Here is a 144,179-nt window from a genome sequence, read left to right as displayed (position 1 = left end):
ACGCAGACATGGGGAGAACATACAAACTCCACATGCGCACAGTCATCTGAGGGTGAAATTGGACCTGGAGTCCTGGTGCTGTGAGGCAGCAGTGCTAACCACCGAGCCACCCTACAGTAATCGCACAAACGTTTCTGGCTACAGGTTTCTGGATGGGACTGCAGGGTTTGCGGAGTTCTGAACAAGGGTCAGCAGACTCGAAAAATTAACGCTGTTATCTCTCTCCATGTCTGCTGCCAGACCTGCGGCCTTTCTCCAGCAATTTCTCAGTTTTGTTTCAGATCTCCAGCAGCCGTGGTTTCTTGTCTTATTCTGGGGTTGGCTTCCTGCAGGGAGAATGACATTATTTGGCGTGAGCCACGTCTCAAGTCTTCCCTCGAGGCGCCCCTCCAGTGACCTGAGCACAAAAATGTGCTGAAACTCTGGCACCAGTAGCGAGGGAGCACCGCACTGTTAGTGGGGGAGGGCGGGGCTAACCTTTGGATGAAGAGGCCAAATGAAGACCCCCCCCCCCACCACAGCCTGCCCTCTCAAGCAGACATCAAAGATTTTTGATTTGATTCGATTTATTAATGTCACGTGTACCGAGGTACAGTGAAAAGTTTGGTTTTTTGGGCAGATCATACAATGCAAAGATCATAGGGTGATAGATCAGAGCAAGAAATATCAAATTGCAGCTGCAGAGACAGTGCACAAAAAGCAAGATCAACATGAGATTTGAAATTTGAGAGGTCCATTCGGCGGTCTAATAACAGCAAGGAAGAAGCTGTTCTTGAACCTCTGCCACCTCTTCAAAGGAAGGTCTCACTTGTGCTCAGGCTCAATATTTATCCAGGGCGGAGGTGAGTACTGCAGATGCTGGAGATTAGAATCAAGATTAGAGTGGTGCTGGAAAAGCACAGCAGAGCAGGCAGCATCCGAGGAGCAGGAAAATCAACGTTTCAGGCAAAAGCCCTTCATCAGGAATCATGAGGATCATTCCTGATGAAAGGCTTTTGTTTGAAACATCGATTTTCCTGCTCCTCGGATGCTGCCTGACCTGCTGTGCTTTTCCAGCACCACTCTAATCTTGACTTCAATATTTATCCTTCTGCCAAGCATCACAGAAACAAATTACCTGGGTCAGTACCTCTTTGTTTGTGCAATCTTGTGGACAGATCAGCTGCTGCTGTATTGCAGCAATGTTTCCACTTTAAATCATCATCGCCAGGTCAAAAATGTTTTTCTAACTCACTCCAAGGTGATGGAAGGCATCGATGCAAAAGCCAAATCTTTTGTCTTTTCATATTTTTAGAAACAAAACGTTTGAACTGTGATTTATATATCATTTAAAATCCAATCTCTCATTAAACTTGAAACTAAATTACAAGCTGGCAGATGAAAATGAGTTGCATTCAATATAAAAGTGATGAGATATCTGACATTACTATTGCCATGACTCTAGGCCTCTGGGATTTCGATTCAAATTGGAGTGGGGCAAAAATGTTGGACTGAGAATTGCATCTGTCTGAAGGGACTGTGCATGAAATGAATTAGTACAATGTCAACAACTTCAGCAGCAAGTCTCTTGTGACCTTGCCATCTTTTCCGCCGACCTTGACTATCTTTAATCCTGCAACTGACCAAAGGAAAAAAGAGAAGGAAATTTTAAAGTTTAAGTGTCCCAATTCCCTGGTTGCCACTTGTCACTGATTCATTTGTTCCGCTACATTTTCTCTTGTGTGTTGTTGTTCTTGCATCCATCTATCCTCCATCACGGGTCACCAGGGAGACACTGAGTTCCAGGTGATGTCACCCTTGCTTGGAGTATGAGGGAGAGGCTTAGCTGAGATATCAGTGGAGGTGGAAGGCATTCACTGTTGGAGTATAAGCCTCCAAATATTACAGTGGGGAGCAGGCTTCCTGGACACAGTGATTCCTTAACCCCACAGGGGTTAGTCACGGCTGCATTGATGAAAGTTCACGCCTTCTTGGGTTGAAACAGAAAGAAACATTGGAGAAGCCGATTCCCTTAGAGTGTTTGGGAGGAGATTCGATTGAGGCGTGCAAGATTGCTGTAAGCTAGATGAAGAAAAGCTTGTTCTCACCACAAGGACTGGAGACACAGGTTTGAAACTTTGAGTGTGCGTGTGAGACACAGTGGGCAATAGGGTGGAGACGAGTGGAAGATTTGTTCTACGCAGGAGTGCTATTGACTCTGGAACCCATGAGGCTGATGGAAGCTGAGGTGATAAAAAATGAGAGGGATGTACAGGAAAGGGAATTGATAGGACTGGGGAGTCCGGGAGGGGGAAATGGGTTTGAACTGATTGTTCGACGGAGAGCTGGGAAAGGCCTCTTCTGCTGGAATGATTACTCTGATGGGTTAGGTAGGCTTTTTGCAGTGAGAAACAGAGTTAACCCATTGAGGTTGATGACCTTCCATCAAAACCCATGTGCGAGAGAATTATTTTGGAATGGCAGCAGAATTGGGGAGCTTTAGTTCTACAGAGGGACTGAAGAAACTGGGCTTGTTGCCCTTAGGGGCAGAAGTGGGGAAAAGGAGATTTAACAGAGGTATTCAAAATTTTGAGAGGCTTCGGTCGGGCAAGTGAGGGGAAACTGTTTCCATTAACAGGAGAGTCATTAACCAGGTGTCACAAATACAAGGTCATTGGCAAAAAATGGGAGATGAGGAGAAATTTATTTACAACTTGGTGAGGGCAGCAGATGCTGAAAAATCAGAGTCGATAAAGTGTGGCGCTGGAAAAAGCAAAGCAAGTCAAAGCAGCAGTGTCGACGTTTTGGATGGGACCCTTCATCAGGACTCCTGATACCCGAAACATCGACTCTCCTGCTCCTCTGACGCTGTTTGGTCAGCTATGCCTTTTCTAACTCCACATTTTATCAAAGTTTATTTACATTCAGGAAGGCTGTCTCTAAGGGGTAGTGGAAGCAGATTCACCAGGGACTTTCAAATGACTTGAATAAGTATTTGGAAAACAGATAAATGCAAGTCTATGAGAAAGGAGCTGAGGACTGGGGCTCTATCAAAGAGCTATCACAGGCGCAGTGGGCTGAATGGCCTTAAATGTTTCATATTGGTATAGGGGAGTGGTTAACAGTGAAGTAGTGGAAATGCTACTGAACTGAGCTATTAATCCTGAGATCAACTAGGAGAAAGTGAGGACTGCAGATGCTGGAGACCAGAGTTGAAAAATGTGTTGCTGGAAAAACACAGCAGGCCAGGCAGCATCCGAGGAGCAGGAGAATCGACGTTTCGGGCATAAGCCCTTCTTCAAGAATGAGGCTGGTATGCCAAGTGAGCTGAGATAAAAGGTAGGGGGGAATTTAGGGGAGGGGTGCTGGGAATACGATGGGTGGAAGGAGGTGAGGGTGAGGGTGATAGGCCGGAGAGGGGGTGGGGGCAGAGAGGTCGGGAAGAAGATTGCGGGTCAAGAGGGCGGTGCTGAATCCGGGGGTTGGTATAAATCAGTAACCACTGACACTTAGAATTTTTTTGGGTTGGTACAAATCAGTAACCAGCGACACTTAGAATTTTTTCGGGTTAGTATAACTCAGTAACCAGTGACACTTAGAATTTATTCGAGTTGGCATAAATCAGTAACCACTGACACTTAGAATTTTTTCGGGTTGGTATAAATCAGTAACCAGCGACACTTAGAATTTTTTCGGGTTAGTATAACTCAGTAACCAGTGACACTTAGAATTTTTTCGGGTTGGCATAAATCAGTAACCACTGACACTTAGAATTTTTTCGGGTTAGTATAACTCAGTAACCACTGACACTTAGAATTTTTTCGGGTTGGTATAAATCAGTAACCAGCGACACTTAGAATTTTTTCAGGTTAGTATAACTCAGTAACCAGTGACACTTAGAATTTTTTCGAGTCGGTATAAATCAGTAACCACTGACACTTAGAATTTTTTCGGGTCAGTACAAATCAGTAACCAGCGACACTTAGAATTTTTTCGGGTTAGTATAAATCAGTAACCACTGACACTTAGAATTTTTTCGGGTCGGTACAAATCAGTAATCAGCGACACTTAGAATTTTTTCGGGTTAGTATAACTCAGTAACCAGTGACACTTAGAATTTTTTCGAGTCGGCATAAATCAGTAACCACTGACACTTAGAATTTTTTCGGGTCAGTACAAATCAGTAACCAGCGACACAGAATTTTTTCGGGTTAGTATAAATCAGTAACCACTGACACTTGGAATTTTTTCGAGTTGGCATAAATCAGTAACCACTGACACTTAGAATTTTTTCGGGTCAGTACAAATCAGTAACCACTGACACTTGGAATTTTTTCGAGTTGGTATAAATCAGTAACCACTGACACTTGGAATTTTTTCGAGTTGGCATAAATCAGTAACCACTGACACTTAGAATTTTTTTGGGTTGGTACAAATCAGTAACCAGCGACACTTAGAATTTTTTCGGGTTAGTGAGGAGAAATTTATTTACAACTTGGTGAGGGCAGCAGATGCTGGAAAATCAGAGTCAATAAAGTGTGGCGCTGGAAAAAGCAAAGCAAGTCAAAGCAGCAGTGTCGACGTTTTGGATGGGACCCTTCATCAGGACTCCCGATACCTGAAACATCGACTCTCCTGCTCCTCTGATGCTGTTTGGTCAGCTATGCCTTTTCCAGCTCCAAATTTTATTAAAGTTTATTTACATTCAGGAAGGCTGTCTCGAAGGGGTAGTGGAAGCAGATTCACCAGGGACTTTCAGGGACCAACCCAACCGCTCCATGGCTGAACACTTTAACTCCCCCTCCCACTCCGCCAAGGGCATGCAGGTCCTTGGCCCCCTCCATCGCCAGACCCTGGCCACATGACACGTGGAGGAAGAGCGCCTCATCTTCCGCCTAGGAACCCTCCAACCACACGGGATGAATGTAGATTTCTCCAGCTTCCTCATTTCCCCTCCCCCCACCTTATTTCAGTCCCAACCCCTGGATTCAGCACTGCCCTCTTGACCTGCAATCTTCTTCCCGAGCTCTCTGCCCCCACCCCCTTTCCGGCCTATCACCCTCACCCTCACCTCCTTCCACCCATCGTATTCCCAGCACCCCTCCCCCAAATTCCCTCCCCCCTACCTTTTATCTCAGCTCACTTGGCACACCAGCCTCATTCCTGAAGAAGGGCTTATGCCCGAAACGTCGATTCTCCTGCTCCTCGGGTGTTGCCTGGCCTGCTGTGTTTTTCCAGCAACACACTTTTCAACTATTAATCCTGAGAGTCAGGCTAATGCTTTGGTAACATGGATTCGAATCTAGAATTTCAGTGTGGAAGCCGGCCATTCGGCCCATAAAGTCCACACCAACCTACCCTAATCCTGGACACCATGGGGCAATTTAGCATGGCCAATCCGCCTAATCTGTACATCTTTGGACTGTGGGAGGAAACCAAAGCACCCAGACGGCACTGGGAGAACGTGCAAACTCCACACAGATGATTTTCCGAGGCTGGGATCGAACTGAGTCCCTGGTGCTGTGAGGCTGTAGTACTAACCATTGAGCCACCATGCTGCCCCAGTGTCACACATAGGTATCTCATAGAATTTGCATTCAATTAATAAATTTGGAATATAAAGCTTGTCAGTACCATAAATTGCTCTAAAAATAAAACTCTGGTTCCCTTCTGTAACAGTTGGGGCTGGAGTACATGATTTCCTCACAAAAGAATATGTTAATTTTAATTTGATCAGTTTATTTTGATGTTTTGATTTATGTGACAGTGCCCCTTAGCTGCTGACACTGACTTGCTTTGATTTGTTCATTCCGTGATCGTGAAAAGGGAAATAGAGAGAAACTCTGTCCCTTTAGCTCAATCACCAGGGCCACAATTTTAGGGTAAGAAGCAGGAGATTTCGAGGGGAGTTGAGAAAAAAAATGTTTTGACTCATATCTAGAACTCTCTGATGAAAAGGGTACTTGAGACAAGAATCTTCAAGACATTTAAGAACTATTAGGGATGAATTGCCATAGCATTGGAAATTAGGATTAGAATAGATGGCACAGATACAATGGACCGAAGGGCCACTTTCTGTGCTGCAAAAGCGCTATGACTCTAAGAATATTTTCAGTGCAAATATTATTTGTCAGTAGCTAGATCTAGAAGACTGTGTTGATCTCAGCACTCTCCATGATATGCTGTTATATCCTGATTAAATCCAGTCGGGGTTTGGGGGAATGGGATGAGGTCTCACTCCTGATCCCAATGCCATCTGGAAAGTCAGTTGTCAATTCTTTTTTTAGTTATAGAGTACAGCACAGAAGCAGACCCTTCAGTCCAACTCATCCATGCTGACCAGGTATCCTAATTTAATAAAGGCCCCTTTGCCAGCACTTGGCTCAAAACCCTCTAACCCCTTCCTATTCATATACCCATTCAGATGCCTTTTAAATGTTGTAATTGTACCAGCCTCCAACACTTCCTCTGGCAGCTCATTCCATACATGCACCACCCTTTGCGAGAAAAAGTTGCCCCTTAGTCCCTTTTAAATCTTTCCCTTCTTATCCAAAACCTATACCCTCTAGTCTGGACCCAATTCCCCCCCACCCCAGGGAAAGACTTTGTCTATTTACCCTATCCATGCCCCTCATGAGTTTATGGTCACCCCTCAGCCTCTGACGCTCCAGGGAAAACAGCCCCAGCCTTTTCAGCCTCTCCCTATAGCTCAAACCCTCCAACCCTGGCAACATCCTTGTAAATCTTTTCAAATTTTCTTAAATTATTCATTCATGAGATGAAGGCGTCACTAGCTAGAGCAGCATTTATTGCCCATTCCAAAATAACCAGAGGGCATTTAAGAGTCAACCACATTGCTGTGGGTCTGGAGTCATACGTAGGGATGGCAGTTTCCTCCCCTGAAGGACATTAGTGAACCAGGTGGGTTTTTCCAACAATCAACATCATTAGATTCTTAATTTCAGATTTTTACTGAATTCAAATTCCACCATCTGCCATGGCAGGATTTGAACTTGTCCCTCCAGAACTTTAGCTGAGTCTCTGCATTAACAGTCCCGTGATAATTCCACTAGGCCATTGCCTCCCCAATTCTGAACAGAATAAAGCAGAAATATATTTCTCCTTGCTCCACATTTTGTCAATCCTTCCCAGATAGCAGCAGGGTGACCTTTACAACATTCTAGTTCAGTGGGACTGATGGACAAAGTCTCTCGATCAGGATTTCTCGAGATGACTTCTCTTAAAGTTCCCCTCCGTCCCATCAGCCATCACTGTGTTACCGTATTCTCGACATTGAGAAACAGTGCCGAAAGAGTGTCGCACTGTCGGAGCTGCCGACGTTTCGGTTGAGCCTTTAAAGCTGGGGTCCTGGCTGTCCCAACAACTTCTACTAGTCAGAAGAAGAGTTCTTCCTCTGCTGTCCTTGGGCCATTACCTAACCCCCGATGCTGTTACCCCAAAATGGGCTGAATGGTCTCAAATAGGGAGAGATTGGCAAAGCAGGCTGGTAATCCAGGGGCCCAGGCTAATATTCTTGGGAGAAGTGGGTACTGCAGATGCTGGAGATCAGAGTCAAGTTTAGAGTGGTGCTGGAAAAGCACAGCAGGTCAGGCAGCATATGAGGAGCAGAAGAATCGACATTTTGGGCAAAAGCCGTTCATCCTGATGAAAGATTTTCCCACTCCTTGGATGCTGCCTGACCTGCTGTGCTTTTCCAGCACCACTCTAATCTTGACTCTAATATTCTGGGGACACTAACCAATCAGGGAGCTTGCTGTACACAAATTGGCCACTGTGATTCCTACTGTCCAAACTTCAAAAGCATGCTGTGGGCTATGAGGGGTTGGATATGGCACGGTGGCTCAGTGGTTAGCACTGCTGCCTCACAGCGCCAGGGACCTGGGTTTGATTCCCATCTTGGGCAACTGTCTGTGTGGAGTTTGCACATTCTCCCCGAGTCTGCATGGATTCTCCTTTGGGTGCTCTGGTTTCCTTCTACAATCCAAAGATGTGCAGGTTAGGGTGGATTGACTCTGGTAAATTGCCCATCGTGTTCAGGGATGTGTAGGTTAAGGGCATTAGTCTGGCGAAATGTAGAGTGATAGGGGAATGTGTCTTAGTGGGTTACTCTTTTGAGGGAGAGTGTGAACTTGGGCTAAAGGGCCTGTTTCCACACTGTAGGAATTCTATGATTCCGAAGGTTTTGGAGGTGCTGTAGAAATGCAGGTTGTTCCTTTTAGTCTTTAGTCACCCATTAATGGAATCCATCAGTGTGAATGCCAAAGGTATCCTTCCAGGAGAGATGATCACCTCATGGTTTTACTGCTGGACGGTTAATGCAGAGTCCTAGGTGATGTTCTGGGGACTTGGTTTGGATCCTGCCATGGCAGATGGTGGAATTTGAATTAAATGAAAATCTGGAATGAAGGGTCTAACAATGACCGTGAAACCATTGCCGATTGTGAGAAAAAAGCCATCTAGCTCACTCATATCTTTTCTGGAGGGGAAACTGCCATCCTTACCTGGTCTGGCTGATATGTGAGTGGTATGGAGTGTCAGGGACCTGGGTTCAATTCTACCCTTGAGCGATTGCCTGTGTGGAGTTTGTACATTCTCCCCGTGTCTGCGTGGGTTTCTTCCCAAATGATGTGCAGGTTAGGCTGGATTGGCCATGGGAAATGCAGGGTTACAGGGATAGAGTCGAGGGTGGGGGGATGCTCTTTGGTGGATCGGTGTGGACCGGCCAAATGGCCTGCTTCCACGCAGTAGGGGATTCTCTTACAACATTTAAAAGGCATCTGGGTGGGTATATGAATAGGAAGGGTTTAGAGGGATATGAGCCAAGGGCTGGCAAATGGGATTAGATTGTTTCGGATATCTGGTCGGTATGGACAAGTTGGACTGAAGGGTCTGTTTCCATGCTGTACACCTCCATGACCTTTAACTGCCCTCTGGGCAATTAGAGATAGGTAATAAAGGCTGGCCTGGCCAGTGATGCTTTCATTGTATGAGTGAGTTTAAAAAAAGGATATGATGCTAGAATTGCAATACGGAGCGATCCATTATTGTGTCTGGTCTTCCTCCATCTTAGGCCCTCAGGGTGTCAAGAAACCACAGGGTCGGGTCCAAGGGGATAGCCACAGCACCATGAGTCCCTGGGTGCACTTGGTCCCTGCAATGCTGCTGTGCAGCCTCTCCTCTGTCTCTGTGGCCCCCTCAACTGGCTACACCAGCGTCACCATGTTCTTCACTGTCAACACCACTGTCTATTCCACTCCGAGAGCTTCAAGCAGTTCCTCAGTCAATGAGAGCACGACGTCAAACCAGACTGAGGCCTCCCCAAGGAACGCTACCGTCCCTCTTGATGGCTCCTCCACCACCGACAGCCAGATGCCACCCAGCACCGAGGGGCCACGCGACACACCCCCAGCGGTGCAAACCGAGAGCTCCGGGATTGGGATGGACACCACCGTGAGGCCGACCGGTCAGAACACAGAGCCTTGGCCTACTCCTCATGGGCCTGAGGAGACTCCACCGTCCACTACCCCGTCCAGGATGTCCAGTGGATCCCCACCCACTCAGACTGGAGCACTGGCAGGAACCACTTGGGAAACCGGGCACCTCTCTTGTGAACCCTCCGCTGTTCCAGGTTAAGTGCCATTTTGTTTGGGGGCCATTTTAAGTTCAATCGAACTTGCATTTTCCTAGCACCTTTTATCACCTCGGGATGGCTCAAAGTGCTTTTACAACCAATGATGTATGCTCATTGCTGCGTAAGTTAGAAGGAGTGGCTGTCAATTTGCACACAGCAAGCTCCCATAAATAGCAATGTGCACATTCATTACAAGAACTGGAGCAGGAGTTGGCCATTCAGCCCCTTGAGTCTGCTTCGTTATTTAATATGATCATATCTGGTCCCATCTCAGCCTCAACCTCACTTTCCTGCCCATGCTCTATTGCTGGTCATTGTGTCATACAACACTGAATCAGACCCAACAAGTCCATGCAGACCATGTTCCCAACCTAAACTAGTCCCACCTGCCTGCTCCTGGCCCATATCCCTTCAAACCTTTCCGATTCATGGACTTATCCAAATGTCTTCTAAATGTCATGACCGTACCTGCATCCACCACTTCCTCTGGAAGTTCATTTCACACATGAACCACTCTCTGTGTAAAAACATTGCTCCCATGTCCTTTTTAAAACTTCCTCTTCTCACCTTAAAAATATGTCCTCCCTAGCTTTGAACTCCTCCAACTCTAGGGAAGAGATGCTTGTCATTCGCCTTATCTATGCCCCTCATGATTTTACAAATATGTGTAAGGTTAACCCTCAACCTCCTACGGTCCAGTGAAAAAAATCGCAGCCTGTCCAGCCTCACATTTATAACTCAAAACCTCCATTCCTGGCAACATCCTGGTAAATCCTTTCCAATTTAATAATATCCTTGCTATAACAGGGTGTCCAGAACTGCACACTGGACTCCAGAAGAGGCCTCACCAACATCCTGTACAACCTCAACATGGCGTCCCAACTCCTATACTCAAAACAATGAAGGAAAGCATGCTAAACGTCTTCTTAACCACTTTGTCACCCTGTGACACAAATTTCAAAGAATAACGTGTCTGAACCCCTCGGTCTCTCTGTTCTACAACACTATCCAAAGCCCTACTATAATTGTAAAAGTCCTGCCCTTGTTTGTTTTACCAAAATGCGATACTTCACATTTATCCAAATTGAATTCCGTCTGCCATTCCTCAGCCCATTCACCCAATTGATCAGATCTATTCACAACCTTAGGTAACATTCTTCACTGTTCACTGTTCACCTATTTTGGTGTCATCTGGAAATTTTCTAACCATACCACCACCCCACCAAACACCTCGATCCCGCGCCCTCCCCCACCACCATCAGCCATCATTTCTCAAGTGAGACAGAAGCCATTTGGTTCTCTGGGACAGTGGTGACTTCGCCTTTACGAATTAACCTAGGAGGTGAGCCACAGGTCCTCATCTGATTCTTTGGCCCATAATTCCTTACAGCAGGTATATGTGTGTGTGAGTATGTGTGTGTGTCAGTATGAGTTTGTGTGTGTGTGTGTGAGAGAGAGTTTGTGTGAGAAAGAGAGTGTATGCAGCAACCTGACCAATGATCCCTCATTGTAAGGGATTACCCCACACGTTGAATCCCATATTCTTGAGGATGGCACAGGGAGACTCTGCCAGGTAAGCTTCAGTGATTGGAGCCAGTCTGGGTTGTCCAACGGCATTGTTGTGACTCAACAAGGTAAGTGGTGGGTTTGAGATGATTTTAATCCTCATCCTTTGCTTCCCACTAATCATGGCGTCCATATCACCCATCTTCCTGCTCTCTCTTGTGTTGAAACACATCTCCAGGTCTCACTGGCTACCTCCTCACCCCTAACTCTCACGGTCACAATTCCCCACCCCGCCCCCAATGATCACAGTCACCCTGGGAGAGGGAACGGATCCTGATTTGATTGAACCTAATGCTGTGTCCCCTTTGGGTCACAGAGAGACTCCTGTGATGTCGAGATGGTGAGCATTGTTACACCATAAAGACTGGGTGCTGGCTGTGAAACTCGATTGGGTGGACTCTGAGATCTAACGGTCACGATAGCCTGTAAGGGGAAAGGTCTCCGGTCGCAAGGCAAGAGGTAAATCAGGGAAAGGTTTGGGTTGGTGGTGACGTGAGATTATCACTGGACTGTCATTTCAGAGAAAGGGGTTTGAATCCCACCAAGATAGATGGCAAAATCCAAAATCTAAAAACAATGAAAAGTTAATTTAACGATGAATTGTTAAAAACTTATTTCTTTTATTCACTGGGTGAATATTCAGCTAGGCTAGGCCAATGTTGATTGCCCATCCCTAATTGCTCAGATGTCAGTTAAGAGTCAACCATGTTGCTGTGGGTGTGGAGTCACATGCAGGCCAGACCAGGTAAAGGTGATAGTTTCCTTCCATAAAGGGCATTCATCAGCCAGATGGGTTTTCCCCCAACAATTAACAATGTTTCTAATAATTAGCAATGGTTTCATGGTCATCATTAGATTCTTAACTCCAGATTTTTATTGAATTCCAATTCCATTCTATTTGAACTTGGGGCCCCAGAACATTACCTGGGTCTCTGGATTAACAGTTCAACGACAATACCACTAGGCCACTGCCTTCCCTTGATTCATTGATATCCTTTAGGAAAGAAAATTGCCATCCTTCCTTGGTCTAGCCTCCAGATCCACAGCAATATAGCTAATTCAGCTGCTCAGTTCAAGGGCTTTTATTCATTCATTCGATGAATAATCGGCTAGGTTAGAGTTTATTGCCCAGAGGGCAGTTAAGAGTCAACCACGTTGCTGGAGTCACATGTAGGCCACACCAGGTAAAGACAGCAGTTTCCTTCCCTAAAGGACATTAGTGAACCAGATGGGTTTTTCCTGGTCATCATGAGACTCTTAACTCCAGATTTTTTATTGAATTCAACTTCCACCATGGTGGGATTTGAACCCAGAATATTAACTAGGTCTCTGGATTAACGGTCCAGCGCTAATACCACTAGGCCATCACCTCGCCTTAACAAACTGGAAATTATTGCCTATGAGGGTGATGGAAACTGAAACAATAAGTCATTTCTGGACGAAGTCAGATGGGCACACAAGGTTAAACAAACTTGAAAGACTATGGGGATAGAGATTGGGACTGCTCCGAATACTGTGCAGGGGAGCTTGCACTGAATTAATGAACTGAATGGCCATTCTCTGCCATAATTCCTCTGTGAGCGTAAGTCTTTGGGAGGCTGAAAGATGATCTTGAGAGATGATTGACATTGTGACTTTGGTTTTAGGACAGAACAACCCGGAAACCAAGAAGAAGGGACAGTTTGGGAAAACACTGGGGATTTTCATTGGTTTAGCGGTTGTCCTGCTTCTGGTGTTCGGGCTGGTCTACTTGATCTACAACAGGACTCAAAAGGATGACCCGTTCTCACACCAAAGGCTCTACAACAGCGACCCAGGTATGAGAGAACTGGCCAGGCTACAAAATTGGGCCTGTGCCTCCAGGCTTTTACCACATTGGGTTGCCAACTCTGGCTTTGGGGGGTGGGGGGAGTAGTGTCGAGGTAGCGTCATTGCCCTCGTAATGCAGGCTGCCAGACCAACGTCTTATGGTCAGAGGTTCGAATCCCACCGTGGTAGGGTTATGCTGTGGGGAGAGAGGGTGGAACAAGGCATTGGTGAGCCTGGGAAGGGGAGTGGCTCCCAGCTGGCATTGCTTTGACCCCAATGTCCAGTCTGTCAATCAAGCACTGACCTCTTTGATAAAAGGACAGCCTCCACCCCAGCAATATGTCAAGCTGACCTTGGGGTACTCTGCCACCATGATGTGGGCTTTTTGCCTTCAGTGGGGATAACCAGACAAAACTTGTGTTACCTCCTGTGACACAAGAACTGGACACTGCTAATATAGGACAACGGTTGTATATTTTTGGCAGTACAAACCTGATAGGCCAAAGGGTCTTTCCTCTGTACTGAATGATTCTAATGGGTGGTTATCGCAGCCTGTTGTTAGGTAGGGAGGACATGGTGGCTCAGTGGTTAGTACTGCTGCCTTATAGTGCCAGGGAACTGGGTTCGATTCCAGCCTCAAATGACTGTCTGCATGGACTTTGCACAGTCTCCCCTTGTCTGTGTGGGTTTCCTTCAGGTGCTCCAGTTTCTTCCCACAGTCCAAAGATGAGCAAGTTGTGGTGGACTGGCCCTACTAAATTGCCCATAGTATCCGGGGATATGCAAACTAGGTGGGTTAGCCGTGGGAAATGCAGGGTTTATAGGGTGGGTCTGGGTGGGATGCTCTTTGGAAGGTCTGAATGGCTTGCTTCCACACTGTAGAGAATCCTCTAAAAAGGATAAGTCCTTTGGTGTCTGAGTTAATACTGAGCTATTTGGTTTCAAGCTTCAATCAGCACCTATCATGCTTCAAGTAGCCCCAGTTAAGATGGTCACTGAGACTCCCTACCCGTTGGGTTGTATTTCATGAGATGATGATGCTATCATGACCATGTCTCTTAAAGGTATACTGCATACTCTCTGTGAGAGAGAAGACTGCAACAGGATAGCAGCTATTGAGCTATCAGATCAGCCTGTAGATGGCCCTTTAAGTAGTCCTTAAGCAGCCACTTAAAAGTCTTTAATTAGTGGCTGGGCAGGAGGGTTGACCTTGGGCCTTCCTAGACAGGACTTAATTCTGGTGTAGGCGGGAAGGTTTTTCAACCAAGTCCCCCTGCCTCACTTAACACCTCCAAGAATAGAAGGTTTTGCCTGGTGTGTCAGATAGAGAGTGCAGTCCAAGTTTGGAGATGGCTGAGGTATTTTTACTTATGACAGCAGTTAAAGTAATGAGGCTCCAGTCACAGGAAGGGGACAATTGCATGTTGGAGATCTTTCACTATTTTTTTACTTATCACCTTGCTCCTAGTTCTTAGCCTTGATGTTACGGTGGAGCCCCCGGACCGGTTCTATGGGAGTCTGACGCCTGACCTTGGCCGAGAGGGTCAGGCGAACCATGTGACCTCACAGAAAGTGCTGAATCAGCCAATGGGGGAGGTGAAAAATCCAGCGTCTCCACCTCAAACCCACGACGAGATTCAGCTGAAACCAATGTCTGAAAGCTCAGTGAAGATATTTCTCTGAAATGTATTTTATGTTTTTCTTTAAACTCAGCAGCAATGGTGCAAATAAATATTATGCTAACTGTGACCATGGAGAGTGGCTAGTGTAATATTTAGTCAGGTCTGAGCTGCGAATGCTGTGTGACACCCCTCCACTGCCTGTTTTCTTCAATTTGTTCCTCAACATGCAGTAAAGTGTCCTCTCGTCTCTGATGCGGAAGGTTTCTTTTCCATTCATGGGATGAGGGAGGGCATTGCTGGAAAAGCCAACATTTGTTGCCCATCCCTAATTGCCCAGAGAGCAGTCACATTGCTGTGGGTCTGGAGTCACATGTAGACCAGGTAAGGGCTGCAGTTTCTTTCCCTGAAGGACATTAGTGACCCAGATGAGTTTTACCCCAACAATGGATTCACAGTCATCACTAAACTCTTAATTCCCAGATTTCCTTTTTTTTATTGAATTCAAATTCGACCATCTGCCCATGGTAGGATTTGAACCCGGGACCCCATGTCATTACCTGGGGTCTCTGGATTAACAGACCAGCGATAATCCCACTAGAACATTGCTTCCGTGAAAGGATTGTGAGTTCAAGTCTCACTCCAGTGACCTAGGAACAAAGGTCAAGGCTGACAATGCCAGGGTGTGCTGCACTACTGCAGGTGCTGACATTTAGATGAGAAAATCAGTGGAGGCCTTCCGAGATGGACATTTAAAAAATTATTTTGCGCTATTTCAGAGGAGAACACCAAAAAACGAATGAGGGTTTTATTTCATTGAGGGAACTTGCTTTGGGCAAATTGGTTCCCGGCACTTCCTACGTTATGACATGATTTGGAGGTGTCGGTGTTGGACTGGGGTGTACAAAGTTAAAAATCACACAACACCAGGTTATAGCCCAACAGGTTTATTTGGAAGCACTAGCTTCTACTCTGAAAGCTAGTGATTCCAAATAAACCTGTTGGACTATAACCTGGCGTTGTGTGATTTTTAACGACGTTACGATAGTGTCTGCACTTTCAAAGAACCTCGTTGGCTACAAAGCGCTTTGGTGCACCCTGTGTTTGGGAAAGGTGCTAATTAAATGCAAAATCAAAACTGAAAGAACGGACGGTGTAAATCAGAAACAAAAGCAGAAATTGCTGGAAAAACTCAGCAGGTCTGGCAGCAACTGTGGAGAAAAATCAGAGTTGATGTTTCGGGTCCGGTGAGGAAGAGTCACTGGACCTGAAACGTTAACTCTGATATCTCTCCACAGGTGCTGCCAGACCTGCTGAGCTTTTCCAGCAATTTCTGCTTTTGTTGTTGTTTCTGTATGAATGCAGTCTTTCATCCCTGACTTGTAGTAACTTGCTGCAGACACAAGATGGTGCAGGACACCCGTCCATCTGGTTCAAAGTGGCTGGAAACATATTGGCCCTGTAAATTATTCCACCAGATTCTAACCTCAAAGCTTATTTTAATTTTCAGAGGTAACAGCTGGTCAACCCTGAGACCATAAATCTTCTGCTTTTAACCAACAAAGTGGGGAATAAAATCAACAAAGAATTGATACTGGCAAATGACAGCGAATCTGCTTAGAGGCTGCATCTGAGTGGGATTAGGTCTCACATCAATCTCCATTCATTGCATCCTGCATGTGCCCAGTTCAATGGTTGTACAAACAATATTTAAAAGCTTTCCCCCTCCCCTACCGTTTAGCCCACTGTTTTCATCTCCTCCCCTGGGCTTCATCTGACAGATTATTTCCAACCTGCTCCCTCCCTCCCCTGAGCTTTGAGTTACACAATTACTGACCCGTGCTTGGTTTCACCAATATGTGGTGTTAAGAATTAAATATCACGCAAAGGATGTTCATTGAAAGCCTGGGCTGTCCGCCTTCTCTTGCTTGTTTTCTGCCTCTTCTGCTCACAATGGGGATGTGTAATGAACTCCTGAATCTCCAATTGTAACATGACCTGCAACATTTTCTACCCACTGTCTCTAATGTGGGCTATTGGACTGTAGAGACAATCAATTGGACTGTGGTCACGGTTGTAAGCATTTGAAAGGCTTAATAGAGTCATAACACGTGGAAACAGACCCTTTGATCCAACCAGTCCACGTCAACCACGTTCCCAAACTAAACTAGTCCCACTTGCCTTCATATCCCTCCAAACCTTTCCTACACATTTACTTATCCAAATGTCATTTAAACGCTATAATTCATCAGTTTCTCTGGCAGTTTGTTTCACACATGAACCAATCGGTGTAAAAAAAATGTAGTCCCTCATGTCCTTTTAAAATCTTTCTCCTTTCGCCTTTGTAATAATCCCCTTAGTTTTGAACTCCCCCACTTGAGGGAAAGGACCCTTGCTGTTCACCTTGTTATGCCCCTTGTGATTTTATAAGAGCCTTAAACATTACCTATATCGATGCTATATTGGGCAGCACAGTGGCTCAGTGGTTAGCACTGTTGCCTCAAGCGCTGGGGTTAGATTCCATCCTCGGGCAACTGTTTGTGCAGAGTTTGCACATTCTCCCCATGTCTATGACAGTTTCCTTCAGGTGTTCTGGCTTTCTCCCACAGTCCAAAGGTGGGCAGGTTAAATCGATTTGCCATGCTAAATTGCCCCCAGTGTTCAGGGATGTGTAAGCTAGGAGGATTAGCCATGGGGAATGTGGAGAAAGGGTGAGTTAGTGCAGACTCAATGGGATGAATGGCCTCTTTCTGCACTGTAGGGATCTATGATATCTAGATGTTTGGGATGAACCGCAAAAGACTTAGACTTATTATTAAGCCCACCTCATGTACTCTATAATGATATTTTTAATATCATTTTAACTTGTGGATGTAGGTTTGCTCGCTGAGTTGGAAGGTTCGTTTTCAGATGTTTCATCACCATGCTAGGTAACATCATCAGTGAGCCTCCCATGAAGCGTTGTTTGGAGGCTCACTGACGATGTTACTTAGCATGGTGACGAAACGTCTGAAAACGAACCTTCCAGCTCAGCGAGCAAACCTACATCCAGAACCTCAACAAATCTTCTCAAAACTCGCTAATTGTAACTTGTACCTAATTGCCAATTTGCAATAAACTCCAATTTTTTTAAGATATGGGCCTCTTCTCTTTTAACCAACAAGTGACTTTTTTTCTCCTATACCAGACCACTAGGCTGTATTCTACCCTATCCTAAAAGAAGGTGGTGGCAGCAATATTGCCCCACAGAACAATAGTGTGGACAGACTCTTACAACACAGTGGTAAGTGATGAGAGGATTACCCATCAAAATGTGTAGCCCAACATACACCTTCAACACTCTTTCCACCACCGGCAGCAAGGTGTACCATCAACAAGATGCAATTCACCAAGGCTCCTTTGACAGCACCTTCCAAACCCACAACACCTACCATCTAGAAGGACAGGCAGATACATAAGAACGCCACCCTCTGCAATTTTCCCTCCAAGCCACTCACCATCCTGACTTGGAAATATACCACCATTCCTTCAGTGCCACTGGGTCAAAATCCTGGATCTCCATCCCTAACGGCATCCCTAACACCACATGCAAGAAGGCAGCTCACCGCTATCTCTCCCAGGACAATTGGCAATGGTTAATAAATGCTGGCAGCGGTGCCCATTTCCCATGAACGGATGTAAAACAGCCTGCCTTGGTCTGTCTCCTTGTACGTGCCAAGAATGGAATGTTGCCATTCAGTGCCTGACCTGGTTGGTACTTACGGTAAATCTTAAGCAACAATGATAGACAAGAGCAGGTTGGGGGATCAAACCGAGGATTTTCTGCTCTGCACGCCTCATTGATCTCCTTTCTATGCTTGAGGTGGAAAGGCAGAATCATCAGCACAGATCCAGTAACTCCCTGTGGATTACAGCCTATGGCTTTTGACAGAATCTCTCTCTTTCAATTCAGCCTTCATCCAGCTTTCTCAATGATGCACCACAGTCAAACTCTCCCGCCAACTTGATCACTCTCTTGAGTATAAATGTGGTTAACTCTGTAATGCCCTCTGAAATGGTCCAGCAAGCCACTTAATTCAAGAGGCAATTAAGGACCGGCAACAACTGCTGGCTTTGCCAATGAAAGAATAAAAACAATTCTCTCACCGTACCAATTCTTAAGGTTTGCCTGATTTCATTTTTGCTACTTCTGTTGGCTATCTCTCCAGGTCGTTGCATTTTATATTTTTTGACCTTGTTCTCAATCTAATTCCCATTTATTCCAAATTGAGAAAGCACAGGGCCTAACACTGACCTGTACCTATTGCTGAGGAGATGGTAATGCCTTTAAGGTCGTCATCCAGAGATTTCAGGCAAATACTTTAGGGGACATCTTCAAATCTCCACCATGGCAGCAGATGGAATTTGGATTCAATTGGTAATTCTGGAATTGAAAACTTATCTCAGTAACAGTGCTATGACACCTCCAATTGTGGTAAAATCCCATCAGATTCTCTAATGTCCTTTTGGGAAGAAAATCTGCCATCCTTATCTGGTCTGGCCTACATGTGACTCTCGATCAATGTGTTCAACCACCTTCTAAAGTGGCCCCAGCAACCCACCCAGTTCCATCAGCAATAAATGCTGATGTTTCCAGAGATTGACAATTCTTACAGATGCACCATAGAACACACTCTATCTGGATGAATCATGGCTTGGTATGGTAACTGCTCTGCATAGGACTGCAAGAAACTATAGAGAGTTGTGAACACAGCCCAGTCCATCTTGCAATCCAATCTCCCATCCATTGACACTATCTACACTTCCCACTGCCTCAGGAAAGCAGCCAACATAATCAAAGATCCCTCCCAACCTGGTTATAATCTCTTCCATTGGGCAGGAGATACAAGAACTTTAATATACGTATTAACAGATTCAAGGACAGCTTCTTCCCCACTGTTATTAGACTTCTGAATGGACTTCTCAAAACTTCAAATCTAAGATTGATCTCACCTTGTGTGCACCTTCTCTGCAGCCATAACATTGTATTCCTCGCTTGCCCTATGACCTTTGTATGGTATCAACTGCCTGTACTGCTCACAAAACAAAACTTTTCACTGTAACCAAGGACAATAATAAATCAAATCAGATACCAACAGCCATGAAAGAATAACTAAAATAAGTAAGATTTGAATGCAGTCACAGCCGTGTGTGTGTGCTTGTCTGTCTATGTGTGTGTGTGTATGTGTGTCTGTGTGTGTGAGTGTGTGTCTGTCTCTGTGCGGGTCTATCTCTCTGTGTGTATGTGTGTGTCTGTCTCTGTGTGTGTGTCAGTGTCTGTGTGTGCATATGCGTGTATGTTTGTGTGTATGTATGTGTCAGTGTCTGTGTGTGTATGTGTGTGTATATTTGTGTGTGTGTGTCAGTGTCTGTGTGTGCATATGCGTGTATGTTTGTGTGTGTATGTGTATGTGTGTGTGTCAGTGTCTGTGTGTGTATGTGTGTGTCAGTGTCTGTGTATGTGTGTGTTAGTGTCTGTGTGTATGTGCGTGCACGTGTGTATGTGTGTGTGCGCGTGTGTGTGCGTTTGTGTATATATGTGTGTGCTTGTGTGTGTGTGTGCATGTGTATGTGTGTCTGTGTGTCAGTGGTTTTGTGTTTCTGAATTGTATGCGTCAGTCTCGCACACAATCAAAGGATTGGGGGAAGGATTTTACTTTGCAAATCCGCTGCTCTGGTGTTAAATCCCGAGGGGGGTGGCGTCTGCTCTCGTGTTGGTCCTCAGGTGGTGTACACTGTTCCCGGCTGTGCAACTGTCAGACACCAGTCGTTAATTAGTGGAAGATGATGCATGCTGTTCCTGCCCTCCATACAGCGGGCTGCAGGCACATTCCTATAACAGGATGCCAAAGAGGGGGTGGTGAGGTCGACAAGGAAAGGATAGCGTGTCAGAGAAAGGCAACATGCACAGTAATTGTAATTTAGAGGGAGAGACAGAAGGAAGAGAGGGAAAGGGAAGGGCGCAAGGCAAAAAGAGAAAAAGGCCAGTGGGAGTGGGAGAGAGTTAATGACAGACACGGAAAGCAGAAATGGTGGATGAGAGGCTGAGAAAGGAAAGAGAGAGAGAGAGAGAGACACACACACACAGCAAAATAGAAACACAATTCAGGAAAGGGAGTAGACAAACCAACCAATGACTTAGAAGCTGTAAAAAGCAGAAAAAAATACAGGGAAGAGAGCAAAAAGAAGTGAACGTAAAGGAAAAAGAGAGGTTAGACTAGGTTAGATTTAGATTGATAGGGTGAATGACAGGTGTCTTTTCCCAACATTGCGGGAATTTAAAGACCAAAAGGCATATTTTTAAGGTGAGAGGAGAAAGATTTAAAAAGGCCATGAGGGGCAATTTTTTTACGCAGAGCAGTTCATGTGAGGAATGCACTTTCAAAGGAAGTGGAGGATGCAGGTGCAGTTATAACGATTAAATGACACTTGGGTAAGTACATGGATAGGAAAGGTTTAGAGGGATACGGGCCACGAGCAGGCAGAGGGGACTAGTTTAGTGTGGGATTATGGTTGGCATGGGCTGGTTGGGCCGAAGGGTCTGTTACTGTGCTGTATGACTCTGTGCACCGAGATACAGTGAAAAGTATTGTTTTGCATGCCATTTGCAAAGAGCTGCCACTATGTGCTGCCTTCTGGAATACCTGATACTTGGGTGGCTCAGTGGTTAGCACTGTTGCTTCACGGGACCCGGGTTCAATTCCAGCCTGGGGGGGCGACTGACTTTGTGGAGTTTGCACATTCTCCCCGTGTCTGCATGGGTTTGCTCTGGTTTCCTCCCACAATCCAAAGACCTGCAGGTCAGATGAATTGGCCATGCTAAATTTCCCATAGTGATAGGTGCATTAGTCAGGGGAAAATGGATCTGGGTGGCTGACTCTTCGGCGGGTCGGTGTGGACTTGTTGGGCTGAAGGGCCTGTTTCCACGGTGGAGGGAATCTATTCTATACCTGATGATAACACTGCAATAGCTTGGTATTGTTTTTGTTCAGAGTACCCAGTTGCTGTCCATCCATTGTTACAACTCCTGACCACCCACTCAGTGGTGAACCCCTGTTCTCACCCTCCACTGGTGCTGCTGGACTGGCCTCAATTGAACCCTGTATGGAAAGGGACCTGATACCCATCCTTCTGCTGGGAAGGGGCGGACAGCCTGGCGGTGACTATCGCCACCTCTGTGCCAGCCTTCGTCCCCGCCCGCCAGCCCAAAGCACTCGGCCATGGCCACTCGGTGCCGATAGGTGGTCGCAAAGATCCAGAAACATTGAAAAAGATGGCAGCTGGAAAATGAGGGAAATTGAAAGTAAAGGTATACTGAGAATGCCTGGGAGAGGTGCAGCCCAGTGGTATTATCGCTAGACTGTAAATTCAGAGACCCAGATTGAAGCAGGGAGGTTGGTTCCACTTGTGGGCGAACGTGGGGGCATGGCCTCAGAGTAAGGGGGAGCAGATTTTGGACTGAACTCAGAAGGAACTTCTTCACCCAAAAGGGTTGTGAATCTGTGGAATTCCCTGCCCAGCAAAGCAGTAGGGCCTACCTCATTGGATGTTTTTAAGGCAAAGACAGATAGATTTTTGAACAGGAAAGAAATTAAGAGTCATGGTGAGCAGTTGAATAAGTGGAGCTGAGTCCACAAGAAGATCAGCTATGATTCTATTGAATGGCAGAGCAGGCGCAACCGGCTGAATGGCTTATTCCTGCTCTTATTTCTTATGTTTTTATGGTCTTATGACCAGGTAATGTTCTGGGGACCCAGGTTCAAATCCTGTAATGGCAGATGGTCAAGTCTGAATTCAATAAAAGTCTGGAGTTAGGAGTCTAATGATAACCATGAACCTATTGCCAATTGTTGAGCAAATCCATTGGTTCGCTTTAGAGATGGGAAACTTGCCTGGTTTGGTCCCCATGTGACTCCAGACCCACAGCGATGTGGTTGACTCTTCACTACCCTCTGGGCAATTAGGCATGGCCAATAAATGCTGCCTAGCCAGCGATGCCTTCATCACGTGAATGGATAACAAAAACGATTGAGGAACCAACGGAGAGAGACTGAAAGTGCAACGATAAAGGAATGAATGATGGTAAGAAGGAGAAACAAAGGGAATTGTTACAGGGAGAATACACAGGGGGGGGGGGGGAGAATGAGGGAGGCTGGAGATACTCTAATTCCTACACTGCAGCACCAGCTTTGAGTCATGTCTGAGTATGACTGTGGAGCCCTTCTGTCTCTTGCTGTCTGCTGTCACGTTTCCCTGAGCTAAAGTATCCAGGAGTGTAGGATCTGACAAAAATAGACCACAATCACTCTGTTATTAAGTTGAGACCTTGAAGTCCCAGTGGCTCTGAGTTTTGCATTTATTCTTTCCATATTGATGGGATGTCTCATACACATCTTGTTGATATCATCCTAGTTAAAATTCAGGTGTTCACTCATTAGTGGTTTATAATTCACACTATTTCTGAACAGAGAGCTTAAGAGGTTTATTGATGACATTTGGGGAGGGAGAAATCTGTAGGAAAGGAAGGGAAATGAAAAATATTCCTCACGTAAACAAATAGATAAACCTCCAGGCACAACAAACCTGTGGTATTTTGATAACCTAACCCTTCCACCTGCCATCTTGCTGTATAGAGTCATAGAGAAGTAGAGCATGGAAACAGACCCTTCAGCCCTGAAGAAGGGTTAGACTCAAAATGTTGACTTCTCCATCTCCTGACGTGCCTGACTTGCTATGTTCTACCAGCCTCCTGTTTGTCTCCTCCAGACCAACTCGTCCATGCTGACCAGATATCCTAAATTAATCTAGTCTCGTTTGCCTGTGATTGGCCTATATCCCTGTACAGCTTTCCTATTCATGACTTTTAAATGTTGTAATTGTACCTGCATCTACCACTTTATCTGGAAGCTCATTCCATACACACACCATCCTCTGTGTGAAAAGGTTGCCCCTCAGGTCCCTTTTATATCTTTCATCTCTCATCTTAAACCTATGTCCTCTACGTTTTCATTCCAATCCGTACTTTCAAAAACGAATAAAACAGTTCTTTGATTTGACCTGTGCATCACTGGAAAGACTAGCATTCATTGTTCATTCCCAATTGCCCTTAAACTGCTAGTGCCATTTCAGAGGGCAGCTACGAGTTAACTGTGGGTCTGGAATCACCTGTAGATCAGGTGGGGCAAGAATGGCAGATTTCCACACCTCCCAAGGGAAATGGTGAACCAGATATGTTTTTGCAACAATCAATGAACAGTTGGCATGGCAACCATCCCTGAGACTCTGCGTTATACTCCAGATTAATTAAATAAAATCAAATTCCACCAGCTGCCATGGTGGAATTTGGAAATGCTGGTCCAGTAATGTAACATGGGGTGGTATGGTGGCTCAGTGGTTAGCATTGCTGTCTCACTGTGCCAGGGACCTGGGTTCAGTTCTAGCTTTGGGCGACTGTGTGGAGTTTGCACATTCTCCCCGTTGTCTGCGTGAGTTTCCTCTGGATGCTCATGTTTCCTCTCACACTCCAAAGGTGTGCAGGCCAGGTGAATTGGCCATGCTAAGTTGCCCATAGTGCCTGGGGATGTGTAGGTTGGTGCAATAGTCAGGGGTAAATATAGGGTAAGGGAATGGGTTTGGGTGGGTTACTCTTTGGAGGGTTGGTGTGGACTTGTTGGGCCAAAGGTTCTGTTTCCACACTGTAGGGATTCTAATAACTGTTGTGAAGGATAATGGTTCTGAAGGGGTTAATGTTCATTTTCCATTGACTGCACCTGTTGTACTGTTATCATTCAAAATCTAGCAATGTAAACAAAGAATTCCACTCTAGATTTTGGAGGGAGCAGATGCATCTGTAGCAGCCCCATGAGGTGTCACTAATCATCCCTAGTCCAATTGCAGTGTTCCAGGGATAGGGTAGCGGGGTGGGGGGGGTGGGGGTGTAGGTCTAGGTGAGACGCTCTTCGTGGGTCGGTGTGGACATGACGGGCCAAATGGCCTGCTTCCGTAGTCATTCTATGAAGCCTGAGACATTGAAGTAAGGTCACACTTGGGAACTGGTGGCTGCATTTCACAGGAGGATTCGATTAGATTAGATTCCCTACAAAGTTTGTGAGAAGATAAATGCCGGAGGAAAGATCACAGAAGCGCTTCACAGGAGGCTCCCAAGCACTGAGGATGTCACCTAGACAGGGGACGAAACGTCTGCAACATAACTTCCCAGCTCGGTGAACAGAACCACAACATAGATTCCCTACAGTGTGGAAACAGGCCCTTCAGCCCAACCGTCCACTCCGACCCTCCGAAGAATAACCCACCCAGACCAATTTCCCTCTGACTACTGCATGGCCAATTCACCTGACCTGCACATCTTTGGACTGTAAGAGGAAACCCACACAGACACAGGGAGAACGTGCAAACTCCACACAGTCACCCGAAGCTGGAATTGAACCTGGGACCCTGGTGCTGTGAGGCAGCAGTGCTAACCACTGAGCCACTGTGCCATCCATAGAGTGGAAGGAGACCAAGGTTCCTGTTGATAGGGTCAGCTAATAAGGGGTAGGCAGGGTCTCAGCTGGAATGTATCTGTCTGGAGCTCTCTGACACTGCCTCTGGGCGTCAGGTATAGCTTCATGTCCAGTGTTAAGATCCCTCGCAGTGGAGGAGGAATCCATCCTGATAAAGCCATGGTGTAGGGACAGGATCACAACGTACAATGTTTCAGTGCAGGGCTGTAGAGGCAATTTCATATTCTCTCTGAGCTTCAGCTGTGAGGGATGTGGATTCATCTGAAGGAAGGCAATGTTTAATCTGGTTGATGAAGGCCAACTTAGCTTTAAACACAGGGAAGGAGCTGAATTAACACATAGTTCTTCTGTGGAATGAACTACTCGAGGAAGTGTTGGATGCGGGTACAGTTACAACATTTAAAAGACATTTGGACAGGTACGTGAACAGGAAAGGTTTGGAGGTGCAGGGACTAGTTTGGTTTGGGAACATGGTTGGCATGGACTGGTTGGACCAAAGGATCTGTTTCCATGCTGTACGACTCTATAATTGTGTGAGAAAGGTTGTCCAGGAACACCAAGGGACAAACCTTGATTGTTATAGCTGTCACCTCCCATCCAATGTTTGTAACTAAAGTGGATGATGTGCAATAAAATGAGACAAAGAATTGCAGGAGATCTGAAATCGAAAACAGAAATTGCTGGAGAAACTCAGCAGGTCTGGCAGCATCTGTGGAGAGACAGAGAAACAAAGTTAACGTTTCGTGTCCAGTGAAAATTCAACAGATAATGTGCGAGATTCCTGTCTGAACATGGATCAAAACTGAGGCTGGAATTAATTTCTCTTCTGATAAAATGAGAGGAATCTATAGCACGAAATGAAGCCATTCAGCCCATCATGTTGCTGCAGGCTCTGTCCAATCACCCCGATGCTCCTTGCCTCACGGCCCTGTGGTTTGTTTTTGTTTATGTAGACATCCAAATTTACTTTTGACATTTAGAATTGAAACTACCTCTGTTGAAATTCCAGGAAGAGCATTGATGGCACGTGGCAGCACTGACTCCAAACTGACCTTGAGATCTGGAATTTAAAGAAAACGATGCATTACAGAACAGAAAATGAATCGTCAAACAGAAGTTGTAGGGAACGCTCTGTGCAATAACTGCTGAATCATCCATTGGATCAATGAGCTGGTACATTTTTAATGAGAATCCTGTCCAAATGGCTTAGGGACACACTGTCTCAGCACTGGTTCACCAGCTTCAACTTGCACTTCTCTTCAGCATGCTTCACTCATTACTGTCCCCATCAAACACTGCCAGGACAATGATAATATGGGGTTAGATGCAGAATAAAGTTTCTCCTAATCTTTTAAGCCCAAAGTAAAGTTCTCTCTGCACTGTCCTCAACAAACAATCTCAGGACAGGGACAACATGGGATCAGACACAGAGTAAAGCTCTCTCCACACTGTCCCATAACAAACAGTCCCAGGAAAGGAACACCATGTGCATTGATACGGAGTAAAGGTCCTTCTACACTGTGCCCCTTGAACATACCTGCGGCAGGTACAGCATGGGGTTAGGTACAGAGTAAAGCTCCCTCAATACTGTCTGCACCAAATATTCCCAGGACACAGACAGCAAAGGGTTTTGACACAGAGTAATGCTCTCTCTACGTTGTCTCCATCAAACACTCCCAGGACAGGAAGCATTGTTTTGGATAGAGAATAAAGCCTCCTCCACTCTTTTAAACTGAAAGTAAAGTTCTGTCTGCACTGTCCACAGTCAAACATTCCCAGAACAGGGACAACATGGGATTAGATACCAAGTAAAGCCCCCTCTACACTGTCCCCCATCAAACACTCCCAGGACAGGGACAGCATGGGATTAGATACTAAGTAAAGCTCCCTTTATGCTATCCCCATCAAACACTCCCAGGACAAGGACAATATGGGATTACAATCTGAATAATGCTACCTCTACACTGTCCCTCATCAAACACTTCCAGGACAGGGACAGCACAGGGCTAGATATAAAGTAAAGCCCCTTCAACTCCTTTCCGCTGAAAGTAAAGCTCTCTGTACTGTCCCTATCAAACAATCCTGAGACAGGTACAACATGGGGAGAGATACAAAGTAAACCTCCCTCTACTCTTTTAAACTTGAAACAAAGTTCCTGTTGTCTCAGCACTGGTTCACCAGCTTCAACTTGCACTTCTCTTCAGCATGCTTCACTCATTACTGTCCCCATCAAACACCGCCAGGACAATGATAATATGGGGTTAGATGCAGAATAAAGTTTCTCCTAATCTTTTAAGCCCAAAGTAAAGTTCTCTCTGCACTGTCCTCAACAAACAATCTCAATCAAACACCCTAGGCCTGCTACAGCAAGGAGTTAGATACAGAGTGCAGAATCTCCCCTGACCCTGACTGATATGAATAATGGTGAGAGAATTGGAAGAGTTGTTTGGGATAGACAGCGATGAGCTTCCTGACTACAGTTGAGAGCTCCAAGTCCCAGTTTCCAAACAGGCATTGAATGCCGAGAGGAGGTTCTCACTTTTGAGTGGTCGGTTCGAATGCATTGATAGCCTCAATGTCGGGATGTATTTTCCCACTCCCCCGACCGACTGTGTCGAATTGAGATGGGTTGTAATGGCGAGAAAGCAGGAGAATCATATGAGGTGAAAGTGAGGACTGCAGATGCTGGAGATCAGATTAAAGTGGCGCTGGAAAAGCACAATAGGTCAGGCAGCATCCGAGGAGCAGGAAAATCAATGTTTCGGGCAAAAGCCCTTTATCAGGAACTATGCTCACTGTGATATTTCAAAACGCGCCATTCGGCAGATGGAGTTAGCCACAAAAAATGTCTCAGTGACTTCCCATGTTTCCTTGATCCAACGGATGCCTGAAGGTGGGACCTTGCTCTATAGGGGGCACTGACATGGGAGGCAAGCAGTGGGTGGGTTGAAGGGATGATCACACAGAGGGGGAAGGGAGGGGCAGCACACACAGTTTTTGTAGGTTTTCATGTGTGGGGCAATGAGATCTGTGAAGACAGGAAATGAGGTGAGGTCTGTTGGGACATGAGGTGAGGTGTGTTGGGACAGTTCTAGTTATGATGCGTATCCTTGTATTCCATTGAGTGTTAAACAACTTGGGAGTGAGCGCATGTGAGAGAGATGACCTTTGCCAGAAGAGGGCATGCTGATTTAGGGAATTAAGTTGGGTAAATGGATGATAGAGCAGGTGCGAGGGGCTGATTGGCTTCCTCCTGGCAAAGCCACAAAGGGCCACCCTGAGCTGTTACCTTTTGCAGTATGTCTCTCAAACCACTTGCTTGCCTGGTGAAGGATATGCATGACCCTTGAGCAACTGACACAAGGAAATGACAAGTGGTAGGTGTGTCATGTTTGTGATGATGGCCAGGAGGTTCCCTAATAATGGGGGTTGAGTAAGGCAATTGGCTGAGTTTACAATATGGAGTGATACCAATAGCATGGGTACAGTTCCCACCCCAGCTGAGGTTACCACATATGTTCTGCTTGCCCCCCATCTAAAGCATGTTGACCTTCAACTTAAACTCACAGCCAGCTCATAGAATCCCTACAATGTGGAAGTAGTCCATTTGGCCCATTCTGTCCACACCGACCCACCAACAGCATCTCACCCAGACCCACCTCTCTACCCTATCCCTGTAACCCTGAATTTCCCATGATTACCCACCTAGCCTGCACATCCCTGGACAAGATGGGACAATTTACCATGACCACCCCACCTAACCTGCACATCCCTGGGCAGTGGGGGAAATTTGAGCACCTGGAGGAAACCCACACAGACACGGGGAGAATATGCAAACTCCCCATAGACTGCAACTGAGGCTGGAATTGAACCCAGGTCCCTAGCACTGTGAGGCAGCAGTGCTAACCACTGAGCCACGTGCTGCCATGTTGTCTCTGTCTAATGACAGGATGGTCCTCCCAGGCTGATGGTGGCTGTATCTAATGACCAAGAAGGTTCCAAGATGACCCATAGCCTTAAGGCTTGGCTTCAGCAGAAACAGTCAGAGAGACTTAGTAGCCAGAAAATTAAAGTCACCCTTGCTGCATTACCCATGCCGCCTCCTCCCCCCAGCATGTGCCCAATCTCTGCCTCCATTCTATGTCCCTTGGATTCATTCCAAAAAATAGGATTATCCTTGAAGTTGCCATTGTGGGGGGGAGTTGGAGGGGTAAGAAAAATGTCAGTGCATTCTTGATGAATGAACCAGGGAGACAATTTATCGAAAGAAAGGAAACACTATATGATTTGGAAATGGTTCAATTTGAGTGAGTGGGCAGTGACGTTATACAGTAAAAGGGTCCTTAATTGCTAGAACTCTCCGTTCCTCACAAGGTAACCTTTTCCTCTCAGACATAAACTATCTCAGGTGGATAGAGTGAGGCAGGAAGGCACGGTGACGATCAGAGAGTCATCAAAGAGAGAGTGGGTGACGCAAATGGTCGGACATGTTCTTGGAAGTTTCATTGGTTTGGGTTTTAATGAGATTCCTCTCAGCAAGCCTTCACCCAGTTTAATCATGCACACACACTGCGTGAATGATGCTTTCTCCTGCCAGCAACTGTGCTCACATTTCACTGTTTACTCCTCACCTGTCACTCCTCTGGCAAGTGGTGGAACCGTCTGTCAGCAAATGAGACGCTGTACCACCCACTGCCTCCCCACTCGATTCCACCAGCCAACCTCAGCTTGCTGAAGACCTGTCCTGCATTTGACGAGTGCAATCATTTGCACCATTTCAGAGGAGCACACCCTGCCTGATGCACATTTCCTGGTGCCTGGATTCGAAAGAACGCTGATGCATGACTTCTCTTTGCGAGCTCTCTCTACCGGAGATCTTATTCCTGCATTTCGTATGATCGTTCTGCTCTCTTCAGCCTCAATGGTGCCTCACTCTGTTCTGATACCCTCATTGCACTGTGTATGATATGATCTACTGTACTGCATGCAAAACAAAACTTTTCACTGTACCTAAGTACATGTGACAATAATAAATCAAATCAAAATTCAGAAAATTCATCCCTTGGGCGATGCATTGTTTTTTACATGTTCCTAGAATGCAAGTGTTTTTGGCAAAAGCCTATATGTATTTATTCACTTGTTGCCTGTCCCTAATTGTCCCCTTGGAAAGGTGTTGAACTGCTGTAGTCCATGTGGTGTAGGTTAACCCCCAATGCTGTTAAAGTGGTAGATTCCCAGATGACCATTCCTGGTGCCATGTGATATTTACCACATCTACCAGTGTGTTATCCCTGCGGGGCGGGGGGGGGGGGGGGGTTTAGTGGCTATTTGAGGCAGTTCACTGCCACCAATCCTCCTTTGTCTTTGCAGCCTATCTAGTAATTGGTGGTGGTGGATTCACCACTGTAGGGTATCTACAGAAGAGGTACCATTTATAGATAATAAAAAGGTTTAGTGCATGACAGTTAAACTCATTTGGTTCACTAATGCCCTTTGTAGGAGGAAATCTGCTGTCCTTACTTGGTCTGGCGTACTTGTGACTCCAGGCTCCACCAGTGTGATCGAATCTTATCCGCCCTCTGAAAAGCCCTAGCAAGTCTCTCAGCTCAAGAACGATTAGGAAATGGTAAGGCAAATCAGGGCAGGACTTATACACTTAATGTTAGGGACCTGGGGTGTGTTGCTGAATAAAAAGACTTTGGGGTGCAAGTTCATAGTCCCTTGAAGATGGAGTCACAGGTAAACAGGGTCGTATAGAATGCATTTGGTATACTTGTCTTTGTTGGTCAGTGCATTGAGTATAGGAGTCGGGATGTCATGTTGCAACTGCACAGGACATTGGTGAGGCCACTTTTGGAATACTGCATTCCATTCTGGTCTCTGTGCTAAAGGAAAGATTTTGTGAAGCTTGAAAGGGTGCAGAAAAGATTTACAAGGATGCTGCCAGGGTTGAGGGTTTGAGATATAGGGAGAAGCTGAATAAGCTGGGGCTCTTTTCCCTGGAGCGTTGGGGACTGAGGGATGACCATGTGGAGGTGTATAAAATCATGAAGGGCATGGATAGGGTAAATAGATAAGGTATTTTTTTTCATAGTAGGGGAGCCCATAAATAGAGGGCATAGGTTTAAGGTGAGGGGTTAAAGATTTGAAAGGGATGTGAGAGGCGATGTTTTCTCACAAGAGGGTGGTGTGCGTATGGAATGAGCTGCCAGAGGAAGTGGTGGAGGGTGGTACAATTACAGCATTTAAAAGGCATTTGGATGGATACATGAATGGGAAGGTTTAGAGGGACATGGGTCAGACGCTGGCCAAAGGTTACTTTAGGATATCTGGTTGGCATGGACAAGTTGGACCAAAGGGTCTGTTTCTGTGCTGTACAGCTCTATGACTCTAAATGTTGGCCTTGACAGTGTTGCTCACGTCCCATGAAAGAATAAAGAAAAAAAAACAAAAAGTATGACCATGTTTGGTCAGGCATAATGACTAGGACTTTAGGGAGATGGTACACATGCATCTGCTTCCTCCAAAAGCTACGTAGAACTTGTTATCTCCACACACTGTGTGCATGAATCATCAGTTGAAGGAGTTGAGGCAATGAAATATGAACTTTAACCCCTTCACATTACCTTTTACAGCATTTAGAGATGGGGTTCTGGGATTTTGACTCAGTGACATTGAAGGAGCAGGAAAACAGCTCCAAATTAGGATGGTAGGTGACTTGGATGTGAATTTGGAGGTAGTGATGTTCCCATGCATCTGTCATCTTCATCGTTTTAGCTGTGGAGGCCATAGGTTTGAAAGGTGCTGTCAAGATGTCTTGGTGAGTTTCTGCAGTGCCTCTTGTAGCTGGTACACACTGCTGCTATCGTGAGCCGATTGTGAAAGGAGTGAGTCTTGAAAGTGGGGAATGTGAAGCTGATCAAGTGGATTGCTTTTACCTGTAGAATGTTGAGGTTCTTGAATGTTGTTGCAGCATCCGGGCAAATGGAGAGTTTTCCTGATTGTACTTTGTAATTAGGGGATTGGTTTGGGGAATTGGGAGGTGAGGTCTTGCATCGGAATTCTCACCCTCTGACTTGCTCTTGTCATAACAGGTTTTATGTGCTTCGTCCAATCAGACTTCATGAAGAAGAGCGTATGCTTGAACCGTTGACTCTCCTGCTCCTCGGATGCTGCCTGACCTGCTATGGTTTTTCAACACCACACTTTTTGACTCTGATCTCCAGCATCTGCAGTTGTCACTTTCTCCTAGTTGGACTTATGGTCAGTGGTGACCCCAGATGTTGAAGGTGGAAGATTCAGCAACAGCGAGACCACTGTAATGAGTGAGCCAGATAAAAAGTAACCATGGGATCAATTTTACAAAGGAAAGGATTTTGATTTTAGTCCATTATAAGGTCAGCTGAAAGAAATGTGGTACAACTTTAGTTAAGTCTCCAAAAAACTTCTGAGTAAACAGAGGTATCAAGATTAAAAGCATGGGAGTGTTGTGAACTAGGCCAGACCACTCAAAACATTCTTAAGCAGGAAGCCCTGGACTTAACTTTGCAATTTGTTCTGGTAAGTGTACAGTGAAAATTACCCAGAGTAAGCTAGTGAGGTTGACTACTAGGTTTTAAAACAGACAAAAAAATTTATTCACAAAATTACACAATGACAAACAAAGAACAGAATAAAGAACCCCTACAGAACTCAGTCTATCCAACTAGACTTAATTATGGTATTCCGAATATACACAACAGTCCCAATGAGCAAACACCCTTTAAAAACCAGTATAAATGGAACACATGCTTGCAGGTTGAAGTTGAAGGGCAGAAAGGGAGTGAGTTTCCACACTGCTTAGTTTGGATTACCTACAGTGTGGAAACAGGCCCTTCAGCTCAACACCGATACGTAACCGACCCAGTCCCATTCTCCTACATTTGCCCCTTCACTTAACACTACGGGCAATTTAGCATGGCCAATTCACCTAACCTGCACATTTTTTGGATTGTGGGAGGAAACCGGAGCACCCGAAGGAAACCCACGCAGACACGGGGAGAATCTCCACACAGAGAGTCGCCTGAGGCGGGAATTGAACCCGGGTCTCTGGCACTGTGAGGCAGCAGTGCTAACCACTGTGCCACCGTGCCTCCCACTGCTCCCTGTTGAATTTGAACCAAAAACAGCTCAGATCAGCTAAAGAGCTGACCACTCCCCTCTCTTTATACAGATCACTTCTAAAGCATGACCACTCTGGCCTGAAGTCTCATCTGTTTACATTTAAACAAAAGACCTCTCAAAATTCCTTTCACCTCTGTCCCAAACGAGACTGATTGGAGCCTGGCCCTGTTTATTGTCCATCTGAAAAAAATCAAGGACTGAGTCTCCTTGAGCCAACAAACAGCTTTTAAAAAATAAGGGACTAGCTTTGTGACAGAAGTTGCGATAAACCTTAATAAATCACTAGTTACGTCATTATGTCCTGTTCTAGAGAACCTGCATATTAGCTGGAAAGCACATAGGATAGGTGGTATGCTCTTTGGAAGGGCAGTGTGGACTCAATGGGCCGAATGTCCTGCTTCTACACTGTAGGGGTCTCTCTGACATCAAGATCTTGGAAAAGGTGCAAAGAAGATTTTCTGAGATGACATTTGGAATGGAGGACTTCAACTACACAGAGAGACTGGAGAATCTGAGTTGGTTCCCTTTCGAATAAACAGGGTTAAGAAGGTATTTATCGTGGTCCTCCTCATTGATAGAGCAGGTAGGAAGGAAACATTTTCAATAGTAGGTGGGTTATTGAGAACTGACTAGTCTTCTTTACTCCTTCATAGGATGTGGGTATCATTGGCAAGGGCATCATCTGTTGCTCATCCTTAATAGCCCTTGTACTGAATGGCTCGCTGGACTGTTTCAGAGGGCTGTTAAGATTCAACCACATTGCTGTAGGTCTGGAGACATTTGAAGATAGCAGATCGTACTGAAGGAGTGGTTAGCCAAGGCTATGGCATAGGTCAAGGTTGAGCTGGTCAAAGGTTATGGGAAGACAGGAAAGTGAAGTCAAGGCCACAATCAGATCCTATTCAGTAGAGGAGCAGACTTGAAGAGTCAATTCTTAGGTTAGTATGGGACCTTGGACTTCATAAATGGAGGCATTGAGTACAGAAGCAGGGACATGACACAGAGCCTTTATAAAGCTGTGCTCAGGCCCAAACTGTACGTTGCATTCAGTTCTGGTTATGGTTTAGGAAGGATGTGAGTGTCCTTGAGAGGGTGTTCAGGAGAGTTACTGGAATGACTCCAGGAATGGGAGAATGTTAAATTGCAAAGTCAGGACGGAGGAGTCATAGGGTACTTTGGAGGCAATATGAGGAAGAACCTTTCTTGCACACATTGAGTGCTAATGCCCTGAAACTTGCTGTGGATGGGAGTGAAAACATTGAATGATTTCAAATGGAAACTCAATGGGAAATTGAGGAAAATGAATGTGCAGGGGCTCGGGAGATAGATCTGGTCTGCTCTCCAGTGAGCTGGCGTGGACTCGATAAGACGAATGGCCTGTGTTGGCACCTGCATGCCCCTATGAGGTTTTTACTCTCATGGGCCATGTTCCCAGACCTGAGGAGCTATAATCTGGATGAAGAGGCTCCTCTTGAGTTGGATCTGAGTTCTGAAGAAGAGACAGACTGGATCCGAAACATTAACTCTCTCTCTCTCTCCCTTTCTCTCTCACTCTCTCTCTCTCTCTCTCTCACTCTCTCTCCACAGATGCTGCCAGACCTGGTGAGTTTCTCCAGCATTCTCCATGGTTGTTACTGTGTTGGATAATCAGCCACCATCACATTGAATGGCAGAGCATGCTCGAAGGGCCGAATGGCCTAGTGCTACTCCTATTTTCCACCTTACAACCGATTAGACACCCATTTCAATGACATCAGGTGTGCCACAGGGGTGTTAAGACAGGTATTTTCCAAAATCTTCGAAGGACCCATTCCCCAATCTCTTTAATGTTCACTTGTGACCTCACTGACTGCATCCTTTTAAATGCAGTGACAAAATCACCCTCGTCACAAACAGCAAGACCTTCATTAACATTCTGAGCTCTGCAGACACGGAACCCTGTAGCAGAGTGCAATATTGTGAGGTCGTACCTATTTATTTACAGTTTTAAGGCTGTTGCTCAGTAACAGTAGGCCTGTTAAGCAAACGCAGACGGATTACCTGCCGTGGTTCTCCTGGCTCATAGCCCACTGGCTGCACAGCCCCCCTGGAGGGCACCCCCCTGCATTATGCTGGCAAAGCTCGAGGTGGTCCATGCACAGAAAGATGCCAAGTGTTCTTTCCCCCTGGGGCCATACCCACGCTACACCTGGATCCACGAGGACACTCCCGAGGACGGCCTGGACAAAACGTGCTATGAGATCTGGAAACGTGTCCAGCAGCTCTCGGCCCAGCTCGATGCCAACCAAAAGGAGATGAAGGAGCACGAGCCTGGCCAGACCGAGGTTGACCCGGAGACAGAGGGTGGCGATGAAAACGCCAAGGGCACCCCGGACGAGAAGGTGTCAGACAGCAGCGGTAAGGATGACGTATCTCTCCTAGTGCATCTGGAATACTTGAGTATCATGGGAGAGAACGCCAACGTGGGTCTCCAACAACCCAAGCCATACGAGAAATGCCAGGCAACGTCTGCCGTGGACCACTCTGTCAGGAGGGACAAGGAGCTACAATGCTCCGGTGTGGAACTGATGGACAAGGACAATTTCCTCAACAATATTTTGCAGACTGTCAGTGGAACGGAGCAGTTGCCCAAGAGAGGCAGCCCGGTCAAGGAGGAAGTGGCTGAACCGAGGCCCACCCAGTGCGGCCCGAAGGACGTTCTTCAGCTCGAAGTGAGCACGGGGGGATCGGTGGCCTCCAACAAAGAGATCTGCCAACTCCTGGCCCAGTTCTCCCTAAAGCACATCAACGAGGCTGAGGCTCCCGACAACAAGGTCGTGATGGAGGAGGCTCAGATCATTAAGGATTTCCTCCAGAACAACATGTTCAGCTCCGCCGGAGACAAGAAAGGGGAAGCATCACCCCCGCCCCTGAGCTCGGGCGAGAGTCAGGACGAGCAGGCCCGAAGGCAGCTGCCCGTCTTTGCCAAGCTGTGTGAGGAGCTCGTGCCATCCTCCAAGGTGGAGAGCCGCCAATCTGTCGCGCTCGAGCGGCACAATGATCTCCCCCTGAGGGCGGGGGGCTGCACTACCCCATCGGACACCCGGATTCAGGAACTCCCTGAGGCTGGCAGCGACTTGGTCAAGCTGCTGTGCACGGGGCAGAGGGAGGCCTACCCTAAGGAGCCGGGTGGACAGGAATCGCCCGACACCAGCTCTCCAGAGCCAAGGGAGAAGGCGCCGGGTGCCACATACGTCAAGTCCGAGCACAGCTACAGCACGTCGCGCCACGCTCTGAAGGGCACGGTGCTGTCCGCCAGGATGGTAAATGCCAAGGAATCGGGAAAGGCGAGAGATGTCTCGGCGGCCAAGCTCAGGGAAGAGTTCGGTTTGGCCAAGTGCGGCGAAGCGGGGAAGGAATCAGCTCACAAGACGGTGGCCTTCACTCATCACGAGGAGTGCACCAAGGCCGGCAAGAGGGACGGCCCAGGCCCGGAGAAAGCAGACGACCAGGACGGTGAACCGGTGCCGCCAGCCCGTGCCATCTTGGATGCATCCGGTTCAGAGGGTGCGGCTGGCAGTGGGAACGAGGACCCCATTTGCGGGCAGGGCCTACAGCCTCCGCCGGGGCTGAAAGAGGTCGAGGCCCGGGGCCTTGGCTGCGGCCTGCTGCCCGAGGCAGAGAGTGCGGGCATGGAGCCTGGGGCCTACCCAGACAAGAGCGTGGCTTCAACAGGGGGCGGCACAAACGCACAGCTGCCACAGCTCGGGGCCCCGTACGACTGTGGAGGTGGCAAATACATATACCCTGGCCGCTTCCCCGGTGGCACCTTGCCACTGCCTAGTCGGCCTCCACTGATTAACTACCCACCGGTTGCCCCCGGGCCCACGGCTGGCCCACCATCCACCCCCGGCTACGCCCAGCACCAACCATTCTACCAGCCGCGTGCCATGCGGGTGACCCACCAGCAACCCGCAGCCTATCAGCAGGCCAGCTGCTTTGTGCGGCCCACCAATCCCTATAACTACAGCCAAATGGCACAGGAGTATGTGCCACGCCAGGCCTACATCCGGGCCACGTACGCGCCGTTGGTCGGTTACTGGTCCTTCGTGCCCGAGTACTCATACACTGCGCGGAACCCGCCCAAGCCCCTCACTCCGGTCGGAGGGGGGCCCGGGCCCGGGGGAGGACCTGGCGGCAACAACAGCAACAACAACCCCCCTCCGCCGATGGCAGGCGACGGTCCCCAGTGCCTCTTCCAGCCAGCCTACGGTTACCTGGAGTCCAACATTGCAGCCACCAGGTTCAGCTCTGGGCGCACGGGTCCCGTATATAACAACAGCTTCCCCATGTACTACCCGGCCGACGGCAGCGGGTATAATTACTGGTGATTTTTAGTGCCGGACTTTTATCCACCTGCTCAGTGTCCAGCTGGCAACTGAAGCCAGGCCTCCTGGCTCAGAGGTGGCCACATTAACACTATCGCCAGAATCCCCATTTGTAAATTATAGTCATTTCAATGTTCACTCGTCTTCAACCTGTTCATGTCTCTGGAGCAGGTGGACCTTGAAGCCAGGCCTCCTAGCTCAGAGGTAGGGACATGACCACCAGAACCCCCATTTGTACAATAAAGATTTTTTTTTAATCAGCCTCTCAATTTTAATGTCTGTATCTCCGGAGCAGGTGGGCCTCCTGGCTCAGAGGTAGGGACACTATCTATCTGTCACCGCAACTCCCATTTGTATATTCCAGCTGTTCTAATGCTCATAGCTCTTCAACCTGTCCATATCTCTGAAGCAGGTAGGAGTTCAACACAGGCCTTCTGTCCCAGAGGCAGGGACACTCCCACTGCACCACAGGAGCCTTCATTTGTAAACTGTATGCTCTGTAAAATAGAGAGAGATAGATAGATAGAGAGAGAGATAGATAGAGAGAGAGAGAGAGAGAGATAGATAGAGAGGGAGAGAGAGTGAGAGAATGAGTACCCCTCTAACCAAAGCCAATGGAAACTCATCCAAGATATCTTGAGGGTGGTGAATGGTTAGTTTTTGGAGTATCACTATAAGACTCTGTTACACATAATTTCTCAAGTGTCTCATGTGTCTCTAGTCTACAACAAGTGTACATCAACGGTATGTGTTGCGATACCACACAATTAGCCTCTACAGGATGCACGTGCATGCTATAATTACCTCCAGAGCCTTACTTTCATAGTCAACATGAAGCATATAATGAATCTTTAAATGATGTACATATATCCCTATAGTATATGTCCCTATAAGATGCTTTTGTCCCCATAGCTTACTGGAGAGTACCTTGGGTTGTTCTGAAAGGTAGCTTGCCCTATAGATTGTATCACCCACCAACTGGAAGTTACAGGACTCCACACTGTGTGATTCTGCTATAACACCATGTCGCTAGTATGGGTGTCAGGCAAATTCAGCAGCTTAGGTTCTCCACCACCAATATTTTAGTCAAATCTGGGAGTTTCAGATGTGGAGCACACTTGTGTGTGTGTCCACAGCATTTGTGGACTAGTCACCTTTAGTCCAGGTCAGTTGCAGATTCTTGTTGGTACTTATTTAACAATGAATAAATGCATCCATAATTCCAAACCAAAAGAAAACTCAATGTCTCTTCTTTGTCCTCCTAACAAGCTTCCTCAAGATTTGGAGATGCCGGTATTGGACTGGGATGTACAAAGTTAAAAATCAGACAACACCAGGTTATAGACCCACAGGTTTATTTGGAAGCACTAGCTTTCGGAGCACTGCTCCTTCATCAGGGGGTTGTCTGATGAACCACGTTGTGAAGGAGCAGCACTCCGAAAGCTAGTGCTTCCAATTAAACCTGTTGGACTATAACCTGGTGTTGTCTGATTTTTAAGCTGTTTCAAGTTATGTAAGACATCTGGTAATCTAGGTAAATACACCAAAGTCTTTCAAACTGCAGTGTGGTCACATGACGAGGTAATCTCAGTGTGTTTCTGATTGAGAGAGTGACATGGGCCCAGGAAACAAGAGAAAATTCTCCTTCTGTTCTTCAAAACAGCTGCCAGATGTTTTAAACCAGGCCACAACCCCCTCCAAACATTTCAAGAGGGTTGCTGAGACCCTATCTTTTCTAATTGTTTTAAGCTGCTGGAAGGTTAATATTCCAGGAGAGGTACAGTTGGTCGAAAGACTCAGTTTTAAACAGAACAGAATTTATCTTTGGACTACCGAATGAAACACGAAAAAAAGAGAACATAATATAGAATAGCATAACCTATCTGAAAACCTGGCTGATGTGATATTCCTCTGTAACTTTAACAAGGAGCTGTCCTGATTTCCTGCAACATTCCAGACACACACCCCTTGGCAAACAGGTAAAATCAAACACAAATTCTTACAGGAGAGATGTCAGAGAGAGAGAGAGAGAGAGGGTCAGCCAGAAAACCTCTGTTTAATCACAGATGTCCTTCAGGGAAGGAAGCTTCCATCCTTATCTGGTCTGTCCTACATGTGACCCCAGACCAGGCAATAAATGCTGCCTAGCCAGAGACGCCCTCATCCTGTGAATAAATTTTTTAAAAATCTGGGAACCTTTCTCCCCAGCAGCTTTATTTGATCAGCAGTTTCAAACTGAAAACTAAACCAAACTAGGAAAATCCTGGAACTGGGAGAACCGGCCACTCCCCTTTCATTGTGCAAGTGTTTTTCAAAAAAAAACACCAAACCTGAAAGCCCTGTTCCCTGATTATTGCCTCAGGCAGTACCTGCTAGACATTAGCAAAGCCCCTTACCCAGATAAATTGGAACCTCTGCCTTTACGACCCCTTGAAAAAAAAACCAAAGACAACTTAACCTTGATAAAAGAGCAGCATCATTGTCATGCAGATGATTTCCTAACGTTCAGTCGAGAGATTTATAGTCATTGAACAGGGTCTGGCAGGGAGGCCTGAGATGAGAGGAAACTATAGACTAGACAGTAGATGAAAATTAAGGGATAATTGGCTGATGATTTGGGAACAGGTCTGTTGAGATTTTGAAGATGTGTGGGCCAAAATAAGACCCCGATCAGAAAAGTGTATGCCTGGTATACTGTGAGTAGTTTTGCTCCCCTTATTTAAGGAAAGATATTGATTCAAAAGATGGTTCACCAGGAGGATCCCCAATGGAAGGATTGACTTATGAGCAAAGGTTAAATGTTTTGGAAATCTACTTACTAGAGTAAGGAAGAATGAGAGTTGCTGTCACTGAAACGTATGGAATTCTTGAGGAGTTTGATAGGGTCAATGCTAAAAGGATGTTTCCCCTCATGAGAGAGTCGAGGACCAGAGGTTTCCTGATGAAAGGCTTTTGCCTGAAATGTCGATTCTCCTGCTCATCGGATGCTGCCTGACTTGCTGTGCTTTTCCAGGACCACTCTAATCTCGACTCTGATCTCCAGCATCTGCAGTAACTCACTTTCGTCTAGGTCCAGAGGGCACAGTCTCAGAATAAATCGGCATCAATTTAAGACTAAGATGAGGAGGAATTTCTTCTCTCAGAGGGTTGAGAGTCTTCGGAATTCCTTGCCACAGAGCGCTATTAGGCCGGGTTTTGTGTATATATTTAAGGCTGGGATTGATAGATTCTCAATCAGTCAGGGAATCGAGGGTTACAGGGAAAGGGCAGGAAGGTTGGACGTGAGGAATGTTGGATCAGCCATGATTCTACTGAATGAAGGAGCTGGCCCAAGGGGCTGAATGGCCTCCTCATATTCCTATTTCTTGTGGTCTTATAGTTTTATGGTCTTTGATTTGGGGAATTAAGGCTTATGGGAAAATGGCAGGAAAGTGGATGCGAGGAATGTTGGACCAACCACAATCCTGTTGAATGGTGGAGCAGCCTTGAGGGGTGAAATGGCTTACTCCTGTCCCTGTTTCTTGTGGTCTCATGGACTCAAACCCACATTTTAACCTCTGGTGCCTAACAAAGCTAAGCATCTCATTCGTGAGATGGTACCTTTCGGTGGGCAGCGCTGCCTCAGTATTGCAATGAGGAGCATCAGGCAACATCATGAGCTACAGTCTCTGGTTATTGTGACTCGAGAGGCTTCTGAATGAGAACTCGCCACTGAGTCGCAATCAACGCAGTTGGGGACACAGGGCTTTGAACACAGTAGTTGGCACAGCTAAGGAACAATGGGGAGCCCAACATGTTAATCATATCTGGCTTGTTAACTGGCAATAAACTGAGTAGTTCAGCGATTGCTCTTATTTCTTTATTAAATATAATGACTAATCTTGGGGGAAGTCTTGTGGTATACTCATTCCCATATCAGTTTCTGATCCAGAAACCTTGTGTAGAGCGATGTACTTTTGTGAACTCGTGTTCCCAGATAGCAGTTGAGGTGGGGGTCACCAAGTATTTTTCGGTGAGAAGTGGAGAGAGTCTTCATTGGATGAGGCATGACTGGGAGGAGTTGAGCCCACAGTCGTAGAATGACCGGTCATAGGAGCCCTAAGTGTGGAAGCAGGCCATTCGGCCTGGCGAATCCTCACCGACCCTCCAAACCCACCCCGCCAGCCTATCCCTGTAACCTTGTATTTCCTATGGCTAGCACTTTCCACCTAGCTTGCGCATCCCAGGACACTAGGGGCAATTTCCCATGGCCAATCCTCCCTAACCTGTACGCCTTTGGATGGTGGGAAGAAACCAAAGCACCTGGGTAAAACCCACGCAGACATGGGGAGAATGTGCAAACTCCATACAGACAGTCACCTGAGGTTGGAATTAAACCAGGGTCCCTGGTGTTGTAAGGCTGCAGTGCTATCCACTGAGCCAATGTGTCACCCATTAGATCAGCTGTGATCTTATAGAATGATGCAATAGGCTCGAAGGGCTGCAAGGCCTATTCCTGTTTCTAATTTGGGCATTTGTATATCCATCCGGTCCCAGGAATTTGAAGGTGGCTCTGCCACAGGAACCAGACTTTCCTGCTTTGAGGTGATTGTCATGGAAGGAAGTTTTATAACATGCTCCAGGAGATTGAACACCAACCTGCCAATTCTTGCAACACATACTGGTGGGAGAGACTCGTGGGGACAGAATTGCTGCCTCCACCATCACTATCTGTAACTCCAGACTCCAACATGGCCGTCAACGTGCAGGTTGCCATGGCAACCTGGACTTCCTGGCTGAACTGTAAACACAATGCTGTCAATTACTGTAGGCTTACCTTTTCTTACATAAAGAATAATTTGTGGAAATGGCCAGCATTATGACTTTGATAAATAAGTGAAGTTCAGACAAATGGTCTGTACAACCTGGCAGCTTTCCCTCTGGGATTAAGGTTACCATGACTTTATAGTAAACTCATGCTGGGAGGTAATAACCTGCAACACATGTTTGATTTTTAAACGTTTTTTCAGTTGCAAAGCCAAAAATGTCTGGAATTCCCTGTCTAAACCTCTCTGACTGTGTGTCTCTCTCTCTCTCTCTCTCTCTTTGTCTTAAAGCCTTCAACTTTCGCTGGGCATTTGGCTGCTTGCTCTGATAACCCTACCAATGGGTCAAACTTTCTCCCTCTTTGGATCTTTCTCATGCAAGTCGCCGGTGCTATATAAATGCAAGTCGTTGTTGTTGAGGTCTTGCTATGTGCATGGTTTCGTGGACATAGGCTTGTTTTCTGAATTGTGAAGTGAACGCTTTGAGAAGTCTTCCACATTGTTTTTGGAGCAACACCCACTGGATCACCTTCCCCACCCCCCCTCCCCCCCATAACACTGGGAAAGAAAGAAGTCAAAACATTATCATGACGGGAGGTTAACTATAGAATTCTTAAAGTGAGGAGGCAGGGCATTTGGCCCACTGAGTCCACACTGGCCCTCTGGGAAGCATCTCACTAGACATTCCCACCATCCTATCCCTGTAACCCTGCATTTTCCATAGCTAATCCATCTAACTTGCACATTCCTGGACTCTATGGGCAATTTAGCACCGCTAATCCACCCTAACCTGCCTTTCTTGGGACTGTGGGAAGAAACCAGAGCACCTGGAGGAAACCCACTCAGACACGGGGAGAATGTCCAAACTCCACACAGTTGCCTGAAGGTGGAATCAAACCTGGATCCCAAGATAACTTCAGGTTTTATCAGTATATATAAAAAAGGTGACATCTTAACTCAGGCAAAGCATTAAACATGCGAGGTTAGAGTCTGAGGATTAGAGGTTGGGATACATACAGAATCTAAGCTCACACCTTTAATGCTTTGTCTGAGCTGAGATGTCACTTTTTTTTAATATACTGATAATACTTTAAGTTATCTCGGGAATGTGATTTGAAAGTAGTTCTGGGATTTACATATTAATTAATTGAAACCTGCATCGCCATTCTAAGTGATTAAAGACTTCATGGCAACCTAGATTTGTTCAATACATTGCGTCAGTTGTATGACATCTTGATCTTTTACTATAAATTCTGTGTCCAATGATCCTGCCTCACTAGCTACCTGATGAAGGAGCAGTGCTCCAAAAGCTTGTACTGTCAGATACACCTGTTGGACTATAACCTGGTGTTGTGTGATTTTTAAACACTGAAATTTTTTGATTGATCTCCAGCTTCAACACCTTTTTTGCTACCCAATTTTAATTGATTTAATTTATTACTATCACGTGTCATAGAATCCCTACAGTGTTGAAACAGGCCCTTTGGCCCAACATGTCCACACTGACCCTCTAAAGAGTAACTCACCCAGATCCATTCCCCTACCCTATATTTACCCCTGACTAATGCACCTAGCCTACACATCCCTAAACACCATGGGCAATGTAGCATGGCCAATTCACCTGGCCAGCACATCTTTAGATTGTGGGAGGAAACCGGAGCACCCAGAAGAAACCCACACAGACACTGGGAGAATGTGCAAACTCCACACAGTCACCTGATACTAGAATTGAACCTGGGTCCTTAATACGTGTGAGGTAGCAGTGATAACCACTGAGGCACCATGTCACCCTGTACCAAGGTACAGTGAAAAGGGTTTTCTTACGTGTTTTACGGGCAGATCGTACTATACAAGTGTATCAGGGTAACAGAACAAAGTGCGGGATACAATATCACAGCTGCCAAGAAGGTGCAGAGAGAGAGGGGTCAACATTAATACTAAAGAGACCCGTTCAAAAGTCTGATAACAATGATGAAGAAGCTGTTCCTGAATCTGTTTGTCGGTGTGTACAAACATTTATATTTTCTGCCCAACAGAAGAGAGTGGAAGAGAGTGTAGTTGATTGGGAGGGCTGTTTGATTCCTCGGCAGCAGAAAGGGTAGATGGAGTCAATGGGTGGGAGGCTGGTTTGTGTGATGGACTGCGCCGTGTTCACAACTCTCTGTAGTTTCTTATGGGGTTGGGAACAGCAGCTGCTGTACCACACTGTGATGTATCCGGATAGGATGCTGTCAATGGTGGGCCTTTAAAAAATTTGGAAGCATCTCAATACATTATAGGCAGCTTACTGTCAGCTACCGAAGTCCCAAGCTCTTGACATTCCCTGTAAACCTTTCTATCTCTCTGCCCTCTTTTAAACCCACACTTTTGCCCAATCTCTTGTTCAACTGTTCACATACTCTGCCCCCCCCCCCAATCTATATCCTGGAATCAAATTTTGTTTCATCATGCTCATGCCAAGCATCTTGTGGGGCCACTTCATACGCTATATAAATGCAAGTTATTATTGTTGAGACAGCTCCATAAGCCCTCAGAGGATAGAAGGAAGGAAAGAGAGAAGAGCTTGGGGTGGGTTGGTGGGGAAAGAGAGAAATAAAATCACACGGGAGGCAGGTGAAAAATTAAGAGAAGGTTGGGAAAAACATACAAATCAAAGTCAGGGAAAAGACTGAGACGGAAACTCAAAAATAGGGAGAAAATGGAAGGATGGTGTGTGAGGAGGAGACAAAGAGATGTAAAGCGTGAAAGAGTGGAGCTGAAGAGAGAGGAAGTCAAACTGTAATTCCTTTATTTTTATCATTTATTTTGGGGGAAGAGAAGCGTTTTATCACACCCTAGCTGCAGTGCTCATGTCTTTCAGTCAGTGTACATGTTATTTGTGTTTCGAAGAGAGAAAGACTTTTACATCTTTGAAGAAATGTGATACATTTCCGTTCTTGTCTGGAGTTCACACAGCCCTGCTCGAGGAGGGCTGCGCAATCTGTTTGCTGTCACGTTTGTTATCTGATTATTCATTTCCCCATCTGTTCTGTAGCTCCCAACTAACTGGGGCAGCGTGTGGATAAAAGAGCAACCGTGGCAAAGTAACAACTCTGAAAAGGTTACAGCAATCCAGAGCCGCGGGCTAATGTGCTGGGGACGTGGGTTTGGACACCAGCTTTAAAAACCTGGAAGTAAAAGGCAGCCCCAATGGTGAGTGTGTGACCATTGTCAATTGTCATTAAAACCCATCGAGATCTCTCATTCCTTTTAGGGAAAGAAATCGGTCACCCATACCTGGTCTGATTCCTACTTTTTGGAAGACCACAGCAGTTCAGGCAGCATCTGAGGAGCAGCAAAATCGACGTTTCGGGCAAAAGCCCTTCATTCCTATGTGACTCCAGACCCACAGCAATGTGGGTGATTCTCCACCACCCTCTGCAGCCTGTTCTGATATAAAGCAATAGGTTCATTCCCATGCAATCCCACGTTGTAAGAAAATCACGTCATAACTGCACCATTTAAACCAATGGCACTGGAATCTCACTGTAGCCAATGCAGTGAGGAAAGTCCGCATTCTACAAGTAACGGACAAATACATTTGTTGATTGCGTTAAAGCCAATTCGCCTTGAAGAAACACAAGTTATTGCAGAACTGATTGTATAATGACAGAGTGAATCTCTCAGTTCAAGGCCAACTGTAGTGATTGGAACCAGGTGAACTTTGTTGACTATGAAGTCCTTGATTGGGGTTGTTAACCTAGCCCATCAGGAAAGGATACGGCAGAGGATCTCCTCGTGGGTCTGCTCCAGGGCCTGTCCAAACTGGCCATAAACAGGTCCAGGAAGCGGGCTGTGGAGGGGGTCGTTAGGGTCGATTGCCTGCCCCTCTTCCACGGTTATGTCAGAGCCCGGGTGTCCTTGGAGAAGGAGCACACGGTGTCCACCCACACCCTCGAGATATTCAGGGAGAGGTGGGCACCGCAGGGAGTGGAATGTCTTATTTCCCCCTTGCCTTTAACCCTGCCCTCCCCTTCATTTTGTTTTGTTCATGCAGCATTGCCCTTTGATGTGAAGGGCACTGCTTGTCACTGGCCACCCCTGGTGTTTCCTTTCTTTCTGGTGGTGGGAATTGAATAAAGATTTGTGCACCTTGTGTCTTTCACTGTGTCTCACACCTACACACACACAACATGGCTGCTGGGGAAGATATAAGCACTACCGCAGTTAGGCAAAAGAAAATAACCAGGAGAGTTAGAATCAGAAAAATATAACCAGGACACTCTCCAGTGGAGGGTTTTCTACGCAGGAACCCTCCCCCTTTCTCTCGGGGATCTGGATTGGAGGGTGCAGAATGCAGCAGTCCCCCGCAACCGCAGATTGTGGTAGTTCACGGACACCCAGCCCAACTGTTTACTCTGTGGTACTATGGGGTCCGTGGACCATGTATATGTGGGGTGTGGGCGCTTGCACTCCCTTTTTAGTTTCCTAGAGAACCTTCTCCTCTGATTTTGGCTGCACTTCAGTCCCACGGTCCTGATCTTTGGGCACCTGGTGTGGAAGAGGGAGGGTAGGTAAGAGGATCTCCTTGTGGGTCTGCTCCTGGGCCTGGCCAAACTGGCCATAAACAGGTCCAGTCAGTGGGCCGCTATGGGCGGTTGCCTGCCCCTCTTCCGTGGCTATGTCCAAGCCCGGGTGTCTCTGGAGAAGGAGCACATGGTGTCCACCAACGTCCTTGAGATTTTCAGGGAGAGGTGGGCACCGCAGGGAGCAGAGTGCTTTATTTCCCCATCCAACTCTATTTTGATTTAATCCCTGCCCTCCCCTTCACTGTTTGATCGCACAGCATTGCCCTTTTGATGAGGAGGGCGCTACTTGTCATTGGCCACCCTGGTGTTTCCTTTCCCTCTGCCGGTGGAATATATATAAAGATTTCCACACTTGTTGTTCTTCACCATGTTCTACACCTGCACACACACGACATGGCTGTTGGGGAATAAATAAGCATTACCACTAGTTGGTAGTAGTGTGTGGGTTAATGAAAAAAAATGTAACCAGGAGATGAGAATCTCCTCAGCGGAGGACTAACTCTGAGCTGGCTGGTCATAGCCAATGTATTGTGCACTAGTAAAGAAAAGGTGACTTGGTGACGGGGTACCAGCCTCTGTGCAGTTATTGCAGTAACTAAGTAATGAGCAATAAATGCCGGTCTTGCCAGTGACACCCACATCCCATCCAATAGCAATGCAAAATAAAATCAGGTTCTACGTGAGAGCAGCTCATGGCCTTTTTGCAAACGTGGACTGGGTGTTGTGTGTCTGAGTGAGTCTGGGGTAGAGATGGTACGGGTGGTGATGTGGAGGGAACTTAACACACAATCATTTCTACAGACATGCGTTGCCAGAATTGCGTCCGTGTTCTCACCTCCAGCAGTGAGACATTTGATGAACAGAGTCTGACCAACCATCTCTTCTCAGCTTTATAAATATATGCAAAAAAAACCCTGTTTCTGTCGAGATAGATTTCAAAGGATACTCACATGAACCTCTGATGTAAGTTGTGAATGAACAATTAGTCATTGGGGAGACTTGGATAGGAGGTTAGAACAAGATTAAGATTAGATTCTCTACTGTGTGGAAACAGGCCCTTCAGCCCAAACAGTCCACACTGACGAGTAACCCACCCAGACCCATTTCCCTCTGACTAATGCACCTAACACTATGGGCAACCTACCATGGCCAAATCACCTGACCTGCTCATCTTTGGACTGTGGGAGGAAACCCACACAGGCACAGGGAGAATGTGCAAACTCCACACGGACAGTCACCCGAGGCTAGAATCGAACCTGGTGCTGTGAGGCAGCAGTGCTAACCACAGAGCCACTGAGCCACCATACCACGCCACAGGCTAACTTCAAATAGTGATGTCTACTGCAAGATAACCATGTGTATAACGTATATGAATACATTGAAGGTCTAGTCTGAACAAAGACATATCAAAACACTTTTTTAATGAAAAGGACACATTGTGGCCCTCTCCCCACCCTTCCCTGTCCTCTTCCCTCATGGGTGTTCCCCCTTTCTCTCTTTCCTTCCAGATTATGTCGAAGAGATGATGGCAGAACTACTGAATTGTCCTGCTGGACTTGCACAATGACTGGTGAGCGAGAGAGACGCTTTGCGTGCTTTCAGTCGAACAGAAAGCCAGCTCTCCCTTCCTCCTGTCGAGGCACAGATGGTCTTCCTTCAGCAGATTATCCTGCCAGTGCTGTCAAGGGCAGCAGGCTTGTGTCAGAGTCTGGCCTGGGGAAGCGGTAGAAGGGGTTGGAGGGTGGTTAGAGATGTGGTGGTGGGAGGCAGGGGGCTGGTGTGTTGGGAAGTGCAATGTTGACTCACGACTCTCGTGACGTCAGGGCCCAGCTGTTCCCTACCTCTCTTTAGACTCTAAGAGAATGGTAAGCCCTGTTCAAACAGAAGGGAGGCTTAAGGCAGGGCTTACACCAAAGAAAAATCAAAACGACTGACCGTTTTAAAAACAATTTCAACAACATAATTAGAACTTCGGTTATCTCAATTTCGAGAATTTTGTATGTCTTTGTTTCAGTTTTACTGAAAAACTATTTTCACCACTTGGCAGACCAAAGGGTCAAACTGCACGGAGACAGACCCTTTGGCCTAACTTATCCATGCTGACCAGGTTTCCTGAACTGAACTAGCCCCATTTGCCTGCAAATGGATCATGTCTCTCCAAATCTTTCCTATTCATGTACCCGTCCAAATGCCTTTTAAATGTGGTCATGTGAGCCATTAGGTTGTAAAGGAGCTTGAAATCCCTATTGTCACCCATACTCCACATAGAATGGACAGCATAGAAACTGGCCATTCAGCCTATCTAGTCAGTGCTGGTGCTTGTACCCTGCATGAGCCTTCTCGAACTCTACCCCCTTGTTTTAAAGTCGCGGGTGACTTTGAACTGTCCATGTTAACCCTTTGCTTAGTGAAAGCAGAGGTGGGTGTTATAATGTCTTTAACAATAGTGGTCATTACGACTGGCCTTGTTAAGATGATGGGACATTTCTTCAACCTGGTCAGACATGTTCTGAAGCAGGTGGGACTTGAACTCAGGCCTCCTGGCTCGGACATAGAGACACTACCCCTGTGGCACAAGAGTCCCCACAGAAATTAGGACCATGATGAGAGGTCATTTGACCCCTCCAACCTGAGCTACTATTCAGTTGGACCATGGTTGTTCTGTCTGTGGATTCAGCTCCACTTTCCTCCTCATGTGCCCAAGAGTCTTAACTCTCTTGTGGATCAAAAATCTGTCTAACCCAACCTTGAATATATTCAATGACTAGGGAAGAGGATTTCATAGACAAAAGACCTACTAGAGATAAAATGTTTCTTCTTGTCTCAGTCATAAGCGGGAGGCTCCTAATTTTTAAATGGGGTGTCCCCTAGTTCTACGTTCACCCATGACATGACCCTGACATGACCCTGACACGACCCTGACATGACCCCCTCAAGACCTTACATGTTCAATTAACATAGTGTCCCATTCTTTTCAACACTGACGAATATAGGCCGAAACTTTTCAACCTTTCCTCAGAAACTAAAATCCTTTAGCACAGGAGTCAGTCAAGTGAACCTCCTCTGAATGCAATTATGTCTGTTCTTTAGTAAGGAGATCGCAATTCTATGGGGTCCTGTAGATTTAGTCTCACTAAGGCCTGGTCATCTGGAGCAGCACTTCTTAAAATTCATTTGTGGGCATCACTGGCTGGTCCAGCATTAATTGCCCTTCCCAAATTATCCCTTGAGAAGTTGGTGGTGAGCTGCCTTCTTGAACTGCTGCAGTCCATGGGTTGGCTCACAATGATGTTAGGGAGGGAATTTATAACTTCATATTCAACACCCCTTGTAATAGTTTTTTGTTATTACTTATTCATGGGCTATAGGTGTCGCTGATGGGCCAATATTTATTGCCCATTCCTAACTATCATTACTGGAGATGGGCTGTTCAGAGTCATCCACATTGCTATGGGTCTGGAGTCACGTGTAGGCCAGTCCAAGTTGGGATAATGGATTTCTAACCCTCAAACAGCACTAGTGAATCAGATGAGTTTTTGTAACATCTAATAATGGTTACATTGTCACGATTAGATTATCTTTCTAATTCTACATGTTGACTGAATTTAAATTTTGTCATCTACCATGGTGAGACTTGAACCTATATCGCTCGAATAATGGCCTAGGTTTCTGGATGCCTGGTCCTGTGGTACTGTCACTACACTGCCAACTCTCACAATGCCAACATTCACTTTCATTTATCAGCCAGAGGGCACCATTTATATATTTCTGGGATTTGAACCTTGAGAACTCTGGATGTTATTGTATAATGTGTGTGTTGACTCAGCAATGGTGAGAGACTTCAGTTATGATTAGATTACTTACAGTGTGGAAACAGGCCCTTCGGCCCAACAAGTCCACAACGACCCGCCGAAGAGCAACCCATCCAGACCCATTCCCCTACATTAACCCCTTCACCTAACACAAGGGGCAATTTAGCACCTAACTTGCACTTTTTTTGGACTGTGGGAGGAAACCAGAGCACCCGGAGGAAACCCACGCAGACACGGGGAGAATGTGCAAACTTCACACAGACAGTTGCCTGAGGCGGGAATTGAACCCGGGTCTCAGGCGCTGTGAGGCAGTAGTGCTAAATCACTGTACCACTGCATCACCCGTGGACAGATTGGAGAAGCTGATGATATTCTTCTCAGAGGAGATGAGGTTAAGAGGAATTATAGAATCCCTAGAGCATGGGAACAGGCCAGGCAGCCCATCAAGTTCACATCAAACCTCTGAAGGGAATCCCATACAGACCCATTCCACCTCCGATTCCTGTAACTCTGCATTTCCCATGGCTAACCCACCAAGCCTGCACATTCATGGGTACTACAGACAATTTAGTGTGACCAACCCACCGAACCTGCAGATCTATGAACTGTGGGTGGAAATCGAGGCACCCGGAGGAAACCCACACAGACACGGGGAGAATGTGCAAATTTCTTGCTTCACCTGAAGGTGGAATTGAACCTAGTTCCCTGGTGATATGAAGCAGCAGTGCTAACCACTGAGTCACCATGTGGCCCCCAATCCTGAAGCATCTTGATAGAGTGAGTAAGGAGGTTACTCACTAGGCAGTTGATAACCAGAGGACACACATTTGAAATAATCAGTGAAGGAACGAGAGTGGGAGATGAGAATTCATTTTGACACACTAAGTTGTTGTGATTTGGAATAAGCTGCCTGAAAGGGCAGTGGAATCAGATTCGATAGTGATATTGCAAATGGAATCAGATAAATACTCGAAAAGAATAAAAAATATTCAGGGCTATGGATGGGAAGGAGTGGACAAATTGAATAGCAAGTGCTGGCAGAATTGAGCAGAAAGACTCTATCATTCCAACCTTTCACTTAGTCTCTGGGACAGATATGTTTAAATTCTTTCATGAGGTATGGGCATCACTGGTAGGGCCAGTGTTTGTTACCCATCCCTAATTACCAAGCGGCTGGATAGGGGGTATTTCAGCAGGTGTTTAAGAGTCAGCCATATTGCTGTGGGCTAGGAGTCACAAGACCCAAGTAAAAATGGCGGATTCCACTGCCCTAAAGGGCGTTAATGAACCAATGGGTTTTCACAACAATGAATGGTAGATTCACAGTCACCCTCACTGAGATCGGCTTTACATTCCAGATTTTAGTAATTAAATTTAAATTCCACCAATTGTCAGAGTTGGATTCAAACCCATAGCCAGCAGAGCTAGCCCGGTGCTCTGGATTATTAGCCGAGCAATATTTCAGCTTTATCACCATCTCCCTGCAAGTCTTCATTCACGATACTGACCTGGTGTTGAAAATTTCAGATGAGTGACAAATTGCGTTTTCTAATGGAGAAGGATTAAAAAGCAGGTGAGTCGAGTCAGCTGCAGTACCTTTCTCCCAAACCCTGTTTCTCTGATCCCCCATCCAGTGTGACCACCTGCCCTGAAGGTCCCTAAAAGTATTATTCTGACATTATCTTTGGTTGCCAGGCTGGTTCCTGAATGTTTGATCACATGACCAGTCACCCATCATCTGCCATATTCCTGCATTGGTCTGTCCTCTGTTAACTGTAACCAATACAAAAGTGATCGTAGATCGTTTTTCACTCCCAATGGTTTAATCTTGGCCACAATCCTTTTCCCAACTGCCTCCCAAACAACATCTAAAAGACAAAATGCAAAATAAAACATCCTTTTTAATGTCCTAAATGATGTTTCTCCTAGTCGCTGCACAGAACAGTGGCAGGGAGATTAATGCAATCATAGAGTTATACAGCAAGGAAACCGACCCTTTGGTCCAACCAGTCCATGCTGAACATAATCACAAACTAAACTAGTCCCACCTGCCTGCTCTTGGTCCATATCCCTGCAAACATTTCTTATTCAAGAACTTATCCAAATGTCTTTTAAATGTTGTAACTGTACCCGCAACTACCACTTCCTCTGGCAGTTCATTCCACACACGAACCACCCTCTGTTTAAAAACTTTGCCTTTTGTCCTTTTTAAATCTTTCTCCGCTCACCTTAAAAGTATGTCCCCTTGTCTTGAAATCCCCCACCATAGGGGAAAGAAATACTCGCCATTCAGCTTATCTATGCCCCTCATGATTTTATAAATCTCTGTAAGGTCACCTGTCAACTAGTGAAAATAGTCACAGCCTTTCTGTATAACTCAAACCCTCAAATCTCAGCAACATTGATTAGATTCAATTACTTACAGTGTATAAACAGGCCCATCGGCCCAACAAGTCCACACCGACCCTCCGAAGAGCAACCTACCCAGACCCATTCCTCTACATTTACCCCTGCACTTAACACTACGGGCAATTTCCCATGGCCAATCCACCCTAACCTGCACATCTTTGGACTGTGGGAGGAAGCCGGATTACCCGGAGGAAGACCACGCAGACACAAGGAGAATGTGCAAACTCCACACATTCTGAGGTGGGAATTGAACCCGGGTCCCTGGTGCTGTGAGGCAGCAGTGCTAACCACTGAGCCACCGTGCCCCCCATATTTTCTGAACCCTCTCCAGCTTGATAGTATCCTTTTTATAACAGGGTGACCAGAACTGGACACCATATTCCAGAAGAAGCCTCATGAACAATCTCAACATGACGTCTCAACAGCTCTACTCATGGGTCTAAGCAGTGATGGCGAGCATATTAAATGCCTTATATACTGCCCCATCTACAGAAGGTGGTGAACAGCCTTGTTGAACTGTTGCAGTCTATGTAGTGTAGGAACAACCCCAATACTTTTAGAAAGGGGGTTCCTGGGTTTTGACTCAGCAAGGGAAGGGACGACTATAAATTTCCAAGTCAGGCTGATGAGTGGCTTGGAGGGAAACTTGAAGGTGGTGGTTGCTGGGTGTTGTGGTGGATTGTGGTTGGGGATAAGGTCTGTCACCAATGGTTGTCTCCTTGCTGAGTCTGAGGGTCTATCTAATTAGTAATGGTGGAGGATCAACCACTGTTGAGTCTTCACAAGAAGAGGAACTTACCTTTATAATAAGATGCAGTTGTGACCATGTTGCTCCTTTAACAAGATTATGCTGTCCTTGGCTTATTTTTCACAGAGTTTGTAAAAGACACAGACTCCAAAAAGTCTGGGTTTGAAGGGTTTTAGGGCCAGTTTGATTATAACTAACAGATACTGCCTCAGACGGAAGACTTTCAAGTTAAAAAAAAAGTGGAGTGGCCGGTTCTGCCAACACACCTTTTCTCTGCTTTGGTTTCATTTATAGCAGTAATGAGGAAAGAGTTGCTGGACCCACAGAAGCAGGTCAGGCTGGTTATCTTTTTCTGACTTCTCTCTTATAAGACCCTGTGTTTGATTTTATCTTTTGTGCCAAAGGGTGTTTGTGGGGATTATTGCAAGTGTGGGGATCAGCATCATAATGTTGGGATAATCTGTTGGGTTTTTGGAGAGATTAAGGTATTCTGTATTCTGTTCTTGTTTGTGTTTCATTTGGTAATCTTGTAAATAAATTTCGTTTTGTCTAAAACTAAGTGTTTTAACCAGTGGCATCTCCTCTGGAATATCGCGTTACACCCTCTTAAAACAATTAGCAAAGTTAGGGTCTGGGCTACTTTCTTGAAATGTTTTGAGGGGGTCTGGCCTGGTACATAACATAGTTTATTATATGATAGCAGTAGGTACAAGTCATATTGATTAGTTGATTATTTAGGGATGGTGACATCTCTGCCTGCATTCGGATCTCATGCTAGACTCCTCCTTTTCCACCCACAGATTGCGTGACATAATTTAATTGGGTGGAGCTTTATGTAGCTTCAACATTAACCCTTTCACAACCATTACATTATACAACAGTAGTATGACTGTGCATCTGCTGCCCCTACCCCTGGAGTTGGTGGAGGCTGGAGAAGGTGCTATTGATGGGACTCTGATGTACCATTTCAGAGATTAGATTAGATTAGATTACTTACAGTGTGGAAACAGGCCCTTCAGCCCAACAAGTCCACACCGCCCCGCCGAAGCGCAACCCACCCACACCCCTACATCTACCCCTTACCTAACACTACGGTCAATTTAGCATGGCCAATTCACCTGACCTGCACATCTTTGGACTGTGGGAGGAAACCGGAGCACCCGGAGGAAACCCACGCAGACACAGGGAGAACGTGCAAACTCCACACAGTCAGTCACCTGAGGCGGGAATTGAACCCAGGTCTCTGGCGCTGTGAGGCAGCAGTGCTAACCACTGTGCCACCGTGCTGCCCATCTAGAGTTATCCATCTAGAGCCAGATTTTCATCCCTTGGTGGTTTCACAACTTGATGAAGATATGACTTAAAAACTGAAGTCCCAGATTTCTGGAACAAGTTTTCAAAGTGATGGCGTGTTTGGGTGAAATCTGGGAGTGGGAATGGTGGGAAGGAATAGTGGTGGTGGAGGCAATAGACAATAGACAATAGACAATAGATGCAGGAGTAGGCCATTCAGCCCTTCGAGGCGGGGGGGGGAGTTGCAAAGAAGGAATCCTCTCAGGTCCAACTCATGATTTGTGTTTTAGGTGCTTGCTACGGCACTGGGTAAACTAAGGACTACCATTTTCATAAGGGATTTCATTGAATCTGAATGGTGTGGTTCACTTTAGGCCAGAACTGTCTAGTCTGCCTGAGGCCAAGGGGAAAGTTTCTCGCTGGTTTCATAACTGATCAGACTCTTGGGTTTCCCGTTACAGGTCATAAGCATGTCTTCAGCTTTGCCCTTTGACCTCTCCCCATCCCCCTTCTCATGCCTATACGCTGCAGCATAGCAGCAGCAGGCCCTGTCATGGCTTCCGTTTGACTTTGCCAGGCACTGGGCCGTCAGCTCCCAACTCTTGGAAATGCTCGGTGGCCGCTAATTGGGTATCTTCTGCTCAGTTACCACAGCTACATGGGTCTAGGAGCCAAAATTCATTTGGTCACTGGGTCCCCGTCCTTTTACATCCATAACTTGTGGGGAGATGGCCCATCAAAGCAGTTGGTGGATATTTAAATTCAATCGAGGAATCTGGTCTCAGTGATGGCATCCACAACTGCTATCTTTATTTGCTGTAAGAGTCCATCTGGTTTATGAATGTTCTTTTGGGAAGGAAATCTGCTGTTCTTATCCTGTCTGGCCTGCATATAAGGCATCTGGAAGGGTATATGAGGAGGAAGGGTTTAGAGGGGCATAGGCCAAATGCTGGCAAATGGGTCTAGATTAGGTTAGGATATCTGGTTGGCATGGATGTGTTGGATCGAAGGGTCAGTTTCCATGCTGTACATTTCTATAACTCTATGTCATTCTTGATGCGAGTAACTGTAAAACAGTCTAGGAAGCCATTCTGCTCAAGGGCAATTAGGGACAGGCAAAAATGTTGGCTTTATCAGTAACTCGCACATCCCTTGAAATAATTAAATTAAGATCCTTCTGTTACCCTCTTGATAAGAATGAAAAAGACTTATTCCACAATTATTTTCATTTTCTTTCACGTATGGTGTATAGTTTCGTTCCCCTTGAGAAGGGATGCAGTTGTAATGGAGACAGTTTTAGGGAGGTTCACTGGATTGATTCCAGAGGTGAGAGTTTTGTCATTGGAATTGAGATTGAGGGGCTTAGGCCCATGCTCTCTAGAATTTAGAAGAATGAGAGGAGATCTAATTGGGGTATGTAACACGCTAAAGGGGATTGACAAATTCGGTATGGAGAGGAGACTTCCTCATGTGGGGCAGACTAGAACGAGAGGTCATAGTTTGAGAATAAAGGGGGCGCAGATTTATAACTGAGATGGGGTGAAATTAATCCTCTCAACGGGTCATGAATCTGTGGAATTCACTCACCCAGAATGTGGTGGATGCCAGGTCATTGAGTAAACTTAATGAGGAGACAGATGTTTCAATTAGTAATGCGTCATGGAGTGTGGGCAGGAAAGTTGAGTTGAGATCAGCCGGGTTCATTAGAAGCAAAAGAAACTGCAGATGCTGGATTCCAAAGTAGACAGGCAGGAGGCTGAAGGACACAGCCAGCCAGGCAGCATCAGGAGGGACAGGCAGGAGGCTGAAGGACACAGCCAGCCAGGCAGCATCAGGAGGGACAGGCAGGAGGCTGGAGGAACACAGCAAGGCAGGCAGCATCAGGAGGGACAGGCAGGAGGCTGAAGGACACAGCCAGCCAGGCAGCATCAGGAGGGACAGGCAGGAGGCTGGGGGAACACAGCAAGGCAGGCAGCATCAGGAGGGACAGGCAGGAGGCTGAAGGACACAGCCAGCCAGGCAGCATCAGGAGGGACAGGCAGGAGGCTGGGGGAACACAGCAAGGCAGGCAGCATCAGGAGGGACAGGCAGGAGGCTGGGGGAACACAGCAAGGCAGGCAGCATCAGGAGGGACAGGCAGGAGGCTGGAGGAACACAGCAAGGCAGGCAGCATCAGGAGGGACAGGCAGGAGGCTGAAGGAACACAACAAACCAACAGCATCAGGAGGGACAGGCAGCAGACTGGGGGAACACAGCAAGGCAGGCAGCATCAGGAGGGACAGGCAGGAGGCTGGAGGAACACAACAAACCAACAGCATCAGGAGGGACAGGCAGCAGACTGGGGGAACACAGCAAGGCAGGCAGCATCAGGAGGGACAGGCAGGAGGCTGGAGGAACACAGCAGGCCAGGCAGCATCAGGAGGGACAGGCAGCAGTCTGGGGGAACACAGGAAGGCAGGCAGCATCAGGAGGGACAGGCAGGAGGCTGGAGGAACACAACAAACCAACAGCATCAGGAGGGACAGGCAGCAGGCTGGGGGAACACAGCAAGGCAGGCAGCATCAGGAGGGACAGGCAGCAGGCTGGGGGAACACAGCAAGGCAGGCAGCATCAGGAGGGACAGGCAGGAGGCTGGAGGAACACAGGAAGGCAGGCAGCATCAGGAGGGACAGGCAGGAGGCTGGAAGAACACAGCAGGCCAGGCAGCATCAGGAGGGACAGGCAGCAGTCTGGGGGAACACAGGAAGGCAGGCAGCATCAGGAGGGTCAGGCAGGAGGCTGGGAGAACACAGCAAGGCAGGCAGCATCAGGAGGGACAGGCAGGAGGCTGGGAGAACACAGCAAGGCAGGCAGCATCAGGAGGGACAGGCAGCAGTCTGGGGGAACACAGGAAGGCAGGCAGCATCAGGAGGGTCAGGCAGGAGGCTGGGAGAACACAGCAAGGCAGGCAGCATCAGGAGGGACAGGCAGCAGGCTGGGGGAACACAGCAAGCCAGGCAGCATCAGAAGGTGGAGAAGTTCAACGTTTCAGGTGTAACCCTTCCTCAGGGTCCTGAAGAAGGGTTATACCCGAAACATTGACTTTTCTTCCTCCTGATGCTGCCTGACTTGCTGTGTTCTATCAACCTCCTGCTTGCCTACCGTGTTCATAGTCAATGGCAAAGCAGATTTGAGGGACTGAGTTGCTGACTCCTGGGTTCACTGGAGACAGGTACTGCTGTCAAGGCCAGCATTGATTGTCCCTTGAGCTGAGGTAGCTTGCACGACCACACTGCAGTGAGTCTGGAGTCACATGTAGGCTGGAGACTTCCTTGCCCTAAAGGGACATTGATGAACCTGGTTTGTTTTATTTACAACAACTGCTGATAATTACAATGGTCACCATTATTGAGACTAGCCTTATACTCCAAAGTTATTAATTGGATTTAAATCCCACCATGGGGTTTGAACCAGTGACTTCAGAGGATTCACCAGGGGGGGGATCGTCAATGGCCCTCGTGACTTTAATAGTAGACTGTGCCGTCATCATCTGTGCACCAACTCTGCGTCTGGCTGCTCACTGCGTGACAATGGATTTGAGTGTGATGACTCCCAAGGTCGAGCTGGCGTCCGTTGGCCTGCTCAGATATCAAGATTGATCTTTCAGTTGAATTAACGCAGACTTCTGTTGTGCTGAGTAACCCTCCCCACCATCACTGTGTTACTCACTGCATCTCTGCTGCTTCAGCCCACACAAACGGTGACAACATACCGTTACCATCTGTCTCCTTGTAATGTCGCCTGGCTGCTGTTCTCACATCTTCAGATTAAAAACAAAAGCTCAAACATGAGCAGGGAGGTTGAAAGAATGAAAAGTTATGACACAGAACAGCTCCTGACGAGCTTTGTTATGAAACGGTTGGTTAATAATTAAGCAGAGGTTAATACGCCTGACGTTAAGACAGCTTTATTCACTGAGCAGCTGGGACAACCAGTCTGACTTTGAACTCTGAACTCTGGGCACATCCTAGGAACGCACATCAGGGACACCAGAACAGGCTCCTGTGTCCAACTCACGTTGCAGCTGCATTTGGATATGGGACCACCAGACATTGCTGGGATTTGATCAATAAATGATGTGGAGCTTCTCATCAATCGTCAGTGTAATTACTGCTGTCTGGGACCTCTTGGGAACCCCAGAGTTTTGACCCTCGGCCTACATCCCAGGAGCAAAGAGGAATTCATCAAAATTTATTGCACTTCACAGCTTGTAATATGGGAAATTACATTAAAATGTCTTGTTGCAGGTCTAAGCCGATTGAATTATTTATTCTCCAGGCCCTCCTAAATCTTTTCTTAAGCAATTTCGCCCACTCACTCTCTTGCCCATCCCTGTGAGAGAAAATAAAGTCATGCTGCAATCAAAGTTGCGTGTATCCTTGTTCCTGGGTTCAGCTCCTGGTTTAAGAGGATTTGACATTTTATGCGCCAGTTAACTTAGATGGTTGGTTTGCAATGCGGAGTGACTCCAGCCAGTGCATTGGGTAAAGAAGTTTGGAGGCCTTGTTGTGGCTGTACAGGACAATGTTCAGACCACTTTTGGAATACTGCGTTCCAATCTGGTCAAACCAGGGCAGGACTTAATGATAGGCTCCTGTGCAGTGTTGCCAAGCAAAGAGACCTTGGAGTGCAGGTTCGTTGTTCCTTGAAGATGGAGTCACAAGTAGACAGGGTAAGTGAAGAAGAGGTTTGGTATACTTTCCTTTATTGGTCAGTGCATTGAGTGCAGGAGTTGGGAGGCCATGTTGTGGCTGTACAGGACATTGCTCAGATCGCTTTTGGAATACTGCATTCAATTCTGATCTCCCTGCTATAGAAAGGATGTTGTTAAACTTGAAAGGGTTCAGAAAAGATTTACAAGGATGTTGCCAGGGTTGGAAGGTTTGAGCTAGAGGGAGGGGCTGAATAGGCTGGAGCTGTTTTCCTTGGAGCAATGGATGCTGAGGGGTGACTTATAAAGGTTTATAAAATTGTGGGGGGCATAGGTAGGGTTAATAGTTAAGGTCTTTTTCTTAGGGTGGGGGGGGGGGGTCAAAAACTTTAGGTTGACAAGAAAAAGAAATAAACAATTAGGTTACTTACAGAGTGGAAACAGGCCCTTCGGCCCAACAAGTCCACACCGACCCACCACCACAGGCAATTTAGCATGGCCAATTCACCTGATCTGCACATCTTTGGACTGTGGGAGGAAACCGGAGCACCCGGAGGAAACCCACGCAGACACGGGGAGAATGTGCAAACTTCACACAGTCAGTTGCCTGCGTCAGGAATTGAACCTGGGTCTCTGAGGCAGCAGTGCTAACCACTGTGCCAACGTGCCGCCCAAGGGACCTAAGGGACAACTTTTTCACATAGAGAGTAGTGAGTGTATGGAATGAGCTGCCAGAGGAAGTGGTGGAAGCTAGTGTAATTACAGCATTTAAAAGGCATCTGGATAAGTTTTTAAATAGGAAGGGTTTGGAGGGAAATAGGCCAAATGCTGACAAAATGGACTAGACTAGTTTAGGATATCTGATCGGGCATGGATGAATTGGAACAAAGGGTTTGGTTCCCTCTATGACTCTGTGGCTGAAGGATTCTCCTTCTCAACCTCTCCCCTCACTTCAGGGATAGTGACCCTCAGGTTAAACCACCACCAGTCATCTCAATGTCATGGTTTGGCAGGACCATGGTTACTTTACCTTTTCATTGCATGTGAAAGTGGGCGTAATAACCTGTTTAATGTTGAGTCTTTTTACTGGAATGTTCTGGAACCATTGTATACTGTAGAATGACAGGATCCACGTACTCTGCGCTGATTGTTCCAACAGCCTCAAAAGATTCTGTCAGAGTTTCTCATTCACTGTCAGGAAAATTCCAACCGACCTTTCCTATATTTATTCCCTTAAATAGAATTCCAATGTTTAAGCACGTTCGTGTTCAATTCCCCTCAATCAAATTCCAATGGGCCAACTCTGTTTCTCTTCTCTGCCTGTCCAGGATCCCAGCCTTTTAATGCCGGAGTCTAATATAAGCGCTTCCTTGCTTGTCTCCCATGACTCATTGATCAGAAATCAAACTCAGCCAAGAACAAATTCATTGCCCTTGCTGCTGACTGAGGCAGAGAATCCCAAAGCAGAGTTACCCTTTCAGAGAAGAATTCCACTTCAACTCCTACCCTACTGGAGACCCCTCATCTACCACCCAAAGAAGGAACAGTGCGCCGAAAGCTAGTGCTTCCAAATAAACCTGTCAGACTATAACCTGATGTTGTGTGATTTTTAACTTTATGTTTGGTTTTAGACTCCCCGAAACAGGAAAGACCCCCAGTCAAAACAACTCAAGGTTTTGTGTGTCTCAACACGATTGCCTGTAACTCCAGGGAGTGTATGCCCAAAATCTCTCCCCCTTCAAGTCCTTTCATCCTAGGGGTCAGTTGAGTAAATTCTCTGAAGGTTTGTAAAGCAGTGATATCCCTTCAGAGACCAAAATGGTGCACAACACTCTTGATGAGGTCTCACCAAATTGTCCTCACTGTTTCCACTTCACTAAATGTTATATACAAGGTCAGCACTGAATACAGGCAAGATTTGAGAGGAATGTCTACAGTGTGTCAATCCTGGGAACTCATGAACACCTCTCCACACTTTTATCACTTTCCTTCTCCCCAATTTTCCAAACTTTAAAAGCCTGGAAGGAAATCACTACCCGAATGTTAAGGAGTAACCAGAGAAAGATTGGGCGAAAAATGTACAGGGGAAACTGAAACTTTCTTTTATTGGCGTGTGCCATCATGGGGTATTCACATTCCCAACATTGCTGCACTAGGTCTAAATATTGTCTAGACCTTTGACTGCTTTTCACATGTGCTCTGGAGATGTTGAAGGTCAACTGATAAACAATCATGAGAAAGGAACTTTTTTTTTTAAATAGTTGCCTTGTGCGATATTTTTTATTCAATTTTCTTGCCAAGGTTTGTGAATAACGAAGGCGATATCGCAAACGGCTATGGGGGGGGTGGGGGAGGTGGGGGGGGGTGGGGTGTGATGTGTGGAAGAAGGGGGGAGTTTGGTGAGATGCGAAGCGACGTACACGGAACAATGACATTCCAGCTGAGGCCAAAATACAATGAGGAGGGGGAAGAGTAGCAGCAAATCAGCAATCTCTGACGTCCAGGAACAGAAGGAGTCTGTTCAGTCCTTTGAGCTCGTTCCAGTAGTCAATCCAGTATTCAAATTGACCCACCATTGTTCAATTAAAACCGTTAACTGGACTAGACGTGTGCAATGTATTTTGATTTGGCTTTAGGGTGGCTTTTGTTGGCAGGTTGGTTGGGTTGGTAGCTGGTGGTCTCCTTTGCTAATAAGCAGTTTGAATGCCTTTATTTTTATTGCTCTTCCCCTCCCACTGTCCCGTTACATTTCCCCCTTTGTGTGTTCTCCTCCTCCTTCACTGGCGAACGCTGTTCTCAATCTTCTTCGGTGTAGGTGACTCTGACCTCCAGCATCTGCAGTCCTCACTTTCTCCTAGTGGGTGTTATTCCCTTGGCTTTGATGTTTCAAGCTGCCTTTCTGCGCTCATGTTTCTTTGGAGAATGGGAAGTTTGCTTCTCTGAGGAGCTTCTGAAAAACTCTCCTTGGCTTGTTGTGTTTTATTTGTTTCACAGGATTCACTGGCTGGGCCAATATTCTCTCTTTAATAATGCTGTGGGTCTGGAATCACAGGTAGCTAGATCGGGTAAGGGCTGTTGATTTTTTTTGCTAAAGGGCACTAGTGAGCCTGATGGGATTTTTTTTTCTCTGACAATCAACAACGGTTTCATGGTTATCATTATGCTAGCTCTTAATACCAGATCTTAGTGAATTCAAGTTTCACCATCTGCCATGGTGGCTTCACATCAATGTCCCTGAACATTGGCCTGAGTCCAGTTACATTACCATTATGCTATCACCACTGCTGCTGCGTCTGCCTCTCTTACCTCCTGCTAAAGAGTTGCCTTCAGTTTTGCACTTTGAGAGAGGCCTAATGATCTGATCTCTTGTTTCTGTGGCACTTCTGACTGTGTGGGTTCTGCCATTGAGCTGTATGGATGGCATGGAGGACGGGGTGGAGTTCTATTAGTATCACGTGTCATTAACCTGTCCCACTGTAGCCTCTAAGTTAGTTTGACAGCACCTTCCAAATCGGTGACCACTACCATCTTTAAAGATAAGGGTAACAGATTCATGGGAACACCACCCCCTGCACGTTCCCCTCTAAATCACACCCTCCCCGATCCTGACTTGGAAATATATCGCCGTTCCTTCACTGTCGTTGGGTCAGAAGCCCGGAGCTGCCTCCCTAATGGTGTAAGTGGGTGTCCTGAGAGCACATGGACTGCAGCGGTTCAAAGAGCAGCTCACCCCCACCGTCTCAAGAGGCAATTAGGGATGGGCATGACGGATCCTGGCCCACCCAGCGATGCCCCCTTTCCATGATACTATAAATGAATAGTGTGCACATTTCTGGGATACGCTGACTACACTCACCAGTACTTCTTTAGCTATTAAACACGCTGAACTATCCTGAAGGTATGAAATATTATAGAAAAATTTACCACCCCCACCCTTTCACTCTTTGCCTGCACAATTGGAGAGCAGTTAGGTTTGTTCCAACTTGCTTTTGGCTGGATCTGCGAGGTCTTACCCTCTACAAATGCGAGGTTACCAAAACTCTGCCCTGTCTTAACTCTGTTTTAACTTGTACTGAGTTCCATTTACTTCTCACTTGACTGTGCTCACTGGCTTACATTAGCTCCATCTCAAGCAACATTTTGATGTTGAAGATTTCTTTTTGTTCATTCATGGGATGAGGGCGTCACTGGCTCGGCCAGCATTCAGAGCCCATTCCCAATAGCCCAGAGGGCATTTGAGAGTCAACCACATTGCTTAGGATCTGGAGTCACACGTAGGCCAGACCAAATGAGGACAGCAGATTTCCTTCCCCGAAGGACATTAGTGAACCCTTGTCAGTCTTGTTTTCCAATCGCTTCATGGTCTCATCTCTCCCTGACTCTGTAATCTCTTCCAGCCCTACAAACCTGTAAGAGTCTGTCCTACTAAAGTTCCAGTGTCTTTGTCCTCCACCTTTGGCAACTGCAGGTGCCTGGGCCCTATGCTCAGGATTCCACACTGAAACATCGCCACCTCCTGCTCCCCCCTTAAGACATTTCTTCAAGCTATTCTTTGACAAAGCTATTTGCACACTTGCCTACATCTCCTTCAGAGGCTCAGAATCATACTTGTTTTACAACACTCCTGTGAAGTGCCATGGGACTTCTAAATAAGTGGAAGGTGCTATATAAAAACAAGCTGTTGTTGTACGGTGGCATGGTGAGTGAATGGCTGGGACCCTCTGGTTGGTGGTCTGTTAGAGACCATGACATGATGAGGGACAACATACTGAAGAGGCCATGGAAATCATTGAATTCCTACTGTATGAAACCAGGCCGTTCAGCCCATTGAGTCCACACTGACACTTATCCCATTCTATACCTGTATTTACCCATGGCTAATCCACCTAGCCTGCCCTTCCCTGGACACGTTAGGGCAATTTAGCATGCCCAATTCAACTAACCTGCACATCTTTGGACTGTGGGAGGAAACCCTACACAGACACAGGGAGGATGTGCAAATGCCACACAGATAGTCACCTGAGGTTGGAATCGAATCTGGATCCCTAGTGCTGTGAGGCTTTCAGATCCCAGTTCCAATGCTGGGGGCAATACTGGGACTGCTTCACTGGACAGTCAACCGTCAGTGACATCTCGTGCCTACATGGATGTAGAACACGCAGGAGATTTGAATCGTAGTCATTCAATATTACGACATCAGCCTCATAATAGAACATAAAACAGTACAGCACAGAACAGGCCCTTCAGCCCACGATGTTGTGCCGACCATTGATCCTCATGTGAGGTAAACCTAATGTATGAACCCTCACATTTCTGTGACCATTTGCGTGTCCAGCAGTCTCTTAAATATCCCCAATGACCTCGCTTCCACAACTGCTGCTGGCAATGCATTCCATGCTCTCACAACTCTCTGCGTAAAGAACCTGCCTCTGACATCCCCTCTATACTTTCCGCCAAACAGCTTAAAACTATGACCCCTTGTGTTTACAATTTCTGCCCTGGGAAAAAGTCTCTGGCTATCAACTCTATCTGTGCCTCTCATTATCTTGTACACCTCAATTAGGTCCCCTCTCTTCCTTCTTGTTTCCAATGAAAAAATTCTGAGCTCAGTCAACCTTTCTTCGTAAAATAAGCCCTCCATTCCAGGCAGCATCCTGGTAAACCTCCTCTGAACCCTCTCCAAAGCATCCACATCTTTCCCATAATGTGGGAAGATGCAGAGTTACGGAATTGGGTATTCACAGGGAGAATGAGAGAACCAAAATGAAAAGGAACAAGCATTCACAAACACACAATCATAACCACACACTCTCAAAGTCGTTGTTTGTTATAAGCATCCCATTGCAAGAGAACTTTGGCCCCAATACTGGCCCCTGGGTGCTTGGAGCTATCAGTTCAGTTAGTTCCTCAAGTTCCCTCCCCAGCAAAAGTGTGGGTGTACCTACGCTGGACTGAAGGTCACCTCTACCTTCACACATCCCGTGAAAGATTAGCAAAGGGATCTCCTCCGTAGCACAGGGCAGTCTCCTTCCCTCACCATGGCAGTGGCAGGAAGGGGGAGAAGTGATGGGACAGTGTTAAATGCGCCCACAGTGCTGCTCCTTCCAGCTCGCTGTGATTTCAAAACGGCAGCGCTGTCTGCTCAGTGAGTATCCCAGTCCTTTGAGAGGGAGAACGCTCGGTCAAAATCCTGGCATTCCTTCCACCACAGAGCCGCGGAGTGTACGTGATCTGCTGTGGTTCAAGTAGAGGCAGCTCGCCAGCACCTTCTTAAGAGCAATAAAGGGTGGGCAACAAATACTGGACTGACCCATGCCCTTTGAAGAAATGTAAATGAAATCAAAAGAGAACCCTTTGGCTTCAGCGACAATGATGGAGCAGCAAGTGTAGGCCTCGGAGTGCCCAATTTCCCTTGTTGGGGTGGGGGAGGGGGAGGGGGCAGGTCACACTGGAACTGAGGGAACAGGGAGGGCAAATAAACCATGTACTCCACCTTAACACTTACCTTTGAGTCTGGAGAGAGGGGTGAACTCAGTCAGGAGGGGTGCAGGCAGCATTGGATGTGGATCAACTTTAATTTCTCTCCAGAGCTCAATGACTGGGACCCAGGACAGGACTATGGAGAGGCCACTGTTCTCGGGCTGAGGGCAGGGTCTGTGTGCTTTTTAAAAATTCACTCACAGGGTGTGGGCAGCATTTATTGCCCATTCCTAATTGCCCAGAGGGCAGTGAAGAATCAACCACATTGCCGTGGGTCTGGGGTCAGACCAGATAAGGATGATAGATTTCCCTCCCCAAAGGGCAATAGCAAGTGGATTTTTCCAACAATTTCATGGTGATTGTTAGACTTTTTGTTTTTTTAAAAAAATCAAATTCAAATCCGTCATGACAGGGTTTGAGCATGGACCCTAGAGCATTACCTGGATCTCTAGATTCGCAGCAATATTTCTCTCTCTCTCTCTCTCTCACACACACACACACACAAACTCTCTCACAAACACACAAATACATACACACACGCACACACACACTGTCTCTCTCTCTCACACACACATACATTCTCTCTCTTCTCTCTCTCTTACACACACTCTCCCTCTCTCTCTCTCACACACACGCCCACTTTCTCCCTCTCTCTCATACACACTCTCTCTCACACACACACAAACACACATACACACTCACACTGTCTCTCTCTCACACACACACACACTCTCTCCCTCTCTCCCTCTCTCTCACACACACTTTCTCCCTCCCTCTCACACACACACAAACACACATACACACGCAACAGGCACACTGTCTCTCTCGCGCACACTCTCATACACTCTCACACACTCTCTCTCTCACACACTCACTGTGTCTCTCTCTCTTACTCACACATGCTCTCTCGTGTCACATGCACTCTCTCTCTCACACACTCTCTCACACACACTCACATTGACACACACACATTCTCTCTCACACACACCCCCTCTCTACACACATATATGTTCTCTCTCATACAAACACATACACACTCTCTCTCACACACACACACACATGTGCACAAACACACATACACACACACACACACTGTCTTTCTCACACTCTCACGCACACTCTCTGTCTCACACACACACTCTCTCTCTCTTACACATGCTCTCTCTCTGTCTCACATACACTCTCTCTCACGCACTCTCACATACACTTACATTGACACACACACATTCTCTCTCATACACTCTCTCTCTCACACACAAGCACGCACACTATCTCTCTCACACACTCTCACACACACTCTCTCTCACACACACACTCTCTCTCTCTTACTCACACATGCTCTCTTTCTCTGTCTCACATACACTCTCTCACACCCTCTCTCACACACACTCACATTGACACATGCACATTCTCTCTCATACACACACATTTTCTCTCTCATAGAAACACACACTCTCTCTCTCTCACACGCACACAAACTCTCTCTTTCTCTGCCTCCCTGTCTCTCTCTTACACACACAAACACACACACACCACACACCAGTACGAGGCTCTTTGACCTTGCCTGGGATGCAAAGGTGAAGTTCTCCTTTAAACAATTGACTTGGGCCGTGCCCTGTGATTCCTGTCCCTGCCTCTTGCCCAGCACCATCCCTCCTTTTCCAATCGGTAATCCCTGTCCTCTTCCATCTCCTGCCCAAAAACAAATGAGGGGAATTTAATACAGGGGAGAAACAGTAAGGACAGGAAGGTGTACATTATGAATCAGTGGAGGAAGTCAAACATAATTTTCAGCTGAGAGTGGCCTGGCACATTGATAAAGGACAAATTACTCCCACCAGCAATCTTTCTTGACTGTGCAAACACACACACACACATACACAACACATGTACACGCGCATACACACACGTTCACAACACACACACACACATGTACACAATGCATACACACGTACACACCACACACACGTACACAACACATGTACACACGCATACACACACGTTCACAACACACACACACGTACACACACATGTACACAATGCATACACACGTACACACCACACACACGTACACAACACACACATACATACACACACATGTACATAACACACACACGTATACAACACACATGCACACACAACACACACGTACACACACATGTACATAACACACATGTACACAACACACACACGTACACACACGTACACAACACACACACATACACAACACACACACACGTACACACACACATGTACATAACACACACGTACACAACATACACACGTACACACACACGTACACAACACACACGTACACAACACACACATACACAACACACACATGTACACACACGTACATAACACACACGTACAAACACGTACACAACACACACGTATGCAACACACACACGTACACAACTCGCACGTACACAACACACACACACACAACACACACACATGTACACACACGTACACAACACACACGTACACAACACACACACAACACACACGTACACAACACACACGTACTCAACACACACACGCACACTACACACATGTACACAACACACACATGTACACAACACACACACGTACACAACACACACACATGTACACGCACGTACACAACACACACGTACACAACACACACGTACACAACACACACGTACACAACACACACATGCACACAACACACATATACACAACACACACGTACGCAACACACACACGTACACAACACACACACGCACACAACACACACACATGCACACACACGTACACAACACACACGCACACAATACACACACATGTACACACACATACACAACACACACGTACACAACACACACAACACACACGTACACAACACACATGCACACAACACACATGTACACAACACACACATGTACACAACACACACGTACACAGCACACACACACACGCACACACATGTACACAACACACACACGTACACAACACACATGTACACAACACACACGTACACACACATGTACACAACACACACATGTACACAACACACACACGTACACAACACACACACATGTACACAACACACACGTACACACACATGTACACAACACACACACATGCACATGTACACACGTACACAACACACATGTACACTCATGTACACACACACGTACACAACACACACACGTGCACACACACGTACACATCACACGCATGTAAACAACACACACATACACACATGTACACAACACATACGTACACAACACACACATGTACATAACACACACATGTACACAACACACACACCCACATGTACACAACACGCACACGTACACAACACACACACACGTACACACACGTATACACAACATACATACGTACACTGCACACATACATGTACACACACGTACACAACACACACACGTACACACACACATGTACACAACACACACATGTACCCAACACACACACGTACACACACGTACACAACACACACATACACAACACACACACGCACACATACACAACACACACGCACATGCACACACACACGCACACAACACACACACGTACACAACATACACGTACACAACACGCACGTGCACACACACATGTACACAACACACACACGCACACAACACACATGTACACCCACATGCACATGTACACACACATACACAACACACACATACACAACACACACGTGCATAACACACACACGTACACAACACACAACATGTACACACACACGTATGCAACACACAAGTACACAACGCACACATACACACACGTACACATACGTACACACACGTACACAACACACACATACACAACACACACGTACACACACATGTACACACACGTGCACACACATGTGCACACACACGCACATGCACACACATACATGTACACACACATGTGCACACACACATGTATGCACACAGACACACACATGTACACACACACACAGACACACACATGTACACATACACAGAAAGACATTAGAATAGAGGGCCTTTCAAACCTTGGGATGAAAATAAGGTGAAGTTACCCTTTAAACAATTGGCTATTTCTATACAATAGTGTCTACCATGCCTCCGCCACAAGACTCAATGCCCGTCCAGTTTTGGTTGTTGAGGGAACGGGAGGTTGGTGTTATAATGGGCAAGCTGCATCACCCCACCCCCTAAAGCCCACCCACCTCCCCCAGCCCCAGCTCAGGATAAGTCCCTGTCCTGGACGCTGCCGTACATGTACGCATCCTTGCCCTGCTCCTGGACGAACTCCTCCTTCCTGTCCCACTCATTGGTCCAGCCCCCGTTGGTGATGTTGGTGGTGCCCGTGGTGCCATAGCTCCCGTAGCCATCCTCCACCTCGGCCGCCAACTCATCCTCGTACATGAAGCCGCACTTCTCGTCGCTGAGCTCCTCGGGCTCCGCCCACGACTGCTTCTCCCCGGACGCGAAGATGCCGTAGAATATCACCCCCGCGTAGTGAACCAGGGAGGCGATCAGGAACACGTACTGCCACTCCTCGCGGGTCTTTTTGTTTCACAAGCCGTGGCATAAAAAAAAAATCAAAACACAGCGGGCTGTTAGAAGACTCCTGCAATCATAGAATCCCTACAGTGTGGAAACAGGCCCTTTGGTCCAACCAGTCCACACTGACCCTCTGAAGAGTAACCCACCCAGACCCATTCCCCTACCCTATTGCTCTACATTTACCCCTGCTAATGCATCTAACCTACACATCCCTGAACACTGTGGGCAATTTCCCATGGCCAATTCATCCTCACCTGCAAATCTTTGGATTGTGGGAGGAAACCAGAGCACCTGGTGGAAGGCCACATAGGTACAGGGAGAACGTGCAAACCACATGATCCTGAGGCTGGGATTGAACCCGTGGCCCTGCCACTGTGAGGCACGAGTGCTAACCACTAAGACACCATGCCACCATGCCACCCATAATCAGATGCCCAGGCCAAAGTATTAATCATATCCAACAGCAGAGGGGTTAAAACATAATCAGAGAATTCCCACAGTGTGGAAGCAGGCCATTGAGGGCATCCCAGCAGACCCTATCCCTATAACCCTGCAATTCCCCTGGCCAACCCACCTAACCCTCACATCCCTTGACACTGTGCAATTTAGCATGGCCAAAGGGCTACACGATGGCTCGGTGGTTAGCCCTGCTGCCTCCCAGCAGCAGGAACCTGGGTTCAATTTCAGCCTCGGGCGACTGTGTGTGGAGTTTGCACATTGTCTCCTTGTCTGCATGGGTTTCCTCTAGTTTCCTCCCACAGTCCAAAAATGTGCAGGCTGGGTGGATTAGCCATGGGAAATGCAAGGGTAGGGTCTGGCAGGGATGCTCTTTGGAGGGTCAGTGTGGACTCGATGGGCTAAATGGGTTGCTTCCACACTGTGGGGCTTCAAGTCCACTTAACCTGCACATCTTTGGACTGTGGCAGGGAACCCAACATAGACACAGGGTGAATGTGCAAACTTCTCAGAGATAGTTGCCCGAGGGTGGAATTGAACCCGGGTAACAACAGGACATGTCAACAATTTGCTTTTTTTCTGAAAGTAGCAATTGATATTGTGAACCTACAAGGGTCCTCTCACGAATGCTGAAGCTCACTTTTATAAAGATATTTTCAGAACGTGTGGGCATTGCTGGCTGGGCTTGTCCCTAGTTGACCTGTGCAAGATAGTGTTGCACTGCTGACTTGGACTGGTGCAGTTGGTGTAGTGTCAGGATACCCACATGGCGTCATTAAGGAGGGAGTGCCAGGACTTTGATCTGAAGGAACAGCCCCCATCCAAGTCAGGATTAGATTAGATTCACTACAGTGTGGAAACAGGCTCTTCAGCCCAACATGTCCACACCGACCTTCCAAAGAACAACCCACCCAGACCCATTCCCCTACATTCACCCCTGACTAATACACCTAACACTATGGGCAATTTAGTATGGCCAATTCACCTGACCTGCACATCTTTGGACTGTGGGAGGAAACCAGAGCACCCGGCGGAAACCCACACAGACACAGGGAGAATGTGCAAACTCCACACAGACAGTCACCCGAGGCGGGAATCAAACCTGGGACCCTGGCGCTGTGAGGCAGCAGTGCTAACCACCAAGCCACAGTGCTGCCACATGGCATGTGCTCGCAAGCAACCTTACAGCGGGAGGATGGTGTCAGCACATATCTGCTGCCCTTGTCCTTCTCGCTGGTAAAGATGACATGCCCGTGCCCTTTTGGGGATCTAACATTGATGGTCGGTCCCGGGCTTCCTTCAGGGATTCAGGAGGCTCAGACAGTGGGAGGGAGCTGGGAGCTACAAACTCCACTAGGTTCTCCAGGCTCTATCAGCCCTCCCTGTGGGCTAGAAGAGAGCAGGAGTGCTCTCCCTATTCTGCCAGAAAAGCTTGCAGCACCGCCCCTCTCTGCCGATAACAGGCCACTCCAATTTGTGGGTTTTGCCCTCAAGGAGTGTCAAGGCCATAACCTCCTGCTGCTGGTTTACCCTCCCCATCCAGACTGTCCACTTATCCTGCAGTGTAGACAGGATGGGAACACCACCATCTCCAAGGCACACACTGACTCGAGATATGTCGGCCATCCCTGAATTGCCAGTGAGGAAGGGGAATAAAATATTTTAACTCTCTCTCTGACAAGGCTGCGTTGGGGAGTGGAATACCATTACTGTACCGACTCCTGCAGTTCACCGAGAGTCGAGCAATTCAACAGGCCAATTGGCCTACTTCTCCTGCGTCTTATGGACCTTATGTATTCAAGGCTGAGACTGACAGATTTTTAATCAGTAAGGGAAGCAAGGGTTATGGGGAAAAGGGAGGAAAGTGATCAAGACCAACCACAAAGGCTTTGAACTGCAGTGCGGACTCAATGAGCTGAATGGGCTACTTCTCCTCATTATGGTCTAAGCACCTTTCCAAGGTTGGAATATCAGAGCTGGAGGAGATCAACCAATCAACCATGATTGGTCAACATCCTGTGAATTCCCTCAGGGGCATTGTGGGTCTACCTACAGCACAAGGACTGCAGTGCTTCAAGGCAGCTGCTCACCCCCACCATCTCAAGAGGCAACTAAGGACAAGCAATAAATGCTGGGCCCAGCCAGTGATTCCCATGTCCCACAAATGAATCAAGAAGCTTGCTGATGACTATTTCACATTTTTCCCCTCTCGAAGTGTGTCGAGAGTGCTTTAACTCTGAAATTACGGTCACAAACAAAAACAGAAGTCGCTGGAAAAGCTCAGCAGGTCTGGCAGGACCTGTGGAGAGAAATCAGAGTTAACGTCTCGGGTTGAGTGAACCTTGCTCAGATTCTCTTGATTGCTCTCCGCAGATGCTGCCAGAATTGCTGAGTTTTTCCAGCAGTTTCTGTTTCTGCTTCTCACTTACATAAGAGCGATGAGCAGGAGTAGGCCGTCTGGCCCCTCGGGGCCTACTCCACCATTCAATAAGATTGGGGCTGGTCTTTTCGTGGGCTCAGCTCCACTTAACCACCCTCTCACCGTAACCCTTGATTCCTTTATTATTCAAAAAATAGCTATCTTAACTTTAAAAACATTTACTGAAGCAACGTCAACTACTTCACTGGGCAAGGAATTCCACAGATTCACAACCTTCTCAATTCCATCCTAAATCTGCTCCCCCTAATTTTGAGGCTATACCCCCTTGTCCTAGTATCACCTGCCAGTGGAAACATCCTCTCTATGTCTGTCTTATCTTATCACTTCCAGCATTCACAGTTCGTTTGGTTTTTGTTTGGTCTGGAACTATGGTAGTTTCTGCACGGGTCTGCTCACCTTATGCTTTGTCATTGCTCCCACGATTAAAGGGCACACCATCCCGGATAAAGTGCCCACTCCATTGGATAAACCCATTAAGATGCTGGCGTAGCGTGGTGCAATGTCCAGATGGTTAACATTGAAGCCTTCAGCAGAAAAGCAAGATACAAGATGGGTTCAGTTGAGTCATACCCCCATTTGTGCGGTGCCAAATTTTAAGTGAGAGAAAACACATGCTGACATACGGCAAATACAGACGCGTTCCTGCTCTTGGTTCATACTGCCCCTAACAGTACCTGGTGAAACTGAGGATGAGATCTTTAATCACCTGAAATTGCGAATCCACTGAAGCCAACGGCAAGGATGAGGAAAGAAATAGCCACTCCTTTTGTGTGAGAGAAGCCCACCACTAACAGAAAGGTTGCTTCCATTCCGAAACCTTCAGACGAGAAAAATAAAACAAGAGAAGCTTTACCTCAAACAGTGAAGATTCTAAACAGCATTTATACTGCATTTATATAGCATCCCAAGGCACATGCAAACAAAGATTCATCACAAGGTTTCATATTTCCAGCATCCACAGTATTTTGCTTTAATCATGAGATTTTAGGGGAGGTGCTCAAAATCTTAGTTAAAGAGGTGGCTTTTAAGGATCAATTTAAAAAGTGCATGGTGAGGTTTGAGGAGGAATTTCAGAGTTTAGGGGCTTACAGGCCTATTTTCACAGCTGATGGCCTGATGGTATTATCGCTGGACTGCTAGCCCAGAAACTATATTCTTAGAATATAGTACAGAGTAGGTCCCTTGCAGTTCTGAGAGAGTGTAGCCCTCATGAATTCCTCATGAGGGGATTTTCCTGCTCCTCAGATGTTGCCTGACCTGCTGTGCTTTTCCAGCACCACTCTGATCTAAACTCTGGTTTCCAGCATCTGCAGTCCTCATCTTTGCCCTGTTAGCCCAGAGTCCCAGGTAACGTTCGAGGGACCCAGGTTCGAATCCCGACGGGGAAATTTAAATTCAAGATAAATCTGGAATTCATGATGACCATGAGTTGATTGTGGGGAAAAACCCATCCGGTCCATTAATGTCCTTGAGGGAAGGAAACTGCCTTAGTTACCTGGTCTGGCCTACATGGGACTCCAGACCCATAGCAATGTGGTTGACTCTTAACTCCCTCAGGGCAATACATGCTGGTCTAGCCAGTAAGACCCACATCCCATGAATGAATTAAAGTTATCATCACAAAGGGTTGGGTGTACCCGTCAGGCATTAGTCTTAGTAACAGGTCTTCCATCCTGCCTTCTGGGGTCCCACCCTGGTTACTAACAATTGATTACAAAATATCTTCCTTAATTTATTAAAGTGGAATGCTTAAGTGGGTTAAGAGCACCACTGTATCATTAGTTTTTTGAGAAAACCGAAAATATTGCCTTTATTTTGTGAAAGATTGCAGCATGCTGTTGTGCAGAGACACCTCGGAGTCCTTATGTATAAATCGCAAAGAAATGGTTTGTGGATGCAGGAGGTAAATTATGAAGGGAAATGGAACTTTGTCCTTCATTGTGAGAGGGATGGAGTTTAAAAAAAAAAGGAGGTTATGCTGCAGAGTTGAGAGAGTGGTGCTGGAAAAGCACAGCAGGTCAGGCAGCATCCGAGGAGCAGGCGAATCAATGTTTCGGGCATAAGCCCTTCATCAGGAATGGCCTGAGCAGGAATTCAAGATGAAGGGCTTATGCCTGAGATGTTGATTCTCCTGCTCCTTGGATGCTGCCTGACCTGCTGTGTTTTTCCAGCCCTACACTCTCGACTCTGATCTCTAGCATCTGCAGTCCTCACCTTCTCCGAGGTTATGCAGTAGCTGTACAGGGTGCTGGTGAGGCCACACTTGGAGTACTGTGGGTAGTTTTGGTCTCCTTACTTGAGAAAGGATGTATTGATGCGAGAAGGGGTGCAGAGGAGGTTCACGAGATTGATTCTGGAGTTGAGAGGGTTGGCTTATGAGGAGAAATTGAGCAGACTGGGATTATATTTATTGGAATTTAGATGAATGAGGGGGGGAATCTTACAGAAACATGTAAAATTACGAAGGAAATAGATAAGATAGAAGCAGGGAGGTTGTTTCCACTAGTGGGTGAGCTATGGGGCAAGGCCTCAAAATAAGAGGGAGCAGATTTAGGACTGAGCTCAGGAGGAACTTCTTCACCCAAAGGATTGGGAATCTGTGGAATTCCCTGCCCAGTGAAGCAGTTGAGGCTTCCTCGTTGAATGTTTTTAAGGCAAAGGTAGATAGGTTTTTGAACAGTCAAAGAATTAAGGGTGATGGTGGGTAAGTGGAGCTGAGTCCACAAAAAGATCAGCCACGATCTTATTGAATGGCAGAACAGGCTCGACGGGTCTGATGGCCTACTCCTGCTCCTAGTTCTTACATTCTTCTGTAGTGTCTTTAATGACTGCAGGACACTCGGAAGCATTTCACAGCCAACAGAGTCTTTCTGCAGTGTGGTCCCTGTGGCAAAGTGGGAAATGAGTTGTCAGCCATTTTCGATTTGATATTGGAAACTGAGGTTTGTTGCTTTGGTTGGCCCTTTTGTGTTCTCTCTGCTCCTCGCTAGCAGCTTCAGGTTCCTCCAGGAATCTTGCAGCTTGAACTGTCTGGTTCTGTTGCGAAGAATGACTTAAAGCAAGCTGCTTCGGCTTATCCATCCATCTCTGTAACTAACTACAGTCTTGTAAGGCGAATGTAGGCATCTCTCTCCCTCACTCTCTCTCTCTCTCTCTCTCTGTTAGGGAGAGGCAAGTGATTACAGCTTGATGGGCATCAAATCATGACAGACCTGCAATTCTTTGACCACCCGCCATTAATGTGTTACAAGAATGGACTGCTTAATTATCAGTCTGCTGGAGCCAATGTTGTGAATACATGCCCAGCAACCTGGAACTCCTGGCTCTCAGGGAGGGACACTACCCACTGCACCACAAGGTCTGTCTAATGCGAATGATGAAAGAAAGGGAGAGTGGGGGCTACAATTTGCAATCATGGCACTAGCTATTCCAGAAGTGTAATTATTTCTCGGGCTGAATTTAATAGATGGATATCAATTCATCAACAACCACTTGCATTTATATAGCACCTTAACGTAGTTAAACATCCCAAGATGTTTTGCAAAGAGTACTATAAGAAAGAAATGTAGGAATGATGGACCTCAATATAGTTAAACATCCCAAGATGTTTGGCAAAGGGTATCATCAGAGAGAAATGTGGGGATGATGGATAAATATCACCTTATGATAGGGGCTGCAGTAGTTTGGATGAGTTTAAATATTTGGAGGCTGCAATCAAGCCAGCTGGAATTATTTGAGCAGTATGGTCTAGGTTGAGTTAAGATATGGAGGAGGACGTAGAATATTGGGCACATAAGCAGTCACTCATGCATAACTAAGAGTTACTAATGCAGTTGATGGCTGTGATGGAGAGCAGCATATTGTTTGGCCTGCCTTGCAGAAACTTACCTCCACAGTTCATCATCTTCCTGACGTTGGTGGTGGACATGATTTTCTTGGCTCGGAGGTAGTCCGCTAACTGCCCGCCAATGGGCACGACAATTGTCATGACGAGATGGGGGAGAGCAGACAACAGGCCGACCTATGTTGAGAGAGAGTTCAACACAGAGTTAACAATCTGAAATGAGAACACCCACTTGCTGAACAGGGAAACATGCTGTTTTGTACTCTCTGGGTTTCATCAGGACAAATGCAAGAATGCCAAATTTCAAACCATCACAACAAGTCATACCACAAGAAAAAAGAACGCTGATTGGTTAGCCTCAGCCCATCTTGCCAATCAATCAACATCTTTTTTTTCCAAAAGTCCGAATTGTTGCAAGGCTCTGAAATTTGGCATTCTTGCATCTGTCCTGACAAGTGCAAGTCGGAAAGCTTCAGTAACATGTCTCTCTGTTCAGAAATCGTCAAACCTGAAATGCAATGGGGTTCATGTGTTGCTGATTCTCTAGGCAGCTTTTCATACAGGCTGGAGTAGAAATTCCTCTCAGGCATTGAATTAACAAAATGACTTCAACTCCCCAATGTGCCTCTCTCATCCCAGGCCTCATTTCAACTCCACTACTCACTTCCTGGCAGATTACTCCCCAGCAGAGCTGACTCTGTGGTCCAGTGATCTCCCATCATAAAGAACTGACAACATAGAAACAGGCCATTAGGCCCATTTGCTCCATTCTGATATTTATATTTCACATGAACCTCCCCCACCCCTCTTTATCCCACCCTATTGACCTATCCTTTCATTCCTTTCTGCCTCATGTGTTTAGGTAGTTTCCCCTTAAGTGCATCCATGTGGCTTGACTCTGTCATATAACGTCAATTCCACATTCTCACTATTCCCTGGGTAAACACGCGTCTCTCCTGAACATGCTATTGGACTCGGTGACCATCTTACACTTAATGGTTCCAAGGTCTCACTTATTCCACAAATGGAATAATCTTCTCTAAGCTACTGTGTCAAATCCTTCCATAATCTTAAAGACATCTCTCAGGTCTTTGCTTTGCTAAAGCCTGGTCTTGTTAAGTCTGTAGGTAGGTCAGGTCCTTTCCTGACCCCACCCTGCCCCCTCAACAATGAGGAGGGTGCACTTCTAAAGAAAATTGTAGAGGAAGCCAATTTTTTTTTTACAACCGCAAATATTTACATGAAAAGCACATATTTGGTACCTTGCTGATCTCGAACCCAAACACCTCCTCAAAGTAGGCCGGCTGGCTGATCAACAGCAAGTAGAAAGTCCAACTGCGGCAGAAGTTGGCGACAACTATAGCGTAGACAGGCATCGATGTGAAAAACTTACGCCAGGGCGCTTTGAATTTCTGTCCAGGTAACACAACAAATCAAAGCATGGGATCAATATTTCTCATCCCTCGAAATAAACCCACTCTTCTCACATTGAGGTCAATCCTTCAGGCTGCAATGAATTCTGTACAAAGTTAAAAATCACACAACACCAGGTTATAGTCTAACAAGTTTATTTGAAAGCACTAGCTTTCAGAGCGCTGCCCCTTCATCAGGTGGTTGTTCATCAGTGCTCCGAAAGCTGGTGCTTTCAAATAAACTTGTTGGACTATAATCTGGTGTTGTGTGATCTTCAACTTTGTACACCCCCAGTCCAACACCAGCATCTCCAAATCATGAATCCTGTAAATTCTTTATTTCATTCTTTCATGGGATATGGGCATCGTTGGCGAGTTCAGGATTTGTTGGCAGTCCCTAATCGCTGGCTCGGCCATTCAGAGCATAGTTAAAGCCTGTGGGTGTCTGGAGTGACTGTTAATCTCGAAGAGGTAAGGATGCCTGCTTTCCCTCTCTCAAGGACACTCATGAACCAGATGTTTGCAAATCTACTCATGAACAGGCTCCAGCATGGAACCCGCTCACTACCCGGGGGACTGCCTGTGTGGACATCTCATTGGCAGCTAGGTAATGCAGTCACTGTTGCAATATCAGAAATTTAGCAGCCAATTTACACACAAGGAGGTCCCAGAAACAACAGTCTGTTTGTGTGAATACTGACCGAGGGGTGAATGTTGGCTCAGACAGTTCTTGAAGATCTTATCAACTTCAAAAGCCTTAGCTTCCCGTCCAAGCCACAGTGCCTCTGACAGCATGGCTCTTCCTCAGTGCTCTTTGGGAGAATCAGCTTTGATATTTTGTGCTGCATTCCTAGAGTCCGATTTGAACCTTTTGTGTCTCAGAGACAAAGTTGCACTGGAGCTGACAGTGGGGAGAGGCAATGGGGTTTGGGGGGTGTTGGGGTGAAGATTGACACCCACATTGACATGATATCTTGGACTTTTGGTTTCTCCCCATTACCAACAGGTGAGGAAAAGTGCCCGCTCACCACAAGAGGGTTCATCAAGTTGGCGCCCTCTCCAATAGATTCCTCTATGTAGGTCTTCTCTTCCTCGGTAATGGTTGGGTGTTTAGCTGGACTCTCATAAGACACCAGCAGCCAGAAAATGTACCACACCATGCCGAAACTCCCTGTGAAAAAGAATTAAGTGAACATATTTTCAAATTCCAAAACCTACCTCTTCCCTCATCTAGTTTGGGCAGGTAAACTCTCGAGCAGGGATGGCTGGGAACTGGACACACCTTTGTTATTGGGACTAAGGGGGTTGGTATCAAGGAATTACCCATTTCCATCCTTACTCAATGTCCACAAAGGCAGAATGGGCAGTTAAAAACCACAGGGGTGGTGACTTCACTGAATGTCTCCTCCCACCCACTACCTGCCCCTGCCTCACCACTCACTTAATTCAGGGGTATTCAGCAGTAAGACGTACCAACAATTCTACTGACTCATATTCTCGTCTTCGGTTCTTAGCCACTCCGTGGCTCCTTCTCCCCACCTCTCCAACCTCCTTCAGCCCCACACACAGCTTCGGTCACATCATTTGATTCCTAAACTTTAAAAATAATTGCACAGTAAACTCAAAACTGTCGTTGGGAATATTTCTTAGCCGTCTTACATTTTTTTTTGTAATTCACCCTGGCATATGGGCCTCGCTGATTGGACTAGCCTCGATTGCCCATCCCTAATTACCCTTGAGAAGGCAATGCTTTCTTGAACCGCTGCAATCCACTAGGTACAGGGATACCCACAATGCCGTTAGGCAGGGAGTTCTCGGATTTTGGTCCAACGACACTGAAGGAATGGTGATATATTTCCAAGTCAGGATGGTGAGTGCTTGGAGGGGTATCTGCAGGCTGGTGATATCCCCAAGTATTTGCCGCCTTTGTCCTTCTAGATGGTAGCTTGGAAGGGTGAGAAACCACTGATAAATTGTACTTGGCATGTGACTGCAGTGCTGCATTAAAATATAGCACCTTGAATACATATTCATATCCCAAATAACATGATATAATACCATGGCTCCTCTAGTTCTGGCCACTTGAGAATCTCCATTATTAGTTGCTGTGCGTTCAGATGCTGGGACCTGATCTCTGAAACTCCCTTCCTCAACCTCAGGTCCTCTCTCCCTCTCTCTCTTTCACTGAAGTCAGGAGCCACACGACACCAGGTTGTAGTCCAACAGGTTTATTGGAAATCACAAGCTTTCAGAGCACTGCTCCTTTGTCAGGTGAAGTGTGAGCCTTTCATATTTCACCTGATGAGGGAGCGTCCCTCTGAAAACTTGTGATTACAAATAAACCTGTTCGACTACAAGCTGGTGTCGTGTGACTCCTGACTTTGGATTTTAACCAGCCCAGTCTGACACTGGTACTTCCATGTCTTTTCTCACTGTTGACACCCCTTAAAATATAGCTCTTTGACAAAAAAAAGGTTTTGTTAACAGGCCATGTTAACTATCATTTTATAATACCCCTGTGAACTGGCTTAGGATGAAAATGAATAAAGCTTATTTTCTTTGAACAATGTGCATTTTCTGTGCACAGGAGCTTATACAGAGACACACACACGCCAAAGTGAACAGATGGGAGTGAATCATTCCCTCTGACTGTGCATATGTTGTTCTTGTACAGGAGTTGACACTGAGGCAAACACATAGGCAATATAGTACCAAGTGGGAGTGAATCATTCCCTGTTACTCTGAATGTACCATTGTTTTCTGAACTGCAACTCTATCACAAGTATACTTATCAATCCAACTTGAAAGTTGACCCTTGTACGAATATTACCATTGGGTTGGCAGAGCTCCAATAATTCTGAATGATTGTTAGTCATAAAACAAGAAAACTTTAACATTTCTAGATAAAGTAAAGGTAAAGTCAGGGTAGTGACAGGGTAAACTACAGTATTTCCACTGCTTGGAGAGTTTAGAACTAGGGGGCTTAGTCTAAGAATTAGGGCCAGACTGTTCACAAGAGATGTTAGGAAGCACATCTACACACAAAGGGTTGGAGAGGCTTGCTACTCACTTCCACAAATGGCAGTGGAGGTTGGATCAGTCATTGATTTTAAATCTGAGTTGGACAGGCTTTTGTTAAGAAAAGGTATGAAGAGATTAGGGCCGAAGGCAGGTATATGTAGTTAGGCACAGATCGGCCATGATCTCATTCAATGGTGGGACAGGCTCAAGGGGCTGAATGGCCTCCTCCTGTTCGTATGGTCCTAAAGTCACCATAGCCCCATCAGGCTGTTCTCTCATTAGAGAGAGAGACTGGTGATGAGTTTAATCTGAAGGTCACCATGTCTCAGGTGAAAGGCAAGGTTGAGATGGTGGAACTGTCATGGTAATCTGAGTTAATTGACCCCTGTAACATCTCTGTGGTAATTGAACACACCACTACTTTAGTTCCTTCTGTCACTTTTCTCTACGGTGGCTCAGTGGTTAGCACTGCTGCCTCACAGCACCAGACAATAGACAATAGGTGCAGGAGTAGGCCATTCTGCCCTTCGAGCCTGCACCACCATTCAATATGATCATGGCTGATCCTAAATCAGTATCCTGTTCCTGCCTATCTCCATAACCCTTGATTCCACTATCCTTGAGAGCTCTATCCAACTCTTTCTTCAATGAATCCAGAGACTGGGTCTCCACTGCCCTCTGGGGCAGAGCATTCCACACAGCCACCACTCTCTGGGTGAAGAAATCTCTCCTCATCTCTGTCCTAAATGGTCTACCCCATATTTTTAAGCTGTGTCCTCTGGTTCGGCACTCACCCATCAGCGGAAACATGTTTCCTGCCTCCAGAGTGTCCAATCCTTTAATAATCTTATATGTCTCAATCAGATCCCCTCTCAGTCTTCTAAACTCAAGGGTATACAAGCCCAGTCGCTCCAGTCTTTCAGTGTAAGGTAGTCCCGCCATTCCAGGAATTGACCTTGTGAACCTACGCTGCATTCCCTCAATAGCCAGGATGTCTTTCCTCAAATTTGGAGACCAGAACTGCACACAGTACTCCAGGTGTGGTCTCACCAGGGCCCTGTACAGCTGCAGAAGAACCTCTTTGCTTCTATACTGAATCCCTCTTATTATGAAGGCCAGCATGCTATTAGCCTTCTTCACTACCTGCTGTACCTGCATGCTTACCTTCATTGACTGGTGTACAAGAACACCCAGATCTCTTTGTACTGCCCCTTTACCTAAATTGATTCCATTTAGGTAGTAATCTGCCTTCCTGTTCTTGCCACCAAAGTGGATAACCATACATTTATCCACATTAAACTGCATCTGCTATGCATCTGACCACTCATCTAACCTGTCCAGGTCACCCTGTAATCTCCTAACATCCTCCTCACATTTCACCCTGCCACCCAGCTTAGTATCGTCAGCGAATTTGCTAATGTTATTACTAATACCATCTTCTATATCATTAACATATATTGTAAAAAGCTGCAGTCCCAGTACTGATCCCTGCGGTACCCCACTGGTCACTGCCTGCCATTCCGAAATGGAGTCGTTTATCACTACTCTTTGTTTCCTATCAGCCAACCAACTTTCAATCCAAGTTAGTACTTTGCCCCCAATACCATGCGCCCTAATTTTGCTCACAAACCTCCTATGTGGGACTTTATCAAAAGCTTTCCGAAAGTCCAGGTACACTACATCTACTGGATCTCTCTCATCCATCTTCGGAGTTACATCCTCAAAAAATTCCAGAAGATTAGTCAAGCATGATTTCCCTTTCATAAATCCACGCTGACTCTGACCTATCCTGTTACTACTATCCAGGTATATTGTAATTTCATCCTTTATAATAGACTCCAGCATCTTTCCCACCACTGAGGTCAGACTAACTGGTCTATAATTTCTCTCCCACCTTTCTTAAAAAGTGGTACAACATTAGGCACCCTCCAATCTGCAGGAACTGATCCTGAATCTATTGAACTCTGGAAAATAATCACCAATGCATCCACGATTTCTCGAGCCACCTCCTTCAGTACCCTGGGATGTAGACCATCAGGCCCCGGGGACTTATCAACCTTCAGACCTAACAGTCTCTCCAACACCAATTCCTGGCAAATATAAATTCCCTTAAGTGCAGGTCCTTTAGCCACTGTTACCTCAGGGAGATTGCTTGTGTCTTCCCCAGTGAACACAGATCTGAAGTACCAATTCAATTCTTCTGCCATTTCTTTGTTCCCCATAATATATTCCCCTGTTTCTGTCTTCAAGGGCCCAATTTTAGACTTAACCATTTTTTTCCCTTTCACATAACTAAAAAAGCTTTTCCTATCCTCCTTTATATTCCTGGCCAGTTTACCTTCGTACCTCATTTTTTCTCTGCGTATTTCCTTCTTAGTAATCCTTCATTGTTCTTTAAAAGCTTCCCAGTCCTCCGTTTTCCCACTTATCTTTGCTATGTTATACTTTTTCTCTTTTAACTTTATATTTTTCTTAACTTCCCTCATCAGCCACGGCCACCCATGCCTCCTCCTGGGATCTTTCTTCCTTTTTGGAATGAACTGATCCTACAACTTCTGCATTATACACAAAAATATCCGCCATTGTTCCTCCACTGTCATCCCTGCTAAGGTATTGCACCATTGAACTTTGGCCAGCTCCTCCCTCATAGCTCCATAGTTCCCTTTATTCAACAGAAATATTGTCACTTCCGGGACCCGGGGTTCGATTCCACTCTTAGGCGATTGTCTGTATGGAGTTTGCACATTCTCCCCGTGTCTGTGTGGGTTTCCTCTGGGTGTTCCGGTTTCCTTCCACAGTCCAGGGATGTACAGGTTAGGATGGATTAGTCGTGCTAAATTGCCCATAGTGTCCAGGCATGTGCAGGTTAGTTGTATTATCCATGGAAAATGTAGGTTACAGTGATAGGGTGGGGAGGGTGGGATGCTCATTGGAGGGGTCATGTGGACTTGATGGGCCGAATGGTCTGTTTCCATACTATAGAGATTTTATGATTCTATGATCATGAATTCATGCCACCTCCTACAGTTAACCCTTTCTCTAACATACTTATTCTAATATACTCGTGATAATACAATCCGTACCATAGACATAGAAGACTGAAGACCACCCTGAGTACTGGACAAGGATCCCTGCCAGAGGCATTGCTATCACTGCCCCTGCATAGGAACCTGCAAAAGAAAGAGTGCACATAACCAAAGTGTTACTGAGATGGGATATTCTTAAATAGCGGAACATGAGCAATGGGTGGAGGCCATTCAGCCCCTGAAACATTTTCCAACATTCAATTACATTTGGTTGAATCTTATCAGAAACCGACTAAGTCTCAGTTTTGGTGAGAGTTCCTCATGCTATCTTCCTAAACACACCTCCTTACCTGTGCACCATACTCTTATGCCTTCTTGCATTCTCCCTGGATGTTCAGATGGGCACCATCCAGGATTCCTGGTACCAGCACCATCCTTAGCGCCAACTGGATACCCCATCAATTGCTGGCAGCCTGCAATTGCCCTCAATAGTTCAATGTATTTGTCCCGGACATGTCGGGGAGAGGGTATTTGGCATTTTGCTTTGAGGGCAGGGAATTGTAGGTCCTGCTGGACAAGAAGTGGCATGTAGCCATTGCCCACAGAGTGTGTCCTGAGATGTTTGTGAGTGACGGAGGTCCAGAGAGGTGAGCTGGAGACACCCGGCACACACTCTGACTTTCATGTTGGTAATAGTTGCCATCTAGTTTCTATCTGGAGGGTGGGGGAATGGGAAACTCCACATCAAGGAGTATGTAATAACAAGGATATTAATGCATACGAATAGCTGTCTCACCACCCACGAGCAAGAATCTCATCTTACCGTTCAATATTTGGTGGGGAAAATAGGATTTTAAGCTCTTGACAGTGGGAAGCTCCTCATTGCTGATTTCACACCATTCTCCCAACATTCTGGTCCATACCCCCATTGTTCAGGGGCTGGAAAGATTCCACTCATGATGGCTGATCTTTCTCTCACATCCATTTGGCCAACTTTGCCACATACCCATTGATGCTGAGACCACACGAACATCTATCTCTCTCCCTGCCGGGTCACCAACTTTGGTCGAAGACCTGCCTGGAGGTTTTATTATCTCATCCACTCCCACCTACTGTCAACATCCCCTCTACCTAGTCCTGCCGTTGATCACTCAAAGTGTTTATTGTCACCAAGATCCAGTTCAGTTGGATAAGGAAAATACCAGTCAAAGGTCACTGGGTTTATTTTACTCTTCTCCAATATTTATGCATTTAATAGATGAAGGAGTTCATGGAAATCAAAATAAATCTATCATCTAACTTAATGGCTTCTGAGTTTTGCCAGTTGTAAATGTGTCTTGGAGATTAAGGGCCAGATTATTTTTATGATGTTGAAAGAGGGACAAAAGACTCCAGACAGAACATTCCTGCTCATCCTCAAAATAGTGCCATGAGGAATCTTTTATGACCACCAGAGAGGGTGGATTGTTAAATTTCACAACAGGAATCACCAATCATACAGCCAGGTTACTGGAATGGTATGGGCAGTGGTTCTTGTGGGGGTAGGTTATTGCAGACTCAATGGGCCAAATGGCCTCTTTCTGCACTGCAGTGATTCAATGATTCTTCAGTACACAAGATGTTCAGCAGAGAGTGAGAGCTCCAGGCAGACCTTCTGCTGAAATTGGCAATTCTTTAGGATAGACGTTTGAGAGCACCACAAGTAAAAAAGTAGAAAACCACTTCAAGTGGCAGTGCAAATTGCGCAGCTTCAGATGAAAGATGGACCAGGAAAAATGGGGAAGGCTTCCCTATCACACGGGCTAGATGCTGTCCATACAAACTACAGAGATCAACTCAAACACATCCAACCATCTATTTGTCTCCTGGTATCAGTGAACCACCCTCAACTGTCAAGGATTGTATACCTTCTATGTATATTTAGCTACTTTATCATATCTAAGTTGATGTTTCTTAACAAAATTGAACAAATAACCTTGAAATTACTTACTAATAAACAAGAACCTATCTTTTACATTTTGTGTCCCCAAGTCCATATTCTAAATGGGAAATAATTACAGAAAGCTACAACACAACGGGACTTGGGGGTACAAAACACAGACAGCTAGCACACAGGTTCAGCAGGTAATCAGGAAGGCTAGTGGGATGTTGGTTGCTACTTCAAGGGAGGGGTGGTGGTGGAGTGGAAGAGGAGGGGATTCTTACTTCAACTATGAAAAGTGTTGGTGAAACCACATCTGGAGTATTGAGAGCAGTTTTGGTCCCTTATTTAAGGAAAGATATAATTTTGTTGGAAGCTGTTCAGTGATAGTTTATTAGGAAGATCCTCGGTATAGAAGGATTGTCTTATGAGCAAAGGCTAACCAGGTTAGCTCTCTACTCACTGGAGTTTAGAAGAATGAGAGGTGATCTCATTGAAACATGTTGAATTCTTACAGGGCTTGACAGGGTAAATACTGAAAGGGTGTTTCCCCTCATGTGAGAGGCTAGAATAGCAAGCATAGTTTCAGAATATGGGAATGCCAACGACTGAGATGAGAAGGAATTTCTACCTCTTAGAGGGTTGTGAGTCTTTGGGACCCCTTGCCACAGAGAGCTGTGGGGGAGTAGAGTCCCTGTGTATTTTTAAGGCTAAGATAGATAGATTCTTCATCAATAGGGGAATCAAGGATTACAGGGAAAGGGCAAGATATTGGACATGAGAAGTGTCAGTTTTCTACTTTAAAGGACATTAGTGAATCAATAGTTTTTTCCTACGATTCTCAATGATTTCACTAAACTTTTAATTCCAGATTTTTATTGAATTATAAATTTCACCATTTGTCATGGCAGGATTCAAACCAACCTGGGTCACCTGGAACATTAACTGGGTCTCTGGATTCACAGTTCAGCAGTAATTTCACTAGGCCTGGCAGTGGACAAAGGTAAGGCCGGATTCTGCTGATGCCCACCCCTTAACAGGAGCAGAGATTGACCCAAAGGGTTAAAGGACGCAAGGGTGCCATAGAGAGATTGGAATGCTTTCTTTCTCCACTATGAGCCAACTGTGTAAAGTCTACGTGACGGCATTAGAGTTTGGAACTGTGCACACGCTCAGTCCGGAATGAGTGCACATGTGTGGTTGCCCACAGTTGCCACTGTCAGCACAAACACTGCCTTCATAAAACGCAGGTCAGGCCTCTGCCTGACCACCCTATGAAACAGTCTATTGTTTAAAGGTCTAAAAGGATCGATTACCACAGAAGGAGGTAGTAGCAAGCCGGCTTCGCTCCAAGGGAGGTGCCCATTTGCTCCAAATTCCATGGCATGCCGGATATGTAACCCCCTGCAGGCAACAGAACACAAGAAAACATCATATTATTGGGTCTGCCCTTGCCAGAGACAATTAAAAGTGAATTCATTGTCTAACAGATGATCCTGCCACAGAAAGTGAGAGGCGAGGTCATTTTTTTTAATTGATGATTGTCCAATATGTATGATATAATTTACATGTTCATTACCCATTTCCCTGGAGGGTCTGGTTTATAGAATCAAGGAAGCTTACAGCATAAGGAGGCCATTCAGCCCATCATGCATGTCCCAGTTCTTTGAAAGTCCTGTTCAGTGAGATTTACTTTATTTACTTGTGGGACACGGGCATCACTGGCTGGGACAGCATTTATTACCCTGTTCTATCCCAATAGTCTTGCACTTTTTTCTCTTATTTGGTATTGATCTAAGTCTCTGTTGAAGGTGACTCTTGAATGATTGTTTTGAGCTATGTATTTCAAATCATAATAACTCACTGTGTTAAAGGAAAGATATCCCTTTTTTTTCTTTTGCCAATTATCTCAAATCTGTGCCTTTTGGTCATTGACTGGCCTGGCATTGACAATAGCTTCCCTATTTACTTGATCAAATTCCTGGAGCTGCTCTTATTAAATCTCACCTGAAACCTGTGGCTACCAAGGTCAGGTCAGAGGCTAAGAAAATTGCAGTGAGTAACTCACCTCCTGACCCACCCCAAAACCTGTCCACTATCTACAAGACACAAGTCAGGAATGCCATGGAATACTACCCAGGTGACTGGACGGGTGCAGTTCCAACAACACTCAAGCAACTTGACACCATCCAGGACAAAGCAGCCTGCTTGATTGCCATCACATTCTCAAACTTCCAGTCCTTCCTCTACCAACGCTCAGTGGGTACTATCTACAAGAAGCACTGCAAAGATTTGCCAAAGATCCTTCAACACAACCTTCCAAACCCATGACTATTACCATGTAGAAGGACATGTGCAGCAGATACATAGTAACACCACCAAATTCTACCATCCTGACTTGGAAATATATCAGAGTCAGAGAGATGTACAGCACAAAGCATACCTTTCGGTCCAACTTGTTCATGCCGACCAGATATTGTAACCCAATCTAGACCAATCTACCAGCTACCAGCCCATATCCCTCCAACCCTTCCTATTCATATACCCATCCAAATTCCTTTTAAATAATGCAATTGTACTAACCTCCACCACTTCCATTGGCAGCTCATTCCATACACGTACCACCCTTTGCATGAAAAAGTTATCCCTTAGGTCTCTTTTAAATTTTTCCCCTCTCACCCTTAACCTATGCCCCTCTAGTTCTGGACTCCCCCACCCTAGGGAAAAGACTTTGACTATTTATCCTATCCACACCCCTCATAATTTTATAAACCTCTGTAAGGTCACCCCTCAGCCTCCGATGCTCCAGGGAAAACAGCCCCAGCCTATTCAGCCTCTCCCTATAGCTCAAATCTTCCAACCCTGGCACCATCGTTGTAAATCTTTTCTGAACCCTTTCAAGTTTCATTACATCTTTCTGATAAGAAGGAGACCAGAATTGCACAGAGTGTTCCAAAAGTGGCCCAACCAAACTCCTGTACAGCTGCAACATGACCTCCCAACTCCTGTACTCAATAGTCTGACCAATAAAGGAAAGCGTACCAAGCACCTCACATTTATCTAATTCAAACTCCATCTACCACTCCTCAGCCCATTGGTCCATCTGGTCAAGATCCCATTGTAATCAGAGATATTCTTCTTCCCTGTCCACTACACCTCCAATTTTGGTGTCATCTGCAAACTTACTAACTGTACCTCTTATGCTCACATCCAATTCATTTATATAAATGATGAAAAGTAGAGGACCCAGCACCGATCCTTGTGGCACTCCACTGGTCACAGGCCTCCAGCCTGAAAAACAACCCTCCACCACCACCCTCTGTCTTCTTCCTTTGAGCCAGTTCTGTATCCAAATGGTGAGTTCTCCCTGTATTCCATGAGCTTTAACCTTGCTAATCAGTCTCCCATGGGGAACCTTGTCGAATGCTTTGCTGAAGTTCATATAGATCACGTCTACCAATCTGCCCTCATCAATCTTCTTTATTACTTCTTCAAAAAACTCAATCAAGTTTGTGAGACAAGATTTCCCATGCACGAAGCCATGTTGACTATCCCCAATCAGTCCTTGCTTTTCCAAATACATGTACATCCTGTCCCTCAGGATTCCCTGCAACAACTTACCCACCACCGATGTCAGGCTCACTGGTCTATAGTTCCCTGGCTTGTCCTTACCGCCTTTCATAAATAGTGGCACCCTGTTAGCCAACCTCCAGTCTTCCAGCACCTAACCTGTGGCTATCGATGATACAAATATCTCAGCAAGAGGCTCAGCAATCACTTCTCTAGCTTCCCACAGAGTTCTAGGGTACACCTGATCTGGTCCTGGGGATTTATCCACTTTTATGCATTTCAAGACATCCAGCATTTCCTCCTCTGTAATATGGACATTTTTCAAGATGTTACCATCTATTTCCTAACATTCTATATCCTCCATGTCCCTTTCCACAGTAAATACTGATGCAAAATACTTGTTTAGCATCTCCCCCATTTCTTGCAGCTCCACACAAAGGCCATCTTTCTGATCTTTGAGGGGCCCTATTCTCTTCCTACATACTCTTTTGTCCTTAATATATTTGTAAAAACCCTTTGGATTCTCCTTAACTCTTTGTCAATGCTATCTCATGTCCCTTTTTGCCCTCCTGATTTCCCTCTTAAGTATACTCCTACTGCCTTTATACTTTTTTAAGGATTCACTTGATCTATCCTGTCTATACCTGACATATGCTTCCAGCTTTTTCTTAACCAAACCCTCAATTTCTTTAACCATCCAACATTCCCTATACCTACCAGCCTTCCCTTTCACTCTGACAGGAATATACTTTCTCTGGATTCTTGTTATCTCATTTTTGAAGGCTTCCCATTTTCAAGCCGTCCTTTTACCTGCCAACATCTGCCTCCAATCAGCTTTCGAAATTTCTTGCCTAATGTCGTCAAAATTAGCCTTTCTCCGATTTAGAACTTCAACTTTTAGATCTTGTCCATCCTTTTCCATCACTATTCTAAAACTAATAGAATTATGGTCGCTGGCCCCAAAGTGCTTCCCCACTGACACCTCAGTCATCTGCCCTGACTTATTTCCAAAGAGTAGGTCAAGTTTTGCACCCTCTTTAGTGGGTACATCCACATACTGAATCAGAAAATTCTCTTGTATACACTTAACAAATTCCTCTCCGTCTAAACCCTTAACACTCTGGCAGTCCCAGTCTATGTTCAGAAAGTTAAAATACCCTACCATGACCACCCTATTATTCTTCCAGATAACTGAAACCTCCTGACAAATTTGTTTCTCAATTTCCCTCTGACTATTAGGGGATCTATAATACAATCCCAACAAGGTGATCATCCATTTCTTATTTCTCAGTTCCGCTCAAATGCCTCCCCTGGATGTATTTCTGGGAATATCCTCCCTCAGCACAGCTGTAATGCTATCCCTTATCAAAAATGCCACTCCCCCTCCTCTCTTATCTCCCTTTCTGTCCTTCCTGTAGCATTTGTATACTGGAACATTAAGCTGCCAGTCCTGCGCATCCCTGAGCCATGTTTCTGTAATTGCTATGATATCCCAGTCTCATGTTCCTAACCAAGTCCCGAGTTCATCTGCCTTCCCTGTTAGGCCTCTTGCATTTAAATAAATGCAGTTTGATTTATCAGTCTTACCTCATTCTCTGCTTTGTCCCCGCCTGCTCCTTCTTTTCTCAATTGTACTAGTTTCAGATTGATCTCTTTCCTCATGATTTCCCTGGATCCTACCACACACCGCGCCCCCTTACTAGTTTAAATCCTCCCGAGCAACTCTGGCAAATCTCCCTGCCAGTACATTAGTCCCCTTCCAATTCAGGTGCAATCCATCCTTCTTGTACAGGTCACTTCTAGTCCAGAAGAGATTCTGATTCCAATAATCCAAAAATGTGGACCCTTCTCCCATACACCAGTTCATCTGCTTTATCCTCCTGGTCTTGCCCTCACTAGCTCGTAGTACCGGGAGTAATCCAAATATTACTACCCTTGAGGACCTCCTTTTTAAATTCCTGCCTTACTCTGTATATTCTTCCTGCAGAATCTCATATTTTTCCCTTCCTATGTCGTTGGTTGCAATGTGTACAATCCCGGAATTCTCTCCCTCATGGCATTGTGGGGTCTACTTACAATACACGGACTGCAGTGGATCAAGAAGGCAGCTCATCACCACCTTCTCAAGGGGCAACCAGGGGGTAAATATTAAATGCTGACCACGCGAGGTACGCCCATGTGCCACGATTGAATTTTAAAATTTCAAAGGGGCGTATTCCAGCCCCTCTTGTCTTTTTACATGGCTCAAAATCTCTCATGCCTGATATCCCATCTGCACCCTGTCCAATGTCTTGCATAAGCATGAGGCTCATGTCCCTGATGAGGAATGAGGCATACCTATCAATTTCCTCATCCAGTGACTGTTCTTTGTGTTGCAGTGTGGACAGTAGATGCTGGCAGTCTATTTAATTCTTGAAGCCATCACAGGCCTGACCTTGCTCTCTCAGACAGGAATCATCTCATAGCGTTGACCAAGGAAGGGAACCCTGACTGAGATTTCGGCTGCTTCTCACTCAACTCAGCTCAAATCGGAGATGAAATGCAAAATCAATATGTTTGTCTGAGTACAAAAAACAAACTAATGATACAGAACAGGTCCATCCTAGCGTGCATGCTCCCCTGGAGCTTCCTCCCACTCTATTGCCTTCATTTCATCCTGCCAGCCTAACCTCTTATTCCTTTCTTTATCATGAGATGGTGGTATAATGGTAATGTCTGATCGTGGGTTCAAATCCCACCTTGGCAACCAGTAGAATGTGAATTCAACTCATGAATATAAAGCTCATCTTTGTGATGGTGACAGTGACAGCACTGGTTGTGAAAATGCACCTGGTTCGCTAATGCCCTGTGGGGTAGGAAATTTGCCCTCCTTATCTGGTTTGGCCTACATTCCAATCTATGCCCATAATGATGTCCTTCACTCTTAACTGCCCTCTGCCACTCGTTAGAGCAGACATTGGCCTTTCAGCCCATCACATGGCAGATCTGAGTGTCCTCAACTCCATTTTCCTGCTTTTGCTCCATAACCCTTGATTTCCTTTTAAAATTCCGTCTATCTCAGCTTTGAATATACTCAATGACCCAGACTCAACAGCCTTCTGTGGAAAGAATCCCACAGATTTATTATCCTCTGACAGAATACGTTCCTCCTCGAGTGAATAGTCAGCTGCTTGATTTTGATTGGTGCAGACCCAATGGGCCAAGAGCCTTTTCCTGTGATGGAGACCCCTATGTTTCTATCTCATAAATGGACCACACCCTATTCTGAGATTATACCCTCTGGGTCCTGGACTCTCCCACAAAGGAAAGCATCCTTTCTGCATCTGCCTCGTTGGGTCGCCTTAAAATTTTGTAAGTTTCAATAAGGTTGCCTCTCATTCTTCTAGATTCCAATGAGTACAGGCCCAAACTTCCCAACCTCTCCTCAAAAACAGTCCTCGGTTCCAACCAAATTGGAATGGGTGACAAATACTGGTCTTGTGAACAGCGCTTGATCCCATGAAAGAACTAAAGGAGTGTCTATCCAACTTTCCCTTAAATACATCTTCACTGCTCACCCCACCTACTGCAGCAAGCTCCACACTCTCACCACTCAGTTACTCCTGAATTTTTTGCAAAACAACTATAGAACTGCAGATGCTAGAAGTCAGAATCAAAAACAGAAATTGATGGAAAAACCCAGCAGGTCTGGGAGAATCCGTAGAGATAATAGGTTTCTCTCCACATGCTGGGTTTTTCTAGCAATTTCTGTTTGCTCCTGAATTTTTTAATGGGTACGTTTAGATTAGATTCTCAACAGTGTGGAAACAGACCCTTCGGCCCAACAAGTCCTCACTGACCCTCCAAACAGTAACCCACCCAGACCCATTTCCCTCTGACCAATGCACCTAACACTATGGGCAATTTAACATGGCCAATTCATCTGACCTGCACATCCTTTGGACTGTGGGAGGAAACCCACGCAGACACGGGGAGAATATGCAAATGCCACACAGACAGTCACCCGAGGCTAGAATTGAACCCAGGTCCCTGGCACTGTGAGGCAGCAGTGCTAACCACAGAGCCACCCTAGTAGGTGATTTTATGATTTGAGTTTTCAATTTGATTTGATTTATTATTGTCACATATACCTAGCTACAGTGAAAAGTTCTGTTTTGTGTGCAATACAGGCAGATCATACCATACAAAGTGCATTGGAATAATAGAACAGAGTGAGGAATATAATGTTATGGCTGCAGAGAAGGTACACAGAGAGTGAGGCCAATATTAAATTTGAAATTTGAGGGGCCCATTCAGAAGTCTAATAATAGTGGGGAAGGAGCTTTTCTTGAATCTGCTGGTATGTGTCTTTAAGCTTTTGTATTTTCTGTCCAATGAATTGGGGTGGGAGAGGTCTTTGATGATGTTGGCTGCCTTCCCGAAGCAGTGGGAAGTGTGGATGGAGTCCATGGATGGAGGGTTGGCTTGCGGGGCTGTGTTCATCACTCTCTGTAGTTTCTTAGGGCCCATAATTTGAGGCAACCTCTGAAACGGAGGCATCTTCTCCTGGTTATTTATCAGTTTCAAGTTCTCTGTTCTCAAATACAGACTAATCCTGTATCAATGGTTGTGGAGCTTCTAGAGATGGAGCTGGAGGCTCATTTAGAAAAGTGAGGTTGACAGAAAGAGGTGAGATTCAGAGAAGTGAATAGTTTCTCTCGTGTTTTATCGAGGGTCATTTAGTCCACTCACCTCGACCAGTCCTTGGAGAATCCTGATTAATATAACACAGCTGAAATGGACTCTGGCTGCTGAGGGTATCAACATGTTCAGTGAAGATGTCGCCACGATCGCCCAGCCAAACACTCTGTCAAGAAAAAGAAAGAAAAGTTGATTCAGACCAACTTTAAGAAAAGAAGTTGGTCCTCCTCAGAAGACATTCCTGATGCAGTGACCAAGAAAACATGTGCAAAACAGCTTCAGCCAATAAATGCAGAAAATATATTACACTGGGTGCAAGAGCCAGAATGTGATGTTGCAGCTTTATAAGACTTTGGTTAGGCCGCACTTCGAGTATTGCATTCAATTCTGGTCACCACTTTACAAGAAGGATATGGAGCCTTTGGGAGGATGCAGAGCAGATTTACCAGGCCGCTGCCTGGATTAGAGGGTATGAGCTATAAGGAGAGGCTGGACAAACTAAGGCTGTCTTCTCTGGAGCAGCAGAGGCTGAAGAGAGACCTGATAGGAGTCTATAAAATTACGAGAGGTATAGTTGGGGTTGACAGTCAGAATCATTTTCCCAGAGTTGAAATGTTTAATAGTATTTAAGGTAAGAGGGGGAAAGTTCAAAGGAGATGCGAAGGGCAAGTTTTTTACACACAGAGTGGTAGGAGTCTAGAATGCACTGCTAGGGGTAGTGGTGGAGGCTGTTTAAAAGGCTTTTAGATAAGCAATGAATGGAGGGATATGGACTATGGGCAGACAGAAGGGATTAATTCAATTTAGCACCATCGTCGGCACAACATCATAGGCCAAAGGCTTTGCTCCCGTGCTGCACTGTTCTATGTTCGAATGAAAGTACAGTGGAACACCATCTCTCCCAGTGTGCAATGGGAGAGTCAGGCTCAATTTTTATATTGAGGACTGTGACTTGAACCGACAACCCATCTAAAGGGCAAAGGTGACAGCTACTGATCAGCGATTGGTGGCCTGTGCAGCTGGGAGATCTTGGCATTAAGGGTACCTGATGAGTTTACCATGGTATTTGTGAGTAACTGGGAGTAACCCTTTCCAGTATGGACAGGCTGAATTATTAGAATCAGTCAGTGTTCCCAGTGCTGCCTATCGGATGCTCCTGATATTTAGGGGAGGTCCCTATTATTTGCTGCTCATTAACATGTAGGCAGCGTAAATCACTGAATTAGATAGTGACAGAGGCACTGAAGGAAGCAGCTTGGAGAGGGGGTGGGTGTTGAGCAGATGGGCAGCAGCAGACGTGTTAACTTCTTGGTGTAAGTTAATGACACACATGTTAACTATTTCTTGATCATTTCTGGGTAGAAACTGGAAGTTTACTGAAGCAAAGTAAAGAGATATAACTTCACTTAACATGCTGTGTTGTACCTGACTTAAGAATGTTTGATGGGGGCAGTATAGTGGGAGCTCTACTATTTATCTAACCCATCCTGTACTAAAATAACTCCAAAGAGGACAACATCTGGTCACCAAATCACCTTTTATTTAAACATATATAATACATGACACTGACCCAGCTAGCTCAGAGCTGACTCCTAGAGTAAACAGAACCCCTGATATTCCAGTTTATATCTGTCAGCCAGGGCTCCCTGAGCCCTCAAATTTCCTTTACACTGTCTCAACAAAGGTAAGGTAGTAATTGGAATGAGGTCAGCCAAGTGTACCAGACTAATAGCCCTAGTCATGGAACTCGTATCCTACGACGTCCACCTAGCTGACCTCATTCCAATTACTACCCTTCCTTGGGAGGTTTGATGAGACAGTGTAGAAAAAAGTTCATTTTGTATCTGATGTGAACAAGAGTAATAATTAAGATTATAATTTCAAGGAGCAAACAAATTCTGACTTTAAGACTGTAAGCTACTTAAAGAACATCAACTACACAGCAGCAGCAATTATTGCTTAATTAACTGAAGGTAAATAGTTATTAACCACCGTAGCAGAAAACTGCCTTTGCAGTTACAACTTGGGTGTGAGTCATTGGTTCCTTATAAAAGTGGATAGGTTTTGCTATCGCACAGACATTGTTGAGGACTGAGTTTGATAAGATATGACTGTTAACTTGGGAATTTGGTGCAGCGAAGGAAGAAGATAATTTTTTTAATATTCTTTTTTAAAATCTTTAATTAGGTGGACAGGCAGGTAATTGTTTAGTGAGATTTTAACATTTTACCACTCTAAACATGGGCAGTATTTTAAATTGGCATTAGGAAGATATGAACATTGCATTAACTTTATAGCTTAACTGATTAAAAAATCTGATAAAGCCACAAACAACAATTGAGTGATATTTCTAAATTCGAAACCTGATTAATTACTTTCTATATAATACAAATGGTAAGGCTGGTGATGTGTTGCAGCTGTAGCATGTGGACGCTGGCAGAGACTCAAGTGAGTCTCTGCAAGTATCTGCAGCTCAAGGAACAGCAGTGTGAGTTGATTAGCTGGACTCTATATTTTGGATACCGTGACACATTAGAGAGAGGATGTGTTACCAGGAGGCACTCACACATTTTAGTGTAGGTGTTATAGATTTGGTCTGTGGTCAGAGTAAGAGTATCCAAAATGATTGAATAAGTAACAATTTAAGAGGCAAAGTGACCAAGGCTAAATTCTAAGTATTCAAAAGAATTTGACATTTTGGAAGATCAGGAAGAAAGAAAAAGGAGGTGGGTTGGTTCTATTAATGAAGGTCAAAGGTCAACGCAATCATGAGAAATGGTTTTGCTTCAGAGACTCATAGTAGATAATAACTTTGGATGGAGATAAGAAAGAGCAAAAGAGAAAGGACCACACCAAAGGACACTTAGAATGCTTTATAGGCATTCTGATGGTAGCTAAACAGTAGGACAAAGAATAAATAGGACATAGGAGGGATCTGGAAGAAAGATGTTAAAGTAACCATTGGAGATTTTATTATATACAAAGATTGGACAAATTAAACCACCAAAGTCGCTAGAGATGAGTTCATGAGCATCGTTGACATAGTTTCTTACATCAGTGCATTCTGGAACTGGGGAGCAGTCTATTTTAGACCTTTTTACAACTTCTATTGCCATGTAGACTTCCCTCTGTCAGTGAGAAATGTTTGTATTTTATACACTCAACCCTAGGGCTAGGGACAGAAATGATGAGCCCTGATTAGAGGCGAGGTGGGATTAATTAATGACCCTACAGTAAAGGACCCTTGCATTAAAAGTGATTGTAACATCTCACAGTTAGTTTGAAGGCAAGAAATCTGGATCTGAAACTACTGCCTTTAACTGAAGTACAAGCAACTACAAGGATAGGAAGAAATTTGAGTATGTAGTTGGATGAAGTGGAATGGGAAAGCAAGGTTGAATGGTAGGACAGTGGAGAAACAGCATTAGGCATCTATTGATGTTTCATAACCTAAAAGGATATAGTCCATTGAGGAAAATAGATGCTAGGAGAAGGATAGCTAACCAATGTTTTCAAGGATAACAGCAAATTGAAAGAAAAGATATTAAAAAATGCACAGATTAAATATAGCCCAAGAGATGGAGGACAGTTTAAGAGACCAGAAAAGGACAAATTAATAAAAGAGAGAAACTGGATTATGGGAGAAAACTAGCATGTCATAAAAAGACATATATTTCATAATTAATAGATGAGTAAAAGTAAAGCTTCCCAAACTGTATAATTTCTTACTGCTTTAGCAATGTTTTTCTGATGCAATGAGTAAGTAAGGGTTAGAGAAATCTGTAGATGTTATTGCATTGCATTTTTAAAGGACAATTGATAAGGTAATACATGAAAGGCTTCTGCCCATGATGCACCCTAACCTACACATCCCTGAACACTGTGGACTATTTAGCACAATCATTCACCTAACCCTCACATCTTTGGAGTGTGCGAGGAGACTGGAGCACCCAGAGGAAACCTATGTGGACACAGGGAGAACGTGCAAACTCAACACAGACGGCTGCCCAAGGCAGGAATCAAAACCAGGACCCTGGAGCTGTGAGGCAGCAATGCTAACCCCTGAGCCACCGTGCTGTGATGTATTACGTGGATAGAGGATTGGCTAACCAACCGGAAAGAGATTCAGGATAAATGGGTAATCTTTTAGTGTCACAAACCAAACTAGTGGAGTGTCACAGGGATTATGCTGGACCTCAATAACTTGTGGTCTATATTAATTGCTTGGATGAAGTGATTGACTATATTTTGCTGATCGTACAGAGAGATAGGATAGCAGGTTGTGTGGAGGATACAGAGTCTGCAAAGGGATTTAGAGAACACAAGATAAGGAGATACACCAGAACTTGATAACCAGGGTTTGGATCTTTCAGGGACCTGCTAAATTATTGTTAAGTACCTGGGCCAGTAACACAATTAGGAAACATAATTTCTGTCCCTAGTGTCTCAGGAAGAAAAGTTGAGCTGATCTGGTATTTATTCACTAGAGTTGACTGGGGTTAATCCATATGAGAACTGGTCTTATTGAAACATATAAATTCTGAGGGGCCTCAGCAGGGTGAATGCTGAGAGGATGTTTCAACTTGTGGGAGAATTGAAAACCAGGGGCACAGTTTAAGAATAAGTTCTCTTACGTTTAAAACAGAGATGAGGAGAATTTTCTTCAGAGAGTCATTATTCCTTGGTATTCCTCACAACAGAGAGGAATGGAGCTGGATCACTGAATATAACCAAGACAGAGCATTCTTCTGGTGCAGTAGTAATGTCCAGATCTTTGGACCATGAGGTCCAGGTTCAAGACCCACCTACTCCAGGGGTGTGTAATCATATCTCTGAACAGGTTGCTTTGAAAATGCCCATAACCAAGACAAGTAGTTGAGCAACGGGAGGATAGGCAGGAAATTGAAGCTAAAAGAAGGCTCAACAGACTTCTAAATCTAATAATCTTATCAATCGTCATATTGATTACAGATGGCAGGCATAGACTGATCGTTGAGCAGGGCTCAAGATGGGGATGCATCACGGGAAGATAAATGAGGTCTAGGGCTCTAGGTGGTCACTGTGCCCAGGTGGGGGTGAGGGAGGCTGTTTTCACGTCAGGGGTGAGGAAGGGGGAATGAGGGACACTCTGCCCAGGTTGGGACAGAGGTGAGGGACACTGTGCCCAGGTGAGGGGGTTGAGGGACACTGTTGCCGGGGGGAGGGGTGGTTGTGAGGGACACTGTGCCCAGGTGAGGGGTTGAGGGACACTGTTGCCGGAGGGAGGGGGGTTGTGAGGGACACTGTGCCCAGGTGCGGGGTGGGGGATGAGGGATACTTCCTAGGTTGGGAGGGGTGAGATGAGGGACACAGTGCTCAGGTTGGGGAGGGCGAAATGAGAGACATTGCCCAGGTTGGGGGGAGGGCTGGTGAGGGACACTGTGTTCAGGTGAGGGGGTCGCTGAGGGACACTGAGCCCAGGTTCAGAGTGGGGGGTAGTGAGGGATACTCTGTTCAGTTTGGGGGGTGTGAGGGGGGGCCACTGTGCCCATGTTGGGGAGGTTGGTGAGGGACACTGTGTTCAGTTGGGAGACGGGTGAGGGACAATATGCCTAGGTGGGCGTAGAGCCACTGTATTCAGATTAGAGTGGATGCCACAGTGCTCAGATGGAGGCGGGGCTATTATGCCTAAGTAGGAGTGGGTGGGGCTACTGAGCTCAGCTAGGAGTGGGTGGGGTCATTGAGCTCAGGTAGGAGGGACCGGTGTCATTGAGTCTAGGAGTTGAGGGAGGGCTCTGTGCTGACCTGGGGTTAGGGTTTAGAACCCAGACTCGGGTCTGTGGTTGATGAGCCACCCCCAGGTTTGAGTAAGTAAAATTCAGAACCTTCCTCCTGGCGATGGGAATGTTGTGCGGTGATATAATTGCTGTTTTTTGAACTGATATCGACATTGAGAGGCTATTCCTACTTGCACATGAAGTGATTTAAATTTTTAAAAATCTGTTGAAACAAATATTTCAGTGAGTCGGTGATCAATTTATGGACCATCTTCCTTCGAGAGATGGTGAAAGCAATTAGTATTGATTCATTCAAATATAAATTGGATTTCTTCAGAAAGAAAAGCATTTTCGAGTCCAGTTTATGAATAATTTGAGAGCTGATATATGTGGAGTGGAGCTTTGGAAAGAACAGCAGATTTTGAACCCATTGTTCCCAAAGTTCTCCCCTACTGGGGGTATTCCTCACCTTATGCCTGTGCTTGTGATAGACTCTGTATTGAACCCCGTGCTGTATCTCTCATGAGGTTGATTGATGGGTCAGTATAGAGGGAGCTTAACTTAGTATCTAACTTTGTGCTGAACCTGTCCTAAGAGTGTTTGATGGAGACAGTATAGAGACAGATTTACTTTTTATCTAACCCCTTCCTGAGAGCGTTCGATGGGGACAATGTAGTAGGAGCCTTACTCTGCATCCAACACTGAGCTGTTCCTGTCCTGAGAGTGTTTGATGGGAACAATGTAGATGGAGCTTTAATTAGTATCTAACCCCGTGCTGAACCTGTCCTGAAAGTGTTTGACGGGGACAGTGTAGAAGCAATTTTATTCAGTATCTAATCCTATACTGTACCTGTATTGGGTTTGTTTAATGGGGGATAGTGTAGAAGGAGCTTTACTCTGTATCTAACCCCATGCTATCCCTCTCCTGGGAGTGTCTGATGGGGTCAGTGTAGAGGAAGCTTTACTCTATATCTGATCCTGTGCTGTACCTGTCCTGAGAGCGTTCGATGAGGCCAACATAGAAGGAGCTTTACTCAGTATCGAACCCTGTGCTGTACTGAATATGTTTGATAAAATAGTGAAATGAAGCTTGATTCTGTTTGCAACCTGCATTGTAATTAAGATCAAAAAGATTAATGAGGCAATGTACGTAGTTTGTCATGGAAGGAGAGAAAGTGAAGTTCAAAACAGACTACCAAATGTCCAGTACTTCCTCATCAAGAGAGGATTAGAAAACCATCCCTTGGTACATTGGTGCTTTGGTTGATGGCTGTTCCCTGCTCAAAGTGGAAATTGTTACAGAGTAAAGCCCACTTAAATTTATTAAAGTAATGGAGAGACCTCCTGAATCTGGATTTTAATTGGTCCCCAAGAGTCAGAAAATCATTTGTGAATTGCTTTGTAATTCTGGCTTAGCTGCAGGCAATGTAAAGGATAGCACTAATTACCAACCCATCTGCATCACAGACACCATGTCACAGGCTTGGGATGAATGTCTCTTCAGTTCATGATTTGGAATAAACGGAGAAGCTAGGCTATTTTTATAGGGCACCTAATTCTGTTTTGATCCCTGAAATTATTCATCTTATCAAAAGAAAGATGGAAAGAGATCCAACAGTCTTTATTCTCATCAGGGCAGATGGGCTGTTTATAGCAAAGCCTCACTGCTCCCTCTCAGCTGCAGGACCATCCAGCTGCCCAGAGGTTCATGTATGATGAGGAGCTGCATTGACTTCATTGCTGCACTTGGACCTCAGAGATAAAACAAGGGGGGACATTGGTCAGCATCTTCCAAACCCATAATCTCTCCAACCTGGAAGGGCAGTGGCAGCATATACATGGGGGTCAGCAGCAGTTTCAAGGTTTCCCCTCGAAATGACACTCACCCTCCCTGACTTGGAATTAAATTGGTGTTCTTTCACTTAATCTGAGCTATCAACATCCTTTTTTCCCCCAGCACTCTACACTCCACACACATCCTCTCACCCCCAAACCACAGCATAAATGTTGCACACTTCACGTTAACTAGAGTCACCTAGACTCAAAGTGTAAGCTTGCTCTCTCTCCATGCTTGCTGCCTGACCCACTGTGATCTCCAGTATTTTTTGTTTTCAGTACAGATTCCAGCATCTGCAGCAATTTGCCCCCTCACTGTCACTGCACCAAACTCCTGGAGCTCACTAACCAACAACAATGTCTGATAATGATTTTTGAGAAGATTTGAATATCAGGTTGATAATAAGTATGTAACTTAACTCGCTGAGCTGGAAGGTTTGTTTTCAGACATTGCATCACCATGACTGGGTAACATCATCAGGAGAGTCTCCAGTGAAGCTGTGGTGGTATGTCCCCCCTCTCTATTTATAGGTCTTGGTTTCTTAAGGTGGGTAATGCCCCTGTGGTGGTACAGTAGCTCAGTGATAAGCACTACTGCCCCACAGTGCCAGGGACCTGGGTTCAATTCCAGCCTCAGGTGACTGTCTGTGTGGAGTTTGTATGTTCTTCCTGTGTCTGTGAGAGTTTCTTCTGGATGCTCCATTTTTCTCCAACACGACAAAGATGTGCAGGCTAGGTGGGTTAGCCATGGTAAATGTAGTTGCAAGGATTAGATTAGATTAGATTCCCTACAGTATGGAAACAGGCCCAACAAGTCCACGCCAACCGTCTGAACAGTAACCCACCCAGACCCATTCTCCCATCCTGTATTTACCCCTGATTAAAGCACCTAACACTATGGGCAATTTAGCATGGCCAATTCACCCTAACCTGCACATCTTTGGATTGTAGGACGAAACTGGAGCACCCAGAGGAAACCCACGCTGACCTGGGGAGAGTGTGCAAACTCCACACAGACAATCGCCCGAGGTAGGGTAAAGGAGTGGGTCTGGGTAGGATGCTCTGTGGAGGGTCAGGATGGACTTGATGGGCATAATGGCCTGCTTTGGTACTGCGGGGATTCTATGATACTATACCACACAGATTGCAGTGGTTCAAGTCAACTCCTTCTCAAGTGCAATTAGGAATGGGTAACAAAGGATGTTGACCTTTGACACCCCCGTCCCATGGATAAATAAGTAAAATTCTGCCATAACTTTGCATTATCACTAGCTCCTTCTCCAAAAGCCTTTCTGTAAGTCACTCAAGATTATAATTTTTATTTTCACTCTCTTTTATCCCAGTTTGTTCCTCATGATCCCCAATATGCATATTTTAACTCAACACTAAATGGGTTCTCTATGGTTAACTGGTTGAGCAGTTACACAATTGGATAAAAAAAAGGTTGAGTGGTAATTTGAATGAGGATCCAAAATGTTGACAGGGAGAAGATGTTCCCAATTGTGGGAAATTGTGAGGATACAGATTTAAGGCAGTTGGCAGAAGAAACAACGACAACTCAAGGATTAACTGTGTCACGTGGCAACTGGTTGGAATCTAGAATGCCTGCGTTGTAGAGGAGGTGGGGCTGGCTGATTATTATCTGAAATAGAAGACTGTACAGGATTGCAGGGAAAAGGCAGAGGATTGACACTTTTGCTCCCTGCACCTTTACACATGGACATAATGTGTTGAATGGTCACAGCACAGAAGGAGAGCACTCTATAATTTTGTGAGATGTTCTAGAAGGGGCTCGAACTAAAAGCAGCTCATTATTACCAAATCAATTTGCATGTTTATTGTGATATTAAAATTACAGGTAACCTTTCCTGTACCTTCTACCAGCTTCTGAGGTTCTCTTTCAGCCTTTTCCAAGGGAGAGTGCAGTAAAGTTGGATAAAATATCAAAATGTTGCTGAGGATATTTATCTCTTTTCTCACTGGAGTGTAGGAGGTTGACAGGTGACCTTACAGAGGTTTATAAAATAATGAGGGGTATAGATAAGGTGAATGGCAGGTGTCTTTTCCATAGGATGGGAGATTTCAACACTAGGGGGCATTTTTTTTAAGGCGAGGGGAGAAAGATTTTAAAAATACACGAGGGGCAAATCCTTTATGCAAACGATGGTTCATGTGCGGAATGAACTTCCTGAAGAAGTGGTGGATGACAATGTTTAAGAAAACACTTGGATAAGTATATGAAGAAGGAAGGTTTGGCGGGATTTGGACCAGGAGCAGGCAGGTGAGACTAGTTTCGTTTGGAATTATGTTTGGCATGATGTTTGGACTGAAGGGTCTCTTTCCTTGCTGTATGACTCTATGGAAATAAACTAGCATTTCCTTGCCCTCGATTATATTCTTTAAACAGATATTTCTAACGAGGATTGAGTGGCTGCTATGCAAAATTAAAGAGATTTGTATTAAAAAAAATTCCTGGACTTTCCCTCACAGCCAATAAAGTGTGAAGATAGAGATCAATGATATATAGAGATGTTTGTGATAAGCAGGACATCACCGTGACATTAGTTGTCATGTGTTGGTATTCTACTAAAAGGCTGGTCCTTGACAATTCAGATCGTGCTACTCTGTAGCCTTCCCATGATGTACAGTGTTGTTAATAGATTATTAATAGAGTCATAGAGATGTACAGCACAGAAACAGACCCTTTGGTCCAACTTATCTATGCCGATCAGATATCCCAGCCTGCCAGCAGCCGGCCCATATCCCTCCAAACCCTTCCTTACTAGATGTTGTTCAACAGTAACCTGGAAATCTGAACTGAGTCTGTAGGAAGACCCAATGAACCAACCTAAAAACATGTTATAACATGAAGTATTTTGGAAGAGTAATCACAATGAGGACACATGGCAACCAATTTGCACACAGCAAACTCTGTTAAAGGAATTTCCCACTGCTCAAAGATGTGGAGGTTACGTGGATTGACCATGCTAATTTGCCCATTAATGTTGAGGAATGTGCAGGTTAGATGGATTGGTCATGATAAATATGGGGTTGCAGGGATAGTATGAGTCTGGGTGGGATGCCCTTTGGAAAATTGGTACAGACTTGATGGGCCAAACTGCCTCTATCTGCACTGTAGGGATTATATGAACCTGTGAATGTGATAATGACCAGGTAAACTTGTGTTTTTAATGTACATTGGTGGAGGAATAAATATTGGCCATAACATTGGGGTTAGTACCACAACATCTTTATGTCTACTTCAGAGGGGTAGCAGAACTTTGATGATTTAATGTCTCATCTGAAAGACAAGCTCTGTAGCACTCTATCAAAACTGCAAAGGGCACACCTGCTCAGGTATTTGCCTGCGAGCCTCAGAAATGGGAATTGAACTGACATTATCTGGCTCAGAGATGACACTGTTATTCATTGAGCCACAGCTAACACTGTGGTGCATTTCCCCACAAGTGCATTAGTGATGGGAACTCTTCTGAAGTTGAGATTCAGGGTAGGGGACATCACAGAGAGACCCAGGAAGCGGATGGGGTTCTGTGAGGAGCTGGAATGCTCTTTGTAGAAGTGGCAGCAGCATCCAGTTCATAGCGAAAGGAAAATCATCAAGACAGTCTGAAAGGCTGGCAGCTTGGTGCGCTCCATGCCTGGGCAAGGGGCCAATCCCTTGGCACCACGCTTCCAACTCTGTTAATTAATCTTACCATGAGTTGCTCTGCAGGTCATTGCATCAGCAGAAAACGGAACATTAAATCATTCATTCAATGCGCAATTCCATCTCTCTAAGGGAAAAAAGGCTGAAAATTATCCTGACATTTGCATTTGCAGAGATTTTGCTGATGCCAAAATGACCTATATCTCGTGCTTTTATGGTGCTGATATACCTCACCACGCCTTTGCTTTTTTCTTGCCCTTCTCTTCTACTTTGAGCACTGACTCCTCCCAAGTAACAGGTGCCCTGGCATCATTCTAGAACTTTGCCTATTATTCCTGAGCATACAGTAAATGCTAGTGGCAGACTGTTCAACCATAACAGCGTCTTGGCTGAGTCCCATCACGTCAGAGCCAATGTCTTACAATTCACAGGTAAAGGCCATTCTATCAGAATCAGGGGGCATTTACACATGACTGAGGAATGGTGTGGGGCTTGGTGAGTGGGACTTGAGTTTTCAGGGTATTGGAAAACCACCTCGGAAAGGTCATAAGCCAACAACTAAATGCAAAATGTTTTGGGTCTTTAGCTGAAGTGGGCAAACTAGGGGATGTTTTGTCCTCACACAGCTGAGGTTGGGGGACATAGATTTCAGGTTCTGGGGTAAGAGATAGAAGGGGGAATGTGAAGAGGAGATCCTTTACGCAGCGAGTGGCAATGGTCTAGAACTTGCTGCCCAGAGAGTTCAGTGGAAGCATGAAGTGATCAATGATTTCAAAAGGAAATTGGATGGGCACTTGAGGGGGATAAACATTCTCTAGGGGTGATGATGGCCTAGTGATGTTATCACTAGCTTATTAATTCAAAGCTTATTAATCCATGTTCTAGCGACCCAGGTTTGAATTCTGCCGTGGCAGATGGTGGAATTTCAATTTAATAAATATCTGGAATTAGGAGTCTGATGATGTCCATGAAAAGTATTGTTGAATGTCAGAAAAAGCTGTCTGGTTCACTAATATCCTTTTGGGAAGGAATCTGTCATCCTGATCTGGTCTTGCCTAAACATGACTCCAGACCACAGCGTTGTGGTTGACACTTAAGTGCCCTCTGGATAATTAGGAATGGGCAATAAATGTTGGCCTGGCCAGTGACAGCCACATCCCAAAAATGTTGGGACGCCTGTGAAGGAACTCATAATGAAAGCCAGCCAATTAAAAAACCTAGCCAGCTTTGTTACTTCCTTGTATTTATTCCTTAACTGTGTTTGTCTGGTTGTCTGTTGTTTGTGTGAATGGGGACCGAAAACAAATGTTTTGGATTTAAAGCATGGACACAAATCAGTATACCTGGTTGTTTATTTTTGCTCCTGCTAAAGTTATTGGGTATTTAATAAATAGTTAAGAGTTTCAGTTGAGATACACGACTAATGTCTGGGATTCATTATTCCCAAAGTCTGAGATTGTTTATTCAAAAGTCTGGTTAGGGATCATTGGAGTAATTGTTGGGTTTCTTCGACAGTTTAATTTTACTGTGTTACAAATACAAAAGGAGAAAGGCTGCATTAGTTTGACTGCTTGTCTCCATGTCAGAACAGATCCTGTGTTTCCTCATTGGGCGACTGGGATTGTTTATTATGAGTAAATACAGGTCGGATTTAAAGCTCTGTGGAAAGCAGGGTTGGGAAAAAAGGTCTATGCTCAATTTACTTTCCATCAACTGTTTTAATGCCATTCTTGAAGGACGCATCACCCATTTCAGAGATGCCTGACAAATAGTATTGATAATCTTCACAAGGGCTAGTCCTTTGTTTATTTCTCCATAACTTACAGTCTTGAGCTTTCCTGTTCAGTTGCTTGTAGGAACCTTCCATTTTCAATTTCAGGCTGTTTAATGTAATACCATTCTATTTAAAAACATATGAATGAGGAACAGGAGTAGGGCACTCAAACCCTCGAGCTTACTCATCCATTCAATGAGATCATGGCTGATCTGAATATTCCAGCATCCTACCTACCCCCAAATAACGCCCCCCCCCTCACCTTCCACTTGCTAATCAATAATCTATCTACTTCCACCTTGAACATAGTCAAAAACTCTCATTCCAGTCCTTTTTGAGGAAGAGCGTTCCAAAGACTTATGGCCCTCTAAGAAAAACATTCTCCTAACTCTATCTTAAATGGGTGACCCCTTACTTTTAAACTTAGTTCTAGATTCTCCCACAAGGGGAAACATTATTTCCATATCCACCCTCTCAAGTTGTCTTTTAACAAGGCCAATACATGAAAATTGGTTCCAGCAAGTCTGGAATAGATGCTATGTTCAAGCAAATGCATTTTATGTGTTTCAAGCCATTGTCTCTTCTAAATTTCTGTGGATACAAGCCCAGTCTAGTCTCCTTCTCATTGAGTCATACAGCACAGGAACAGACCTTTTGGTTCCACTAATCCATGATGACCATAATCCCAAACTAAACTAGCCCCACCTACCTGTTCCTGGCCCATATTCCTACAAACCTTTCCAAATCATTTTCTAAGTGTCTTTTAAACAGTGTAGCTGTGCCCGCATCCACCACTTACTTAGGAAGTTCATTCCACGTTTGAATTGTGTAAAAGATTTGTCCCTCAGGTGTTTTTAAATTGCTCTCCTCTCACCTTAAAAACATGCCCCCAAATCTTGAAATCCATTCTCCTTCCATTTTTCCTCAATTACCTCTTTCAGCAAGCTCTCATACCTCAGATGATGGTCAATCCAACCTTGTTGCTATTTCTTGATGATATTCACCACGATTCATCCCATCTCCACCATTCTGAGATCTTTTCTATTCGTCTTGTGCTCTCTCCCACTGATCCACTACACCCTACCCCGGAGCCACATTTCACCAGAGCTCGTTTTGTTGACACAGCAAGACACTTAAAATTACAGTTCTTGTTCATTTTTTCTTGCAATCCCTTCTCATTCCAATAATATGTTTATTTTCCTACTAAGAGGTTACGATCATAAGGAATAGGAATGAGAAGGCCACTCAGCCCTTTGGTCCTGCTCATCATTCAATAGGATCATGGCTGATCCAACATTCCTCACGTCTGCTTTTCTGCCCTCTCCCCGAAAATCTTGATTCTCCGACCAATCAAGAATTTATCTCCCTCGCCTTATACATGTACAAGGACTCTGCCCCCACAGCTCTCTGTGGCAAGGACTTCCAAAGATTCACAACCCTCTCACAGAAGAAATTCCTCCTCATCTCAGCCTTAAATCGGAGCTCCTTTATTTAGAGACTATACCCTGTGGTCTGAAACGTTCTCTCAGCACTTATTCTGTCAAGAATCCTTAAGAATCCAATAGTTTCAATGAGATCAGCTGTTATTCTTCTAAACTCCAATAAGTAAAGCCCTGATTTGTTCAATCTTTGCTCAGAACATCATCCCTTGATATTAGGGATCGTACGAGTGAACCTTCTCTGAATTGTCTCCAAAGGAATAATATTTTTCCAAAGAATGCTTTCTTTACCGTGACTATTCCAGCTCTGCTTTCTTTATAACAATAATCAGAATCTGCCAAAACCTTTCCTTTTCCCTCTTCATCTCTCGAAATCAGAAAGATTTCTGATCTCTCTCATTTTCCAACAATGAGTCAAGAGGTGGCTGTGTTTTGGTAATATCTCTGGGTTAGTAATCCCAGAGCATAGTAATGCTCTGGGATCATGGATTAGAATCTTTAAACTCAGTTAACAGGACTGGGAATTGAATAGTCATCATGTCAGCCATTGTCTATTGTTGTTAAAAACCCATCGGATACACTAATCTCATTTCAGGAAAGAATTTTGCCACCCTTACCTGGTCTGACCCACATGGGACTCCAGACTGAGCCCCGACTCTATTCAATGGTGTTTAAAAGATGTGAGGTGATCTCATTGAAACATAGAGGATCTCAAGGGACAAAAACTGAGAGGATGCTTCCCTTCACCAGAGAGTCTACAACCAGGGGGATAGTGTCAGAATAAAGGGGTACAAATTTGCTGTCCTCTGAATGACTTAGCAAGTTACTCAAGGAAGGGCAATTAGAGTTAGCTAGCTAATCCCAGCCTTGCCAGTGATACTTACATCCCTTATAGGTTCATGAAGTCACAGAGATGTACAGCATGTAAACAGACCCTTCGGTCCAACTTGTCCATGCTGACCAGATATCCTAAATAAATCCATTCCCATTAGCCAGCCCATATCTTTCTAAACCCTTCCTATTCATATAACCATTCAGATGCCTTTTAAATGTTGCAATTGTACAATAAAGCATTTTTATTCAAACATCATAGTTTATATATTTTGCACGTCAATTTGTAGTTTGCAAGTTTTCACCACTTCTATTGATCCAATTTTTAGGAAACGTTCCCTACCTGTTGGCAGCAAATTTCTGAGATATGTAGCCTCCTGGAATTTGCGTAACAATATACCCCCAGAAGAAGGATCCATGAATCATTCCCACCGTCTCCGGATCCCAGTTAAATCTAGCTTTCTGGAAAAGAAAGGAAATGGGTTAGATTGTTATTATACATCCTTCTTCAATCAACGCACTGCATAAAATAAATATTTTCTCCATCTATTCCTCTGATTCCTTTGTTAGTCACCTTTATTGACAAACTGTTTATTTAAGGAACACCCTTTACTCCTTTTATTTAATCTGTTATGCAAAGGCTTTAACACCCTACAGCAACCTTGTGGTGATGTCACAAAGTTGCACATCACTAGGTATAAATACTACCGTGTGGGGTGAGTTAGAACACACTACACCAGGTTGGATTAGAAATTTATGTATTGAGAGCACTCGGGCACAAGCGCATGAAGAAGAAAGTATAGCTGAGGGGTGTAGATAAAGTGAAGAGCCAAGGTCTTTTTCCTAGGGAGTCCAAAGCTAGGTGGCATAGGCTTAAGGTGAGAGGGGAAAGATTTAAAAGGGACCTTAGGGGGAAATTTTTCACACAGAGGGTGGTGCATGTATGGAATGAGCTGCTAGAGGAAGTGGTGGAGGCTGGTACAATTGCAACATTTAAGAGGCATTTGGATGGGTATATGAATAGGAAGGGTTTGGAGGAATATGGGCCAAATGTTAGTAAATGGGACTAGATTAGGTTAGGATATCTGTTCAGCATGGAAGAAGTGTCTGTTTCTTTGCTGTACATCACTATGACTCTATGACTCTGAGTGTGGCCTACGTACCACAACAGTGATATTCCATGAAGTGTTTTTAGAGCTAAGGTCAAGGCACTCTATAAACACAACTGTTATTGTTACTGCTGCCAAAGCTTTTCTGGTTCTGGTAAAGACAAAATCCTACAGACGCTGGAAATCTGAAACAAATGTAGAGAATGCTGGAGAAACTCAGCAGGTCTGGCAGCATCTGTGGGGAGAGAGAGAGAGAGAAACAGAGTTGGCGCTTCAAGTGCAGGCATGACCCTTCTTCATAGTTCGTCCTCCTACCTCCATGATGAGTTTCCCATTGCTGTAGACTGTGTTGTTGTTGACCATGCTTACGATGGCTACCCCCAGATTACAGCGGATCCCAAAGGAGATGCAGAAGCCAAGGCCACTCATTATGGCGATGACATAGCGCTTTGGCAGCCCGAAGCACGTGCAGTCCACAATGGGCTTCCTTTTCTCTGCCACTCCGATCGCTCGACCATCCTCAGTCAACTCGATTGTCTCTCCGACATTCTGCCGCTTCTCTAGGATTCTGTGTTGTCAAAAGGAAAAACAGGAGAGTTAGCATCCTAGGAAAAATTGGAACAGGAACATTACAGGTACAGAAGGAATCTTCAATGATTCTCCTGGGAACAAAGAGAACCCGAGAGCTCATGTGCATAAATCTTTGAAGGTCAGTAAAGTACTTTAACAAAAATAAACAATGCTGCAAAAAGAAAAGTACACTGACAAAACTTTGCATCTTGCATGCATCAGGACAGACGCAAGAATACCAAATTTCAAAGGAACTAACATTTATTTTGAAATTTGGCATTCTTGCTTCAATCCTGATGAGTGGAAGATGAAAAGCTTGGTCAGCATGTCTCTTGTTTTTTAACAAAGTTCACAATACCAAGCTGTCCAATGACAAGGAATTCAAAGAAAGGTTTTCTTTAGAAAGAAAAAAAGAACTATCTGGAAGGGAAGTGGAAGCTAAGTTGTCTGTCGGAGAGAACAAGTCAATGACATCAAAGAAACTGTAAGCTGAGCAGTCTCCATAGCACTTTAGGCTAAGGGGAAGTCCTGAGTGGCTTAACAGACATTAACAGAAAAATTCCAGAAATGGCAGATTGTGGAAAAAGAGCTCCAGGGTGGCACGATGGCTCAGTGGCTAACACTGCTACCTCACAGTGTCAGGGACCTGGGTTCGAACCAACCCTCGGGCAATTGAATGTGTGGTATTTGCACATTCTCCCCTTGTCTGCGTGGGTTTCCTTTGGCTGCTCTGGTTTCCTCTCAGAGCCCAAAGATGTGCAGGTCAGGTGGATTGTCCCATAGTGTCCAGGGATGGATAGGTTAGGTGAATTAGCCATGGGTAATGCAAGGTTATGGGGATGGGGTGGGATGCTCTTTGGATGGTCGGTCTGATATGATGGGCTGAATAGCCTGCTTCTGCACTGTAGGGATTCTATTCTATGAGGTGAAAGTGAGAACTGCAGATGCTGGAGATTAGAGTCAAGACTGTGGTGTTGGAAAAGCACAGCAGGTCAGGCAGCATCCGAGAAGCAGGAGATGTTTTGGACAAAAGCCCTTCTTCATGAATTCCTGATCAGGCCATTGCTGATGAAGGGCCTTTGTCCGAAATGTGGTTTCTCCTGCTCCTCGGATGCTGCCTGACCTGCTGTGCTTTTCCAGCACCACACTCTCAATTCTATTCTATGAGCCCACATTAAGAAATAAGTGACCTTTGTTAGCAATTTGTTTAAGGATCTCATGAAAGAGACATTAACATAGGAAGGCAGTATTGACTGCATATAGAGATTTGCTGGAAAAACAGCAAGTACAGCCATAACCACTGAACAAGAAACCTTAAAGTGGAAAATGGTGACCCTTCTCTGACATTCCCAATTGAGGGTAAAAAGATTGCATTTTTATTTCTGATATTTGTAATAAAAACGGTTTCAAATACGTATAATATCATTTGTTTTTTCTTTGTTTCTGTGCAATTAATTTGGATGTTCTTTTGCTAAAAATACATGATCAATCTCTTGTGAATAGATGAGTGACTGACCACAACAGTAAACCAACTGCAAAAATAAACCTTATGGTCTGGCATCTGATTTATCCAGTATTCCCTACGCGTGCAATTCTGGTCTCCTTCCTATCGGAAAGATGTTGTGAAACTTGAAAGAGTTCAGAAAAGATTTACAAAGACGTTGCCAGGGTTGGAGGATTTGAGCTATAGGGAGAGGTTGAACAGGCTGGGGCTGTTTTCCCTGGCGTCTCGGAGGCTGAGGGGTGACCTTATAGAGGTTTACAAAATTATGAGGGGCATGGATAGGGTAAATAGGCAAAGTCTTTTCCTTGGGGTTGGGCAGTCCAGAACTAGAGGGCCTAGGTTTAGGGTGAGAGGGGAAATATATAAAAGACACCTACGGGGAAACTTTTTCATGCAGAAGGTGGTATGTGTATGGAATGAGCTGCCAGAGGAAGTGGTGGAGGCTGGTACAACTGCAAATTTAAGAGGCATTTGGATGGGTAAATGAATAGGAAGGGTTTGGAGGGATATGTGCTGGCTGCTGGCAGGTGGGACTAGATTGGGTTGGGATTTCTGGTTGGCATGGACGGATTGGACCGAAGGGTCTGTTTCTGTGCTGTACATCTCTCTGAGTCTATGACTCTAATTTATGAAAGACTGTCTTATATTTGCGATTCCTAGCTCTGGTCCCCACTAGGAATGGAAAGATCTATTTCTCAGCCTTCGATAATTTTAAAGGCCTCGCCTCATAGATTCCCCCACTGCCCCTGATGTATCTTTTCCACTGGCCGATGGGAATTGGAGTCAGTTTTCTCTGAAGGTGTTTGCAATGTACAACAGCGGCAGGATTGTGTAGCAGATGAAGGCAAACAAAGCCCATTTTTAAGTGCCATTAACATCATGAAAATAACTAGTTTCAACTGATCTCTGAATAGATGTTATTTGTGACAAGAACAATCAATTGTGATAAAAGCAAGACTGCTCTACAAAGACATGCCTGGCTTTAATCAGGATTAAGGATGGATCAAGGCTTCCATGAAACTGCAGATAAAAATAGCTATGCTAAATGCTTGTAGCACATCCCACGTAATCGTTAATTCAGCAACTCTATCTAAATAAAAGCAACTGAACACTCCTGCTGACAATTTAATTTCTGGATGATCAGGCTGCCTCTCAACACCAGTTGGGAATGAATCGATTACATTGTACTGTACAAACCTATCGTTAAGTACAGAATGTTTGCAGTCAAAGACTTCGCCTTGATTGGAAATTCTTGTATGTTTGATGTGATGGTAAAAGCTTTAGTCCATCAGAAATCTATGCATCGAGAGAGATAAAATGCTTTGTGTGCAGAAAAGGATCGATGAGTTACTACCCAGCACAAATGGTGATTATGAGTTAGAAAGGTTGTAATGGATGGACTTGGCTTGGTTGCTAAGAAGTCCTCAGTTAGAGAGAATTGGTACACTGGAATTTAACACTGTGTGTGAATAGGAAGGGGTTTTAGTCCATTGGAATACAGAAGTGCGAGTGAATGGGAAGTGGTTTGGTCCATTAGAAATCAGTCAATATGGGGGAATGGAAAGGGGTTGAATCTATTTGAATGTGATAATGTGGGTGAATAGGAAGGGGTTCCTGACAGATGTTTATAAAATAATGAGGGGTACAGATAGGGTTAATTGTAGGTGTCTTTTCCCGAGAATGGGGGATTTCAAGACTTGGGGGTACATTTTTAAGGTGAGGCAGGAGAGACTTAAATAAGATATGAGGAGCTAATTTTTGACACAGAAGTTGGTTCATGTGTGGAATGATCTTCCTGAGGAAGTGGTGGATGCGGTGACAGTTACAGTGTTATAAAGACATTTGGATAAGGACATGATTAGGAAAGGTTTGAATGGATACAAGTCAGAAGCAAGCATGTGGCACTAGTTTAGTTTGGGATTATGTCTGCAATGGACTGGTTGGACCAAAGGGTCTGTTTCTGTGTTGTATGACTCTATGACTCTATTGGAATGTGATAACGTGGGTGGAGCAGGAAAGGATTTGACATTTTGGATTGTAATAGTGAGAGTGAATGGGAAAGGGTTTGGTCTAGTGAATGTAAAGATAAAGTCACCATACTCTTACCAGATCATTGGGCTATTCTCTCATTAATCAGAGAGACGACTGGCGGTATTTAACCTGAGGGTGACCATACTTCCTACAACAGGAGACTTTAAGAAGAAGAGTCCTTCACAATAACCTCAGATGGTGTAGAAATTGAACCCACACTGTTGGCATCCCTTCACATTGTGAACCAGCTGTCCAGCTAACTGAGCTATATGGTTAGTGAATAGGAAGGATGTTTGTCTATTGGATTGTAATAGTGGGGACGAATGAGAAGGGTCTTGGTTTATTGGAATCTAATAGTATTGATGAATGGGAAGGGGATAGGGTCCATTGGAATGTAGTCCTGTGAGTGAATAGGAAAGGGGTCTGCTCAATTTGAATGTAATGCAGTCAGTACTCGGAAAGGAATTTGTGGTACAAGTGGAGGAACATATTCTCAAAGGCATATCCCATGTAAACCATCTTGGATAGACCTGAATCTTCAATTATGGAGCTTCCTATAGGTCATAACAATATTGTAGTTTGAGCATGTGGCAGAATGAACACAATAATGAGGATTTTAAAAATCAAACTTGGGTAGTTAATTCTTAACCATGTCACACACCACTGGAGCAAACATGAGGTCCAAGTTCTCCAGGTTTGAACAAGCACCTTTGCTAAGTGAACCCTCTAGCCATGTTAGGAGCAACGTCCTTTGCACAATTCAGATGTCTGTTTTGAAAATGAGAAAGCAGGGAAAGGCAGAGTTCATGAAACACTGAACGAAGCTTCTGTGAGTTTAATATACATTACTGCCGCTAAGCGTCAGTGGTGAAGGGACTATATGTTGAAACTGGTGGATGTGGTGCCAATCAAGTGGGTCCTTTGTGCTGTGTGGTGTCAAACCCCTTCAGTGCTGTTGGAACTATACTTGGGGAGTGGCAGCTGGGGAATATCCCATCACACTGCTGACTTGTGCTAACACCCCTACGGCTTCAAATATCTGATTTCCTGAACTGTTCAATGCAGAATACACACACACACACACACACACACACACTCCCTCCTCAGAATCTATTCCCAAATGAAAACCTTTTATACACATATGCAAACATCTATACACCTATGCAAACTCAACCTATTGAAGTCAGATGGCACGGATGGAGTTGGATGTTGAAAGATTTTAGATATAACATTCGGCAGATAAACTTCCACACATGATCCAGTTTCCCAAACAACTAGGAATAATCGTGCAGTCATACAGCACAGGCCATTTGGCCCATTGGGCTTGTGCTATCTGTTAGATGGTGTTATCCAGTTAGTCACAATCCCCTGCTACAGGATCATGATGTTGAATCCTTGAGGGTCTAAGTACACACTTGGATGCCAGGAACACTTAAAGATTGCCTCTCCAACCAGCACTGAATGAATTATTCATGCATGAATTTGCCACATGGTGTGGAATCAGAGCAAAAGCTGCCAGTGGAAGGATTTAGAATAAAGGCTTAGTCATGCAGGGTACTGAGCTATAACCTTCTGCTTTCCTCCAGGTAATGCAATTTGTAGGGGAACTGCAAGGAATAGCACGTCTGACCTCACCAGCATCAGTAATGAGAAGTCAAACCACAAAGAATAGTAGGAAGACAATAAGTTCCTAGAGTTTGTTCAATTAGATCATGGCTAATCTGCACCACAACTCCACCAATTGGACTTGGTTCATTATCCTTTAATACTCTTGCCTACCTCTTGTTTTCCAGCTATGGAAGGGATGTGGGCATTGCTGTCAAGGTTGGCATTTTTCACCCATCCCTAGATGCCTTTGAACTATTAGTTTTCTCGACCATTTCAGATGGCAGTTAAGAGTCAAACTCATTGCTGCGGGTCCAGAGTCGCATTAGGTAAGGATAGACCAGGTAAAGACAATAGATTTCCTTCCCTGAAGGATATTGATGAACCAGATGGGTTCTTACATGATTAGATTAGCTTTTAATTCCAGAATTCTTTTGTTGAATTCAAATTTAACCAGCTGCAATGGTGGGATATGACCATAAGATATAGAAGCAGAATGAGGCTATTCAGCCCACTGAGTCTGTCCCACCATTCAATTGTGGCTGATATGCTTCCCAACACCACTCTCTTGCCTTTTCACTGTAACCTGATCCCCTTACCAATCTATCAATCTCTGTCTTTCACACACTCAGTGACTTGCCCTCCATGGCCTTTTGTGGCAATGAGTTCCACAGAGTCACCAACCTATGGCTGAAGAAATTTCCTTCTCAGCTCAGAATCTGTGTCCCCAGAACATTAACCTCCATTCCTCCCAAATGAGTAGACATTGCAGGCGAAACTGGCAGCATCCGTTAGCAGAGTTAGCTTTCCCTGATGAAGGGCTTCTGCCCGAAACGTCGACTCTCCTGCTCCTCGGATGCTGCCTGACTGGCTGTGTTTTTCCAGCACCACACTCTTGACTCTGATCTGCAGCATCTGCAGTCCTCACTTTCGCCTAGAGTTAGCGTTGCAGTCCAACGACTCTACATCTGTGTTTGTTCCAGATCTCAACCATCTGCAGTTCTTGGTTTCATTCTGGATTACTTGGCCAGTGACATTACCACAATGGCACTCACCTCCAACAAAATCTGTTGAACTCAGCTTTGAAATTTTCAGCTGACCCCCGGATTCAACAGCTTTATTCGGGAGAGATGATAAGTCTTCTTGAGCCACTTTTGGATCATTGACCTTCTGAAGCAACGCTCCCTTCCAGCACAAAACTTCAGTCCTTTGTTTCAAACCAGTGGCTGACTGATGAGAACATTAGGACCTTGCCCAGGTTGGGATTAAATCTGATATTTTAATTTGAAAAGGCCCTTTTGTTTAATTGTTGTAAATGGGAATTAAGAAAGTTGGCTTGGTTGACTGGAAAGAGCTCCCAGTTGAATAAGAAAGGGACTGTTCACTTTCCATTTGGCCATGGGAAGGTGGGACGTGGTGATGATGGTCATGTGGGATATCAAACAGCAGGAATCTGGGGCAAGAGGTTTGGAGGGCTACAATGGAACCTCTAACAGAATGCCTAAGCTGTGTTGGCAAATGCAGAAGTTGCTGGAGAAACGCAGCAGGTATAGCGACACCTTTGGAGAGAAAGCATTGTTCACAGTTCGGGTCCAGTGACCTTTCTTCAAATCTGGCGTTCTCACAGGAGTAACAGGGTGGGGTCCTAGGAAGGGAAGTTCTTCATGTCCCAATGACGAGTGAGAAGACTATCCATTTCCTTTCATCCCCTCAAAGGAGAAAGCTCAGTCCTTCCTGACAGTTGGGATTGCATCAGCGATTTCCCCACTCCAGCCCCACTGCAGTTCTACTGCTGTTGGACCACCACAATTCATATGGTTCCAACATACTTCTCATCAGTGAAGGCGAGATGGCAATTCAAGTAGGAACAGCGAAGTGACTCTTAATGTTTCATTCCAAAGGACTCCTCCCTTATACTCGGTTACAGCTGGGCATGTAGGGTGGCACAGTGGCTCAGTGGTTAGTACTGCTGCCTCACAGTGCCAGGGACCTGGGTTCGATTCCAGCCTCAGGCGACAGTGTGAAATTTGCACATTCTCCCCATATCTGTGAGGGTTTCCTCTGGGTGCCCCAGTTTCCTCCCACGATCCAAAGATGTGCAAGTTAGGTGAATTGTCCATGCTCAATTGCCTACAGTGTCCAGGGATGTGTAGGTTAGGTGCTTTACTCAGGGATAAATGTAGAGTAATAGGGTAGGAGAATAGGTGTGGGTGGGTTACTCTTCGGAGGATCAGTGTGGTCTTGTTGGGCTAAATGGCCTGTTTCCACATTCTAGGAATTCTATATCTATTCTATATAAATGTTGGGGCTAAGCCCCATTCTATCTCTATGGTATCTGCTTTGCCAGCTCAGGTTAGGTTCATGTTGTAAAAATGAAGCTGGAAAGTTTTCCTAACATGAGTCCATCAAACAGTCATCAGTTTGGAGAACTGCTTAGAATGTTACAGTGCAGTACAGGCCCTTCGGCCCTCGATGTTGCACTGACCTATGAAATTAATCTGATGCCTATCTAACCTACACCATTCCATTATTATCCATATGTATGTCCAATGCACATTTAAATGCCCTTAACAGTGGCGAGTCTACTACTGTTACAGGCAGGCCGTTCTACACCTCGACTACTCTCTGACTAAAGAAACCACCCCTGATATCTGTCCTAAATCTATCATCCCTCAATTTAAAACTATGTCCCCTCATGTTAGCCGTCACCATCTGAGGAAAAAGGCTCTCACTGTCCACCCAGTCTAACCCTCTGATTATCTTATACGTCTTTATTAAGTGACCTCTCAACCTTCTTCTCTCTAACAAAAACAGCCTCAGTTCCCTCAGCCTTTCCTCGTAAGACCTTCCTTCCATACCAGGCAACATCCTAGTAAATATCCTCTGAACCCTTTCCAAAGCTTCCACATCCTTCCTAAATTGTGATGAGCAGAACTGCACGCAATACTCCAAGTGCGGCCTTACCAGTGTCTTGTACAGCTGAAGCATGACCTCGTGTGCTCCGAAACTCAATCCCCCCACCAATAAACACCAACACACCATATGCCTTCTTAACAACCCTGCCAACCTGGGTGGCAACTTTCAGGGATTTATGCACCTGGACACTGAGATCTCTCTGTTTTTCCACACTGCCAAGAATTTTACCAATAGCCCAGTACTCTGCATTCCTGTTACTTCTTCCAAAGTGAACTACCTCACATTTTTCCACATTAAACTCCATTTGCCACTTCTCAGCCCAGCTCTGCATCTTATCTATGTCCCTCTGTAACCCACAACATCCTTAAGCACATCCACAACTATGCCTACTTTAGTGTCATCTGCACATTTAGTAACCCATCCTTCTATGCCCAGATCCAGATCATTTATAAAAATGACAAACAGCAGTGGCCCCAGAACAGGTCCCTGCAGCACACCGCTGGTAACTGAGCTCCAGGATGAACATTTCCCATTAACCACCACCCTCTGTCTTCTTTCAGCTAGTCAATTTCTGATCCAAACCGCTAAATCACCTTCAATCCCGAAACTCTGTATTTTGTGCAATAGCCTACCATGGGGAACCTTATCAAATACCTTACTGAAGTCCATATACACCACATCAACCACTTTACCTTCATCCACCTGTTTTGTCACCTTCTCAAAGAACTCAATAAGTTTGGTGAGGCATGACCTACCCTTCACAAAACTATCCTGACTATCCCTAACCAAATTATTCCTTTCCAGATGATTAGAAATCCTATCTCCTATAACCTTTTCCAACACCTTTACCCACAACCAAAGTAAGGCTCACTGGCCTATAATGACCAGGGTTGTCCTGACTCCCCTTCGTAAACAAGGGAACAATATTTACTCTCCTCCAGTCTTCTGGCACTACTCCTGTCGACAATGATGACATAAAGATCGAAGCCAAAGGCTCTGCAATCTCCTCCCTGGCTACCCAGAGAATCCGAGAATAAATCCCATCCAGGGGTCTTATCTATTTTCAGATCTTCCAAAATTGCTAAAAGCTCCTCTTTGTCAACCTCAATCCCATCAAATCTTGTTGCCTGTATTTTCATATTCTCACTAACATTACCCTTTTCCAATGTGAATACTGACAAAAAGTATCCATTAAGTGTTTCCCCATGTCCTCAGATTCCACACACAACTTTCCACTACTGTCTTTGATTGGCCTTAATTTTACTCTAGTCATTCTTTTATTCCTGACATACCTATAGAAGGTCTTAGGGTTTTCCGTGATCCCTATCAGCCAACAACTTCTCATGTCCCCTCCTGGCTTTTCTGAGCCCTCCCTTTAGATCTTTTCTGGTTAACTTATACCCCACAAGTCCCCTGATTGAGCCTTCACACCTCATCCTCACATAATCTTCCTTCTTCCTCTTGACAGGAGTTTCAATTTCTTTAATAAACCATGGCTCCCTCTCTCGCCAACTACCTCCCTAACTGATAGGTATGTACTTATCAAGCACCCACAATAGCTGTTCCTTGAATAAGTTCCACCTTTCATTGTGTCAAATTTCAAATGTCTATCTTCTTCCTCAACCAAAGATTGGCCACCGCTTTGATTGACAGGTCAGGGTCCTCAGCCATGTCTGACCCATCTCCTGCACTTTGGCCCTCACCCTCTCTCTTCCCACCCACAGCAACAATAGGTTCTTCCTTTCCATTCCAACAGCATCCACATTCAAATGATCATTAACTGCTATGTTGTTGCTAGCCTCATAAAAGAGGTAAGGACACCATCATGGAACCTCAAGACCTCGTCTCCGGTTATACTCCTTGATTGAATCAGCCTTTACTTGTTACACTTGCACCTTGAGGACTGATATGCACATTTCACTATCGAGCACGAGGACAGCACATCGCTGATGACTCAGTGGCTAGCACTGTGGCCTCACAGAGCCAGGGACCCAGGCTCGATTCCAGTCTTGAGTGACTACCTGTGTGGAGTTTGCGCATTCTCCCTGTGTCTGCGTAGGTTTCCACTGGGTGCTCCGGTTTCCTCCCACAGTCCAAAGATGCCCAGATTAGATGAATTAGCCATGCTAAATTGCCCATAGTGTCCAGGGAAGTGCAGGCTGGATGGGTTAGCTATAGTAAATATGGGGTTATGGGTTGGATCTGGGTGGGATGGTCTTTGGAGCGTTGGTGCAGACTTGTTTGGCTGAATGGCCTCTCCTGCACTGTAGGGATTTAATAATACTAATTCTAATTTTGATCTCTACATCCTTGTGATGCACAATACGCAAGGATACATACAAGAGCTATGAGAATAACAACATGGAGCCAGCTAAATACATTTAACTCTCCTCGGTTCCTTCAAACAATTTCCTGACTGTAGTCACACAGACTTCTTAGACCCCATGGTTTCACCTGCTTCACAAATCCTCTGGATCATTTTCCTGCTATAAGCACCAGCCTGAGACATAGATGGATGAACGTATTAATCTTAACAAAATTTCTTTGCCTTAAACCTACTTACTCAGTCTAACGACTTCTCTAACTCATTGTGACCAGTCCAGGAAAAATGGGTGTGCAAATAATGTGAATTTTCATATCCCACAATCTCCAATGATTCTTAGAATCAGAGTGGTCACAGTGCACTTTGTGATGGTCCTCTGTGTCAGTAATTCACCCAGTGTCGCTTCCCAGGCTTTTCCCTGTACTCCTTCAAATTTCTCCTTTTCAGCTAATAGCAAAGCAAATGTATTAATATCCTTCACTTTTATCAGTCTGGTATCCCTCAAAAGAACCACTTCATCATGGACTGCCTCAGCAACTATTCCTATTCTGGTTGACCACCTTCCTTTCTTGGGTCTACCCTAACCCTGAACTATAAAACTGTGCTACCGTTCTCACTTACAGATATAACCTCAGCTCTTCACAGCCAGCTAGATTCACCAAGGGAGACATGCCCCCTGGTTTATTCTCCCATAGTCCAATCTTGCTTCACTGCATTAAACAAACACAGCTTGTGATTTTTTAACCTCCCCCACTCTCCTCACTGCACTGAAGCACTTCTGGTCATGACCTCTTTTGAGTTCTTACTCGCCAGGTTTAGCAGTCTATTAATTCCGAGAACTTCTCCTGACTTCTAACAGCACAAAGGGTTCCAATTGCTATCGACCCCTTACTGAGCCTCTGACACAGAATCAGTTTAGATTAGGGACCCATGGGACAGCAAAGCTAACTTCGACACTCTTAACATGGAAGCTTCTGTGATCCCTCTTTCACATCTTCACTGACTTGCCTTGGAATTCCTCTTCAGTGACTCCTAAATTGACCTGACTGACCTATCACAAGCCTTGAAAAAGCCCCTCCCCTAAATGCTGGGCAGAATTTAGACGAGAGTAGAGCTGGAAAAGCACAGCAGGTCAGGCAGCATCCGAGGAGCAGGAAAATCGACGTTTTGGGCAAAAGTCCTCCATCAAGAATGAATCATTCATTCCTGATGAAGGGCTTTTGCCTGAAACATCAATTTTCCTGCTCCTCGGATGCTGCCTGACCTGTTGTGTTTTTCCAGCACCACTCTAATCTAGACTCTGATTTCCAGCATCTGCAGTAATCACTTTTGCCTTGCTGGGCAGAATTGAATGTTACAATTGAATGACATTTAATACAGTTTAATGATCTACTTTGAAAGCCAGGCTTGAACCTGTCTCCTTCTGAGGATGTCACCTAGACAGGGAACGAAATGTCTGCAGCGCAAATTCCCAGCTCGGCGAACAGAACCACAACAACTGTCTCCTTCCGTTTATCCTCTCTCTCCAGAATTAAATGGGTAATATATATTTGGTCATTTTAGCCTGTTCAGTAGCATGGACAATAACCACCCTTGTTTTTGAACGCACTGTTCTGCAGTAAGTCAAAATTCACCGAAACAGCACTGATGGAGGATCTGATTGTAAATATTCAAATCAATTTGCTCAGACATATTTCCAAAGTAGCGAAATCGACGTTTCGGGCAAAAGCCCTTCATCAGGAATCCTGATGAAGGGCTTTTGCCCGAAACGTCGATTTTGCTGCTCCTCAGATGCTGCCTGAACTGCTGTGCTCTTCCAGCAGCACTAATCCAGTATTTGCTTTCCAGCATCTGCAGTTATTGTTTTTACCATATTTTCAAAGTAGGTAGGATTTGAACCCAGGCCTCTATCCCAGAGATAGGGTTACTACCACTGTGCCTCAAGGGCACATGCACTGCTTTGCTAATTGAACTAGTTCTTATCAGAACAATGAACTCCTTCCAGCTCACCTGACCACTAGGATCAAAAGTTGTGCAAGTCTTCTCAACTCTGTCTGTGAGATGATTAATTTCCACACCATTTTTTGATTCAAACTTATTGAAACTTGAGACTCCATTTCTGCAGCTCCTTCTTCCAAATAGTGATTATTGTTGCAGTAAACTTGTTGCAGGCTCAAATCATCAGTTGAAGAGGTCAATTCGAACACCGGGGTCCAACTTCAGAATGCGTTGATCTGATTGTTAGCAAAGTTGTTACAAGGAGTGGGGAGGCTTTGATGTACTGTTAAGGTCACTGCACGAGTAATCCAGAGCTCCAGGATCATGCTTTAGGATCTTGTGTCATGGAGGTAGTGTCCTAATATTGGGTTTTGACCAGTGACGTGGAATTTCTTAGGTGGTCAATCACACCCGCTAGCTAGCAAATCCCCACGACGACCTTTGGGTTAAAACTTCCAGGTTCAAATCCCACCTGCCACGGCAATATGTCATAACAAGCCCAAGCAGAATGATTCACAACAAAACACCTGGCATGAGGATACAACTTTCGTGTGTACGGTCTCCCAAATCCACAATTATTGCTTTATTTAATCTCTAGACTTCAACAATGCACTGCTCCATTCAGTGCGGTAAAACTATCCTTTGCTCAATAGATATCACACACATACTTGTCGTCAAATTTCTGACAAAATCTCAGATCAATTTCTTGGTCTCATTTCCGATCCATATAGATCCCCAGGGAGTATCAAATAATCCCCTTAAACATCAGGTGAATTTTCAATACAAAAGGTGTTGTTCAGTGATTCTGAAAGGGAATTAATCTGACACCAGAAAACACAAAAGAACCGTAGCTGCCAGTGGAATTCAGTTCTTTGTATTTCAGGTGAATACAACCTGAGGCATTATCAATGTCAGCTTGTGTCAGCTTTCCATAACTTTGAAGGAACTTTGAGAATTAAAACTTCCATCAGCTAAAGAATCGAATGATTACTTTTGTAAAAGCCAGAAGGATGTGGATGCTCTGGGGAGGGTACAGAAATGGTTTACCAGGATGTTGCCTGGTACGGGGGAGAAAAGTTGGACAGACTGGACTTGTTTTCATTGGAATGCAGGAGGTTGGGGGGGGTGGGGGGTGGGGGGGGTGGGGAGGTGGGGTGCGACCTTATAGAAGTTTGTAAGATTGTGAATGGCATGGAGAGAGTGGAAAGTCAGGCTTTTTCCCAGGGCGGAGGGGTCAATTACTAGGGGACACAGGTTCAAGGTGCGGGGCGGGGGGATGTTTAAAAGAGATGTATGAGGCACGTTTTTCACACAAAGGGTGGTGTGTGCCTGTAATGCGCTGTCAGAGGAACTGGTGGAAGCAGACACAATAACAGCATTCAGGAAGCACCTGAACGAATACATGACTAGGAAGGGAATAGAAGGATATCGATCTTGTAAGTGAAGATAGTTTTAGTATGGAAGGGCAAAGTGTGTCAGCGCTGGCTTGATGAGCCAAAGAGCCTGTTCTCGTGTTGTAATGTTCTTTATTCTTTGTGCATCAAAATCAGAGGAATCATTAGAAAACGTACTGGCTAATCATTTATTGAAACAATTCTGCAGTGCTAACCAACCACATGACACCTTCAGAACTTTATCATACACACAGCGATGAGAATCCCCTCCTTCCTTTTAGCACTGGTCATTCATTCCAGAACCATCAAGGTAATAGAACAATCAAAGCCATCTCCAGTCATTGATTCCTTAGTTTTGGGCAGATATTCCTGGGATGAGGGCCTTCAGGTTAGATAAACAGAAGAAAGGAAATATAAAGACAGAATGTGCTGGAGAAACTCAGCAGGTGTGGCTGCATCTGTGGAGAGAGAAACAGAGTTAACTTTTTGAGTTTGATGCAATTCTTCTCCTGAACCAAAAGGGGCTGGATGGTAATTTGTTTTGTGCTGTTGACAGAGGGGAAGGAGAAATGGGTGGAGCTTATTGTGAGGGTGCCTGGAGTAAACAACAAGGAGAATCCTAATGGTGATGAAGGAGTGATAGAGATGTAAAGTGGGTGTAAATGAAGGCATAAAAGGAGGAAAATTAGTCCACTTTTCAGAGAGCAAGCTTAACAAGATACAAACAAAACGTGGCCAGGGAAAAATTGGGGAAGGTATGATAAATGGAGAGTAGAGCTTTGAAGTTGTGGAACTCAATATTGTGTCCTAGAGACTGTGAAGTGGGAGGTGGTTGTAGAATAGTGTAGTGATCATGCCATTGCACTGGTAACAGAGCTGCAGACGAATGCTCTTTGGATGTGGTGAAATCTGAATTCATTTTCAAAAAAGCAACTGCAATAGAAATGGTGACCTTCTCGCACTATTGATTTTCATTAAAAAGCAATTTGATTCAGTAGTGTCCATTAAGGAAAGAGATTTTCCAAAATGGCCTACATATAACTCCAAGGCGGTGTGGTTGAATTTTAATTGCCCCTTTGGCCTATAAAAATGAACAGTTAATGCTGGCCCACACTTCTGACACCCACATTCAACAAATGAATAAAAAAAAATTGGGATTTTCCTCCAGGGAGATGAGAAAGCTGAGAGGGTGTTTGATTGAGGTGTTTAAAATCATGAGAGGTCTGGGTCAGGGTATTTAGTGAGGAACAGTTCCCAAAAGTGAGTGCGTGAGGCCCCTTTTGGTCATGGCTGACCATGTGTTGCATCCTTTTTGCTCTAGTTTTTTGCCTCCCTGAAGCAACGGTGCTTGTGACTGAAGAGACCAAGGCTGGAGTGACACTCTTAGTCCCACGGGTCACAGCTGTATGTGGTCGTTGAACTCCCAAAAGTAAAATGGCCAAAACCTGGGTGGTAACCATTGTTGAAGTGAGTCATAAAAGAGCCAGAGAGGTGGGAATCCCAGGGGATGGAGTCCATTATCAAAGTCAATATGTCCTTCCCAGGCACCACACCTTCAGAATGATACATTGGCCATGGAGGGACTATAACACGTGATGCCTGCACTTTTGGGGTTCAGGTTTGTACAAATTAAGCCTGTCTTCACTAGAATTTAGAAGGTTAAAGGGTGATATGATTGAAAGCTTCAAGATAACGACGGGAAAGGTTAAGGTTGATAAAGATAAACAACTTCTAGTGGTAGGAGATTCTAGAACTAGGGAGCATAGTCTAAAAATTAGGACCAGATCATTCAGGAGAGATACTAGGAAGTACAGAAGGGCCAATAGAAGTCTGGAATTCTTTTCCATGAATGACAATGGATGTGAGATCAGTTGTTAATTTTAAATCTGGGATAGATAATGTTTTGTTAAGCAAAGATTTTAAGGAATATGGTTCAAAGGCAGGTATATGGAGTCAAGCCAGAGATCAGCCAGGATCTCATTGCATGGCAGCACAGGCTCGAGGGGCTGAATGGCCTTCTACTGTTCCTATCTATCTCTCCAACACCACTTTGATTTAGTTCCTCCCTCTTTTCTGACTCTTCCTCTATTTCTGTTGTTGTGGTACTGGGCTTGTAACTAGTTAGGGTGGGGGAAATAAAACCAAAGAGCCAGAGGTGACATGAGGATGCATTTTGTTATGCAGAAAGTAGTGAAGATCTGGAATGCACTGCCTGAGAATGTGGTGGGGCATTTTCAATGCTAGCTTTCAAAAAGCAATTGGATAATGTGCTGAAATGGTCATGCTTACAGGACTACAGAGAAAGGCACAGGAATGGAACTAATTTGTGTCCTTCACAGAGAGCTAGTATGAACCGAGTGGGCTGAGTGATCTCCTCATGCTGTACCCATTCTATGGAATGTTGGGCTAATGTTATACGCCGGTGCTTACAGTATAACATTGGGGTACCACCCTTCGTGGTAGGATATCCCACCTTTTAGAACCACAGGCCAAATTATTTGACTAGTACATTGTCTAATCCCAAAGGCAAGAGCATCATGGGTTGGATAGAGGCCTGTGATGAAGTGTAATTGGTGCCAGACAAAGTGGGTCTGGGTTTTTCTTGAGCACTGAAATATTAGACACCCTAAGGAGGAGAGCAATGGGGAGGTGGGGAGACTCTTTTCGAGGTCAGATACAGGGAATTACAAAGTTGGGGGAGAGATGAAGAAGGGGGCAAGGTGCAAAGGAGGGAAGGCACAATGTGGAGGGAGAAAGGGGCAAAGTGGAGGGGAGAGAGGGACAAGGTGGACGGGAGGGGGGCAAAGTGGAGGGCAGAGGGAGGCAAAGTTGATGGGTGGAGACAAACAAAGCGAAGGGGTGTAGTGAAATAAAGTACAAGGGAGAGCAAGGCAAAGTGGAGGGGAGTGAGGGACAAAATGGAGGAGGGAGAGGGGCAAAGTGGAGGGGAGTGAGGGACAAAATGGAGGAGGGAGAGGGGCAAAGTGGAGGGGAGTGAGGGACAAAATGGAGGAGGGAGAGGGGCAAAGTGGAGGGGAGTGAGGGACAAAATGGAGGAGGGAGAGGGGCAAAGTGGAGGGGAGTGAGGGACAAAATGGAGGAGGGAGAGGGGCAAAGTGGAGGGTGGAGAGTGACAACAAGGTGGGAGAGACACAAAGGGGTGGAGACCCCAGAGGGAGATACAGGGGAGTGCACAAGTGGGGCAAGGCATAAGGGAGTGCACAGGAGAGGAAGAGGCATTGTAGGGGAATGCACAAGGGAGATACACAAGACTGGCGGATGGGAGGAGGGTTTATTCTTTGAGGAACGGACATCCTTTCTGTCCGTTCATCAATTTTGGTGAAAATAAACAAATTCTTGCTCTGGCTGAGCATATTATGGTACACTGGGCCTTAAGTATCTCAATAAGGTCTAAAGATGAGCAGCTTAGTGGGCACTTTACATACCCCACACCCCTCTATATTGTGGAGAATGGGTCTGAGCTGGGATGGTCTTACGTCATATCATGTGTTCCTCTCTCTCAATAGTATTCCGTAACTGCAAACACCTAGCCTGTGATTTCTGGTCCCGTGTCTGAAAGTGATAATTTTTGCGCAAGTGTTGTCACCTTTCTCCATAACTCAGCTGTTGTGGCTTGCTGCCAATGCTTGGTGTTATTTGCTGCCTTCTCTCACATGTGCAGGCATCCCTCCCCATCCATTGTCTTCAGATTAAATTTTAAACAAATGACTGGAACTTGGAAATATTTCTTGATTGCCCTGGGGATCTCTTTAAATTGTGACTCTTAAAGGACTACTCTCACTCTTGAATTCAATGTGTGAGAAACGCCTCCTCAAAACATCCCCAACGATGCGAAAAATATACGCCTGGCTCAGGAAGGTGTTGTCAGAAGTCACATGACACCAGGTTATAGTCCAACAGGTTTATTTGAAATCACAAACTTTCAGAGTACTGCTCCTTTGTCGGGCAAAGTCTTCATCTGATGAAGGAGCGTCACTCCGAAAGCTTGTGATTTCAAACAAAGCACTTGGACTATAACCTGGAATTGTGTGACTTTTGACTTTGTCCACCCCAGTCCAACGCTGGCATCTCCACACAGGGAAATGTTGGACAGCTTTCTTCTCCTCAGTCATATTGTCTCTCTAACCATTGGATCAGGTCTTTAATGAGCCAATACACTTCACAATCTCAGGGCAAATTCATGAGTCTGTATCAAGCTCATATTATGCAAGTTACTCTGTCCTTTCAGGTCTCTCTCTTCACCATTCCAGAATAAGTATCATGTACATCGATTTCCTCATAAATCTTATGCTAATTCTGCTTTGAACTCTACATTTTATTTCCAATGCACTTACACAGTAGTGCTTTAAAGATGTGGACAATTGACATGAGAATAATGCAAGAGAAACAGCAAACTCTTAACTCTTCTCAAACTCTGCCAATCAATCATGGTCTATACCATTCAGTTTAGCTTTGTCACCTCAATGCCTTTGGATAAATGAATTACTCTGCGCACAAACGAATTGATCAACATCTTCCAGATTTTTCAAAACGCAGATGAATGAATTTCATCTACTGTATTCTACCCAGCCTCTTAATCTCAAGAAAACAGTCTTGCTTTAAGCCTGCTTATGTAATGCACCCTATTTTTAGCAGAAATCTCATTTAATTCATTGTGTCCTAATGACACAAACCGATCAAGACGTTGAAGTACTATGAATTTGCAGTTCCACTCTAATAACAGGAAGGAATATGATCTACACTCCAGCACATAACAGAACAATTCAGAATAGGGATAGAAGGTTTGCATACAAATACGGGTTGATAATTGCAATGCAGAACAGTAATAATATACTTTACATTCCAATATAACACAGGAATGCAGTCAATACTTAATTACAGAAAAGTGCTACAGCTGACACTTCAGTAAAGAACTATGTTGGGAGTTACAGTCTAATACAGGTAATTATTAGACTCTATAGACAAATAAATACAGTAATGGAGATTAAAGACTCCAATTACAGAAAACCATAATGGTCTGCATGCACAAAAGGAGAACATGTTCTAATATATTACACCACGAAAATACTGCAACATGAAGAGTACAAAACTGCAATTGGCAAAAGTGCTGAACATCAGGAGTCCACTTAGCCTAACTGCTCTTCACATCAAAGCAGTACTGGACCGAGTATGGTATAAGGAGCCTTAGCTAAATTAGAGTCAATGGCTATCACTGGTTAGAGCCACCCTTAGCAGAAAGAAAAACATCTATGGTTGCTGGAAATCAATGATCTCAGTTCCCGGGTACCTCTGCAGGAGTTCCTCATGGTAGTGATCTATACCCAACCATCATGAAGTCAGAAGTCACAAAATTCACAGAAGGTTGCACAATAGTTAGCACTACTGGCTTTTGTCAGATGTTAAAGCAGCCCTTGTCTGTTTGTGGTAAGAGTTGGACAACATTCCATCTTGGGCTTAGCAGAGACAAGTAACATTCGTATCACAAGTGCCAGACAATGACTATCTCTAACAAGACAGAATCTAACCATCTCCACTTGCTGTTCCATAACCTTATAAACTCTGAATTCCATCACTTTAAACAGACGGAAGTTTATTGTTGGAGGTCAGAGGCCAGCAATTCTGTCTTCCCCATGCTTGCCCAAAAACCACACAGTCAGAAACATGAAGGAATATTCTCCACCTCCCTGGATGGTGCAGATCTAGTGACACTCAAAAGCTCACAGTATTTAGGACAAAGCAGTCAACTTGACTGGCACCATATCCACCACCTTCAGCATTCACTCCCTCCATCACTGATGCACTGTGGTAGCAATGTGCACCATTCACAAGATACACTCCAGCAATTAACAATGGCATCTGAATGCATGACCTCTATCATCTTAGAAGGACAAGTGCAACAGATTCATGGCACCAAGTGCAACAGATTCATGGCACCACCAACAGCTGCAAGTTTCATAGAACATAGAACATAGAAGAATACAGCGCAGTACAGGCCCTTCGGCCCTCGATGTTGCGCCGATCAAAGCCCACCTAACCTACACTAACCCACTATCCTCCATATACCTATCCAATGCCCGCTTAAATACCCATAAAGAGGGAGAGTCCACTACTGCTACTGGCAGGGCATTCCATGAACTTACGACTCGCTGAGTGAAGAACCTACCCCTAACATCAGTCCTATATCTACCCCCCCTTAATTTAAAGCTATGCCCCCTTGTAATAGTTTCCCTTTGGATCACACAAACTCATGACTTGGAACCATGTTACCACTCCTGTCACTGGGTCAAAATCCTTTACACAAGGACTGCTGGCGTATCTATATCGCATTGACTACTGCAGTTCAAGATGACAGTTCATTTCCACATTATCAAGGATGATTAGGAATGAACAATGAATACTGACATGTTCAGTGATGTCAACATTCCATGAATGATTAATAAAAATAAAAGATGTACCGAGGGGAACTAGAACTATCAATGGAATTTGACTTTATTTACTGTTAATGAAATGAGGCTTGAATCCAACTGTTCACAAGACATAACCAAGATGCAAAATCATTGTTCTAGTTAACCAAATTATTATGCACTTAACGTACACATAAATAAACAAAACCTGGATAAAGTGTGCACAGGAATAATGTGAAAGGTTATTTTCAAAAGGTGAGTTAATACGTCATAAGTTAGTTTGCTCCAGCTGCCCTTCAATAACTTTAGTTCAGTTTCAGTCAATTTTACTTTGAAAGCTAGAATCTATATGATGGATACAAATACCCTTTTACATCTGGGCAGCTATCATATTAGAAAGCCAATTACAATGCAAGCATACTCCAAAAATCTTGTTGATTAATTGGGTACTGGCAAAAATAATTACTGATTCGTATAATTAAAATCTTGTGCACTGATTAATTTTTGATGAATTGTAAATATGTGCACCAAAAATTTTCTGTAGTTTATCACCCCTGTAATTGTATTATGTGCAAATAAATTGCATAATTAATTTTAACCTGAACACTTTTTTTTGTCAATATGCTGTGTTGTCTGTTAGAGTAGTTAGCAAGGCATTTTGCACAGCCTTTAGTAAAAAGGCAACCATTAACCCTTTGACTCCCTATAACTGTCACTGGGTTTGATTCTGTGGTAGACAATTTGATTGGACAGTGTTATAGACATACACAGCAGAACATGTGTTGCCAAATCTCGAAACCTTCTACTGTCATGGACAATTTGATGGACATTATCAATTCCATTATCAATTCTTTAAAAGTAATTTAAAACTTTATTTTTTGTTATCTTTAATTAAATGCATTCAATGATCCCTTTAAGTGATGAGCTATTCATTTATACTTGTATCAAAGTTCCATAAATGCCACAAGTTCCCTACTTCCATGAAGCAATCAATTTCAGTGGGGGCCTGTTCTGCTTTGAAGATGCCACAAAGAGATGGAAATATGGTGCACATAGGATTGGAATACTAGGTGCTGTTCTGCCATTTCCATTTGCACATTATCCTGTTCTTGGGCAGTGTGGAAGTATAAGTTAACTCTGCATCCTGGATGAATTTAGATTCATATGAGACTAGATTCTCTTACAGAATCTGAATATTTGTCAAGAAGTTGAAACTTTTGGCATTGTCAAACTCTTTAAAAAATTAATTAAACAATAAAAAGATTACCATACTCTTTCAGTTCTGAGAGCTAACTCATGATGGTTTAACCTGAGGGTCACCACACCTGGGCAAGGGGAGAGGTTGAGAAGGAGAGTCCTTCATAGCAACCACAAGTAGTGTGAGATTAGAACACATACCATTGGCTTCACAGATCAGCCAATCATTTGAGCTAACAGACCCCCAGCAGCTATTCAGCTCAATAGGAGGGATAAGGTGACAAATTACTTGTCCAACAGGAAAAAAAAAGACAACTTCACTATTGAGACTGATGGACCCACACATTGGGGAACCATTTTGGACAATTATCTCTCAGTGTATGTTTTAACTCCCCTTTAAATAGAAGTGATATTGCATTTAATTCGATAATGGAGTCATGTATTTGCGTGAAATATATAATCATTAATGTCTAATAGTCTGCTGACAGCACTTTGTATACAATTGTCTCCTTTGGCTTTATGTGTACAATATCTATCCCCATATCTTTGTTTAAATTCATAATACATTTGTTGGGTTGAAATCAGGAACTCTGTCTGACAGCATCATCAATTTATCTTCATCTGCAGCAGTTCCGGGTAGAAGACAGCCATCAATATTTCCAATTATTGTAAAGATCAAACCACGGTTGTATGGTAATTTAGAAGAACAGAATGGTGTGCACAACCCATGTGGGGACTTTTGGGTTTTTAGATGGTCATACAGCATTGAGGGAACATTAGCTACCATAACCTTATCAAGAACATCTAGGGATGAACAATAAATGCCAATCTTAATGATACCCAGACTCTGGAAAATGATGAACCAGGATCTACACAGAATCACAACAATTTAGATTGCAAGTACAGTAACGTATTATGAAGACAAATAGAATGCAGGACATTGTTGCAAGGGGGATGGAGGGTGGGGTGAAGTATGAAAATGGAGACGTCTTACTACAGCTGTAGAGAGCATTGGTGATGCAGCATCTTAAGTATGTTTCAATCTCATAAGGTAAAAGGAAAATATTTGCTTTAGAAATGATTCAGTAATGATTCTCTTCTGAAATGAAGGGGTATACATTATAATGAAAGGTTGAGAGGTTTGGGCCTATAATGATTTAGTGCTTAGAAGGATGAAGGGCAATTTTATTAAAACATTTAAAATCCTGAGGGATTTTGATAGAGTAGATGTTATGAGGATGTTTTTCCCATTGGGGGAATGTATAACTAGGGGACACAGGTTACAAATAAGGTATTTCTCATTTAAGATGGCAATGAGGTCAAATTTCTTCTCTCAGAAGCAATCCTGGTAAAACCCTGATTTATGTGGTACATTGGGTGAAATAATGGCACTGTGGTTAGCACTGCTATCTCCCATCAGCAGCGACTTGGGCTCAATTCCAACCTTGGGCACTATCTGTGTGGAGTTTGTATTTTTTTTCCCTATGAACGCATGGGTTTCTGCTGCATGTTCTGGTTTCCAGAGTGCAAAGATGGGCTGGTTAAATGGATTGGCTATTCTAAAATTGCCTCATAGTGTCCAGGGAAGTGCGAGCTAGATGGGTTGACAATGGTTAATGCAGGGTTATGGGGACAGGATAGGTGTGGAAGCAGTTCTTTTTAGTGCAGACTTGATAAGCCAAATAGCCTTTGTTTTAGAAGGTCATTTGTCTGCCCAGGGAGCAATGGATTGAAGATATTGAGGCTGAGTTAGACAGATTTTCGATTGCTGAGGGAGTCAAGAGTTATGGAGGGTGGCACAGATCAAAAAATGCAATTAATACAAAGTAAAATCAGCTGTGATGCTATTAGTGATGGAGCAGGATCATTGGGCCGAATGCTATTTAATAAAATGTTATTCTATTAAAAATGAAGGGGAGGTGTCCCAGTTAATAGTCAACTCTCACCTAACATCATTAAAACAAATTACCTGGTCATTGTATACAGATATTGATGAGATATCGCTCTGCAACATTGGTTGCTCTATTTCCTACACTTAAAGAAAATACTGCGTGATTGGCTGTAGAGTGCATTGGAAGGTCCTGCGATGGAGGAAGATGCTACATAAATGTAATTTCATTCTTCCATTCAGAATTGCAAGTTTTCCCATTGTGATTAGCAAAATTAGAGAGATAGCTGTCAATGTTAAACGGCTCCTGAAGAAAGAGATATACATTCCTCGATAGATTTCCCTTGGGCTGTTCTCTGATCTGAACCTGTGCAAAGCAAGAATCCACCATTTTTTAAAAAACTCCTTTCCTGGAATATTAACATTATTGACAAATCCACTTATATTGTAGCCTGTCCCTTGGTTGTCCTTGAGAAGGCTGTGATGAACTGCCTTGCTGAACTATTGTAGTTCCTGTGGCGTTGGTACCGCCTAGTGCTGTTAACTAGGGAGTCGCAGTACCTTTACTTAGTGAAAGTTGAAAAATTGACAACCTGACTCAACCATAGCTTTCAGTTAATTATTAATAGGGCCAGTTTATTTGCCTCGATATTAACATATATACTCTATAATATATACATATATACATATATATATATAACTATATTAGGGCATCACGGTGGCTCAGTGGTTAGCACTGCTGCCTCACAGCACCAGGGTCTCAGGTTTGAATCCAGCCTCAGGCAGACTGTGTGTCAAGTTTGCACATTCTCCCTGTGTCTGTGTGGGTTTCCTCTGGGTGCTCCGGTTTCCTCCCACAGTCCAAAGATGTGCAGGTCAGGTGGATTGGCCATGCTAAATTGCCCGTAGTGTTAGGTGCATTAGTCAGAAGGAAATGGGTCTGGGTGGGTTACTCTTTGGAGGGTCAATGTGCACTTGTTGGGCTGAAGGGCCTGTTTCCACACTGTAGGGAATCTACAAAATAACTCCCATATACCAAAGACAATAGGTTGGGTTTGTTTTCCTTGATAGACAGGCAGGAGGCTGGAAGAACACAGCAAGCCAACAGTCAATGTTTCTTCAGGGGAGATCAGATTGAGGTACACACAATTACGAGAGACATAGACAGATTGTGAGAATCTTTTCTCCATGGCAGATGTGTCTAAGATCAGAGGGCCTAGGTTTCAAGGCAAGGAGCAAGTGATTTAAAGGAGATCTGAGAAAAAAATAAACACTCATGAATATGGAACATGCTGCCTGAGGAGGGTGTAGGAGCAGGTACTCTTGCAATGTTTACGAAGCATCTGGATGAGCCAGGGCTAAATAGGGTATGTACCCAGAGCAGGTAACTGGGATTAATATAGTTTGCTGAGGGAGTCAAGAGTTACGGGGGTGACACAAAGAGACAAAATGTAACTAATACTACCATCAAATCAACCGTGATGCTATTAGTGATGGAGCAGGATCATTGGGCTGAATGCTATTTAATAAAGTTCTATTGCTGTTTGTTGGTCAGCATAGACATGACGGGTGAAGTGTCTGTTTCCGTGCTGCATGACTCTATGCAGAAAATATTGACTCCTAAAAAGTCACTCTAATGGTCTATTTCCACATTTGCTTTTCTTGGCTTTGCGCGTGTTACAAAAGTTAAATCGTCCTCTAGGCATGGGAGAAAGATTACAGACAGGAATCCAATTGTAGAGTTTGACAGATTACATTTGTACTCTTTTACTGGTCAAGGTCGGGAATCTATTTGAAAACATTAGGTACTTGACAAATGAAGGATGCTCAGAGATGGATCACCAAAAAGGTTTGAACTGGTACAAGATTGACGCCGTGAATTCGGGACATCAAGGGCTCAATCACATAGCCTGGTAATCGGCTCTCTCCCTGTCCTGTCTCCCCCCCCCCCACCGCAGACTTGGTCATGTGAATAGTCATCTTGTCCCGGTACCATGAATAATTCACCAATCTATTCATCAAGGATAATCCGCGCCATCAACGATAAATATGACTTTGGAATTAAATATTATGCGAGCTTTGATCTTCAACAGAAGAAGTGTCATTGGACCCGAAACATTAACGCTGTTGTCTCTCTCCACAGATGCTGTCAGACTTGCTGAGTTTCTCCAGCAATTTCTGTTGTTTCAATATTACATTGGGCTGTAGGGCGCCCAGTTGGATAAATATGTCCTTTGTACATGGTCTGTTTACCTGAATGGACTGATAGATAAATGAATCCTGTTTCTTCCCATTAAAAGGCGCCAGTTTCTGTCAAGATCACAGACCCAGGTCTGGGCACAGAGGGGAACAGGGAAGGGTAAGTAAGTGATGTACTCTGCCTTTCAAATCTCATTGGAACACATAGACAACTCACAGCTCTGACCTATACACAAACACGTCCAATAATTCAACTTGATTGTATGCAAATGAAATCTGTCCAGCCCATAACAGATCGATTACATTAATTATTAACGATTGTCATTAATATTCGCTGAACTTTGTCCAATTTACAATATTCTTATGAGACCACTGACAATTTAATTAAGTCTTGCAGACTTCAAAGAATTATTTTATTCGGCGTTGATATCGAATCTTATTTACCTATCTTTGCCCAGGGATATTTCACATGGAAGTTAGGGAGCAAATGTTGCTCCGATTGAAGGAATATTTCAGGGTCGCCCAGGCGTCAATTTTCGTTCGAATTTCAGGAAGGCGGAATTCCTGGGCTCCTGGCAACGAACAAACCTAGGCTTTATGATGGGCCACTGTTCAGGGAATTGCCTTTACCCCAGAAAGATAATGTCCCCGAGCCTCCCAAACCGACGAGCCCAGATCTAACGAAATTTGGAAAGTGGAAATTTAGCGAACGGCGTTCAGCTTGCAAATTGACAGAACCAGTTCTGTTCTGCAATTTCCGCTGCAAATGAAGGGGATTCCCCGTTTGAAAACAGCAAAAGGCGACGGGAAAATTCAGTATTTTATTTCTGTCAAGTAATTTAAGTATGCTAAATAATTTAAGCACTCCCACTGGCGCCTGTTAAACACTGAAGCGGCCAATCCCCCTCAGATTTCCTCCCAGATCAATTTAATTCTAGTTGGAAATTAAAATCCTCTTCTTCTGTAGGAAACGGGGTGCTGCAAAACTTTCTGGAGCCGGTTCCGAAATGTTTTAATGCAACAAAGAGGCGCTAGATATGGGATCGTTCTGTTCTCGAATGCCAGCACTCCCCCAACGCGCTGAAATATTAATAAATGATCATTTATACATGAACGAGGACTGTTCAGCCACTGCTGGGATTTGAGAGAGGCGAACAATGTACACAAGCACTCAGAAAATCGTAGGTTCAATGCATATTTATTCAGAGTTCGCTTGCTGCTTTGGTCAGGAGCAATTTCAAATGTGTTCCCCCTTCCAAAAGTACAATTTGAAAAAGAAGCTCAACCCCGTGTCGAACCCACGAGTCGGATTAAATCTATGATGTATTTTTAAGGCTATCACAGTAATCACTCTCTGTCCATCATAAGTATATCCCATCCTGCTGGACGTATAGGTGCAGATTAATCAAAGCAGAAATGGCTTTGTACAAATTCTCCTTTAAAAATCTATTTTGTCTGTGTGTGTGTAATTGTACAGAGCTGAAATACACAGAGGGTAGGGGAGGGGAGCAGAATGCGTTTTATTATCATCAGCTGGAGACAATCCACACAACACGAATTTCAGTAATGTCAGCAAAGGGATAAAAAAAATATAGAGGAGCAAGTTACTGCAGATTCTGGAATCCAGCATTTGTTGTTTTCAACAAAACAATTGGAAATCTCTTCAAATAACTGCATACTTAAACGGAGTGGACAAAAGGGTTTCAAACAATTTTTGATTATTCAACCAAAATCAGACCTTTAAATTCCAACGAACCATAAGCTCATGTTCATTTTACAATGAAGGAAGACAGATAAATATTTGGAAGGAAGCACGTTATGGTTTAATCGCTCCCACCTTCGCCCAGTGCCCACTAATTCAGAGATAATCAATGTGAAGAAAGCACAGACTCAATAAAACCTTTTGTTGAGTTGCTTGTGAAATGATTGCAAAGTGATACGGATTAAATCCGAATGTCCGCGACCCTGCGTCTGGGCAGAGTCCCCTGCACTGCATTCTCCTTCACTCTGATATAAAGTACACTGCGGGTAAATTCTTCCTGTCCAGTCATAGCAAGGCCCTGTTTGACTTTGTGAAAGAGCGGACGTGCCCTTGCTGATTGGTCAAGGAGACATCTTTGGTCTTTTTAAAAATCATTTTGGGAGGCGCGTTTGATTGTGGAAATTGTGTTTAGTTGTTTGGAAAGGTGCAGATTGGGAAGGTGACAAAATGTCCAGTACACTGGCGGATGGGCTTGTAATGATGCACCGATGAATTGCAAAAGTATTAACCGAGAGCCGCGTGTTCGAAAACAAAATGCAGGAATTAGAGCGGCAGGACAGGAACCCGATATATTTGCATTTAACTTCAAATGTTGCATTTACTTCTGGTTTCCGATTCTAATCCGCTTCATAACAAACGCATCGTGTAACGAATATGTATTTTAAAAATCTAATCGAACGAATGCCCAAGATTATATTGGTTTTATATTTTTAAAGAGTTTTCACTGAAAGACATTGGTAGGGAAAGCTCGGGTCCATGCAAAATGTTTCTCGGAGAATTTTTTTTGTCGCTGAAGGTAATATGGAAAGGAGAGAAACAATAAAGACACGGGATACAAAGACAATTACCCGAGAAATTTAATTAGAAGCAAATATTAACACTTCATTTCAAACAGTGAAAAAAAAGGAGCCCCAACAGCTTTGAATGATAAAGAAACCACAAGAGCGGCTATGCAACGAACAATCATTTTTGATTAATATTTATATCCAACGATGTATGAATTATTTGCAAAGATTTTTATGAGGGGTTAGGAACAAACTCACCTGTGTAGGCTCCCCAAGGTGTCCCCTGCTAATTTCTTCAACTGTTCTTTCCTTATCTCCATAACTCCGACCAATAACGTTAACCAGCGATGTTATTCTAAGCGGAGCACCTTAAAACAATCCCAATTCCAATCATCACGGAGCTGAAGGCCGGCTGCTCTACTACAATACTCCCAAGAAGTTTGAGAAAAGTGACTTTTTTTTTGCCAGTGTCCTTGGCGTTATCTATTGATTTATGGCAGCGGAGAAATAGCGCGCCCCGTGGACCAGATTGTAAAATAGAAACATGTTTCTCTTCCTGCAGACTACATGTGATCAAGCCACATTTGATTGATCCATACTATCACGGATCAGCCGGTGGTGGTGGGGGCTGTCCAACCCTTGCACCCCCAAGTGTATGGAATGTTTCATTAGAGTTGGGGAGCGTCTTTAGATTGAAAAGTGGCCCAGGTGAAGTTGCGGAGTGGGTTCGTGTGTATAATTCAGCACCGAACCTGCTGGACAGCTCACAGCGCGTATTTCAGCACCATGGCTAGCTCACGCCCTTGCCTCGCCCTCTCCCACCTTCTGAAACTTTTCAGACAGCGGGTAAATACGTAATTCCAGAGTCTGGGCTTAGCCTGAAACTTCATGGCGTTTGCCAAGGGTTTGCTGTGTCTTGCCATCGCTCATCGCTTTAGTTGACGAACGCAGTTTCTCATTGGGTGTCCGCCCTGGCAATCACTGATAGCTGGCTGGATTGGCTTCCGAAAGTGGATGCTATGGTAACCAACTGAGATTTGATCATCTTAACTGCTGGGAACATATGGTCACACAATACAGGCTGGTGGTGTGAAGTAATGCACCTATCTATCTGTGTATCTAGACACAAAGAATGTTTCTGCTCCTGGCAGTGTCCGCAATCTGGGGCCTTAAATATAAGACCATCGCTGATAAATCCAGTTATGAATTCAGGAGAAACCTCTTTAGTCAGAGAGTGGTAAAAATATAGCAATCGCTTCCCTAGGGTGTGGTTGAAATAAATTTCCGAGAGCCATTTAAACAGATGCTAAACAAATATATGAGGAAGAATGGAGGAATAAAAGAAAATGTTGATAATGTGAAATGAGCTAGGATGAAACGTGGACGAGCATAAACATTGGTATTGATTAATTGGATTGAGTGTTCTCTTTTTGTGCTGTTAATTCTTGGCAATTCGTATTCATCAAATTATCCATCCATCTATCCAACTATTTTTGATAAGTACTACACCTAATTCAAGATTTAAGTATCTTGGTTTCCAAAGCATTCCAAATAAAATGTTCATGTAGTGTAAGGATATCATTTTTGGACTATTGAGTACAGTGTCTGGATTAGTGGTGCTGGAAGAGCACAGCAATTCAGGCAGCATCCAAGGAGCTTCGAAATCGACGTTTTGGGCAAAAGCCCTTCATCAGGAATAAAAAGTGATCCAGCATTCCCTCATGTCAGCAGTGGCTCAGTTGATATTGCTTTTCCTTCTGAATATGAAGGCTTTCTGTTTCAGCTCCACTTAGCAAAAAGATCAACATTCCATTGCCAATATTGAATGAATGCTGCACTAGTGGAGGTGCCATCTTTTGACTGTGATGAAGCCCCTAAATGTTCTCTCAAGTTACTGCTCACTATTCTACACAGACCACTCACGATTTTGAACACCTCTATTAAATTCCCACCGAGCCCTCCAATGTAAACAGGCCTAACCTCGCTAACCGATCTTCACAACTGAAGACCCTCTTCTCCAGAATCATTCATGTGAATGTTTTCTGTGGTACCTCCAATTTTTAACACTTTTATAAACCTGTCCATCCATTGGAAGGATTTGTGCACATGATGAAAGGTTATGAATCTGAAATACCAACTCTACTTATCTTTCTGACAATGTTGGTTAATGCTAGATTATTTCCAACATTTTAAATCTGGAAGTAAAAGGTTCTATTTCACAAAGGAATGAGGAAGAGTTCCAAGATGCTCTAGCTGATATTTAGCTTTTAATTTAAAAAATCATAAAACAAGATAATCTGTTTATGATCATATTGATGTGGGAACTTGATGTGTGCACATTGTTGCTATGATTCCTAATTTATAATATTGATGATACTTCAAAAGTACTTTATTGACTGTGGAGCACTTTGGAATGTCCAGTTGTCATGACACAACCTGTATAGTGTAAATGCAAGTACTTCATTCTCCTTCTTATAAGAGAATCAAATATCATCAATTTTTGTTCTGAAGTGAATTCATTGTTGATAAATGTTTCTCTGGATTGCAATGCATATTCAATGCACAATAACTCCCAGGTAGACTCTGATTTTTCATGTGAGATTTAAAAGTTATGACTGAATCTGCTTCCACATATCCTAAAGTTTGCAGACCATAGCAAGCTGGATTCGAAATAATCTCCTTATCTCTTTCTTGGTTCTTTTGCAAACTTTCTTCTATGAATTTAAATTCCACCATCTGCCACAGTGGGATTTGAAACCACTTTCCCAGACCATTACACCTGAATCTCTAGTCCACATTGCATTGCCACAATCTCCATCAAATTTGGGGTGACGGATTTAGCCTATGAGGAGAGAATAGGCTCAGCCTACATTCTTCAGAATTTTGAGGAATAAGAAAGTCTTATTGACAGATACGAAAATTCTTAAAGGGCTAGCCAGGGCACATATTAGGAAGATATTTCACTGATTGGAGAGATCCAGAAGTGATGCAAGCAAGCAACAAGAATAGGCTACAACCTCTGGGATCCTCTTCACCATTTAATAAGATTAAGGTTGATCTGATTATAACATCAAATCTGCATTCCTGTCTATCCCTGATAACCTTTTACCCCACTGGCGTACAAAACAATCTATCCAGCTTTGTCTTAAAAATATTCAAAGACTTTGTTTCCACCACATTTTCAGGAAGACAATTCTAACTCTCTGAAGGAAAAAAAACAGCGTAACCTCTGATTTTTAAGCCCTAATTTTGGATTGTCCCATGAAGGAAAACATCCTTTCCACAACTACTATGTTAAGAACCCTCAGTAATTTATGTATTTCAATCAAGTCACTTGTTACTTTTCTAGACTCCTGTAGATGTGTATCTAGTCTGTCAAACTTGCCTCATAAGACAGCCCACCTATTCCAGATAAGGTAAAAACAATGACTGCAGATGCTGAAAATCAAATACTGGATTAGTGGTGCTGGAAGAGCACAGCAGTTCAGGCAGCATCCGACGAGCAGCGAAATCAACGTTTCGGGCAAAAGCCCTTCATCAGGAAATATTCGGGGGGTTAATAAAATAATGAGGATGCTAGAAATCAGAAACAAAAACAAAAAAAAAACTCAGCTGGTCTGGCAGTATCTCTAGACAGAAAGCAAAGCTTCAAGTCCAGTTATCCTTCTTCAGAATAGAGTTCTAAATTAGTTGGCAAACATTATCTGCTTCAAATGCATTTGCATCCTTCCCTAAATATGGTAACC

The 144,179-nt window shown here is 44.8% G+C and overlaps 2 protein-coding genes across 3 annotated transcripts in view; one reads left to right on the top strand and one right to left on the bottom strand.

Annotated features, from left to right (window-relative positions):
- Positions 1-14,736, top strand: part of LOC140488972 (uncharacterized) — a 14,981-nt gene extending 245 nt beyond the window's left edge. Inside the window, exons 1-4 of one of the 2 annotated variants that reach the window (XM_072588201.1) lie at positions 1-842; positions 9,071-9,628; positions 12,844-13,014; positions 14,475-14,736. The exon at positions 1-842 is cut by the window's left edge and continues 245 nt beyond it. In XM_072588201.1, coding sequence (XP_072444302.1) covers positions 9,127-9,628; positions 12,844-13,014; positions 14,475-14,689 — 888 coding nt within the window. In that variant the 5' untranslated portion in view covers positions 1-842; positions 9,071-9,126 and the 3' untranslated portion in view covers positions 14,690-14,736. Of the gene's footprint in view, positions 843-1,836; positions 2,108-9,070; positions 9,629-12,843; positions 13,015-14,474 lie in introns of those variants that run through there. The other variant, XM_072588200.1, reaches the window with a different exon arrangement.
- A 47,026-nt stretch (positions 14,737-61,762) lies between these two features.
- Positions 61,763-141,341, bottom strand: LOC140489341 (vesicular glutamate transporter 1). Its single transcript, XM_072588798.1, has 12 exons — positions 140,692-141,341; positions 112,152-112,404; positions 111,071-111,189; positions 95,476-95,590; positions 88,491-88,578; positions 85,311-85,397; positions 80,235-80,377; positions 79,057-79,206; positions 77,839-77,971; positions 74,657-74,767; positions 74,347-74,474; positions 61,763-71,054 (listed from the first exon to the last, which is right to left on the bottom strand). Exons 1-12 carry the CDS (start codon positions 140,751-140,753, stop codon positions 70,731-70,733), a joined length of 1,713 nt encoding a protein of 570 aa, XP_072444899.1. The 5' UTR covers positions 140,754-141,341; the 3' UTR covers positions 61,763-70,730.
- Positions 141,342-144,179: the final 2,838 nt, after the last annotated feature.

Source organism: Chiloscyllium punctatum, chromosome 18, assembly GCF_047496795.1.
Source record: "Chiloscyllium punctatum isolate Juve2018m chromosome 18, sChiPun1.3, whole genome shotgun sequence".
Taxonomy (NCBI): Eukaryota; Metazoa; Chordata; class Chondrichthyes; order Orectolobiformes; family Hemiscylliidae; genus Chiloscyllium; species Chiloscyllium punctatum.
The sequence above is the reverse complement of the archived record's forward strand: the minus strand, read 5'-3'. Positions and strand labels throughout refer to the sequence as shown.

What these genes read in the sequence shown, in the direction of transcription:
- LOC140489341 (XM_072588798.1), bottom strand. Translation starts at nt 140,753, where the DNA reads ATGGAGATAAGGAAAGAACAGTTGAAGAAATTAGCAGGGGACACCTTG. An exon ending in ACTTGATGAACCCTCTTGTG is followed by an intron (nt 79,207 to 80,234) that starts GTGAGCGGGCAC and finishes TTACCTGGACAG; the next exon opens with AAATTCAAAGCGCCCTGGCG. An exon ending in CAGTGGATTCGCAATTTCAG is followed by an intron (nt 74,475 to 74,656) that starts GTGATTAAAGAT and finishes TTTCTGCTGAAG; the next exon opens with GCTTCAATGTTAACCATCTG.